Source organism: Stegostoma tigrinum, chromosome 6, assembly GCF_030684315.1.
Source record: "Stegostoma tigrinum isolate sSteTig4 chromosome 6, sSteTig4.hap1, whole genome shotgun sequence".
In the NCBI taxonomy this organism is placed as follows: domain Eukaryota; kingdom Metazoa; phylum Chordata; class Chondrichthyes; order Orectolobiformes; family Stegostomatidae; genus Stegostoma; species Stegostoma tigrinum.
Genome location: NC_081359.1, coordinates 61844439 through 61988617, shown reverse-complemented (window position 1 = coordinate 61988617; position 144179 = coordinate 61844439). Strand labels below are relative to the sequence as shown.

The following is a 144179-nucleotide window of genomic DNA, read 5'->3' as shown; positions in this document are numbered from 1 at the left end:
TGTGACTCCCATCAAACAGTAATTGATTGACTCTTAAACTGATTTCTGAAATGACCTTTTTAAGACATTTAGTTCAAGAGCTGATAGGGATGGCCAAAAGATTCAGTCTTGCAAGTGGTGCTCACATCATTTGAAAGAATAAATGAAAAGAATTAAAAGGAAAAGGCAGGAGAAATAATATTACCGTCAAGATTGGATCGAGAGAACACCAAGATACCGCAGATGCTGGAGTCAGAGACAACAGTGTGGAGCTGGAGGAACACAGCAGGCCAGGCAGCATCAAAGGAACAGGAAAGTTGATGTCTTAGACCTGAAATGTCAGCTTTCCTGCTCCTCTGATGCTGCCTGGCCTGCTGTGTTTGTCCAGCTTCACACTGTGTTGCCAACAGAACACAGGATTGGCAACTTGAAGAAAACAGTTCTTGAGAGTCTTCAAAATTAAGCACGTTAAGCTATAAGCTAAACAAGTAAATAACCTACTGCATTCAGTCAGTCATATAGTAGTTGACGTGATAAATCACCCAAAATATAAAAGAATACACAGGTGCTTTTCAAGAAATTGCAGATTTAATTGAGAATGAACAATAGCCTTGAATGGACAAGATTTACAAGAGGATGTCAGCATCCAGGACAACCCACAGATAATTGCATTAATGACCTCTATTGATTAGAGTAAATCTGTGATGACAGAACTTTGAAAGCAGAATTTATGAGACAGTATTTTTTGAGAATGTTTTGGTTCGTTATTATCTAAGTAATTACAGACAAGTAAGGATTTTGCTTTGGAAGGAGTCATTTGTGTTGTGCTTGTAACAGAGACCAGGACAATTCCAGACTGATCCTGAGAGGAGAAGCACACACTTACCACAGGAGATCAACAGAACACAACTATTTTATTATGTACAAACACTCTACAGACATACACAACGAGTGAAAACAAAGTGTGTGCCAAACAGCTGATTCTAAATTAATAAAATGTGAGGCTGGATGAACACAGCAGGCCAAGCAGCATCTCAGGAGCACAAAAGCTGACGTTTCGGGCCTAGACCCTTCATCAGAGAGGTCTCTGATGAAGGGTCTAGGCCCGAAACGTCAGCTTTTGTGCTCCTGAGATGCTGTTTGGCCTGCTGTGTTCATCCAGCCTCACATTTTATTATCTTGGAATCTCCAGCATCTGCAGTTCCCATTATCAGCTGATTCTAAATGTCAGCATTTTGGAACAACAAAGCCTCACGTGCACACCAGCACCCAACCATGACAAAAGAATGCTGCATCTGCAAAATAATAGTGTCTTCTAAAAGCTTGCAGAAGTAGGAAATAGTCTCAAAAAGTAAAACACAATGGAAGTCGCATATGCATTGAGCTCTGTACAGTCATGTGCTTACCACTGGAAAAGATACCAGAGGCATTTCTAGAGGAAGATGGTTGTTCACCAATGTAAATTTGACAGAAGTTGTTAATGACAATGGATATCTCACTGATTTTGAGCTTAAAGGGTGTGAGTGCTATTGTTCTTTCAGATCAAAAACCATGGGTAAAGAAACAGAAATTACAGCTATTAGACATGAAGTTGCACAGAATAGAAAGCATAGTCCTGACTTGAATGTTATACTATAGCTGCATAGAGACTGCGATGTTGCACCACTGCTCTCACAGACCTTTTCTCTGAATGATTGCTTTTCTCTGAAAGAAACTTAGCCAGCCCCTGATCTTATGGATGGTTCTCTCTTTTGAAAGGAAACATGTTTCCATTTCTGTCTCTGTCTTCCTGTGTTATAGTAAACCCTATCGTTTGACAGCAGATCAATACTTTCCTTTTCTTTATTCCCATTTCCTAAAACACTGAACTATCCATCTTGGGTTTTTTTTAAGGCTTCATCTAAATCCATTTAAATACATTTCCATACAACTTGGTACAACTCACAGGACTCAAAAATAATACTAAGAATATGTCACCCCTCCTTAACACACCTTTAATCAAAATACAATTAAACTTAAAGCTATACACAGTTCTGTCCACTTTACAACCTAAGTTGAGAAACTGGTTAAGCTAGCATGGGATAGGCAGAATCTGTGACTGAAAGCGCAACAAGCTTATTGCTCCACCAATCACTACTCTGCAGTCAGTTCCCACTCTCTGCAACTGTCAGTTTAACTGGTAGTTGTAGAGAGTAGAGAAAAATTGACAGTTCTAAACTTTTCTAAATCCTGCCAGAAAACTATGAAGCGGTCCAATGATTGGAAGTAACAGTTCCTACACGCACTTGTGATTGAAACTGTCAATTCTAGCTTTTGTAAAGTCAGTCTTTCTGGTTTGAACATTGGATTGAATTATGCTCATATTGGATTTGCAAAACCCCAACGTCCAAATTTCTCATCATTGAGATTTGCATAGTTCTTTCAGTTATTGAACTGCCTCAAACATTTTGTTGCTGTAGCTGAACCTTATTTTGCCTGGTGGATGCACTGATCCTGATCATTGGATTTATTGCTTTATTGCCTCACATGTTTGATTTAATCAGGACTGAAGATGAACTTTTATTTTCTGGAAGCTTTACATAATTCTTGCTTCTTAGCTTTAAATTAAGAAAGATGGCCATTGCCCAGGAAGCAGGCACACACTTGTGTTATCCAATTTTAATAATCTCATAAAATCTGTGCACTGCTAAGTTGGAAGCTGCATCCACAAGGTAATTGCTTGGATTAGTGCAGTTCTAACAACACTCAAGCAGCTTGACATCATCCAGGACAGAGCAGTCCATCTGACTGGCACACATCGACAAGCATCTATTCCCTCCACTATCTACAAGATGCACTCCAGAAATTCACTAAAGATCCTCAGACAGCATCTTCCAATCCCACGACCGCTTCCATCTCTGATATGGGCAGCAGATTCATGGGAACATCATCACCTGCAAGTTCCCCTCCAAGCCAGTGACCATCCTGACTTGGAAACATATTGCCGTTCCTTCACTGTTGCTGCGTCAAAATCCTGGAATTCCCTCCCTAATGGCATTACATGTCAACACACAGCAGGTGGGCTGCAGGGGTTCAAGAAGGCAGCTCACCACCATCTTCTCAAGGGCAACTCGGGATGGTCAATAAATGCTGGCCAGCCTGTGATGCCCATACCCCAAAAATGAATCTTATAAAAAAGCATTTTTGGTTCAATGACACCTTGAACTTTGAGTAATCTCACCATCAAGAATATTCCGTTACTTTCTATTTCTATTGCAATAGAGAAACTAATTTTGCCGTCATGAACAATTTAATAACCCCTTCGCTGTGTCTGCAAATTGCGGATTGACTGATTTTTTTCTGATGTCTCCAGTGGCAACTAAGTAAGATTCCTGAAGTATATAAGTTCAAGATTGCGCTAACTTGATAATGCAGGCCCTGAGGAGCACTTAAGAGAAGGTAATATTGTACCTAGAAAATGTCTAAATGAAGTGCAATCAGATTGAATACCTCATGAGTTATTTATGCATCTTAAACATTCCATTACACGTGACAGCATTACCTTTCACTGCCTCTCCTGTGTAAAAGACCTGGCAAGGACAGAATTAACTGTTATTCAAGGTCATGTGGCTTCATGTGGAAATATATCTTTATGAGGGTAGGTAGATAGCATATTGTTGGTTTTGATACAATTCTTGCATTTTTGTGTTTTAGTAAAAACTTCAGGCAGAGTCTTCCTGGGCCCTGAATGATGTGGGCCACAATGAGACCATCGGGAAAATCAGGTGAAATGTCCAGACTGGATTTTCTCAGTACAGAGATTAAAAGTTCTATTTTCCGCCTTAGTGGTGGCCTAGGACGTGAGATTCTCATGAGTAAGAAGCACAAAGCCCATTTGTAACCCACATTACCACATCATCTCATCTCAAAGGTGGACAGTTTCCCATTCTCCCACCTATAGGATTGAATCTGGATGCTGAGTGTTCCTGACATGGAAATCAGGGTGGTTACCTAATGACTCCAGCCTTTTGTTTCTTCTATTGGACCTCCACACTGGACACCAGGCACTAACATTTCAGGGCACATTCCATGGGCAAAGACTGCAATGTTGCCCCCTGCCCATGGGTATTGGCATTCACAATTATCAGTCTCACTGCGTCATGACAACATATCCCTGATCCACTTCCAATACACTTCACAAGTTCAATGCTGTACTTTGGACTGTACCATTACCTTCCATTGCAATGCAGCTAAGACATGCACACATCTCATGGATTGGACCAGCAAACATTTCTGCTCATTGTCTTAGCATTTACTCACTTTGTGCTTATTTCGATGTTCACAGCCTGTCTGTCTTGCACTTTCACACTTTGCATGATCAGGCAAAGCTAACAGGCTCTCAGCACTACTGTCTTGAATTGTCTTTTAGCACAGACAGGCAAATGTTCATGGTTGCCGCAAGTGACTAGTCAAGGAGGTGAACACGTTGTTGCATTGCACCGTCCTCTGTCAATCTCACAACCACACCACGTTCCAGTCCCAAACCTGCCAATCGAATGGCAGGTGCATCAAACAAATGACCATGTCTCAAAGTCTAAGGGGATTAGTCCCCAGTCAAGTCAAAGGAGGCACCTTTCAGGCAGAGGGTCCCAGACCAACAAGTCAAGGGCTTTACACAATGGCAGTTCAGGAGATCTGGCACTCTCAGTCTGCTGTTTGGGGCAGTTATGGCCAAGATGTTCTCCTCATAAAGAACAAGGAACAATGTCTGGCACCCCACCATTCATTTTGCTCCTTCATTTCCCTGTGGGCCAATTTTGTCTGGAATGATAAATAGCAAGGGACTGAGTAAGATGAAAATAGCTGTCATAGCTGTTAGTGTTAGTGTAAGTGGGAGAAGGGTGATGAGATGTCCCAAGTGAGTGAGAAGCCATTTAGGGTTAGTGGTCCTGGGGAGATTGGGCAAGTTCATTTGAATGAGGGGAGATATTGCATGCAATCGTGAGAGTGATAGCAGATGAGCCATGGTGTGACACGGGGGTAGCAGCAGGTTTAGAATGAATGTAAGGGATCAGAGAGAAGATTGGCTAAATGATGAAGATCATTGACTTCTTACATTGCTAAATGTCCTTCTGGACAATTGAGACTCCATTGACTCGGGTCACTCTCAAACCAAGATCTGGTGTAATAGCCTCCCATGGCAGTTCTAATGAAAGAGAATGGCCTTCCTCTGCATCACCCCATCTACCAGGATCTCCAGATCCCTGTCCACAATGTGATGTGTCAGCTTCCCTTTGTTACCCTGCAGAGCCCAGGACATTTAGTTCAAACATTGCTGACTCCAGACAGCCGAGATTTGACCGGATACACAATATCCTTTTTAACATTGTGCTGGTGCCAGAAGTCCTGGGATATCCTGGCAATGGGAAGTGCATCTTCCTACGGTAAGTGGGAGAATCAGGCTAGCATTGACAAGAGGGGAATTATAGGGGTGTGGTACTTAATTGAGGAGGTGTGCCTGGTACGACTGTGTAAGGAAATGTGCTCGACCTTATGGAGAGAAACTCTCCTTGAAACTCACCAAAAATTATCTTTTACTGATTTCAGGTAATATTCAGCCCTTCAAATTCACAACATAAAATATTTAAAAGTGAGATTTGAACACTCTGAAGCATTTTATTTGAGGGTCAAAATTTGCAATTAAAATATAAAAACAAGACACGAGATGTCCCAAGTGAGTGAGAAGCCATGTAGGGTTACTGGTCCTGGGGGGATTGGCAAGTTAAATTGAATGAGGGGAGATATTGCCCTCATAGTTAGAGTCATAGAGGTCTACAGCACAGAAAAAGACCCTTCAGTCCATCCAGCCTATCTGGATAAAAACGGCTACCTAACTATTCCATTCCCATTTTCCAACACTTGGCCCATGGCTTTGTATGCCTTGGCATCACATGTGCACATCTAAATACTTCTTAAATATTATAAGAGTTACTGCCTCCACCACCCTTTCAGTCAATGAGCTCCAGATTCCCACCACCCTCTGAGTGAAAAATAGTTTTCATCACATCCTCTCTAAAGTCTTGACCCTAACTTTAAATCAATGCCCTCGGTCATTGGTCTCTCTGCCAAAGGGAAAATTTCTTCCAGTCTTCCCTGTTGATGTGTCTTATTATTTCACACACATCAACCATGACCCTTATCAGTTTTCTCTGCTCCAAGGAAAATAACCCCAGTCTATCCAATCTCTCTTCATAACTGAAACTCTGCAGACCAGACAACCATCCTGGTAAATCTCTTCTGCACCCACTCTGGTGCAATCACATCCTTCCTGTAATGTGGATTCCAGAATTGCACACAATAGGACTCATTGCTGCTTCCGCCAGCTTTCTGCAATTATACCTAACTTTCTGAAATATACCTAACTTATTGACTTCTGTAAAGTTCTCCTAGCCCCAAGGAGTCAATTTTCTAAAAGTGTATCACATCTAGCTAGTATTATTAATCCACGAGTGATTCTCTTTCCTGGCAAACTTTTCATACCAGCTTCTGAGGAGTATTCAATCATCTCTCATTGCAATTGTCCCTATGACACTTTGGGCACCGGGTTTCTTTCGTTATTGACATTTCGGTTACAAAGTTTTAGCTCTGATGCATGATATGATTGGCTGAACCTGCAGGACAGTTTTCTATTTATACGCATTCCTATAAATAATTTAAACAATAAGTGATTTGATTATAATCATTCGGTTATTACTTTTTCATAGTTCTCTGGAGAAGGTCTTTTGATACTGCTATGTTAATTGCTGATAAAGAGGATACTTTTCTTAGGTGAAACTGGAAAATTGCCAATCATAGAAGAGATGTAAGATTTGGGATGAAATCAACAGATGAGAGGAGAAATGGTCATTTTAGTCTAAATAAATGTAGTGAATTATTAGTATCCAGAACTATATAATCCTTGGTTAAAAACTAGTGACAAATCTTCACATGTTTGTATTTGACCTGTTAGTTCATTGTTACATCATCGGTTTAAGATGTGATTTGTGAGAGTTTTGTTAGAATAATGTAAAAATATGAATCATGATGCACCTGTAATAACAGTCCTTCAACATGACAGTTTCAATGAATTAGAAAGCTACAGTAAGTAGGGAGTTTCTACGTACAGAGTTAGTCAGTCGGGAGTAATGGAAGTACGGATTAAATAATTAATTGGGTATAGTGTTCCCCTCCCCTCAGAAATGCCATGTGGATATAGACATCAATATGTCCTATTGGACAAGGAGACTGAAATGCTCTGGTTTATCTGGAGGACATCAGAACACTGATACAGGATGGTCAGAAACACTGCAGTCTGCCACCAAACATCTACAATGGCATCCCTTGGGAGCACAAACTTCCTGGAGCAATATTCCTCAGTTGTGCCTCGGAAGTTGACCATTGTCACAAATCTACACCTTGGAATAGTTGCATATCTTCGACGCTATCTATACTCAAATGTTGCCGTTGTCTTCACTGTTATACTGACATATATCCACCTGAGGCTACGATAACATAATCTTCAAAAAAATGCATTATTTACCCTTATATCTTGCTAATCTTGCTGAGGTTTATTTAAACTATTGTCCCAATAACAATAAAACAAAACAAAATACTTTGCAGGATAAAAGAGGTTTTTAAAAATTAGGTTTAATGGATACTGCAAAGTAACTAAATAGCACTGACCATATACCTCATGCACAAATATCACAAATGTTTTATTTATTACAAACCACTAGTTTGTAGTATTCTGTTTTCATGGTATATCTAAATCACTTTAATTATTTTGATTTTTTGGTTATTCTTCTTTGGCGGGGGGGCGTATGTGCTCTTCTATGTGGTATTGCATTTTTGTGAGCCATGTATCATGCTTTTATTTTCAGGATCACTTTGAGTCTGGAACAAGGAAAGTGAGTTTGTGCAGCCTAAAAAAAATCTCTCTCATTAATCATCCACATTCTTCCCCTCCGACTCAGGTCCCAACCCCATCAATTTCTTCCACCATCTACTTCTCAGTCTTTGATTTTCTGTTGAACCGGGAATTAATTTTCCTAAAATACGTCTCAGTATCAATGTCGGGAAATTTCATGAAGGGTTACCCTCCATGAGCCCTTGTGATTTTTCGTACATGATTTCGCACTGCACACCTTATTAAGTATGCACCATGATTCTACAGTGTTGTTTTGTGCAATCCTGTGTTCAATAGTGATGAAATGGCTGCCAGTGCCAGGGGCTTCCAATGTTCATGCCACATACACTGTATTTAAACCCCAGCTAAATACTACATCAAACATTGCCAACCTGCTGTGAAGTAGCTGCCTGGGTAAGGACAGTGTGAAGGAATGTGCAGCCAAGCTGCAAGAAGATTAATAAGCTCTGGTGCTCTACAACAGTAGGTGCCACCATTTTCTCTCTGATACCCCACAGCCTCTAAAACATCCATTGATACACCTCCCACCTAGATTCATAGTCTACCACACCCTTTATTGCATTCAGCATCTTACTTCAATGGCTCCCACTCACCCAATCCCCCCAGATTCTAACCATTCCAGCACTTCCTTTTAACTCACTTGGAACACTGCAATGGACCAAACTGCTGACTGACAAAAGTGTCCTTTGACTGTTCATTGTTGCCAAAGATAACAAGCTCTGTTGTCTATCTATCTGTGCAAAGCAAGGCAAGGCAGAGAAGCTGTGAGCATCCAAGAAACTGCAAAGTGAGTGCAAGCAAAGAAAATAAGTGGTTTCTAGAGATGCACCCTGTTTCAAAGGATGAGATGAGTATCTATCCCTGTGCATTAAGCAGCCTTGTAGTAGCATTGTAATGAAAGATGCCAGTGAGCTACAAAATGCTGAATTACATTATAAGCATGTTCCAAATGTGCCATGAAGATGGCTGATACTTTGCCAATGACAACCTCCATGAATGCCCTTAGATCTTGCAGGCTGCTGGGCTGTGAGAAGATGCTGATGAGATGAAGCCTATGGGTATCCACTCAGACTTTCATGTCCAGAATTGTTGCTATCTAGTTTCTAACGGCTTCCTGAGAAAGGAGCAAACTACATCGGAACAAGTGATTAGGTAATAATGAGATGTTAGTACATGCAAATAGGCCTCTCACCAGACACGAGCAAGAATCTCATTTTTCCATTATTGTCATTTTTTCCTCAACTGCCTTGGCACTTAGTGTCTGGATAAGTTCAGCCTGCGGTTTTCTATCTATAGTGCCAATAAATTCTTGATTGGTAAAGTCTTGTTTTATTGTCCACAAACATATTTTTGTTGTCGCCAGTTGGAACTTAAGCCATTCAGTGTCGACTACTCAAATTATGTAAGTTACCTTGTATGGCCTCAGCTACAAAATCTATGTCATGTATCAACATCAAGCACGAAATAACTGCATGTGGAGACACCTAGACACTGATCCTCCTCTCTCAAAGACAGCTCTTAGAGTGAGCAGGGTGTCTGATGCTCTTGTTCTTTATTTTTCTTTTTTTCTTAAACACCAGCTTTTTTTAACCTGTTTTTCTAATCAATTGAGAGTTGTTTATTCTGCACCTTTGGAGCAAGTGGGGCTTGAGCACAGGCCTTTCGGTTCAGGGATAGGGACGCTACCACTGTGTCTCAAGAGGGCAACACTGTTGTTCTTATTTGTAAGTCAGGGCTCCCTGATTGGACCAGATTAACATCCCCAATGAGGGAATTCGTATTCCATGAGGTCTATCTGGCGGGCCTCATTACAATCATTATATCCTTCCCCCTACGAGTCTGAGGGTATAGGCCAGTTCATTTCTTTGACCCCTCCTGGGGCATTTTAGCACTGGTCAGGTTCCCGCATCTCTGCCTCTGATAAAGTTGGCATGTAACACACAATAGTTTGTCTCTTGCGCCTACAGCATCTCGGAAAAGTTCATTCTACTCTCAGGTGGCATCATCAATTGGGTGATATTGTTAGGAAGGGAGGTCGAACCCCTCTGATAATTAAAATCAAAACACAGGCCCCCAATCTGTTATGGTGGGAGTAGAGGTTCCCTTCCAGTAATTGGACCCAAAACACGCAGAGAAGATCACCTCACCTCACATAATCTGTTTACAAGGAATAAACTGTTACGGAGAAGTGGACGTTAAATGAAAGAAAACACTTGATATTCATTTTGACAGTAACAAGTGCATATTTATTTATTTAACCCTAACAATGAACACATTTGTAGAAAATACTAACAAACCAAACAATTCCCCCCAACTTCTAAATATTCCCTAACTTAACAAAATTCTACTGATATGCTATTCTAATAAACACAAGCCACACTTACATAACCCAAGTAGTAAGAAAAAAATTAAATTAAAATTTAATCTCTCAAAGCCCACACAGAATGTGTCTTCCAGAATGGTCTGCCTTCTCCACTGCCTTTCCAGTCATTAAGACCTTTCTTCTGCTGTTCTCAAGTTATTAATGCTTTTCTTTCACTGATCCTGCTAGCAGGGATGTTTTCTCTGTGAATATTCTTAGCTGGAGGTATTGTGGTACCTTTTATGGATAAGGTGGTGCTTTCTTAGAGAGCTTAGCAATTTCTTGTGAGAGCTAGGTGTTTGTTTATCAAATGGCAATTTGATCTTACACAGATTTTCAGAAACCCTTTCCCTACATACCTCGGATAACATATCAATTTTCTTACAATAGCATTGGTCCGAGGTTGTCAAAACCATCAGATTTAAATTCAATTGGCTTTCAAGCGTTAAGTTGCTTGGTTTAAATCAATTGGCTAATTCCAGCTCATTGCCAAAACAGCAAAACATGCCTAAGGTTTTCAATAACACAGCCAATTGAAGCCAATTGATACATGTTTCCATTTTAGAACTAGCTGTACATCTTCAGCTACATACGGACACTACATTTTCTGTATGTTTCTCTAAGCTTAAAATATCACTTTAATCTCTTAAAGAAACCATGCACTGTTCTCCCTTATCATTGTTTTACTAATTCTAGTTTCCTGCCTTCTAATTCACAAGTTCTCTACACAACTTGTAACAACATACATCAAGTTCATATCAAATTCCGAGCTGTCGTCAACGTCTTATGGACAGGGAGGCTCCATGAGTTCTGGCACATTCAAAAAGGCTATCAAGGAGCCAGGCATGTTTTGCTTCCACATGGTTTGCAAATTTGCAGCTTTCATATGGTCCACATGCTTCTTCAGAATATTGCACTTTTGACATTTTATATGTCACTGAACCTGACCTTGTGCCAAACATGCCTCATACCCATGCAGGGCCATTCCTGTGATTCCTACACCAAACTTCAACCCTGGAGTTAAGTGTCTGTCTTGTTTAGTGGAGTCTTGTGTTCAGCACTGGCGTTCCTGATGCCATTTCATCTGGGAAGGTCAGATTTAACTTGGTGCTTAGTCTTCTTCCCATCAGCATATCTGCTGGAAATATCCCTGTAGTTGCATGAGGATGGTCCTATAATCAAGTAGGAATCACGACAATTTTGTATCTGATGAAGCATAGGCTGTTTCTTTAAGCCTACCCTCAAAGTTTAGACTGCTTTTTCTGCCAGGCCATTGGATGATGAATGGCACGGAGCTGTCCTTAAATATCGAATACCATTTGACTTTAGAAGATGCTCAAATTCCCTGCTGGTAAACAATGGCTTGTTATCTGTGACTATCATTTCCAGGAGCCCATGTACTGCAAAAACTCATAGTTTTTCGAACACACAACACACAAACTCTGTGCATATCTAACCACTTTGAGTGAACATCCACAATGACTGAGAACATTGAGCTCATGATAGGACTTATATAGTTGACGTGTAATCAAGCCTAGGGTTTACCTAGCCATTCACATGGATACGGGGGAGCTGCTGGTGGCAATTCTTGTCCTTTTTAGAACTCTAGGCAGTGCCCGGCCAATATGATTATCACTGGGCTGTTAATCCAGAGATCCAGGTAACATTCTGGGGACCTGGGTCGAATCCTGCCACGACAGCTGGTGGAACGTGAATTCAGTAAAATATCTAATGATGACCACAAATCCATTGCCGATTGTCGGAAAAACCGATCTGGTTCACTAATGCCCTTCAGGGAAGGAAACTGCTACGTTTACCTGGTCTGGCCTACATGTGACTCCAGACCAACAGCCATGTGGTTGACTCTGGACTGCCCTCTGGGCAATTAGGGATGGGCAATAAATGCTGCCTGACCAACGATGCCCTCATTCTGGTAATGAATACCATTTAACTCGCTGATGTGACCTGAGGTAAACCTTATAAAATGTTTTCCATCATTCACTGGAAAATTGTACAGGGTGACAACACCCCAAAAGGTAATCTTGTATATTGGTACACAGCCTTGCTGGTATTAATTGTAGCATACTTTTGGGAATCCTCATCTAACCACAATTACAAGTATGCATGGCTCATATCCAGTTTTGTGAAGGACAGCCTCCCTGTCAGCTTTGCTTACAAGTCCTCCATGCGAGGGATTTGGCATTTCATAAGCTGCAAAAAGCGGTTTACTGTTTGTTTAAAATCCCTACAATGGTGAACCAATGCATTGGGCTTCACAATCGGTAGGACCGGTGCTGCCCATTCTGTGAACCGGAATGGCTTGACGATTCCTTCGCTTTCCAGCTTCCTAATTTCTGTCCCTACTTTTTCCCATAAGTCAAATGGAACTGGGTGGGTCTTGCAGAATCAAGGAATTTCTTTCTCATCAACGTGACCTTGTTGCCTTTGTTAATCCCTGGGCTTTCCTGAAAAACTTCCAGGTATTTAATTAGGAATTCACTCAGGCAGCCTTTTTCTAATCGAAAAATGCTCAGCCAATCTAGGTGAATCTTTCTCAACCAATTTGTTTTATCAAACAGGCTGGAACCTTTTACTGCAATCTGTGATAACTGAGCCAGCTGTTTTTCATAAAAGTCTGGAACTGAAGTTACACCCATAATCTGTAAATCTCCTGAATAGGGTCTCAGTTTAGCTGTGGTCTTGTATAACCGTAATGGTTGGAGTCCGGGGTGAATTTTGGTAAAGATGGATTCTGCGATCGTGAATACAGCCAACTGGTGTCAACCTCCATTAGAACTGGATGATCATTTAACCAGGGAGAGAGGGGGAGGCGGAGCGAAGATGGATAGAGGAGAAGATAGGTGAAGAGGAGACAGACAAGTTAAAGAGGCAGGGATGGAGCCAGTAGAGGTGAGTGTAGGTGGGGAAGTAGCGAGGGGACAGGTCAGCCCAGGTCAAGGGGGCGGGATGAGGTTAGTAGGTAGGGCTTGGGGGTGCAGCGTGAGGTGGGAGGAGGGGAATAGGTGAGAGGAAGAACAGGTTAGGGAGGCAGGGATGAGCTGGGCTGGTTTTGGGATGCAGTAGGGGGAGGGGAGATTTTGAAGCTTGTGAAACGATCATCCCCAATGGACTACAGTCCACATTCAAACCTTCCCAATTTGGCCCCAACCGTGACCATATCTACATCCAGAACATAGACGCCTTTCAGAAGTGTTTCTCCCTGCGACTCCTGAAACACACACTCGCAGCAATGTGTTGGCATCTCCAAGCACTGCCATCCAGCCTACCCCAGCTCAGAGCCTCCCTCTCCCAGACCTGCAAAGGACCTCTCATGTTTTTTATTCTCCGTAGGATACACAACCTGAACTCACGGTTCTACTCAGCTTTATTGGACACTAAAAACCGTAAGTACAGCAAACTCACTGGTCCCTGCCACCTAAAATGGGATTCTTCCAACCCCCAAATCCCCAGCCTGACCCTGCACTCCCCCACCATCTACCTGCTGCCAATGGCCATGATGCCAGTGTCTGAGAACCCACAAATGACGTTATATCTGCCACTGACGGGCACACTGCTTCTGGAACAGCAAACGCTACCGATGCTGTAGCCACCGCCTCCACTTCCACAACGGACACAACATACATTACCGTCACTGCTACTGCTGCCGCCTACCCCACTCCATCCATCACCGATGCAACTCCGCCCACAGCTGATGCCGACGCAACTCCGCCCACCACTGACGCCGACAGAACCCCGCCGATAGCCGACGCCGGCACAAACCCGCCCACAGCCGACATCGATGTAACTCCACCCACAGCCTCCACAGCCAGCAGCTCCAGAGGACACAGCCACACTGAGCCCTGCCAAGTCTTCACCATCTCCCCAGACCTCCCCCTTACTGAGGATGAATGGTCAGCCCTCAGCAAGAGGCTCACCTTTGTCCCCCTCCACCCACACATCAATGAATACCAGTCACATTTGGGCATCAAGTTTTTCCACCGCCTCCGCCTACACACTTCCTTCTCTAACCATGAGCCTGACCCTCTTTCCACTGACCCCTTCTCCTGCTTCCAACACACCCCCTCCTCCAGGACACCACCCCAAGGCCTCCTACCGTCCCTTGACCTCTTCATCTCCAACTGCCATCGAAACATCAATCACTTCAACCTCTCCATCCGTCTCACCCACTCCAACCTCTCCCCCACAGAACGTGCAGCCCTCCATTCCAATCCCGACCTCAACATAAAACCTGCAGACAAGAGAGGCACAGTTGTAGTATGGCGCACTGACTTCTACATCGCTGAGGCCAGATGCCAACTCTCTGACACCTCCTCCTCCCGCTCCCTGGAACAGGACCCCACCCCCAAGCACCAAACCATCATCTCCCAAACCATCCACAAGCTCATCACCTCAGGTGACCTCCCACCCACAGCCTCTAACTTCATCATTCCCCAAGCCCACACCGCCCACTTCTATCTCCTTCCCAAAATCCACAAACTCACCAGCCCTGGTGGGCACATTGTCTCCGCCAGCTCCTACGACACCAACTCATCTCCGCCTATCTGGACTCCATTTTCTCTCCCTTGATCCAGGAACTCCCCACCTACGTCCGTGACACCACCCATGCCCTCCATCTCCTCCAGAACTTCTAATTCCCTGGCCCCCAACACCTCATTTTCACCATGGACATGCAGTTCCTATACACCTGCATTCCCCATGCTCAACACTTGTTCCTGTCCCACAGGCCCGACCAGTCCCCCTCCACCGACAACCTCATCTGCCTAGCCAAACTTGTCCTCACCCTCCATAACTTCTCTTTTGATTCCTCCCGCTTCCTACAGACAAAGGGGGTGGCCATGGGTACCCGCATGGGGCCAAGCTATACCTGCCTCTTCGTAGGTTATGTGGAACAATTCCTTTTCCACACCTACACTGGCCCTAAATCCCACCTCTTCCTCCGTTACATTGATGACCGTATCAGCACCTCCTCATGCTCCCACGAGGAGCTCGAACAGTTCATCCACTTCACCAACAGCTTCCAACCCAACCTCAAGTTCACCAGGACCATCTCCAACACATCCCTCACCTTCCTGGCCCTCTCTGTCTCCATCTCAGGCAACCACCTAGAAACTGATATCCATTTCAAGCCCAACGATTCCCATAGTTACCGAGAATACACTCCTCCCACCGACCTTCCTGCAAAAATGCCATCCCCTATTCCTAATTCCTTCGCCTCCACCACATCTGCTCCCAGGATGAGGCATTCCACTCCTGCACATCCCAGATGTCCTCATTTTGCAAGGGCCGCAACATCACCCCCTCAATGGTCAAGAATGCCCTCAACCATGTCTCCTGCATTTCCCGCAACTCATCCCTCACACCCCATTCCCACAACAACCGCCAAAAGGGAATCCCCCTCATCCTCACATACCACCCCACCAATCTCCGGATCCAACGCATCATCCTCTGAAACTTCCGTCATCTGCCATCCGACCCCACCACCAAAGACACTTTTCCAACCCCACCCTTATCTGCTTTCTGGAGGGATCCCTCTCTCTGTGACTCCCTCCAACCCCACCACACCCGGCACCTTCCCCTGCAACCGCAGGAAATGCTACACTTGCCCCCACACCTCCTCCCTCATCCCCATTCCAGGCCCCAAGATGGCTTTTCACATCAAGCAGATGCTCACCTACACATCTGCTAATGTGGTATACTGCATCTGCCGTACCTGGTGTGGCCTCCTCTGCATCAGGGAAACCAAGTGGAGGCTTGGGGACCACTTTGCAGAACACCTACGCTCGGTTCGCAATAAACAACTACACCTCCCAGTCGCAAACCGTTTCAACTCCCCCTCCCATTCCTTATACGACATGTCCATCCTGGGCCTCCTGCAGTGCCACAATGATGCCACCCGAAGGTTGCAGGAACTGCAACTCATATTCCACTTGGGAACCCTGCAGCCCAATGGTATCAATGTGGACTTCACAAGCTTCAAAATCTCCCCTCCCCCTACTGCATCCCAAAACCTGCCCAGCTCGTCCCCACCTCTCTGACCTGTTCTTCCTCTCACCTATCCCCTCCTCCCACCTCAAGCCACACCCCCATGTCCTACCTACTAACCTCATCCCACCACTTGACCTTTTGCTGGACTGATGTATCCCCTCCCTCCTTCCCCACTTGCACTCACCTCTACTGGTTCCATCCCCACCTCTTTAATTTGTCTGTCTCCTCTCCATCTATCTTCTCCTCTATCCATCTTCGATCTGCCTCCCCCTCTCTCCCTATTTATTTCAGAACCCTCTCCCCATCCCCCTTTTCTGATGAAGGGTCTAGGCCCGAAATGTCAGCCTTCTTGCTCCTGAGATGGTGCTTGGTCTGCTGTGTTCATCCAGCTCCACACTTTGTTATCTCAGATTCTCCAGCATCTGCAGTTCCCATTATCTCTGATCATTTAACCAGATGCTTTATTTTGATTGGTTCTGATTTGGATGGTGCGAAGCAATTTTACAGCTCCAAACCAGATGTAGGTGGACTTTACAGAGAGTGTACTCTCCTGGATACCAGCCAATGAGTTCTCTTAATCAATTTCGGTCTTGTGGGACTCTTTTGCTGTATTACGTTTGCACGCTGGCAGAAACTACAGTGGCTTGCTGACTCAGATTCTGTAGAAAATGTTAATCATTTGGCTGAGGCTTGGTTTTGTTTTGGGGTTTGGCTGTGGGCTGACCTCGAGTCCTTCTGTTCTGGATATGCCCTGAGTGATGCAATGCAATTGCCTCCATTCAAGTGGTGTTCCCCAAGCTCAATCAGAATAGCAAGGACTTGCACTTCCATTGGGATACTCTGCAACTCATATGCTCTACTTGCTGCTTTTTCCAAAGCCAGTTGTAGTGCCTATTTGAAGCCCAGTTGGTCATCAGCTAGTAGGTACTTTTGCCTGGTTTTTTAATTAATCCCACATATAAAACAGTCTTTCAGCATCCCATTAAGGGGTAAACCAAAGCCACATGCCTCTGCCAGCCATCTTAACCTAGTCAAACATCCTGATACAGATTCCTCTGGTTCTCAGATTGCTGAATAAAACCAGTCACGTCTCAGAAATAGAGGAGGCTGGTCGATCATAATATTTTTTAACTAAACCTGTAAAATCTTGAAAGCGTTTATATCTGGGTGCCTCAGGGAAAGTTAAGCTCCTAGTAACCAAAAAAGTAATAGGTCCACAACCTGTCCAGAGCTGCTTTTCATCTGCCCCCATGTCATTTGCCCAGAAAAAATAACACATTCTTTCCACAGACTGGGCCCAGCCTTTACCACCAGGATCGAACGAGTCAAGTTCCCAAATAATGGCATGATACCAGGAATGCTTACCCCAACTCAAAGACGACTGTTGTGAGTGAATTACTTCAGGAACATGCTTCCCTTTCATCACCACCGAAATAACTCTACTGAGGCTGGTATCCCACCAAGCCAGCCTTTATTTACACATGGAGAGTCCTTGACTCTGATGTAGGTCCTTCAGAGGCAGTTCTTGGACTGAACAGAATCTCTCATTCTCTGGGTTCTGAGGAAGGGTCACCAGACCCGAAACATTTACTCTGTATTTTCCTTCACAGATGCTGCCAGATCTGCTGGGCTTTTCCAGCAACTTTGTTTTTGTTCCAGAATCTTTGACTCTCCTTTTTATATCTGTCAACCAGGGCTCCTTGATTGGACCAGGTTAACAGCCCCAAGCAGGGAACTCATATTCTATGAGGTCCACCTGGCTAACCTCGTTACAAAATACATCCTGAGTTGGGAAGTTTTATTGCAACTGTCATATAAACTGTACTTGTTGACCTGTAAAATATATTTTTCTTTTGACGTTGCCTAAGCACACAGCAGTACTTATCTTGCAGATAGCTACTGCACCGCATTTACTCATTGTTACTGAAAATGCATGGCCTGAGCTGATGCACTTCAACAGGGTGGCTTGACTGATTTAGGCAAGAGGTTCCATTAGTTACACAAATGGCTTATAAGGTAGTCCTACATGAACTACTTCACAATTCACAGTATACTCTACATCAAAACACAACCCAAATACAATCACTGGATTCAGTCAATGATGTAGTTGGTGCAGATGAAAACAGTAAAGGGTAATTGGGTATATAACAAATCCAATATCTATTTTTACCTTTCTCTTGATGAGGAGCTTTGTGAGAGAGACAATTTATTCATTCTAAATAACAGCAATCTCTGTAATCATGAAATCCAATTAGCTGGCAGTGTACTCAGCTATCTAAACTATTTCCTTACTGCTCTGTATCAGTACTTTCAGAGCATCTCTAATTAGGTTTTATCTAAAGAGGCTAGTCAAGGGAAAAAGAGGGCTTAAGTGATTGTACCACCACTCAGCATTCAGCAAAATAATCATAAGCAATTTTAATCAGATTAATTCTGTCACAAATATCACTGAAAATTACTTCCCACCTCCCTCTTTTATGATAAGGACCAATCTATATTCCAAGAGTACCAGTACCAGAAGGAGACCGATATATGGTCGATAATTATGAAGTATCTATTTTTTTAAAAATGTTTTCAATGGATTTCCCAGATACATTGTGTAGTATTGGGTGGCATTGTTACTATGGAACACTGCAACAGGTACAGTTTAATAAATGCTGGACATAATTGGTTTTGTCTGGCCATATTCTGGAGCAGCCAAGTACAATGGAAAAGTACAAGGAGCCATAGCAGTGATGTATAAAAGTGTGAAGGCTGTGATAGAGGACTGTAATGATAGTACTTTGACTCCTTCAACATTGTGTTTGTTTAGGAAGGTCCCAGAAATTGTATTTCACAGGCCACATTCGCTATCAACACACAATTATCTGGCTTAATCATGTGGAACGGTGGCAAATTCACCTGGGGCTTAGGAACTAATGACATTCTCGTATGAGCTGCTTTAGTGAAATGGCCTAGCACCTGAAGCAGGAACGGCAAGATTGCTGAGGAAATTTGGTTTTCTTTCTTTCTCCTTTTTCACAGCATAGAAACTCAACTCAAATCAACAAACACTCTTGATTGAACAGTGGAATAGTTGTGTTGCTTTCATGTGGTTATGTTAAGCAGATTACATGTTTAAAGTCTCTTCCCTCTGTAGAAACTTCTTTCTTCCTGATAAATATTGAAACCTGTCAATAAATATATGAAGGATAACCACAATGATACTAGGGGTCAATGTGGGACAAAAGATATTAGTAAAAACATCTAATGAATCTATAATACTGTACCAAACAATGTAAAAAAATTGGATGAGTCAGCAAAATGAATAGACAAGAAACAACTGATTTGTAACCTAATATGGTGAAATTGATTTCTGTTGATAAATATTCTAAAACCCCAAACTACTTCACATTGGACTAAATAGAACTTTGCTCAAGCTATATTGAATGGCTGCTCCACACTTACATTATTGAACCAAAAAAAATAATATTTCAAACTTATAAATCCAATCATATGACTGCAATGGTCAAATGCTGTGACTGGCTTAGTTAATTACACAGTAATTCCATCATTGTTAAAGAGAAGTAATTTTGAAATTATTTTTATTTGTGATTATATTTCTAAATATGTAACAGTTTCAGGACAGACTTGAAACAAGTGCAAGTTTCCGCAGCGTTAGAACCAATCTGACTATTACTACCAGGAATGATGTAAGCACCTTCCTCAATGTATTAGTTTCCAAAGGCAAAGTAAGCTTCAAGTTCCTGAATGAAGAAGAACAATGGAATCCTATTTCAAATCACTGCCCAGGAAACTTAGCTGGAATGTGTAATTTGGCTGAACTATGATGCCGACAACAGTTGAATAGCTCGATGGCACTCACTATCTAGATTCACAGATGAAGAATGACTTCTTGGTGAGACCTACCCAGTATTTGTGAAATCATGTGCTCACAGGAGCTGATAACTTCAGGAAGAAAGAAAATTGGCAAAATAAAAGAAGAATATACCAATTTCAAGTTGAACTGAGAGTTTACTGTAATTGAATGACCTTGGTGCTCCCCCACTTGATCACACTGTCACTCAATAATGCTCAATTGGTTAACCCTTGAGACAACCACACTTCCAGTAGACATCATAATTTTATAGCAAAAGAAAAGATTTAAAAAGCTTCCTCCTACCAGCAGATCATGAAAAGACTTAAGTACTCTGGTGATCATCCTGTCAATATATCATATGTTGCTGCCACATTAAATATAATTGAGATATATTCATCTGTTCTTAGTCACTAATAGAAAACTGCAGTGTAAAATGTTTAGTAATATATTTAGCAATGTTAACTCAACTGTGGATTTTGTTTGTGAGGTTGCCTATAATTGTGCAAAACAGCAATTGTTAAAAACACTTCAACACTGAAAAATTATTATTGTGACATTGGTGAATATGTTCATTTCGGATGTCTTCACGATTTCCACTGAATGTAGATCAGCTTTGATACTGAGATGTCAGCAACATATAGCAGTATTATTTAAACAAAGCATGGAAACCCATTCATTTTAGGTATGCATGCGAATTTCCAACACCAGGTTTTGTTGCGGTGGGGATGATAGAACTTAATGAGGCTCATGTGATATTTTACAAGCTCCCTTGGATATAAAACTGATGTGCTTGATTTCACAAAAGTGAAAATAAAGACAATATTTATTAATCCACCAGTGTGTGAGTTCCAAGTTTCTGTTAGACTGTTAAATGTTTTCACCAGTTTCATATATTTAACAACAATGTAAACTTAGCTTTTAAATGAAATTTTAATTCATGAAAATATACAATATATAACACAAATAATACTTTAGGTGCTTCAGTCCTAAAACTATGATCCCTGTTTTCAAATGCCTCCATGGTTTTGCCACCACTGAAGTGTAATCTCCTCCAGACACATAACATTCAGGATCTCCGTACTACTTCATTTCTGGCATCTTGAGCATCTTCAGTCTTTACTGATCTAGTATTGATGGCCATGCCTTCAGCTGCTGAAGTCTTGAAGCTCTGGAATTCAGCCCCACAAAAACATTCAGCTTCTTTACCTCTTTCTCTCTTGAAGACACACCTTCAAGCTTATCTTTTGGACAATTTTTTGAGTCATCTATAACGATGACGTGACCTGGGGATTGGAATTTCCAAGGTCCAGCTGACAGATCAGAAAGCTGCAGAAGAGGAAAATTGCAGAAGGAAGAGGGAATTGCAGTGTGCTGACTTCCCGATGCAGTCTACTGCCAGAGAGTTTCCCAGAAGCATGCTGGTGGGTAAGTCAGTCAACTCATCAAGGTTGGAAGGAAAGCAATTAAAGTTATAAAGGTCCCAATTAGGATCGATTTTACTGTGTCACTTGTATTTTTCTGGTGGCAGGATAACCCCCTGTGGTACGTGGAGACTGCCACATTCATGAAGGTGGCCTTTTTGTGGCAGTCTGGCAAATGAGACTCCATCCTCTGAAGTATTAGAATGTATGTAGCGACGCTATCACTCCGTTGGCTGTGTGAAATAGGAGCTGAAATAGATCAATCAGTCCCTCAACGTTAAGCTGCCGTTCAATTGGATCACAGCTGATCTTCTTTGTGTTTCAAATTCCACATCCCCATCTACCCCCATAACCTTTGACTCCTTGCACAATAGAAATCTATCCACCTCTTCTCAAAAATATTCAATGATCCCCACCTCCACCGACTTCTGAGACACAGAATTGCAACATTGCACAATGCTCTGACAGAAAACAATTCTCCTTCTCTCTGAAATAAAACAAAGAACTGCAGATTCCTGGAGCTCTGAAACAAAAGCAGAAGTTGCTGGCAAAACTCAGCAGGTCTGGCAACATCTGCGGGGAGAAAGCAGAGTTAACATTTCAAGTCCAGTGACTCTTCATCAGAATGAATAGCAACCAGGTAAAGGTGGTAGTTGTGCTGAAGATGAGTTTTGAGGGATGGGAGAGAGGAGAGGTAAGCAGGTAGGTGTACCCAGAGAAAGAGAGAAATTAAACGTGTAGGAAAATGAGGGGAACATTGATATTAGGCCATGACAGAAGAAAAGCTGAATAAGTGATAACGAGAGACTGGGTAGGCTGTACTAAAAGCAACCCATGTGATGATAGTACAAGAGTGTGAAGGTGGGTAAAAAACAAGAAAGGTGGAATCAGGCTGTAAAGTTATTGAACTCCATGTTGCAATCTAGAGGCTGCGGTGTTCCCAAGTAGAAAATGAGATGTTGTTCTTTGAGCTCATGCTGAGGCTTGCTGGAACACTGCAGCAGGCCTGAGACAGAAACGGTGGCCACGGAACTTGGAGTGTGTTGAAGTGTTCACAGCTACAACTTTGATCTGATGAAAGTGAGAGGAGTTAAAGGAAAAGTTGTTTATAGTGAGGATGAGCTTAGCCAGGTGGAGGAGCGTATTGGATGGGCACGGTTCAGGCCTTTTTCCAGGGATTGTGTAGATCTAGTGAACCTTCTTTGAAGAGCTTCCCATGCATTTCTATCCTTCCTTAAATATGGGGACTGAACTAAACACAGTTGTTAAGATGTAATTTCACTATGTCCTGCATAACTGAGATACAACTTCCTTACCTTTATATTCAATTTCTTTCATAATAAGTGCTAGTGTCCCATCAGCCTTTTTGATTACATGCTGTAATTACAGAGTAACTTTTTGTGACTCATGCACCTCAGCGATTCTGATACCTGCCTCCAGTTCCTTTTCTTGCCAGCTCATTGAGGTTTCTCCTCAGCCTACTTATTGAGTCTGAGAGAATGTTTTTTTTTAAAGCAGCTCTCCCAGTGTGTTTTTTCTTCATTCACGGGGCGTCGCTGGCTAGGCAGCATTTATTGCCCATCCTTAATTGCCCAAAGACAGTTAAGAGTCAACTATATTGATGTGGGTCTGGAGTCACATGTAGGCCAGACCAAGTAAGAACGGCAGTTTCTTTCCCTAAAGGACATTAGCCCTGGCTCACTCACTTGGTGTAGTAGTTAAGACGTCAAAGCTATTGGTTGTTTTATTTGACTGGCAACATTATCATTAATAGGATTAGAGAGGGTCTATGGGAGGAGGTGAGGACACATCGGTCTGTTTGTGGTACTGAACCCTAGAGACAAAATGTTGGTGGAGTGGGACTCGTGAGCCCAGGGCTCTTCTGCTCCATCTGCTTTTTTCTCATTTTTATTCCTCTATATTCGTACCTTGTGAACAGCTCGGTCACAGCGATGACATTGGCAGTGAGGTAAGACCAGCGCAGACTGGTGGCAAAAGCATCAGGGGTAGTCTGGGTTCCGGGCAGCCTCTGCATCGCTGACGTGGGCCCAGCGCCAACCCGAGGCGGCTGCGCTCGAGGCGGGCTTGCGTTCCCCGCGGTGTCTGCCTCCACGGCTGATCCGTGAAAGCAGGGGTGGAGACGGGTTTGGGCCCGGTCCGGGACCTAGAAGCACCGGTGGAAGTTGTATCAGCAAAGTGGGCGCAGAGTGTGCTCTTGGTCTTGGCAAAGTCGTGTTTGGGCTGGTGTGGAACAGGATAACATCGTTGCTGCCTGCACTGGTGACTTCCAGTAGGGACTAATGGTGAAGGAAGTGTCGGTGGAACAGGATAACATCGTTGCTGCCTGCACTGGTGACTTCCAGTAGGGACTAATGGTGAAGGAAGTGTCGGTGGAGGAGAGATGATGACAACTCTAGTTCTGACAGTGTCGAGGGATGACTCGTGTCTGGCCACTCCAGACCCATGGCTGACACATGACAAGAAGGACTGTAAAGCTGAAACTTTTTTTCTTTGTTTTTCTGACTTTATATTCCATGTTTGGTTTATTTTCCTGTGTGTAGAGTGATAACACCAGACAACACTTGCCACTATAGTTCGTATCAAAATACAGTGAAAATAAATCAAACCAAATCAAATTGATGAGTTCAGACTTGGGAACCTATTGGTCTGACCTTGGTGTCCCAGAATCAAATGTAAAATTCCACACTTGGTGCTATTTGATAAAAATCTTAGGAAGCGCTGTGGAATATTTTACGACACTAAACGTGTTCTTTTTTTATATTATTTGTAGGTAAGACGATCTGCATTCTGATTTAATGATTTCCCCTTTGGAATTTTTGAAATGAGCTGCAACACTAAATTAAAACAAAAATTCATAACTAATTCCACCTCAACATCGTAAATAGCTGCACCTAATGAAAATACCGTCAATCGTTAATGAAGAAAATTACTGTGCTGCAGTTAGACCAGGAAGGAGCAGGAGAGTTTGAAATTGTTAGATGGCACCTACACTTTGCTGGCAAAGGCAAAGTTAACGTTTATGGTATCAGAAAAACAAAGTTAAGTAGGCATGCCTAATATCTCTAACTCCCAAATAAACACTAAAATCATACCTTTAAGATGGTTTGTTCTTATTTGCCGTTTATATTACCACATGAAAGTAAAATTGTTCTCTTTTGTGCATGATGCCTTAAGTTTTCTTCTGTGAAGAATGATGTTACTGCTTGAGGCAATTCCTGTGTAGTTCTGACAAGCTTCCAGTAATGTGAGCTCTGTAAAGAAAACGAAACAACAGTTTATTTGATGACTGCTTCATGTATTTTCAAGGAGCCAGCATGGTTACTTAAGTATATTTCAAATAGAAATCTTAATGGAAAACTTGCACAGAGAAATATGTTTAGTTTAGAATTCCACTAAACATGGAAAAGTCTTTTATTTAGATGACATTACACTGTTTACTCTGTTGGTCCTACAAGACAGATATAGAATTGAAACTTATTTGGCCAATTTGAATCATGTTACTTTGATTTAGTCTTGCCAGGGGACCCAGTAAAATTTCTTGCCATGTCTTACCAAATGCCCCTCATTAACTACTTACCCCATCCCACTGGCGTGCATTGTGTCCAATTCTAATCCCATTTTACCATGCACCGTTTCCAGAAAAACTCACCACTCACTGGAAATGTGCTGTAAAACAACAATTCCCTGATCCCACAGCACCCTTGAAAATTCTACAAAAGATGGGACATTTTTGTGCCAGCATTTTCCTCCTTTTATTGCTGCTAACTCCTGCAGTGCTGAGATGACAACATTAGTTTAGCTTGTACCAATGGCATTGTACAGTCCTCATTTTACCAACATTTTATGCACAAAGACATTTTCTCTACACATATTGAAACTGCAAAGAAATGATTGCAAATGAAATGTAACTGGAGCTGTAGGTGCTTTGGTGGGTTGGGTGGGTAATAATGAGCAAGGACATTTATTGAACGTGATTGTGGGAGTGGTAGAACATGAACCTCGGTGAAACTGTGTACAGTAGCAGAGAGAGTGAGTGTGAGGTATTGGAGAGGAGATGGTGGGGCTTGTGCTGTCAGAATAGAGAAGTCTATTTGCCTACTTCCTGCATTGCCAGGCACTCCTCCAGATGGGTTAGACTGCTTTAACTGGATGGCAACTTCAGACTAGGCTGAAATGTTCTGGTGTCATTCTCTTTAATACTGATTGTGGGGAAGAGGGAGTTCAGTTTCTGCCCCAGCAAGACCACCCAGTCCCTATCTGCAAAGTGGGTGCCAATTTTGCTGACTGCCATGTCCAGCGCAAATTTCAAGAACTGTACAGCAATGTTCAGGACTGTCAGTGCATGTCTGGGTGCACAACAGGCTTTTAAAGATGTTATGGGTGCAAGAAATGCCAATGAATTCCAGGATACTCACTGAGTGATGAGTTGTTCTGGGACCGGTGCATGTTACAATGGGGACGGAATGGGGAGTGAGGTGCATCTTAGGGGCAAGTTTGGTAAGATACAGTGAGATGTTTTGCAGGTCCTCTGTGTGAAAATCCAACCAAAACACTCAGCACAATTCAGGTTTAACCAAGAAAATGCAAGAGGCTGCCCTCAATTTCCAAAGTTCTACAGATTACAAATGGGTAGAGTGTTCATGCAAGAAAACCAAGGTCAAGCAAGTTACGATCAAATAATAATTAAACTGCCATCCCTTATCATAAAGACATATATGAACTGGAATAACTGGAAATTTTACAGTTGTGCCATTCAATGTTGAAAAATACTTATAATTCAAATGACTGAACTACACAGCACTGTCCCATCTCATGTGGTTTATGATATGGTCTAAACCACTTCATTGTGCTACTGCCTTATAATAGCTTCCTCCCAAGTGCCTATCACTCTGTTCCTAATCCATTCCTGTTTCCCTGCTATTTTATTCTACCAGATTTATTTTGATGTATTTCGACAGCTTTACAAAAACTGGGTATTTCATAAAGTGTGGGCTATAAGTTTGAGTGGAAGGTAACTGTTTGTTTAAAAATATGCAATTGATAAATGACAAGAACTAAAAATGAACAGTTTGTTCCACTGCACATATTGATGCCATAATATAAAAAATACAAAATTTCATTCATTTCCAACTGATGCATATATTGGCTTTTAAGTTTTTGAGATTATAACCAACTACACCATAAAGCACTTTCAGGCATTTTTAGTGATAGAAAATGATATATAAATGCAAATCTGACCATCTAACTCTCAGGGTGTAGCTAAAGCCAAATATTGTAGATATTGGGATCTGATATGCGAGCAAGAAGTGCTGGAAGTTTTGATAGTTTGAAACAATAATCTAGTTCCTTTCTCACAGATACTGCTTAACCTGCTAAATACTTCTAACATTTGTTGTTTTTATTTCAGAAGAAGGAATGGTCTGAATAGTTTACAAGGGTGTATGTTTAATTGTTTAAAAGGTTAGTTGTTCAGAATATTGAATGTTTATTCACAGTCCGAACAGAAAAGCATCAAATAAAACGAGTAATTCCGTGGGATCATGTGGACAATTTTCTAAAAATCTAATGGATTCTTGACAGCATCAATATCCTTGCCATTTTGTAATGATAGAGTGGGACCAGATTTAGTATTGCATATCAATGAATTTGAATATTGTTACGATTAAAATGGGTCAAGTAAGGAGCGGACCCATCCAGGCAAGCCGGGAATATTCCATTATGCTCCTGGTTTGTGCCATGTAGACGGTGGACAGGCTTTGGGGAATTGGGAGGTAGGTGCAGGATTCCTAGCCTCTGATGTACCCTTATAGCCATTACGTTGAAATGACAGTTCCAGTTCATTTTCTAGCCAACAATAAACCCTGGGAGGTTGATATGGGTGATTTAGTAATGGTAATGGAATTGAATATCAACGGGTTAGATTCTTTCTCATTGGAGTTGATCATTGCCTGGAATTGTGTGGCATGAATGTTGTTTGTCACTTGTCAACCTAAACCGGGATATTGTCTATGTCTTGCTGTATTTGGCATGGAGTGTTTCAGAAAATGAGGAGCCATAAATCGTGCTGAATATTGTTCAATCATCGGTGAACATCCCCACTTTCAAACATGTGAAGGAGGGAAGGTCATTGATGGAGCAACTGAAGATGGTTAGGCACATGTCACTACCAGAGGAACTCCTGCAGAGATGTCCTGGAAATGAGATGACTGACCTCCAACAACCGCAAGCATCCATTTCCCACCAGGAGGGTCTTAGGGCTCTCTGCTTCTTCCTGGAGCACAGACCTAAGCCATCCCCACCTACCACCACTCTCCTCCATTGGCCGAGATTGTCCTCACCCTCAACAACTTCTCTTTTAACGCCTCTCATTTTCTCCGGGTAAGAGGGGTACCAGCACGGGCCTGAGTTTTGCCTGTCTCTTCGTGGGGTACGTGGAACGTTTCTTGTTCCAGTCCTATTCCAGCCCCCACCCACAACTCACAACTCCAATACGTTGATGATATTATCGGTGCTGCTTTCCTATCTTGTCTGGAATTGGAAAGCTTTATCAATTTCGCCTCCAATTTCCACCCTGCTTTCACTTTCACCTGATCTATCTCTGACTCCTCCCTTCCCTTTCTTGACATTTCTGTTTCCATTTCTAGGGATAGACTGGCCACTAATATCCATTGCAAATCCACTCACTCTCACAGCTACCTGGACTATACATCCTCATACCCCACTTGCTGTAAAGACTCCATCCCATTCTTTCGTTTTTTCCGTCTCTGTCGCATATTTTCAAATGAGGCCAACTTCAACAAGGGAGCCTCCAAAATGTCCATCCTCTTCCTCAACCAAGGATTCCCCAGCTTGGTTGTCAGCAGGGCCCACAACCAGGTCTGATCTATCTCCTGTACTTCTGCCCTCACCCCTTCTCTTGCCTCTCGCAACAGTGATAGTGTTCCCCTTATCCTCACCTACCATCCCACCAGCACCCACATCCAGAAGATCACCAGGCACCATTTCCGCCAACTCCAGCAAGATGCCACCAACAGACACATATTCCCCTCCCCTCCTTTGTCTGCATTCCACAGGGATCATTCCTTCTGGGATACCCTGGGCCACATTTCCTTCACCCACAACACCTCCCCACAGCCCTATGGCACCTTCTCCTGTAACTGGCGAAGGTGCAACACCTGCCCATTTACCACTTTCCTCCCAGGTACGCAAGGGCCCAAATATACCTTCCAGGAAAAGCAACACTTCACCTGCACTTCCCAGAATCTAGTCTACAGCATTTGCTGCTCACAATGTGGTCTCCTCTACATTGGACTTGGCGACCGCTTTGCAGAACGTCTACGTTCTGCTCGCAAAAAAGATCCTGAGCTACCTGTTGCCTGCCACTTCAAAGCACCACCTGGCTCCCTGGCCAACATCTTGTCTCCAGCTTGCTACAGTGTTCCAGTGAAGCCCAGTGCAAGTTGGAGGAACAACACCTCTGTTTCCGCTTGGGGACCTACAGCTTTCCAGACTCAATACTGAGCTCAATAATTTTAGGGCCTAAACGCTCCTATGTCCCAGCCCCCTACCCCAAACACCAGGCCTTGTTACCACATAGCCTGCCTCTACACACCCTCTGTTGTTAGTCACTAACGGTCCCATTAACAACTATTCACCCTCCCAGACTGATCATTAGCAACTCCTTTGTCTGTCCAACTGTCTTTGTCTCTCTTTGGGCTCTATCTTATTGTTTACTCCAGACCCCACCCACCTCCCTATTTTCTGCAATGTAAACTGACATTTTCCCAGCCACCATCAGCTCTGAGGAATGGTCACCGGATCTGAAACATTAACTCTGTTTTCTCTTTCACAGATGCTGCCAGACCTCCTAAACCTTTCTAGCAACTTTGTTTTTGTTCTACCTTTGTACTTGGTTTACCTCGAACCTGAGGAGAGTTTTCACCCTGATTCTCACTGACTTCCAGGTCTGACAGGGATTCTTGGTGTCACGTTCAGCTCTGCAGCTTGGTTGAAAGAAGCCCGTTCTACAATGGAGCCCATTGAACTTAGTCACGGGACTCCAGAGGCATTTGTATCTGGTCAACCTATATATGCTAAGGGTCTTCTTACCAGAGATGAGTGAACCTCCTGAGACTCAATGGATTTTGGAGACAGCACTAACAAGGTAACAAACTCAGACCAGTCTGCCAGTGTCTGATGTCATGGCCTCCTGTGTTGGTCCTCCAGGAAAAGGACCACCCTGCCCAGCAGTCCTCTCAGAGAATCGCGGAACCATTTGCTCCTTCCTCAACTTGCTCTGAATGAATACCCGCCAGCAGGCGAGGTACAGAATGCCATTCACATCCAAGTGTGCAGTGGCCATTTAAATATTGCCCGAGCACCCAGGAATGTGGTCTTTACATTTGGTCTGGTGAGTGCTGAGTTCGCCCAGAGGAAGCCTGCAAAAGAAAATGACTTCTGAGAATCACTGCTGCTTTTGGAATGGAACTTGAGCAGGGAACAGCAGTAGTGCTGCAAGTTCCACCCCATTGATCAAACATATACAAATCTGTTGGAACAGGAATGAACAATTCTTCTAACCCACCGCCCTATATCCCACTTGTTTTTTAAAATGCCCTCATGGGATTAGGGCATTGCTGCCTGGGCCAGGATTTACTGCCAGTTAGCCTGGTGAAGATGGTGGTGAATTGCCTTCTCGCTTTCTTGCAGTCCATTTGGTGCAGGTAGACCCACAACGCTGGCCACGCGGGCATTCCAGGATGTTGCCCCAGCAGCATATTCCCAATGCAACAACTTCTCCCTTTCCTCACTTCATGTCACAGATCTCTCTCTCTCTGCTTTCCAGTTCACTGGACAAGGTTTCCTGGTCGTTGCATAGTAATAGATGTGTTAACACGGTGGTTAATTAATAATGGGAATTCCTTTAATTCAATTAGTTTAGCAATTAGCTGACAACAGATTCACCTTACCATATGTTGTACTTCAAATCACTTCAGTACTGAATCCCAAAATATTATCTTCGGAATGAAGTCTAGTCAATTTGAATCAATAACATCTCTACTTTCCAAAATCTAGAGAAGACACACCAAATTTGTGTAACTAGTCTTCATAATTTAACCCTTTAAGCTCTGGTAAGTAGATCATCAGTCATCATTTAAATGAAGTTGTCAATTGTATACTATGAAATCCTCTTCTGCAGTCTGAAAAGACCCGCAGTAGAGAAATTCAGGGCTGCGGTAACTTTGAGGACCCCCTTGTATGTCAGCCTTGCTGGCTCAGTAGGCAGCAGGTATTTTTGTAGGAATGCAATGTCAGTCACAGGGTCCTTGGCAAACAGCAGTCTCCTCCCGCACTGTATCACTAAAAGCTCCCAAAAACGTGACTCTTGGCTGAGTTTGGTTTCTGTGTGCATTCCCGAAATGTACACATACAATAGCCCTTACCTAGCTTTGATCTTAGTGGAGCTGATGGCCTAGCGGTGTTATCACTGGACTGTTAATCCAGAGAGCCAGATAATGTCCCCGGACCCCAGGTTCAAATCCTGCCATGGCGGATGGTGGAGTTTGAATTCAATAAACTTCTGGAACTAAGAGTCTAACGATGACAATAAATCTATTGCCAACTGTTGGGAAAAAACCTATCTAGTTCACAAATGTCCTTTCGGGATGGAAACTGTCATGCTTACCTGGTCTGGCCTATGTGTGAATCCAGACCCACAGCAGTGCAGTTGACTCATAACTGCCCTCTGGGCAATAAATGCCGCTTGGCCAGTGATGCCTGCATCCCATGAATGAATAAAGGGATATCTTCTGAGAGGCCATCTGCTGCTGCATTTTCTTTCACTCTCTATGCATCCAAAAGTAATAAGCAATCAATGCTCTTTTTATGAGTGAGGAAGCTGACTCCCTAGGTCTCCTTTCCATTCCTGTAGTTACTGAAGCCGCAGGATCCAATTTACAGTTCAGTCATTCTGTTCACTGAAAATTTTTCTTTGGACAGAAGGAGGTCATCATCCCACTGACAGTCTCTCTGAAATCAGGAAGCAACTTGTTAATATCACAGCTGTATTTAAAATATGATAAGGCGCCATAGTCTAACAGACATTGGTCTGCTCACTCATTAGACAGAGATGAAGGGTGCAGAAAAGATTTGCAAGGATGTTGTCAGGTTGCAGGGCTTGAGCTCTAAGGAAAGGCTGAATAGGCTGGGGCTAGTTTCCTGGAGCATTGGAGGCTGGGCTCTGTCCTTAAAGAAGTTTGTAATATTATAAGAGGCATGGATCAGACAAATAGCCAAGGTCTTTTTCCCAGGGTAGGGGAGTCTAAAACTAGATATAGGGCATAGGTTTAAAGTGAGAGGGGAAAGATGTAAAAGAGACCTAAGAGGCAATTTGTTCATACAGAGGATAGGGTGTGTATGGAATGAACTGCCAGAAGAAGTGGTAGAGGCTGGTACAATTACAACATTTAAAAGGCATCTGGATGGGTCCATGAATAGGAAAGGTTTAGACAGATGTGGGCTAGATGCTGGCAAATGAGACTAGATTAATTTAGGATACCTAGTCAGCATAGATGAGTTGCACCAAAGGGTCTGTTTCATGCTATGACTCTCTGACTGGTGGTGGTTTAACCTAAGGGTCACCACACCTCAGCCAAGGGGAGAAGTTGGGAAGGAGAGCTCTTTATGGTGATCTCACCCACTGTGAGAAACATTCCCATGATGTTGGTGCTGTTGCATTGCTAACCATCCAGCCAGCTGAGTTTTCTGACCCTAATGCAACAGGAAAGCAATGCAAAGAGGGTCTGAGTGCAGCATGAACCTTCCCACTTCTTACAGATATTTTCAAACAAAATTTTACCCAAGTTACAAAATATTGCATCCAAATGCTAAACAATTGACCTTGCAGGTTATACTTTTATTGTTCAGGGAAGAGATCTAACTGTTGAACAAAGTGTTGGACATGTTGGAGAGTTGAGAGTTAATAATAAACTATGAATCATAATGAAGTGTAGTAACAAAGTGTAGTTGTTGGATCTGCAGGTTGTCCAGGTAACAGAACATGGAACTTAAACAGAGGGGTTGTGTTTTACTCTACAGGCTGAATTTTCCTTGGTGTCTAATGGTGAATTTAAAGATAGTGGGCTTGGAAAATAGGAGCAGTCACCTAAGGACAACTCCCCGAAGCATCCTGCTACCATGAACATTTGTCAGGTGGGGGTTGGAAGCCGGGCCTGAGACAGACGGGGAGGATTGTTGAGATAAGGTCAACCATTCGGTCTGTAGAAGTGGACAGCGAATCAGGCATAAATTTGTGGATAATGTGTGGCCTCACTGAATTTTTTCCATCAATAGAATGTGACTCCTGCCCCAAGCGCTGTCCCTCTAACCAACTACATGATCCCCAGCTCAGCTTCCCTATCAGAATCCAAAGGAGTCATTGGGACAGACAGCTCCACAGGGGAAAGGCTGCAGGCTGGAGAGGGAAAAGCAGCAAAAGAATTTTAATACACAGAAATGGATGTGCTGGACGTACTGGTCCTCTACTTTGAAGGATATAAGAAAAATCAGAACAGTGTATCTCATTCAACAGCTATTTCTCCTGTTTTTTTTTCCATTTAGGAATGCATCCAGTGGCTTCTCTTCTGTTCCATAGTGCCTTAAGGCTTTAGCTTCCCAATTCTTTTATTTACCTCAAGGAAGCTTCCACGCTAAGGCACCCTGATACACCTCAACAACACTTACTTACTTTCTGTGGCACTGCCAAGGGTTCAGTCTCTGAGAAAGAAAATTAGTAAACCACCTCTCAGGGTATTGTTTTGTCAATATGATTTTCAGCAGTTGCATGCTCAGAACCATACTTGTTCTGACTTCGGTGTCTTAATCACGGATCATACAATCAAATCTGGGTCCTTGGCACTGCGAGCCAACAATGGTAACCACTAAGCCATCGTGCCATCCCTATGAGAAATCTGTGCTAAAGTCCAACCCTAGATATCTAGTTATCAACTTGAATGCAAAGGTGCATTGGCTAGAACAATCTCCATAAGTGGGCAAAAACAGTCTTTGTGATGGTGGAGGCATGTGCTGAAAGGCTGATTGTAGAGTTATAAATGGAACCAAGATTATGAATTTGTGTCTCAGACAATTACCAGGGAGTTAGATGGAATTGATGTCTAATGACTGGGGTTTATGGTAAGGAGTGAAAACCATGGCTTTTAATTCTCAGTGTTTGGCTGGAAGAAATTTCTTATTTAGGACTGGAAGTTGGACTGGGAGTGTGATAATTTGGGAACAGTGGGGAGCTGAATAGGAAAGATTGTGAGACAGAATCTGTTGCCACCAGCATACGTCTGGAAATTAACATTGTGTTTTCAGATGATGTTGACAGCATGTTGTAAAGGGATTGATGCTTGATAACTCTTGAAGTAACAATGCAGGAGCAGAGAAAGAAAGCATTACAGGTGAATCTCTGGTTATAGCTGCAAAAAGCAAAATGTACCCAGCCTCTAATTTTTGAATTCATTTGTTTTCTCATGGGTAAACAAACTTGTTTACAATTGAACAATTAGCTTAGAATTCTATAACTTGGAAGCTGGATCCAAAATTGGTCAAGCCAATGTGATGTCCTAATGTACTGATAGTTGCGAGTAGGAGGGTATATTTGCTCCTCTAAGCATTTGTTTGTTAATTGTATTCGTTAATTCCCATGTTATAAATGGGAAACAGACAAGTCAGGCCAAATTGTAAGGAATTGCAGCACCAGATTTGCAGAAAATGTATGAAAACATTTATTCTTACATATTACAATTGATATAAATGTATAACTGCTATAATGCTTTTCTTCACTTTTGTACCAAGTACTCTACCAAGTAATTTAAAATTCGAATTGTCATAATTTGTAAAGCAAAGTAAAATGATGCTTACATGTGATAGGCACGAAGGACTTGCAGCCTGTAATGTTTCTGAACACTTGGAATAGAAAGCTTTAGCTTTTTGGTAATCTCTCTCATATAAACTGCTGCTGGAATTTACAATCATAATCCTCTATGTTTGAACATTTATCTTCATTAGCAATTGGATGAAAGAAGCATTTATACAACAAGGACATAGGCACTGACTTACAAGAAATGTCCAGCTCACTCATCAAGCACAGTATGTTGATTTTTCCTGAAAATTCAAAATCTAGAACTTTTTTCATTATCATATAGGTAATTATCAGATGGTAGTGCTTGATACAATATTTCCAATGTAATTATCACGCAAAATAGAGTAAGCTGCACGGTGTAGATTAAAAAAAACCTGAGTTTTTATTAACAGCCCAAGAGCATATTCTTCCTGTAATCGCTATGCCTTGACGCCAGCGAGTAGATTCTTCCTGAAAAAAGATGAAAAAGTCTCGGGAAGAAGAAAGCTAATGTGAATTTCATTCTGTGTACAGCAGGCTAGCAGTGAATGACAAAGTTCATCACATAAAATATAACATATCCAATAATCCCAATGTCAGTGTTTCATTTGCTGTGGGGATAGCGTTAATGACATATTTAACAACTTCTTCTTGCTGTTCTCACTCTACATTAACCTGCTGTAAGGTGCACTGAGAAAGAAGAGAATGTGCAATCAGAACATCATTATGCTGACAGGCTGGGCTGACAGAGTTGTAAAAATAGGACAAGGGGATGGCAATTGTATCTGATCGATAACCAGGAAGGGAGAGACAGATGCTTAACTGAACATTTGATGAAGAAAGCATGATGTTAATCAGTGTGGATCTGAGACGTAAAGTACAAAAAAAGTTCCTCCAATGTCTTTGCAGAACTACAGTGGTCATTAGATCATTTAGATCATTTGGCCCATTGTGTCTGTGCTAGCAATTTGATTGAGCAATCCAAAAGTAATCCCATTGTCCTGTACCTTCTCCTATCCCTGTTTTGTACATTAACGATTTAACTGAAAAGCTTTCAAAGCTGCACATTTGTTGTATTAGTGCACTTCATGTTCCAATGTTCCTCTGTGTAAGTAAATTCACCTGAACTCTCTCTTCATTCTGTGAGTGATAATCTCAAATTTATGACCACCCTTGACACATCCTACCCAACCCAAGCAAATAACTTTTTTTCTATCCACATGTCCAAACCTTTTCAGAATTTTGTTCAACTTATACGAAACTCCTATAACCTTTCTTCTCAATTAAGAAAATCACATTTAAATGTCTTGTCTATCATAATAAATGTGCATTCCCATCTCTGACATCATCCTTGTAAATCTGAAGTGTTAGTGCACTAACTTTGGTATAGCCAATACCCTGTATAATTTTAGCATGACCTCTTTATTCTTGTACTTCATTTATAAAAGCAAATAAATTAGCCTTTTGTGGCTTTATCAACAGGCATTCTTATTTTTAGGGAGTAATATATTCAACACCCCAGAATTATTAATATCTTCCAAATGAATATGCACTCCTGTTCCTTTTCCCTCTGCCCCAAGCATTTATAGTTATCTAAATTGTAACTGCACTCTGTCCACCAGTTCTGCGAAACTGTCTGTCTTCATGATGACTTTTAGAGTTCTTCTTGTCAGGCCTCCTAAGTTTATGTCATCAGCAAATGTGAGATTGTGTTCTGTACACTTAAATTCAAATCCCCTACAGAGACTGCCGGCAAAAATGAGTCCAATACTGAATTCTGTGTTCAATCATTACCATCACCAATCCAAACAATATCCATCTGGCCTCTCACTTTGTTTTCAATCAACCAACTGTTTAAGCTTTTTGCTACTTTCTCTCTTATTATATGTCTGAATGTTTGGATTAACTTTCTTGTGAGACACCTTAATGAATCCTAGCTGAAAACATTATGGACTGCATCTATTACACTTTGTTTATCTTTTTAATTAGTCATCTCTTTACAAAATATTACTAATTTTATCTCTTACAAATTTAGACTAACAGTACTTGATGAACTCATTCATCTCTACTTATTTAGCAATTTTATTACAGATAATGAATGTTCAGAGTGTGCCCAAACTGATGTTAGAATGACTGGTTAATGGTTATTTAAAGGTAATCATTGACCACTTTTGGATCCTTTCATCTGATAGCACCTATTAGACCTGCCAATCCACCAAGCAGTGTTCAAACAAGTCTGAAGCCCGAGGCAATGGTGATAATTGAAGTGCATCTACATGATGCTTCCTTTTCTTATGTCCACAGCACATGCAACATCTCCTTCAAAGTACAATCCCAGTGACATATAGGTGACACCACAATAGTGTTTGAAAGATTCATCCACAGTTGCTGATCCCTCTCAAAAACAAATCACTATTGTACTTAAGTCCCAAGAACCTTATTTGCCACACTAGTAAGTAACCACATTGTGTAATTCTGACTTTTAGGGTTCTCCCAGAAGATGCAGTAGACTGGGAGAAAGTAAAGAGCACTTAGACAGTAGAGGAAAGCCCATGTAAAGAATGGGAATGAGAAGTGCAAGTTATGGTGATTTTGGAATCACTGGCAATAAAAGAGAAAGGTACACGCTTACTTTATGCTCTGTTATTTTTAGAGATGCCAAAGGCTAACAGGCTCATTTAGGACCTTAATAAAGAGGATGCATTGAAGTGTGTACCTTTTTGAATGAATTGGAATGTGCATGATGGCAATGTCATCATGTCCTACTGGACCATATGTCTATGCTCTCATTAGATAGTGATGACTAGGGGTGGTTGAGTCTGAGGGCCACTGTGCTTCAGGTGGGGAGAAAAGTTGAGAAGGAGATTCCTTCATGTAACATCAGTCAGTGTAGGATTTGAAACCATGCTGTAGGTGTTATGTTGCATTGCAAACCAGCCTTCCATCCATATGAGCTAACTAACCCCCAGCCTGAAAGTGAGGGATATGTAGTAAAGAGAATGGTTACAAAGAAAGCTTATGAAACATTTCATTGATAATTTGAGACTGGGTGTACCTTACACATATCACTGTTCGAATTTAGTTGGTGAAGTATAGAACTGAAGCCAATCTTTTCCCACTCTTTTTTACTAACAGTGTTAGACATTACAAACAAACACCTCCCTGCCAGGATGTTGCCGGGCATGAAAGGTTTGAGTTATAAAGAAAGGCTGGATAAGCTGGGACTTTTTTCACTGGAGTGTCAGAGGTTGAGAGGCGACCTGATAGAAGTTTATAAAATAATGAGAGATAAGGATAGAGTTAGGGAGTTGTCTTTTCCCTGGGGAAGGTGAATTTCAAGACTAGTGGGTACATTTTTAAGGTGAGTGGAGAGAGATATAAAAAAGACAGGAGAGGCAAATTTCTTACACAGATGATGGTTCGTGTGAACTGAACTTCCTGGGGAAGTAATGGATGTTTAAAAGGCATTTTGATAGGTACACGAATATGAAACATTTAGAGCCATATGGGCCAGGAGCAGGCAGGTGGGACTAGTTTAGTTTTGGATTATGTTCAGCATGGACTGAAGCGTCTGTTTCCATGCTGTATAGAACATAGAACACTACGGCGCAGTTCAGGCCCTTCGACCCTCGATGTTGCACCGACTAGACTATATGACCTCCCTAACCCAACAATCACAGTTTTAATCTATGACTGTACAAGTGAATCCTAAGCTAATTTTTATGACTTTCTTATCATTAAACACATGAATGTAAATTAATAATCTCTGAGCTGCTCTTGAAGTGATGGTCTTCGAAATCATCCACAAGAAGATCTTCTGTCTGCTTCCTTCCCATGTCAACTCTTCTACACACTTTGCAAAGCTATGCAGAGCAACAGCTGGTACTTTGAGAGAGTCTTGGTCAGGTACACTTTGCAACTTTGTCCTAGTGCTTTGTGTTTTAACGTTTGCTGGAATAACTGAAGAAAAGTGGGGCTCAAAAGTCGAACACCTAATTTGCATAGCTACCCAATTCTCCAAATTAACCACTCTGCCTCAGTTGGGAGAATGCACATCGTGGTATTGTAAAGGCCACCAGACAACTGATTACAAAGTCATCTTTTTCTTCCCTAGGTAAATGCTGGAAGTAAACTGATCATCTTAGGATTGACTTCCTGGTAGTTGCTGCTTGATTTTCTTTTTGGTTATATGTAAGGTGATTTCAATATGAAAATAATGCTGCAGTGACATTACTTAAAATATTTGGATATTCCCAAATTTTGGTCATGTGTAAGACCATAAGAAATAGGAATAGTAGTAGGCCATTCAGCCCCTTGAGCCTACTCTGCCACTCAATAGGATCATGAATGATCAGACATTCCTCATATACATTGCCCTGCCTTTTCCCCATAAGCCTTGATTTCCCTATTGATCAAGAATCTATCTATCTCAGTCTCAAATATACAAAAAGACTCTCCCCACAACAGCTCCCAAAAACCCACATCTCCCTAAGAAAAGAAATTCTTCCTAATCTCAGTCTTAAATTGGTAACCTGTTATTCTGAGGCTATGCCCTCTGCCTTTATACTCCCATAAAAGGAAGCATTCTCCCAATACTTACCTTGTCAAGCCCCTTAAGAATCCTATATATTTCAATGAGTTGAATGGGTAATCTGCTAGTCCACAGAAACTGGGCATTTAGTTATTACAAGGTATTTTATTTGATGACAAAAGTAATGACAATATTTCACAACCACTTTGCCCACTGCTAACAGCAGCTTCTATTCACTTTTGCTCTGCACATCACGCAATACATTCTACTGGACTTACCATTTAAATACCCTGAGTCAGTTTATTTAACTTATTGTTTGTCTGGAAGAAAGGGATAGGCCACATCAAAAGAAAGGAAAAGGAAAGATGTTGTTAAACTGTAAAGGGTTCAGAAAAGATTTTCAAGGATGTTGCCAGATCTAAAGGGTTTGAACTATAGGGAAAGGTTGAATAGGCTGGGCTTTTTTCCCTGAAGCGTCAGAGGCTGCAGGGTGATTTTATAGAGGTTAATAAAATCATGAAGGTTATTGATAGGGTGAGCAGCCAAGGTCTTTTCACTGTCATTGGGAATTCCATAATTACACGGCATTGGTTTAAGGTGAGAGGGAAAGATTTAAAAGGGACTTAAGGGGCAACTTTTCCACGCAGCGGGTGCTGTATGTATGGAATAAGCTACCAGAGAAAGTGGTCGAGGTGAGTGTAATTATAACATTTAAAAAGCAGCTGGATGGGTATATAAATAGGAAGGGTTTAAAGGGATTTGGGCCGAATGCTGGCAAATGGGACAAGATCATATTAGGATAACTGATCAACATGGATGCGTTGCTCTGATGGGTCTATTTCCATACTGTACAGTTCTATGACTCAATGACAGATAAATGTCAGTGCGTCTCAAGAAGCCTTTAATAATAGACTTGATTTTCCCTTTATGTTTTCATCAACATGTTAGGTAGCTACCGACATGTCACCAACACTGCTGAGAATAGTGGGTTAAAGGTATGCCAATCAGCTCACTAAGAGCAGACAGGTAAGCATGGGTACATTTTCCAGCCTACTGCTGTCCTCAACACCGTGGCCCTGCATCTCTAGAAGATAACAGCCAATCATGGACCAGAGGTTTACAGAACAATGATACACTGAGGCCATGTGAGGGCCATCTTTGGTAGATAATGAAGATGTCCATCCATGTCACAAACTGCAAAATGACTCAAGCATATGAGCACATGAACTCTTCTGGGCACCTGCTGTTCTCCTAAACCTGAACAATGTGGAAGTCCAAGTGCACAATGAATGGACTGAGTTGGACAGGAAAGATGTATGCGGGGGCCATTCTGAAGGGCCCCACCTTCTGATGCTGCCCTTTCAGTCCTTCTGATGGAGATGCCCATGATTCCACAAGCTTTCACTGCCAATGAAACTGGGGCAAGGCAGCACAACCATGGGGATGGATGTCACAGAATAGATACATGAATAGAAGAGACTGAGCGGGCAATGGGCCAAACGCGCACAAGTGGGACTAGTTTGGTTCGGGAAACTTGTTTGGCATGGACTAGTTGGATCAAAGGGTTTGTTTCCTTTCTGTATGACTCTATGACTGCTATAATAGCCTCCTGTGAAAACTGCCTCCACGGCTGTTTCAACCACATGGGGACAAACTCGTAGAAACTCTTATAAAAGGACAAGGAAATAGTGTTACACCCACCCTACTGCCTTTACATCCTTCTGACAGTTTGGTGCCTCATAAAGGACGCAATATTCTAATTGAAGCCAAATGAATGTTTTATAAGAGTTCATCATAATTGCCTTAGTTTTTATTCCACTAACTTACTTATAAAGATCAGGATACCATGTGCTCTGTTAACTACTTTGTCAGCCTGCCCTTACACCTTGGAATAATTTGTGTATATGTAATACAGTAGCCCTCTACAGCTGCATTTCCTCTTTTAGAATCATATTCTTTATTTGTTATTAGTTCTCTTCATTCTTCCTTCCCAAATGTATCATTTTATACTTCTCTGCATTAAATTTCATCTGCCAGATGTTATTATTTCACCAGATTGGCTTGGTTGCTGGAAGTCTTTTACTATCTGCCTCACAGTTCATAATAGTCCTGAGTTCTATGTCACTTGTAAATTCTGCAATTGTGCCATGCACACCCAAGTCTACATCATTATGTAACTCTCCTAGGCCAGACCACGGGTGAAACCCACTGTATACAATCTCTAAGCCTGGAAAACAACACTTCAAAAATAATGATATGGACAGTATCAAACATAACCATCAAAACAATATTCGCACACTTTCATCACTAGGTTGATTCCAGAATTGGAAGGGTTGGCTTCTAAGGAGTGATTGAGTAGACTGGGACTATACTCATTGGAATTTAGAAGATTGAGAGAGGATCCTATAGAAACATCTATAATTATGAAAGGATTAGATAAAATAGAAGAAGGGAGTTTGTTTCCACTGCAGATGAAACTAGAACTGGGGGACATAGTAAAGTAGAAAGTAAGTGAAAGCAGATTTAAGACTGAGTTGAAGAGGAACTTCTTCACCCAGAGGGTTGTGAATCTGTGGAATTCCCTGCCCAGTGAAGGAGTTGAGGTACCTCGTTGAATGTTTTTAAGACAAAGATAGATAAATTTTTGAACAGTAAAGGGATTAAGGATTATGGTCAGTGTAAGTGAAACTGAGTCCACAAAAAAAATCAGCCGTGGTATTACTGAATGGTGCAGCAGACTTGAGGGGCCAGATGGCCTAAACGTGCACTTTTTAAAATGTTCTTATGTACTTATTCTTAATTCAAAACTGTGTAGCTGCCAGCCAGGCTGCTTTGTTGCTACACCCTCATCACAGGCACTATATTGATTGAGGAAGAACCACTCTTCATCTTCTCAAGGAATTGACAACAGCTCTAGCTTTGCCAGGAATACCCACACTCCAAGAATTAATTAGAAATGAAGAGCAGCTCCAGCCGCATTTTACTCATGGTATGGTTCCGTCTGTTAGTGTCTCCATTTTTTTTATTGATTCAATAGTACAAAGGTATAACCATAATCCACCAATGGAGCTGAGTGAAACAAAACTACTGTTCCTTCCTTCTACCTTACTTGGTGTTAAGTGATAAGACTAATATTGAGGTTAGAAAAATTAGAATTAGAATTCATTTCTCTTTTCTAACACCATTTTGGTACTTTGCTTTGTCAATATCATACATTATGTGAAGAGTAGCCAGTGATTGTTTGAAATATAAACATTTCCTTTATTTCCTTTGGGTTCAGAGGTACTCATTTTACATATGAATTATTAATTGGGCCCCTGAGGTCTGTATACACACACTGTATTTTGGAATACAACATTAATAATGAACATGAATGTATATGACTCAAATTAAAAGCAGAATACACCCAGCTGTAGAAGAACAGTCATTACTCGATAGATCTCATTCTCAAGCCCAGATTTATTTCATTATCAGTGTAGAAAACCAACTCATGCTGTGAGCCCAAAGTAAATGATAATGTACATTTTAAAACAGAGTGTACATTTAGTGACATTTTTTCCACAAAGAAAAGATTAAAATGCCTTAGTTCATGCAGATTACAGGTTCAGTCAGTAATTGCAATAGACAGGAGAGTTTCAAGGACACAGAATTAGATTCCAAAACAGTCAGATACTGAGAGTGTACAAGGGAAAAAATTAAAGAACTTTATATAAAATGCACTTGGTGCCACTAAAGTAATGAATCTGCCAAAGGCTGATAACATTTTACCTGAAGAGTTGATTGAATAAACCGAATTATTCATTAACTGATACCTTAAAAATATCAATTTATTCTGATTATTTCTTGAACGTTAAAGAGCAACTAGGAAATCTGACAGAATAGATTAAAACAACAGTTCGTTAGTGAAACATATTTGACAAATGCCTTATAATCTTTGATGTATAAACTTGTAATGAACTGTAATCCATTTTTGTCATTGTGTCAACTGTCCTTTTCAGATAATAAGAAATATACATACTTTAAAACTTCAGGAACAATACAGTTGTACGCCACTCACAATGTTGCTGTAGAATGACTCCTTATTACTACTAATACTAAATAGACAAATCCATTTTTATTATTGTACTTTCTTCATTTTTATATTACAGGGAACTCTTTTTATTTCTAATTTCTTCTTTAGGCTATTTATTGTTTTGTTTAATGTGGTGGAGTAAAACTGAAGTACTGGATAATTTTTAATTAAAGAGAAGTTAACGTTCTCACTATTTGTTTTTCCCAAAGCAGACCAGTGAACAGGAACATAACTTTTGTTGTTACATAAATTCTGATTTTATCAGCTTTGTCCATCAAATTTTATTGGGCATCTTTATACTGGAATGAGGAAAGGCTGGGTTTTCTCATTTTCAGTTCAGGGGCTCTGTTGAGTGCAATTCATGGAGCCCAGTCAGCCATGGCTCAGGGGTAAATTCCTCACGTAATGTTCTACTTACAAATGTAAAAATTTAGAATACAGGAGCAGAAGATACGATTTATGGCACTTTACAGATATAATTTATGGCATTTCTCAGAAATCTCAGAAGATCTAATTCATTTCTATCCATGCTAGTGCATGTTGAGTAGCATGAGGTTTAACGGCTTGATAAAAATGTTGAGAAACTGTGAGAATTCCCAACCCAAAATACAGGTGTGCAGCAGCAGTTCACTAAGCAGTTGTATGATGCTTTGGGACCTTTTTCATGAGCAAACTTCAATAGCTCATTGGCTGCTATTAAGTGTGACATTTTATTTAACAGGATCTGTCTTCTTTTAGTTTCCCTTGGCTACAAATATCTCAATGCTTTGTATTGAAAGTGGAATTCACAATTAGGCAGTGTTTTTTTTTATATAGTGTGAAATACAAGAGCCCTGAAATTTACAGATTTAACAAAAGGCATGCACAGACACATAATTTATTTTAAACAACACATGTCACCTTAATAACAATAAAATCAAAATGGAGGGTTAATTTCCTTTTCAGGTCAGCTGACAGGCTGCTATAGGAACACATTTAAAGGATTAGCAATGCTTACATCTTTGTGCTTGTTCTTTTCTTAATCAAAATGCAATTTAATGTTTGAAGTACACAAAATTCTTCTGGAAAAATAATGACATATTAAAAAGTTAGCCATGTACAAATCAAGTTCTGGAAAAAGAGAGACATGGTGTTAGTTGTGAATCTTCCTAACGTGTTGATTGATTTATACCGCTTCATGGTTTGCCTTCCATGAACTGCATCTTATCATTAGCCTCCCTGTTTTCTTCTGATTTTGCTGCATTTATACATTAACTGTTACAAGCAGCCTTTGGAAAGAATCCCCAGTTTGTCCTGGTTCTAGATGGAATATCCCAAACTGTTGAGCTCCTGAGCAAAGAGAAATGAGTTGGCTGTCCTTTATTCACTCATTTGCTCAGTTAGTTGCACAAAAGTTAATCTAAAAATGACCACTTCCCTTGTAGATACCTTTCACCCAGTCACAAATGAACCTGTGCTTTACAAGAAACCACTTCAATCAGTTTGAGTTAACAAAGGGTGAATTTATTATTAAATGTGGGACAAATTAGTAACACAATGCACAAACACACTGAATAGAAATAAGGTGACTCCTAAAAACGGATGTGCAGACCAGTCCCTGAATTGTTTGTGAGGCACAAATTGGTGATCTTTCTGGCTGTCGAGTGGAAGTTACTAGCAGTGCTGAAGCTGTTAGCTGAACAGTTGACTGTGTGTACTTTAGCTTTTTGCTTTGGCCAAGATTCTGTACTTCTGAACCTTTTCAGCCATCCTTAGTGACATACCATGTGAAAACCATAATGTGGGAGTGTCACATGTTGGAAAGCCTTCAAACAGTTCAGAATGTTAACTTTTATTAAACAATAAGAAAGTGAAAAAAAACTTGCATTTGTTTCTGGAACTGCTTCCCTTTCAACCAACAACAAGTTTATGGTCAATGAATGATCATCTCGCCCAATTCAGACTTATTGGAAGTGGAAGTAGATTAGGTCCTGTTAGGATACTGTGTCCAATGCTGCATGACTGAATTGTAGTGAAGTTGACCATCCTCCTGCTCACTGTCCTCATTTCTTTCTCAGAAGACTGCTGCCTCTCTCCATACTCTTCGTTGTCCATCACATACCCTCTTTGCCTCCTCCAGTTATGCAAGGCACAGCATGCAAAGGTTGTGTGGCACATTATGTTTGGATTGTACTGCAAGGTCACTCCTCAAAATTGAACGAAGCATTGGGATCTCACCTCAGGAAGCCAATTGACTGTTTGGCTATGTTGAAAAAATGGGGTGCATTATATATATTTATAGTCTCGGTCAGTGGTTTGCACAACTGAGTCACCAGCCCCAGCCTATTCAGCATCCCCCTATAGCTCAAACCCTCCAACCCTGGCAACATCTTCGTATGTTGTAGCTGGTTGGCTCACCGAACTGGTTTGTTGTTCCACAGATGTTTCATTATCCTGCTGGGAAACATCATCAGTGTAGCCTCAGATGAAGCATTGTTGTGTTTTCTCGCCTGTTATTTAAACCCTGGTGCAGGAAAAGCTCAGCAGATCTGGCAGCACCTGTGGAGGAGAAAGCAGAGTTAATGTTTCAGTTCTGAGGAAGGGTCACCAGACCCAAAATATTAACTCCACTTTCTCCTCCACAGATGCTGCCAGACCTGCTGCGATTTTCCAGCGACTTTGTTTTTGTTCCTGATTTACAGCAACTGCAGTTCTTTTGGTTTTTATTTAAATTCTGGTGTCTGTTGAGCTGGGTTACCTCACTACCAGTTTTCCTTCGCAATGGAGTGTATATAGGGTCTAGCTCTATGTGTTTATTGATGGCTTTCGCAGTGGAGAACCAGGCTTCCTGGAATTCCCGTGCTTGTCTCTGTTTCACCTGGGAATTCGAGAAGTCTGGTTCTCCACTCCGCAAAGGTAAACCGGAAGTGAGGCAATCCAGCTCAACGGACCCCAGAGTTTCAAAATCAGGCAGGAAAACGTACCAACGATTCATCAGAGGCTGCACTGAGGATGTTACCCAGAAATGTCTGCAGAACAACAAACCAGCTCGGCAAGCCAACCAAGCACAACACCCACAACCCGAGCTACAAATCTACTCCAAATCCTTAGAAACATCTTTGTATATCTTTACTGAACACTCTCAAGTCTCACAACAGCCTTCCTATAGCAGGGAGTCCAAAATTGAATGCAGTATTCCAAAAGTGGCCTAACCAATGCCTGATGAAGGGCCTAGGCCTGAAACGTCAGCTTTTGGGCTCCTGAGATGCTGCTTGGCCTGCTGTGTTCATCCAGCTTCACACTTTGTTATTTTGGATTCTCCAGCATCTGCAGTTCCCATTATCTCTAACCAGTGTCCTGTACAGCCACAACATGACCTCCCAGCTCCTATACTCAATGCACTGACCAACAAAGACAAGCATATCAAATGCCTTCTTCACCACCCTGTCTACCTGCAATTACTTTCACGGAACTAGGAATGTGCATTCCAAGGCCTTTTTGCTCAGCAACACTCCCCAGGACTTTACCATTAATTGTCTATAAGTCCTGTCCTGATTTGCCTTTCTAAAATGCAGCACCTCACATTTATCTAAATTAAGCTCCATCTGCCACTCCTCGGGCCATTGGCCCATCTGGATCAAGGTTCCCTTGTACTCTGAGTTAACTTTCTTTGCTGTCCACAACACCTCTAATTTTGGTGACATCTCCAAGCTTACTGTAACTTAAGTAAGACTTGAACAACAATGGGGTGTTAATTGTAAATATGCTCTTGCTCCTCATAGGTGAGATTCATCTCTCACTGTTGATATCTTAGGTGCAAAGTCAGATTTTTTTGTCAACTTTGAAAATCTTACTTTCTAAATCATGCCATATTTTCTCAATTGGTGCACTATAACCAACATCTGCAAGTGGACGGGAAAATTCAGCCCCGAAAGATTTCTGTTGGCTGATGCTATCAATGCCATTTATATTTCTGTATTTAGTCACATTCGTTTGTAGGCAGGTCTTGATCTGAAAAAGTAATATACATGCATATATATGGGAATGCATTGTTTCAGCAGCTTCCAGTCTGCATTTGATTATATTAACACTGTTTTTATTTTACACCCAATGCCCCTCAAGCCTGCAACTGTGACAAGCAGAAAGAAAATAAATTCCCTCACCCAGCTGTTGGCTATTAAGGAAACACAATTGAATATTTGAAGAATTAATCAGTGTCTGACTAAATTATCTTCTTTAATGGTGATTTTCATTAAGTTGTATATTTCAAAGCCAAATATGATGTATAAGTCTTGTTATAACGTTTGGTCTAATCCTGGGTTATTCCTTTAAATACTCTATTGCTTTTCCTCTGGGACTATAGGTTATGCCACCTAGCATTGTCCCTACTGGAACTGATCTCCTTGTATTCTTTGATAAATAGTTTAATTGCTGCAACCTCCACTGTTATTATGAATTTCAGAGAATTATGTGTGTAGGAGGACTCCCACTGCTGTGAAATACATACATCACTCTCTAGTGGATTTGTAAAATATATTCAGAAATTACTTTGTTAATTAAATGCATCTGAAAATCCTAATCGTAGATGGAAATATATGAAAGAAAATAACTGAAGTATAAACTGCCCGACAAAATACATTTAGTCAATGATTCTTAAATAACAATTGCAATATAGATGGGAACAAGGTAGTGTGGCTGCTACCAATCTGAATAATATTGTATGAAGACAAAAATATTTTGCTCTAGTTCTTAAAATCTGAAAGTTCACAGCATTTTGGAATAATTTAAATAAATTGTTCATCCCAGTAAATTCTACGAAAAATTGGATGCAATGAATAACCTCCCTCAGTTAAAGGAAAGAGAAATTCTTTACAAAAAGAATAATAATTGACACTTTAGGCCAGATTTTTTACATGAAATCCAAAAATTCCAAGCTGCACTCTTTCGTATCTTCCAAAATACCCACCTAATCCAAGGATGACTTTCTCTGGGATCTTTGCCTTTTCACAGTGAGGTGTTGCAATGGATTTTGCAAACCACAGTGGAGTGCATGGGAAGAGTGGCTGTGGAGTTGAGTCACTTAGGTCCTCCAACATTGCTCCCAAAGTGGCTTCAAGAACAGCTAAACCTAATCTCTAAAGTCTCTCAGCCCCCACCTCCGATTGCCCATTCACCTCTGAATCATCTATGCAACCCTCCCCTCCAGAATCATCCATTCCATCTCCATGTCACCCCTATATAGCTTCCCTTAGTACCCACCCAATATGTATTTTGTGCCCTTCTTAGGAACCATGCAGCATCAACTGGCATTAATTTACAACCATTCACAAATACTTCTAGCAATCTCAAAAAACCATGAATTCAAGTGCTAAAACTTACTATAATTCATGATAATTCCAATAGAGTTGTTATTGGAAAGAAAACAAAACAACTCCAATGCAAAGTATTGATCATTTAAGTGGTTATCATATTCAAAAATACAAAAGGAATCACATTAAAACATATATTGTAACATATTAGGTTATATTACTTTCTACATTATTATAGCCGCTTGAAAGCTTTAATTGTTCTTGGATCAAAGACCACCTACTGAGCTAGTTATGAGACTTTGAAACCTAGCTAAGCATTCATAACTGATGCAGCTCTCATTTAAAAAAGAACTTCCAGACACATTGGTTGGAAGGAACAGAGCAAAATGTTCTTCCATTTCCATTTAAAAGTGGAATGCCTGTTAATTAATGGAGGGGAGGAAATGTTTGGAATTTTTCAAAAGAAGGCTTTTGTTAATAGCCAAAGTCATTAGCCAATTTAAATCTCGCGCAAAGTATGACTGTAAAGTTTGATTAGGAATGTTTTTATATTTTAATGAATTATGGCACTTTCTCCAAGGGAAATAGTACTGTCATGCATGATTACACAATGGTGATCAATGTAAAGATCAACTTACATGTGCAGAACAGATCAGTAAGGTGAATCTCTATATTAAAAAGACACCTACAATGCAAAGTGGCATCTGGTAATGACATCTTAAGATGTTAAAATATTTTACACTTCCCTTTCAAAATGTTCCTGACTCTTTAGCAGTTCTTGTCATGATCAAAAACACTCTAAGGGGATACTTTTCTTTTGGGCTTCAAAATTCATCCCAAAATATGAAATCAAGTACAGGAGGAATCTTACCGTGCTCTTCACCAGAGGGAACCAGATCTCAGAATCAGGAAGGCAGTGAGAAACAGCTTTTCTAGGAAAGAGAACTAGTTCAGCATATTGCAATTTGATTTCCACCAATGAGAGGTGGAAATCTAGCTCCTCATTGGAACTCTGGATAAAAGTAGTATTAACATAAGGAAGCATGCATTACATTTCTCCTAGTTTTCAAAACAATGTCGTACAACAACGTTTGCTGACAATCTATGCCCCTTCTAATTTTTAGTTCTTCTGCATGGAAGCCCAAGATTGGAAACTGAAGGTCAATGAGTCAGCCCGCTGATTGGTGTGCACGGACCTTGAAGCGACTGCATGGCTACACAGAGAACATTACTGACAGTAGTTGTAAGGAAATTGTCTGGCAATGATTTATTGAGTTAGACAGAATGAGTGAGCTGAATTAAGATCAGCACACATAGCAATGAATCCAATTGTGCGTGATAATTCAACTCTTTCGTGGTCAAGGTGGCTCCAGCCAGTACTGTTACAAATCATTGTTGGATAATCTTTCAAGCATCAAACAAAAGATTATTTTTTTTTAAAACATCAATCTGTAAACATCTCTTCAGTTGTTTTATACACACTGCTAGTGAATGTTCCACTTTGACATCTTCCCTGTGCAGTTAAACTCGCCATCAGACGCACAACCATTTTCGGAATCTATCTAGTCATGCCCATAGTTTCTGGTTACCTCTGGGTATAATATACCCCTACCGCAGGCATTCCAGCTAACAATAATATGAATATAAAGCCTGGACTAATTTTTTTTCATCAAAACTGCCTAGAATTTCAACAGAACATTAACAATGTTGGTTTCCTCATTATATCTCCTGCAAGTCAGCTCAAGCCTAGGCCACAGGTACTGTATATGGCTTGCATTTAATCATCTGTTGGCATGTTTGGTTACAGATTTTTAGGAGTGCATCTTTTCTATTGTGCTTTTTTTGACTGATTTATTACTTATACTCAAAGGTTATTGCTTGCATATAATTTAAATCCACAATTCTCCTGTATTGAGTAAAATCTAGTCAAAATTTCAAAAGGCCTGGTGAAATTGTTACATGTCTCCATACCCAATGGTAATCTATATTGTAGCCCGATTTATGGGGGGTTTCAGTGCATTGCAGGCTTTCTGGAAAAAATGTGTTAGCATTGAAAATATATTAGCAAGCATTTTGCATAGGTTTTCTATTGAAAGAATGGCAATTAGAATAATTCACACAAGTAACAGGAAGCCTCACTTTATAGCAATAACAGCTGAATATTTTCTAATAATTTGCCAATGGTACTCCAAATATTCACCTTAAACAAGGCTAACTCAATGCAATTTCTTTTAGGTCTGTGCCCGGGAGCTCTGCATGAGCATTTCTTGTGAAAATCCCAGAGTTGTATCTATGATACATTTTCTGTCCTTAATTTTTTTGTCTAAATAAAGCACAGAAATTGGTAAGAGGTTCTGATGTTAATGATAATATAGAAGTAGCTTATGACTGACCGATAATATCGGATGGTAAGAGAAATCACTCCTATGGTTTATGTAGATTTCCCAGTCCTTAAACAAATAACTAGGAATAATAACTTTAGGAAGACTGAGAAAAAGGTTCCACTGATTTGGGAGAAAACATCACCAAAGCTATCTTCCTCCTACCCGCAGGTCAGTGAGCTACAGACCAACATCTTTTGATACCTCTCTTTACTCAAAGTACAATCTGTGGTCACTTTGATTGAAGGAGCTGCATATTGTGGTAGGAATAATAACATAATTAATGACACTTTTTTTTTTGCAAATCAGACATTGTATTCCAGTGTCCTCACATACACAGTTAAATGCTGAAATCAGTAAATTGTTGTTTGTGATGCTCTGGTCTTACATAACATTATGAGAATGGTAACTCATAGAGAAGCATGGCAGTAACATGTTTCTGAATGGTATCACAGTGATTTACATGCCTGATATATATACATTAGACTGACCATAAAATGTTAAGACTTCCTCATTTTGATGTAAGAATACATTATAACAGTGTCTTTTAGTTAGGCCAAACAGCTTCAAGCACTGAAAATTAATTTCTACAAATCTTGATTTCATTCCCTCATTTCTTGAATAGAGATGTTTCTTTTATTATTTTCCTGAGATTGTTACAAAATCTTTGGAATTTTCAATTTTTATAACCAAGGTATCTACTGTCTATTCCACCTCATCTTTTAAGATTCAAAGATTTAAGATGTAGACCATTTGATCCTGAAGGCATCCCAGCCTTTTGCTCTAGTAATTTTCCCTATGCCATCTTCTCCTTGCTGATGGTGATTGTTTTAAGTTCATCCTTACTTCTAGATCTTCAAATATCGTCAGGAAGTTTTTCACATCACCTACAATTAAGACAGATATAAAATTCCTGCTCAAACCCTCCGCTATATATTTGTTTTCCATTATTAATTCTACAGACTCATTCTACAGAGGACCATCATGAATTGTAATCATTCTTTTCTTATTCAAATAATTGTAGCAATTTTTACTACATGGTTTTGTATTAGTAGCTAGAATTCTCTCGTTTTCTGCTTCTGCCTGTTTCACAATTCTTCAGTCATTCTTTGCAGGTTCTTAAAATCTGTTCAAACTTCTGGCCTACCACTAATCTTTGCAGATTAGTAATGTGTTTCTTTCAATTTAGTACTGTTTTTTATATTACTCAGCCACAGATGATGTACTTTTCTCAAAGAAATGCTCTTTGTCACTGGATAAACATTTGCTGAGAATTATTCAGTAGTTCCTCAAATGTCTGCTACTGTAACTCCACTGACAGCTTGTTGACCTGCAGTTTTGTTGGTGATTAGGAGCTTAACATTCCCTCAGGCACCAGATACTGAAACCTTTCAAGAATTGACGGATTTAGTTGAGGAATATTATGACCCCAAGCCTCATTTAATTCTGACAAACTATCATTTTACTCAGAAATCCAAGAATCAGGAGAATCCGAATCAGGATTTTTGACTGGATTGAGATGACATCGGAGGCATGTGACTTTGACTTAATTCTTAATGAGATGATGAGAGCCTGCTTAGTATGTGGGTTTAATGATGCAACTATGCAAAAGCACCTACTAGCTAAAGTCCAACTGGATTTCAAGCCAGCACTGTATCTGGCATTCTCATTGGATAATGCGGCAAGTGGAGCATATGAGTTTGCAGGGTGTTCCGATGTAAATGGACATATTTGCTAATCCAACTGAGCTTGGGGAACATCACTTGAGTGAAGGAAATTGCAATGCCTCACTCAGGGCGTATCCTGAACAGAGGGGCTCGAGGTCAGCTCACAACCAAGCCCATAAACAAAGCCGAGCTTCCGGCCAACAATTAACTTTTTCTTCAGGATCCAAGTCGGCAAGCCATTGTAGTTTCTGCCAGAGCGTAAACTCAAGATAGCAAAAGAGCCCCACTAAACCCAAATCGGGCTATCCTAGGAAAGTTCATTGGTCGTGGAAATTGATTGAGGAAGCATTCTCGTGTGCCTTCCCTGTGCATATCTTTCCCAACCCTCAACCGATTATTGTGGGAGAGGAAATTTCAGCCTGTGTTGTCTTACATCAGCATAATTTGGTAATTTGCTTCTATTTTGTTTTGGCAGCAATCGTCGTAATATTAAAGCCTGGAAATAATATGACATAATTACAAGTCTTATGTAAAACAGGAGAAAGCAATTTGATTGATTGTGGGGATGCCTGTGTTTTGAAAGAGCTGCCTAATTTAATCTCACACTATCATCATGTTTTCCCCATAACCTTGTAAATCTGTCTCCTCAATTCTATGCGCTCAGTTGCCTTTAGAAAGTTCATTCAGTATCTGCCTTGACATTGTATAGTCATTTATTCCAATCTTTTCTAAGAGAAAAATCTCATCATTTCCTCACTGGTTCCTTTGCCAATTATTTTAAGTCTGTGACAGTTCCTGCTTCAGTACCTGTATTGCTCATTAATTATTCTTCAAATTGACTTCTTAAGGAGAAACAGTTGCTTGACCCGTTCATTAGTCCCATGTGCCAGAAGGAACAGTTTCTTCCTACTCATATTTATCCAAATTAAATAGCATCTATCATTTGTCTGTCCATTTCATCTATCTGAGTGTATCCTTTTAAAGCAGTATTCAATCTTCCGCACTATTTATTATGTTGTCAAGTTTCATATCATCTACAAACTTCAAAAACATCTATGTATAGTGGCTAGCCACTTAATAGGGAGTGGAAGGGGGATTTTGTCACGAGGAGAGTCATGAATCTTTGGAATTCTCTGCACCAGAAGGCTGTGGATGCTTAGTAAATGAGTATATCTAAGACAGAAATTGTTGATTTTTACATATTAAAGACATAACAGGATGTGGGATACTGCTAGAAAATGGTGTTGAGACAAAAATCAGCTGTGATCGAATTAAGTGGCAGATCAAGTTCAAGTGGCTAAATTGTCTATTCCGGCTCCTGTTTGACATATTCCTGTGTCCTCCCCAAATCAATGTTTTATTCATAGTAACAAAATATGCAATTGTGTCAAAACTGAAGCTTGTTGGATCCCACTATGTGTTTCTATTGAGTCAAAAAACCATTAATTATGTTTTATCTCCACTTCCTTCCTAATCTTTAGCATTTAATTATCCATTTTCTGTATAATCTCACGCTGCTATTTTCTGAATAAGTTTTTCATGGATTACATTTGTTTTATTCATTCATGGAATGTGAATGTCACTAGCTGGGCCAGCATTTAATGCCCTTCCCTAGCCGCTTTCTTGAACTGCAGTTCATTTGGTGTACATTTACTTTTTAAATGTTGTGAACAATTCTGCTTCCACAACCCTTACAGGCAGTTAGTTCCAGATTCCCACCAAACTATGAATATCAAAATATTTCCTCACATCCCCTCTAAACTTCTTACCCCTTCTAGCACTAGTCATTGATCACTGCAAGGTTCTTCCTGTCTATCCTGTCCATGCCCCTCATAATTTTATACATCTCAACCATGGTTCCCTAACCCTGAGTATCCCATTCTCCAAGGGAAAACAACACCAGTCTATCCAATCTCTCTTCATAGCCGAGACTCTGCAGCCCAGATAACATGCTGGGAAATCTCCTCTGCGCCCTCTCCAGTGAAAACACATCCTTCCTAAAATGTGGATTCCAGATCTACACACAATACTCTAGTTGTGGCCTAACCAACAGTTGTGTAAAGTTGCAGTATTACCTTCCTGCTCTTAAACTCTATGCCTCAGCTAATAAAAGCAAGTATTCTCTACACTTTCTTTTCCACTTTATCTCCTGTCCCTCTACCTTAAGGGATTGGTGGACACGCACACATAGGTTCCTCTGAGCCTCAGTGCTTCCCATGGTCCTGCTGCTCATTAAATATTCACTTATTTTGTTTGTCCTGCCCAACTGCATCACCTCACACTTACCTGGACTGAATTCAGTTTGCTGCTGATCAGCCCATCTGAACAGCCTGTCTCTATCGGCCTGAAATCTAATGCTAATCTCCTCATTAAATACCACCCACCAATCATTTGCAGACTTATAGATCAACACCCTTACATTCAAGACTAAATTGATACAGGAATGACCCAATACTGATCTGTGTGGAACCCACCTGGATATAGGCTTTGATCACAGAAACACTCTCGACAATCACCCACTGCTTTCTGCCACTCAGCCAATTCTGGATCCCATCAACCAAATTTCCTTGAATCCTTTGGATTCTTGCCTTTGCTATTAATTTCCCATGCAGGATCTTATCAAAAACCTTGTTGAAGTCAAAACAGACAAGTGTCTAGTCATTTTTCTATTATTGATGGTAGGTGGGACTTGCTCTTTCTGAACAGGGGCATAACATTTGCGGTCTCCCAGGCTGCTGGCACTGCTTCATTATTTAATGAGGATTGAGTGAACATTGTCAAAGCTATGCAAACAAACTTGAATCTTTGCTCCTGAATCAGGACTGTGTATTAGTTCATTTTTTGGCTCCAAAGAAAAAGCCCTGAACTTCAGGCTTCTATTTCACAGTTCTGGTTTCTCTCAGAAATGTTGTGGGTGACCCTAGAAAGAGTGCAGAGTGTGAACAGGACTGCCCGGATGCCTGGCTCATCATACCAGCACTTTGTCAAAGATTATTTCATTAAGAATATAACATTAAACCTCCCATCAGCTCCCAGCCCCTCCCCTCCTACTTCACCCTCTCCCACATGCTCCCAGGCATCATCCATGCACCCATGTCATTCACCCAACCCAATAACCTCTCAGACCCTTCAGGATAACCTATTCTACCCCAATTTCTAAGGTCTATTATGCCCACCATAACAATCTGTGCCCCTATAATCACTTCTACAAGCCATTATGGACTCTTTTTAAGCATATGCCGTTCTATCCATTGCCATAGTTATTTATAGCTTCTATTGCAGGATTAACTTATACCGACCCATGATCTCACACTGATCACATTTTGTCCTTACGTACTCCATGCCAACTCGTCCAGTAACTGCTATTGGCAGATCTCAGGAATCACACTGAGATTAAATGATATTTTCCATGTTTATTGCAGAATCACTATTTCAAAAAAAAACTTCTAGTGATAAAAAGAAACGTTCATTACACCTAACTTTCTTTAATCCTTTAATTTAAAAAGAATTGGAATTCATATTTTCACTTAAAAGTGTCTATAAGTAATTTAAGTGTCAATCAAATTGTGAACAAAAAAGCACCCCATCCTGATAATGGAAGGCTGTGAAATCCAATGGCCCAATCTAATAATGGCACCCCTCAGGCTTATGTCAACTGACAGCAAAGAACAAACAGTGCTATTTGAAATACTGAATTTGGTTTGTTCAAATATTTAATGTACATGTGTTTATAATGTTTTGAGAGCTTGACAGCTCCTTTTCTTAGTTTACTTTGACAACTCTGTTGACAATCGCAAGGAGTTTGACAGCTCTACTGAACTTATATCCTTGTACATATACATGTCACTTTTAATAATCACAAATGCCACTTAATCTCTCCCAAATGTATCTTGCACCATAGCCAACAGGATGCACTGTCGTGCCAGAGGGTTACCTTACCTTTCCAAGCAAATCCACAAAGGTAAGATCAGCTACTATCAAGACTGTTCACTGTAGGGCATGTTTCCCATTCTTTGCTGATGAAAATCCGACATGATTGGATGTAGCTGCTGTTTTGTAAGATTGTATGGATTGCTGCCTCTATAAACCACAAATGTGCTATATGCAAAATATCCAGTATATATCTGCCTCTCAAGCTATCTCAAAATTACCTTGAAAAATATGAGCGCCACGTACTGCCACTTCTTACAGTTTTGTCTTGCTAATGCTTACTTATATGACAATTATTTTGATTAGTTTAGGTGGAATTTAAAGAGGGATCTTTCACCATTTTTTCATTGAATCTTCTATGCCACATCACATCACATATTTTGTCAAGATTTAATTGTTGAAGACTTTCTTTTAGATTCACTGGTAATATTACAAGGAATTAGCTTAGTATGAAACCCTTTATTTTGATGAAATGAATGGGACTCTATGGATTATGGGTGTGACCCCACATCCTTCCAGATTAATACTTACATTTATATTAAGAAATATTATTGGCAGATTTTGAGTGGAAGGCCTAGAAATTTTCTGCTGCATTTTTGCCATGTGTGCAATCCTCTCCTGCAGGCTAAGTATTAAGTGGGTGATTAAGTGGGTGATAGACCCCTGTGAATGTTTTTTGAGAATGTGCTTATCATGACCAAGTAACTTACATGTTTTAAATAAGATTTGAGGTATGAGGAGGTGAGTGCTGTGATGAGAATAGGAAGCTCAGATTCTGTGGGTAAGGGGAGCAGAATTGGAATGGAATGTGCCGTTGTGCTTGGAGCCACATTTTGGGAGCGAAACTTTGGAACTTACCTCTCCAGTAACTTCTTTCCACTGGTGATGGTGTTACCCCAAATGTGTGTAATCCACCCCTGTACCGATTCCACTCCCACCCACCCCCAACCCCACACCCCCTTCACCACCCATGCAACCCCCCCCGCCATGGAAACAGGGTTTTTTTTTGCTTCTCCAATCTGCTGTGTGTTTGAGGGATTCCAAGTTGCATCCTAAAACTTCTGCCCTTTCTCCGGCTGGGAGGTGTTTTTGCTATCTGCAGCCAGAGTGCTCTTCCCCTTTATAATATAAAAGATGCCAGTGAAGACATTTTTAATTAACCTGTTGAGGCATGTTATGGCACACCTCTGGTGGGACTTGAGCCAGGCCTTTTGGGCCAGGTATGGAGAGACTAATACGCACTATAAGAGCCATTACTTGCCATGAAAAGCTAATCATGAAGCTGTGTATCCCAATCACGAAAACGTGAGCAGCTTAACAGCATGTTATTACAACGCACTGACTAAATGTACTTGACGTTGTCCTAAGTCCGTGTAAACAGGCTCTTGCAGAATGCCTTCTAGCCTTTACAGTCACCTTGCCAGGTAATCTTTGTTTCCGGGCAGAATCAAAATCCTAGGTCTTTCACATAACTTATCTGACCTTGCTGCAGATCACAGTGGGTCAGACAGCAACCATGCAGAGCGAGCAAGCTAACATTTCAAGTCTAGATTACTCTTCATTCAGCTCTACTGAAGCATCATCTAGACTCAACACATTAGCTTGCCTTCTCTCCATGGATGCTGTCTGACCTGCTGTGATCTGCAGCATTTGTTATTTTCAGTACAGATCTCAGCATCTGCAGTAATTTATTCCTACTAATCTGACATTATTCTTCTCAAATACATGGTATGGGTGCCCTCTCATGGCTAAAAATAGAATTGTTACAATAGGCATTTAAATCCTTTTCTTTATAAATTAATTCACAACGTCTGGTTGTCATTTGATAAGCCAACGCTTATTTCCAAAACTAAGGATAATTAAGAGTCAATCACAATGCCATGGAACTAGAATGTTACATAGAGCAGAATACGTAATGACAGCACAATTATAGTAAATATTTCCTTAATCTGTAGTTATAATTCAACATTAAAATTTAAATTCAATCAGACTAAAACTAAACTGTTTTTCAATGAGTAATTTCGTTGAAGAGGGGTGCCCATTATCCAAGATTGTAAAGGCAATGAAAAATACAAAATATACCCAATATTTTCTTGGAATTTCTCCTGCTCCAACACTGTAACTTCAGCACAAGTTCCATACAATCCAAAAGAGACTTTAGATTGCTTGTGAATGTGTAGATTGAGGGAGACAGGGAAAGGCAAGGGACACAAGGAAACTCACAGTACTGCAGTGCTGGAAAACCATAGTTGGAATCTCCTCAGCCCCTGAACAATATGAGTCACTTGGAAAAATAGGTGAGACTGCAAAAATGAGAGTCTCAACAGTGAAAAAAGAAACTCTGATTTTCCACCTAAAGTTTTACCAGCAAGTTGGGAATCTCACTAACGTGCAGAGAAATCTTCAGCAACTGGAAACGGTTCCACTTGGCAAACAGACAAGTTAATTATAATTGTTCATAACACTTCTTAAAGTTGCACATTAGATACACTGGAAGCTGCCATGATTCCTAAATCTTTAATAGCTCTTTGATTTTTGCTTCATTTATGGGCTAGAGGTGTTGCACTGATGTCTGCTAGGAGTCGAGGGCTACCCTCTGGAAACATGGCGGTAGATGACATGAGACAATCCTATGACTGAAGCCACGCAAAGATACAATGTAACAAAGTGTGGAGCTGGATGAAAACAGCAGGCCAAGCAGCATCTCAGGAGTGTAAAAGCTGACGTTTCGGGCCTACACCCTTCATCAGAGAGGGTCTAATGAAGGGTCTAGGCCCAAAACGTCAGCTTTTGTGCTCCTGAGATGCTGTTTGGCCTGCTGTGTTCATCCACCTCCACACTTTGTTATCTTGGATTCTCCAGCATCTGCAGTTCCCATTATCAAAGATACAATGTAGCTCACTCTTCCACCATGGCATCATGAAGCAGGCCATAGGCCTCCTGAGGATGAGGTTTTAATGCTTGGATCAGTCTACGTGGCCTTGCAGCATAGTCTGGATAGAGTGCGCTGCATACCCTTAGCGCAATGTACTCTGTACAACTAGAGCAGGCAAAGAGAGTACGTGATGAATGTTGGAGAGCTGGAAGAGCAGAGCAGTCTTCCAAGGAGGAAGATGACGAGATTGCATTGGAGGAACATCACCCACAGCATGACAACAAGGTGCAGCGTCAGTCACAACAGGATTTCATTGACACTCAGTCAAGTTGATGTGAGTTGGATGAGGTTCATCATTCATTGGCTGTAAATTTGTTGTTAATTAAAAGACAAAGAGTCCGTTTTTATTCCCAGAAGGAAATGCAGCTTTTTTTTAGTCTGTTTCACCACTTTTCTTGTTGTTCAATAAAAATTAAAGTTTCTAATGGTTTGAAAGCTTTCCAGTGTGATGCCCCCACATTGACTGGTGACAAATTGGCTTTACAAAAAGAGTGCCATACCTTCAGACAGGATTCTAATATGATTTGGTGCTAAGGAACGTTATTGTCTATAGCTTCAATCTTGCAGCTGCAACTACTCTAACAGTCAATCAGATGGTTTAAGATAACTATACTATTATGAATGTGAAATTCTTTATCCAAAGTAGTATCACCTTTGCCATATGTGTGCCCTATGCAATGTTGTTCTGTTGTTTTCTTCTCTGTGTTCTGTGAACGACTATTGGTGGCTGGCAAAATTTGACCTGGCGCACACCTGGGCCCATATATGGTGTCAGGGCCAAAAATCCTGGCAGATCCTGGTAACAGTGAGTATTTCCACTGCTGAGAAGAAAAGGATAACCTGAGAGTAGTGCCATAGTGCCATGCTGCATATTTAATGTGGTGAGCAGCAGAGAATTGCATGAGGTGACTCACGAGAGCGAACAAAGAGAAATCTTCCATGAATTCCCTGAAATTGACACTTAGCTGATTATTATGTCTTGATGCAACATGATTCCAACACAACGGCCAGGCATGACAGAGGTTCCGTAATTCATGGGTTTCAAAATTTCAATAGCATTCACCCCCAGAAATTCCCATTAAATGCAAATGTAAAGACAAGATATAAAGTTAAAACTGAAATTTGCCACTCATTATGCAACACATTGTATGTGATCAGAGTTGAATTTTAATTTAGCTAAATTAATGGAAGCTGTTTTCCCAAAGAATGAAGCCTGACAATTAACTGCTTGAATTTTGAGAAATTTCTTATTGCATCACTTAATCAAAGTGTTGATAAAAAAACAAAATTCTGATTTGATCACTTGAGAATACCCCAAGCAGTACTATAGTTTTTGATCAAATCAAGTTAAAAACAAACTAAAGCATTCTTGCCTTAGGTGATGTGTCTGCAGCAATGAACTCAATTTTTATATTTATCTTGTGTGAGCAAAACAGATAAAATTGCTTTTCAACAATAGCTAAGCAATCAAAAGTATTTACTTCTTGATGGGGCTCCACAAATAAGTTTTATAATGGAAGCAACACTGAACTGTGATAAAGTCGAAAGACATTACATTATAATTTTCTATTAGTCTTGCTCACCTGTAAATCACATGTTAAATTTTCCTCACAGAGGAAAGCATTGCCATACGTTGTCTGCCCCAGGAATTTCTTATCAAGTTTTTTTGTTTAAATCATAAAAGACTTATGACATACAGGTTAATTGACAGCATGTTAAATGATTAAATCTCGATTGGCCTAAATTAGTCTTTCTTTGTAACTTGCTACACAACAATTACGTTTGACAGGCTTAATGCAACACAAATTAAGTTTGTTGTGAAGGTTTTGCTAGTGTGCAGCAGTGAATGAATGGATGAGCAAATTATGAGTGGGCTTCTTCTGGGTCAGTCACCATTTCATTGTGGAAGACATAAGTGGCTATGTCTGTTGGCAACTAGAAACTGTTTAATTGATGGATTGTAATTTTATATTATACCAACATTTGCGTCCTTAAGGACAGCCTGTCATCACTTTTTGGTGTTAGGGCAACTCTGTCAGAATTGTCAGCATCTATCTAAATAATGCTTCACTGGTTAGCTTGTGAATGAATCTGTATTCTGACCTGGCAGACCCAAGCTATAGATGGCAGTATTTACCAAGTTTGTTGATACACACTGAACATTTAAATTGCCAAGATTAAAAGTTAACTTCTCCAAACCTCTCAATAGCTTTCTTCTACCAAGATTTTATTTTGTTCAACTCAAGCAAATTTTCTGATCAGTCACTTAGCTGTCACCAGGATTTGGAAAAGAACTTAACCATATCTCTTCCTGACAGACTCAGAAGATGACTTCACTTCAAATAGAGACAGAACTTACTTAGTTATAGAATTTATTGATTCTCTGGCCACATTTACCTTTTTTTAGCATACTTTCATGAGCAACTCTCAACTCCTTTCCTCCACTTCATGAACATATAGAACATAGAACAGTACAGCACAGTGCAGGCCCTTCAGCCCACAATGTTGCGCCGGCCTATTATCCTACTAAAATCAAACTACCCTGCATACCCTACATTTTACTATCTTCCATGTGCCTATCCAAGAGTTGCTTAAAAGTCTCTAAAGTATCTGACTCCACTAGCACTGCTGGCAGCACATTCCACAGGCCCACCACTCTCTGACATCTCCTCTACACCTTTCTCCAATCACCTTAAAATTATGCCCCTTCATAATAGCCATTTCCACCCTGGGAAAAAGTCTCTGACTATCCACTCTATCTATGCTTCTCATCCCTTTAATGCACTTAAAATCTCATAATGGTGATTGAAAATTTGATAGAGTTTGTAAGATTGAAAATGCAGGAGTGTGTTGATTTAGTTAGATCGGAGGCAAATTTTGATTTTGAATGATCCGTTCAAATTTAGAGATTATGTTAGTGGCATGTTCGTGGTCCCTCACACTCCCTCCCAGCACAACCGTTCACACTGAGGTGTGGTATCCTACACATAATGCATTTGCATGCTGTGAACAATCATTTATTAAAGCATTTTGTAAAATATCCTGTCTTCAATGGCACTTGAGCATCTCACAGTATTAATGTGGCATACCAGAGATGATTTTGTGCATCTGAGGAATGAAGCTCAGGATTAGAAAGGGTGAATCAGAAGTAAGACAAAGTGCTTCGACATGGATGGTATCAAACTTCTTGAACATTGGTGGGAGCTGCACTCATCCAGGTAAGTAGGATGTATTCCATTACACTCCTTATGTGTGCTCATATCATAGATGAACATTGAGAATGCAGGAGGTGAGTTACTTTCTGCAAGATTCCTAGCCTCTAACATGCTCATATAGCCACAATATTTATAAAGCTGGCCTGGTTAGGTTTTTGGCCAGAGTGTGGTGCCATAAAGGCACGCTGCGTACTGAATGTGGTGAGCAGCGGAGAATTGTGCACGATAACTTGCTGGATCAAATGAAGAGAAACCCTCTATGAAATTCCCTGAAATGACACAACTGATTTTTATGTCCTGGTGAATCATAATTCTAACACAATTGCCAGGCATAAAGGATGGTTTTAATCCATAATCTTCAACATTTCAATAGCACTTTTCCCTAGATGTAAATATATTGACAAACAATAAAATTATGTAACATTTGAAATTTTCTGCTAATGCACATCATTATGCTGTGTACAGTACATGATCAGAACTGAGTTATAATTCAGCTAAGTTAGGATTTTGATAGTGGAAAATTCAGTATGGTCATGCCATTGAATGGCAAGGGATGGTGGTTTCAATTGTCTCTTATTGGAAATGGTCATTGCCTGGCATTGTAGTGTGAAAGTTGCTTGCCACTTGTCAGCCAAACCTTGCCATTATCCACAACATATTTGCATTCAGAAATGGACTGCTGCAATATTGAACTTGTATTATTTGTACAATATTAACAGTGATAAGGAAAAAGTAACTACAATGAAAACATATCAAAATAAAACATGGTTACAGTATACATAGATAATAAAAAGCCTTAGATGACAAGGTGTAGAGGTGGATGAACACAGCAGCATCAGCGGAACACGAAGGCTGACGTTTTGGGTCTACACACTTCTTCAGAAATGAGGTAGGGTAAGGGGGTTCTGAAATAAATAGGAAGAGAGGGGGAAGCAGATAGAGAATGGATAGAGGAGAAGATAGGTGGAGAGGAGACAGACAGGTCAAAGAGGCGGGGATGGAGCCAGTAAACATGAGTGTAGGTAGGGAGGAGATAGGTCAGTCCAGGGAGGATGGACAGGTCAAGGGGGTGGGATGAAGTTAGTCGGTAGGAGATGGGGGTGGGGCTTAGGGTGGGAGGAAGGGATAGGTGAGAGGAAGAACAGGTTAGGGAGGTGGATACGAGCTGGGCTGGTTTTGGGATGCAGTAGTGGGAGGGGAGATTTTGAAGCTTGTGCAGCCCACATTGATACCATTGGGCTGCAGGGTTCCCAAGCAGAATATGAGTGGCTGTTCCTGCAACCTTCGGGTAGCATCGTTGTGGCACTGCAAGAGGCCCAGGATGGACATGTTGTCTGAGGAAGGGAGGGAGGGTTGAGATGGTTCGCGACTGGTAGGTGCAGTTGTTTAGTGCGAACCAAGCATAGGTGTTCTGCAAAGCAGTCCCCAAACCTCCACTTGGTTTCCCCAATGTAGAGGAGGCCACAATGGGAACGGCGGATGCAATATACTACATTAGCAGATGTGCAGGTGAACATCTGTTTGATGTGGAAAGTCTTCTTGGGGTCTGGGATGGGGGTGAGGGAGGAGGTATAGGAGCAGGTGTAGCACTTACTGCGGTTGCAGGGAAAGGTGCTGAGTGTGGTGGGCTTGGAGGGCAGTGTGGAGCAGACAAGGGAGTCCTGGAGAGCGTGGTCCCTCCGGAAAGCAGATAAGGTTGGGGAGGGAAAAATGTCTTTGGTGTTGGGGTTGGATTGCAGATGGCGGAAGTGTCGAAGGATGATGCATTGGGTCCGGAGGTTGGTGGGGTGGTACGTGAGGATAAGGGGGATTCTGTTTTGGTTGTTAATGCGGGGAGGGAGTGTGAAGGATGAGTTGCGGGAAATGCAGGAGACATGGTCGAGGGCGTTCTCGACCACTGAGAGGGAGAAGTTGTGGTCCTTGAAAAACAGGGACATCTGTGATGTACGGGAGTGGAATGCTTCATCCTGGGAGCAGATGCAGTGGAAGTGAAGAAATTGGGAATAGGGGATGGCATTATTGCAGGAAGATTGGTGGGAGGAGTTGTATTCTACCTAGCTGTGGGAGTTGGTGAGCTTGAAATGGATATTGGTTTCTAGGTAGCTGCCACAGATGGAGACAGAGAGGTCCAGGAAGGAGAGAGAGGTATTGGAGATGGTCCAGGTGAACTTAAGGTGTTGGTGAAGTGGATGAACTGTTCGAACTCCTCGTGGGAGCACGATACAGCGCCAATATAGTCATCAATGTAACAGAGGAAGAGGTGAGTTTTAGGGCCAGTGTAGGTACGGAAGAGGAATTGTTCCACGTAACCTATGAAGAGGCAGGCATAGTTTGGGCCATGCGGGTACCCATGGCCACCCCCTTTCAGCATATTTCCTATATGAGGGTGTCAGTGGAGGGGGACTGGTTGGGCGTGCGGTACAGGAAGAAGTGGGCCTGACCAGACCCCTCCACTGACACCCTCATCCAATTAGCTGAACTCATCCTCAATCTCAACAACTTCTCTTTCAATTCCTCCCACTTTCGACAGACAAATTTCGCCCCCCGCCCGACATGAGACGGTCAAATTATTTCAATGACGTTTAATCATGATAATGGAATGACTGTTCATCTCATTGCTTTTGTTAATTTTATTAAATTTGTGTAGAGAATGCAGAAGTACAAATCAAGCTGTGTATCATCCTGTTAAATTAAGTCAACTGGTGAAACATTAAACTGGTACTTTTCTTTATAATAACTTTATTTGCAATTTGAAACATTACATACATCTGCTTTATGTCTTATACTCTTATGTGTTGGCAATCTCTCTCTATAAGTCCTTGATGTAAGTAATGAAATGATACCTTTTTAACTGTTGTCACAAAAATATAACTGACATATAATTGACACATTGCACCTGCAGGAAAAAGGTAAGCAATTTCACTTTGTTATAAACGAGAACTTCTAATCAAAGAAAAATTAAAGACAAAAAGTGGTTATCACTTTTCATATAAGCCTTAGCAGTATAACACATAGTTTTTCGGAGAAGTTCTTCAAGCAAGCCTTTTGCTTTCAGTGAAACAGCTTGATAATGTGTGTCTTTCATCAAATCACTTTACTTTCAATATCATTTTTCTTACAGTTCTTTTATATCAGCAAAGTCAATCCTTAGCAATTCTTCAGTGATATATTTTGTTGCATGTATACATTATCCCATATAGATCAGTTATTCAACAGATAAACCTCATTGATAATTCCTTATATGTATGAGATTTGCATCAAAATGAATACCGAATTTATAGCTGTAAATAATGGTCATATAACTACCCATTTTGTTTTCTTGGCTTCCAAGCCAAGGAAACCGCTTTCTATATTACCCACCAGGAATATTATAAAGACAGTTGTGCACAAATATCAAAGATTGGCATGGAAAGTAACACAAAAATAGCAAACTTAATATCCATCTTGTCATTCAAGGTTAGAAAGCTTTACATGCGATTCTCTAAATTTAATTTCTTTGATGTTTTGTATGTGCTCAAGACCTCCTCACTTGCGGCTCCTTCTATCACAGTGATAAAGTCCTGTACAGCATATCTGGCATTGAGTTATCTAATTACAAAGTAAAACTAACTGTCCAATCGGGTTTCTTAACTGCTCTTTCTTCCTTAGATGCAATGTCCCCTTCCGTTGATGATCTCGCCTCATTTATTAGGATATGTGTATCTCTTTCTTGACATGATTGTTCACTCAAGACTTCTCCTAAACTGCTCTGATTAATGCATCTAGACCTACAAAACTCTTCAAAATTCCAGCCATGAGTTTTACTTTCGCCCATATGTTCCATTTGGAAGCAATTTTTCCACAAGGATTTCAGTAAAGCCTTTGACAACGTCCCTCCTGGTAGGCTGGTTCAAAAGGTGAAGTCATGTTATCACGTGAGTTGGTAAGATGGATACAGACCTGGCTTAGTCAGAGAAGACAGAGGGTAGCTGTGGAAGGATGCTTTTCAGAATGGAGGGTTGTGACTGGTGGTATTCCACAGGGATCAGTGCTGTACATGATCTACATAAATGATTTGAAGGATAAGGTAACTGGGCTAATTAGTAAGTTGCGGATGACACAAATATTGGTCGAGGTATGAATAGTGAGGGGGATCGTCAGACGATGCAGCATAATACAGATCAGTTGGAAGCATGAGCAGAAAAATGGCAGATGGAGTTTAATCTGGACAAGTGTGAGTTGATGCGTTTTGGAAGGTCAAGTGCGGTGGAAATTATACAGTGAAAAGTAGAATCCTTAGGAGTATTGATATGCAGAAAGATCTGGGTGTGCAGGTCCACAGATTACTAAAGGTGACTGCGCAGCTAGATGAGGCAATAAAAAAAGGTCTATGACATGCTTGCCTTCATTGGAATTACATTGGGTATAAGGATAGACAAGTTATGCTGCAGCTTTATAAAACTTTAGTCAGGCCATACTTTGAATACTATATACAATTCTAGTCACTACACTACCAAAACAATGCGGATGCTTTAGAGAGGATACAGAAAAGGTTCACCAGGATGTTGCCAGGTATGGGGGATTTTAGAAGTGAGAAAGGTTTGCTAGACTGGGTTTGTTTTCACTGGAATGCAGGAAGTTGAGGGGTGACCTGATAGAAGTTTATAAGAATATAAATGGCATGGCAAGAGTGGAAATTATGAGGCTTTTTCCCAAGGTAGAGGGGTCACTTTCTAGGGGACACAGGTTCAATGTGCAAGGGGTTGGGGGAGGAGAATTTAAAAGATATGTGCAAGGAATGTTTTTCACACCAAGTGTGGTGATTGAGATAGTAGGATCTGCTGATGCTGGAGAATCTGGTGTGAAGCTGGATGAACACAGCAGGCCAAGCAGCATCAGCGAAGCAGGAAAGTTTGAGATTTCAGAGTGCCTGGATTACGCTGCCAAAGGAGGTGGGGGAAGTAGATGCAATAGCAGCATTCAAGAAGCACCTGGACAAATACATGAATAGGGGAATACAGATCCTGCAAGTGAAGACAGTTTTAATAGGGAAGGCCAAGAAGTGTTGTCACAGGCTTGGAGGGCCAAAGGGCCTATTCCTGTGCTGTATTGTTCTTTGTTCTTTGTATGTTCCCATCTGAGTGATAAGGCTGGCTGCCCCCATCTGATATGACAGAGTAGGCAGCACTTTTTTTTTCAGCTATCCGATCAGGTTGCTTTGGTTTTTCTCATCAGTAGACATTCTAGTTTGTCAGCAGCTAACAAAACTTCACAATCAGAAGGGCTTTTACTTTTTTAATAATGTTCATAAATTGATCTGAAATTCTTTCTCGATCACGTGGTCTAGTCATGATACTGGCTCTACTTGCCCTTCTATCACCATCAGTAGTACACTAAGGGTCTTCTCACTTCTGTGATCAGAACAGCCAACTCGCCACCATGAATCTGAGACCAGAATTGACTGCAAATAGTTTACGATGCAAGCAGTTAGAACAGAATGAAAGACTTGAGTGGCGGTATGGTAGAAGGGTTAATGGCTGTTACTGACAATTACGATGTTACTGCATCAAGTTGCCTTCATATTCCTCTCTGGATGCCTCACACTTCAGCAAAGGTTTTGCCAAAAACTACTTCCTACAGCCAAAGTCACTTCCATGTCTATTACAGAGATTTGCACTGAGTTTATTTTTATTTTTAACCATTTCACCTCATTTTGTCATAAAAAGCATTCAAAACTGAAGCTGTTGATAACATTCTAAAGCTATTCAAGCGGATTATTCTATTTTTGATATCTTGGCAAGATAAAATACACTGATACATTCAGACTTTGTTATTGACTGTGCATTTAAATTTAAATGCCAATTTACAAGTTAGAATTTGAATTGACATTTAAATGATGTTCTTTTCCTTGTATGGAATATTAAAGAACAACAAGCCTGAAATCAAAGAGAACAATATTCCAACAGGAGCTGCCATGAAGGACCAACCATAACTCACTACCGTCTTGGCAATATTTAGAGATATACTGCCTTGCTTCATCATTTGAGGTATAGCTGATATCCAGTAGACATACATGACAATCGACACAATGTAAAGAAAACCTAAGGAAAAGAGTGAGGATTAGGTTTAATTCAAAACATTTCATTTTTTGACTTTGTTAAATCTTCTTCCACATCAAAACATTTACTCTAATCTTAGAAGTGTGTTTTGACTTCAGATAAATGTAAAGCAATTAATGTACCTAATCTAGTTAACATCTTCACTGAGTATGATTGTTCCCAACTAAACCATATTGGTAAAGTTCATAGAATCATAGAATTCCATCGAGTGTACACCGATTCTCCAAAGAGCATCCCAACCCCCTATCCTATCCCTTGAAACCCTGTATTTCCCATGGCTAACCCACCTAGCCCGGATATTAAGGGCAATTTAGCAAGGCCAATCCACCCTAACCTACACATCTTTGCACTGGCAGGAAATCAGACCACCATGAGGAAACCATGCTGACACAGGGAGAATGTCAAAACTCCACACAGTCAGTTGCCCGAAGGTGGAATCAAACCTGGGTCCCCGGCAGTGTGAGGCAGCAGTGCTAACCACTGAGCTACCATGTCACCTCATATACAGCAAATGAATATTCCACAGAGTTTATTTGGAATATTAGTAAGTTATTTTTTTTAAATAATTTCTACAGAACAGGAACTTGCATTGCATAGGCTTTCAGAGGTTGACGGAAATCATGCATACCCAAGCAAAGCCAAAAAGATTAGAAGTGATGAGAACCTCGGAAGAAGCAGCTGATTCTAAGGATGAACTGACAGAGAAAATGCGATGTATTGATTGAAGTCCAGACTGTACAGCCTCAAGGGCTGAAGGCAGGGTAACTGATGCTTGGCTAAAAAGCAATTCTTTTTTGTGTGAGTGTTGCTGAGTGTGAAGATTTAACTTCATTCAAGGATAGAAACATCTTGTTCTAGGTCATTCAACCTTTCAAGCTTATTTCACCATTCCAGTAAATCATGAATGATCTATACCACAGCTCCATTAACCCAATATTTCTGAATTCCTCAACACGTGTACCTTCAAAAATCTATTGATCTCAATTTTGAAGCTTTCAGTCATAGCACTGGAAGATGGTACAGATTAAGGAAGAGGTTTAAACACGAGCATAATAATGTTACAATGGAGGCTTTACAGAAATGGAGCCAAGGGAGATCAGCAAGAGGGTTAAAAAAAATACGCACCCACTGTGGATTAGCATGTCAACAGTATTTTAAAAAGTGTTCATTCATGAGATGTGGGCTTTGCTGGCAGATCATTTGGCAATGATCCCTAATTATCTTTGAGAGGGTGGTAATGAACCTGGCACTCCTAAGGCACAAATATTATGTAGAGAGAGTCTGCTTCATATCTGAGCCATTATGAATGATATTAAACATGGGGTCACCATCAGCAAATGCTTTCACTTCTGACCTTATTATAGGGGTAAAGTCATTTGATAGGGATAGCAATGAACGCAATGAAGAACAGAATTCAAGTAGTCCTTAGATATAAGGAAGTCTGGGAAATGTCCAAAGGAATATAAACATTGACACTGGAATGCGTTTTAATGGGATGCATTGTGAGATCCTAAAGCCTGATGATTGCTGCGTCCAGCAGCTACTGAAGTCAGGGCAGCATTGAAAACAGTTCCTACGAATACTGAAACATGAGCAACGAGAACAAGCGGACCCTGCCATCATTACGGGAAAAGAGTGGATCAAGGTGCGTGAAATCACCAAGCAATGGAACGTCATCTCTAAAGACATTGGTAGGCAAAAAGAGACTGCTGAAAAGACTTCTACACACACTTTATTTTGGACTAGAACATGGGATTGGAGCATGAATGCCAACGTTCACCCCTGGATAAGAATTATCCGTCACAGCGTTGTGATAGTACAGCCATCAGTAACTATTGTGTTGTGTACACACTCCCACAGCCTGAGGAGATGTGCAAGGAAATACAAGAGGCATGGCAAAGACAGACTATTATTGATTCAAGGTTGCCAGGAGGGAAGTGGAAAAAATAGAAAAAAAAATGTATATCTCCATAGTTTAAGTAGTGTCCCTATGGACACTATCTGACCATGGGCAAAAGCGGGGACTGTTATGGCTGCCTATGATTAAGCAGCATAAAATGGCCAACAACTGCCCCTGGCAGGTTCTGTAGAACATGGCTGACAGTAGTTACAATGCATGGGAAAATACCTCCTTAACGGAGTCTCAGCAAGTAGAACAATAGCACATCTGTATTAAATGAGCTAGTGTGCAGCTGCAATTGCTTACACAGATAAGAACATTTCACACTAATTAGTTGTTTCTCTTGACTTAATTAATCAATCTGTTACAACATTAAGAGGAGGCTTTAGTTAAGATTCTTCAGATAATCAGAGATATACATTCCAAAGTAGTTATGGATCCACTTATGTACAAATATCACTAATAGCATTAGAGGAAAATATTCAAATCAGTTTCAGGTAGTAGAAATGCATTCCCCCTCCCCCGACCCTGTTCCCAGCCCCAGCCACACTCCCACCCCTTTATCATAATAGGGAGGGCAGAGATTATCAGACTTTGGAATGTGAATTGAATGAACACGAGGACACAACTGGTTAGCTAAATAATTCTGGCATTAGGTGTAACCACATGGCTTTGTTGGAACCATTCAAAAATCAATATTCTTTGTCTGCCCTATAATGAGAAATACAAAAGTTCCTGTTCTAATTAATTGACCATTAAACACATGGCAGCAAGCAAATTGCTGATACAGACTGATATACCAAGGATCCAACCCAGCACTAGGTTGCACAACAGTTGCACAACCTAGCGCTATTGACCGATAGTATACAGGGGCAGGGGATGTACACTGCAGTGTCAGGGAGGATAAGGAAGATGTATAAAATGAGAATCTAGACTAGAGTGCATTCGACACAGCCATGCATAGAAGATCTCAAGTGCTTCTTCCTGCATGACATTGGTGCTTCATTGCTTAAACTTATACATGCCTGACCTCTGCTCCTGAAACATATGTCCCATTTGGGTCCCCCGAGATCGCGAAGGATGAGTCTGGGATATTGTCTGTGAAGTGTGAATCGCTGAGGCTGTCAGGCTGTTGCTTGATTAGCCTGTTGCTAGCTTCCCAAACTTAGTAGAGGACTACAAAGTACATGGCCATTCTAGAGAGCAGTTGAGAGTTTTTTTTTACTCACTCACAGAATGTGGACATCACTCACTGGTCCAGCATTTTTACTGCTCATCCCTAGATGCCCTTGAGAAAATGATGGTGAAGTGTCTTCTTAAACTTCGGCAGTCCGTGTGCTATAGGTAGACAAGCAATGCCCTTAGGGAGGAAATTCCAGGATTTTGACCCTGTGACACTGAAGGAATGGCAATATACTTCCAAGACCGGACTTGGAGGTGGCTTGGAGGCTAACTTGGAGGTGGTGATGTTCCCATGTATCCCTTCTCCTTCTGGACGGCTGTTGTTGTGGGATTGGAAGGTAGCGTCTAAAAAGACTTGATGAATTTCTGCAGTGCATCTTGTAGATAGTACACGCCTACTACTGAGGGCAAGTGTTAAAGGAAGTGAATGTTTGTGGCTGTGGCTCTAATCAAGTGGGCAGCTTTATCCTGAATGACATCAAGCTTCTTGAGTGTTGTTGAAGCTACACTCATAAGCAAGTGGGGAGTATTCCATCAAACTCCTGACTAGTGCCTTGAAGGCTGTGGACAGTCTTGGAGAGTTAGGAGGTGAGTTACTTGTTGCTGTATTTCTAGCCCCTGAATTGTTCTTGTTCAGTTCCAATGGTAACTCCATGGTTGCTCATAGCGGAGGATTCAATTATGGTGATGAAATTGAATGCTAATTGAATGGTTAGATTGTCTCTTATTGGAGATGGTTGTTGTCTTGTACTTGTGCGATGTGAATGCTACTGGTCAGCGCATGCCTGGATGCTGTTTAGGTCTTGTTGCATTTAGGCATGGACTGCTTCAGTATCTGAGTCACTGCAAAGAATGCTGAACACTGTCCTCTGATGACCACACATCCACATTGCTGAGAGTCTGAATCAAATGTTAACCAGTCCAGGTAAGGACAGCAGACTTTGTTCCTAGATTTCCAGATTTAAGATATTGTATTTTAGTCATAGCATGTTGCACCAGAACATTACTTTGGGTTTTTAAATTTCTAGGCTAGTAATAATACCTCTCACAATCTCACCCCTACAATCCACTGCATCTCCCACTAACCCATTCCCCCTAGCCCACCACCACTATCACTTAACGCATTTCCACATGCTGCATGTAAGCCACAAAGTTCCAATAAGCCAGATCTTGTTAATAATGACCTTTAGATAGTATTCCTGGTTCTATAATCCCCACACAGCCCAGGAAAAGAAATCATAGCATCAATGATAACCAAGGAGAAGAAGTGCAATATGAATAGTTCAAGTACAACAGTAATTAAAAAGCTTCACTTACCAGACAGCAAAAATATGATTCCCACAGTTTTATACCTCTCATGATTGTCACAAAATATGTTAACAATGATGGTTACAGATCCAATTGAAATGCCTATCACTGCCAAAAACATGAGTGCACTCCACCACTTACGATAAACTAGAAAGAGACAGTACAAATTAATCACAATTTTATTTCACATGTAAATACAGCTCATCATTCTGAATAAACTGAAAGGATTGATCTAACAACACTGTTGTTGGAAACAGTCCCTACAAATTACCCGAAAATCTAATGAATAGAAAACCAGACTAGTTCACCAATTCTGCAACAGTCTTTTCTTTCACAGTATATGCAGCAGTTTCATACAACATTCCTTTACCTTCCAGAATGATCCTGTCTGAAGAATAATACCTTTGAGAGCCATAGAAAAAATGTTACACCATGAAACATAATTTTGGAGAGAATATTAACTACAAAAACTGAAGGGTTAAGATCAGATGGAGGAATTAAACAGTTAAAATGGCTGACACCTGTCTCGAAGCTACAAGGCTCATACCAAAACCAATGTGGGCAGCATCTTAGATATTGGGGTGGCTTTTCAAAGGATTGCCACTCTACTCCTTTTCTGACATCAAGTGCAATCAGGCATTTCTGAAAGGAGACTCCCATTAGAAATGCAGAACTGGATGTAATTCAGTCAAGTCCCTCATAGTGCAGTATTGTGAAAAGGTGGCAAACATTGCTCCTATTTTCTTAGCAATAGTCAATCACCCTCTTCTGTGACTCAAGAGGTCTGGTACCACAGTCACCTTGACAGCTCTTGTAAAATGGTAAGCATGTAAAGTAAGAGTTAGTATACCAGGAAGGTCAATGCCAGGTGGGTAGGATGCTTGCCAGGTGGGTAGAGTGCCAGGTAGCTCAGGGTAAGAGACCAGGTGTAAGGTAGGTGCAGTGCCAGGTTAAGTAGGTTTCCAGGTGGGCAGAATACCAGGCTGCAAGGTGGCAAAGGGGCCAGCTAAATGATGAGAGTTAGTCGAGGTGGACAGGTCCAGTGATAGAGGAAGTCAGGTGGCTCGGGTTGCAGCAGGGTATCAGATGCAGTAGCAGGAGAGGGGGCTCAGTTCTATGGCAAAGGACGGATGTCAGGCCCGAGGATAATGGAGTTTAATAGCAATGTTGGCAATGGAAAAGGATAAGAGACATCAGTGTGAATGGCTGGGGAGGCAGGGACAAGCTGGGCTGGTTTTGGGATGCGATCAGGGAAGGGGAGATTTTGAAGCTTGTGAAGTCCACATTGATGCCCAGTACGCCACCTCCGGTACAGCCGACGCCATCAACACCGCTGCTGAAGTCGCCACCTGCGTTTCCGAGGCCAACACAGACATCGAGGATGCCGCTGCCACCAACATCCAAGATTTACCGGCCTACGTCACTCCGCCCACCGCCAATGTCGCTCTGCCAACCGCCGACGTTGTTCCGCCTACCACTGGCATTGCTCCACCCACCACCTCCACAGCCAAGAGCTCCAGAGGAGACTGTAGCACCCAGCCCTGTCGAGTTTCTCTATCCCCCCAGACCTCCCCCTCACTGAGTACGAACAGTCAGTCCTCAGTAAAGGGCTCACCTTTGTCTCCCTCCACCCACACATCCACGAATACCGGTCATGTTTGGACATTGAGCAGTTCTTCCATCGCTTCTGCCTCTGCGCTTACTTCTTCAACCATGAGCCTAACATCCCGCTACTAACCCCTTTGCTCACCTCCAATACACCCCTCCTCCTGGGCACCACCCCAAGGCCTCCGACCCTCCCTCGACCTTTTTATCACTAACTGCCGTTAAGACATTGATTGCCTCAACCTCTCCACACCTCTCACCCACTCCAACCTCTCCCCCATTGCAGTCCTCCGCTCCCTCCACTCCAATCCCAACCTCACCATAAAACCTGCAGACAAGGGAGGCACAGTTGTAGTATGGCGCACTGACCTCCAAATCGCCGAGGCCAGATGCCAGCTCTCTGACACCTCCTCCTACCACCCCCTTGATTATGACCCCACCCCCAACCACCAAACCATCCACAGCCTCATCACTTCAAGTGACCTCCCATCCACAGCCTCCAACCTCACCATTCCCCAACCCTGCAGTGCCCGCTTCTATCTCCTTCCCAAAATCTGCAAACCTGACTGCTCTGATCGACTCATTGTCTCTGCGGGCTCCTAACCCACCGAACTCATCTCCACCTATTTTGCCTCCATTTTCTCCCCCTTGGTCCCGGAACTCCCTACCTACATCTGTGACACTACCCACGCTCTCCACTTCCTTCAAAACTTCCAATTCTCCGGTCCCCAACACCTCATCTTTACCATGGACGTCCACTCCCTATACACCTGCATTCCCCACGCAGATGGCGTAAAGGCCCTCCGCTTCTTCCTGTCCCGCAGACCTAACCAGTCCCCCTCCACTGACACCCTCATCCACTTAGCCAAACTCATCCTCACCCTCAACAACTTCTCCTTCATTTCATCCCACTCCCTACAGACAAAGGGTGTGGCCATAGGTACCTGCATGGGCCCAAGCTATGCCTGCCTCTTTGTAGGGTATGTGGATCAATCCCTCTTCTGACGCTACACTGGCCCTTTCCCCCACCTCTTCCTCCGTTACATTGATGACTGTATTGGTGCTGCCTCGTGCTCCCACGAGGAGCTCGAACAGTTCATCCACTTCACCAACACATTCCACACCAACCTTAAGTTCACCTGGACAATCTCTGATACCTCTCTCTTCTTCTGGTCTGGTCTACTTGTGACTCCAGTCTTACCGCAACGTGGTTGACTCTCTCATATATATACACACATGTCTATTTAGATGATAGGTACATGAATAGAAAAGATTTAGAGGGATATGATCCAAACTCAAGCAAGTGGGAATAGTTATATTTGGAAAACTTGATCGACACAGATGAGTTGGACCAAAGGGCCTGTTTCTATGTTGTATAACTCTATGACTCTACAACAGCCCTCCGGGCAATTAGGGATGGATAATAAATACTGGCCAAGCCAGCGAGGCTCTCATCCTGTGAATGAATAGAGAAAAATTGCACAGAAAACACAATAACCAGGAGAAGTAATCCAGCAACTGATCTTCCCTTGAAATAGGGCAGAATGTGGATCAGGGCCTTCATGATATGGACCTTAGAGAGTGATGGGATGGAGCATGGGGCTTCAGAATCATATGCCTGGCAATTGTTTAGGTGTGTGTGTACTAATCCTTTTACAAGGCTGATATTTAGTACACTTACTTTGGGCAGTAATGTCACTGGATTACAGTTCAGAGTCCCTTGGATTCAAATCCAACCGTGTTGAAGTTTAATTTATTTAAATTCTGGAATTTAAAGCTGGTCCAATGGTAATCATATAACTATAGTTGATTGCTTAAATACCCATTTGGTTCATTCATGTCCTTTCAGGAAGGAAATCTCACATCCATGGATTACATGCTGCTCCAAACCCGCTGTAATGTGGATGACACTTAACTGGTACTTGAACTGGCCGAGCAAGCCAATAAGTTCAAGAGCAATGTGCCCAGACACATTCCTTCCATAAACAAATTTTTAAAAAGTGTGCAGGGATCACAGATGTCATCCTGGATAGGTTAATTAGACTCATTACACACAGAAAACAAGCTAGAAAGAGCTCAGATTCACTCCCATGACCACACAGCAAGGAGTTCAATATGATGAAGGGTCCAGGCCCGAAACGTCAGCTTTTGTGCTCCTGAGATGCTGCTTGGCCTGCTGTGTTCATCCAGCCTCACATTTTGTTATCTTGGATTCTCCAGCATCTGCAGTTCCCATTATCGCAGTTCAATATGAACTGTTGAGGCACTTGTCATTTGTAATTGAAGGAAGAAAGGGCATTGTAAAAATAAACCAAGCAAAAATTGATTAGGCTGTTCACAGACATTGATCTACATTTGTTCCAAATGTGCAGAAGATCATTTTCAAATTGGAAATTTTAATATGCAAATGAAGGTTAAATGAAAGAATGCCTCACCTGAGGTGGGCAAAACAGTCTCAGATAAATAAAGATCAAAGCGAGGACAAAGTTATTTTTTTCAAATTTTTTCTTACATTTCAAAGAATTTAAAACAAATCTTATTGGATTGCCTAGCATTTATTGGTCATCCCTAATTGCCTTTAAGAAGGTGGTGTTCAGTTATCTTCTTGTACCACTGTAGCCCATGTGTTGTTAGGAAGGGAGTTCCAAAACTTTGATCCAGTAACAGGGAAGGAATGGTGATAGAGCTCCAAGTCAGCATTGTGAGACCCAGCGGTGGAATTTCCATATGCTGGTCATGTGCTTCTGGGTGATAGAAGTCAGAATTTTGGAAGCTGATGTCAGGCGAGTTTTGATAAGTTATATTGCATGTGGTGCATACAGCTGTCACTGTGCACTAGAAGTGATGGATACAGTCTTTATACTATTGAAGCCATGATGTGAACTGTTTAAATTTAAACAATGGGAGCCTTGTTAATTCTCTCTTGAGGAAGCTTATCTGTAGGGATCTCAGGAGGGATTAAAGTTAAGAAGTAAACTGGAGAGTTTGAGAAATTCTTATGATAGAACAAAATGGGGTTGAAAGCAACTGGTAAAAATGGAAGATTTTAACATATCCATATGCATTCATAGAAAGGGGCAGGTTTAAAGATAAGGAAAATGACCTTGTACCTCTGAGAACAGACATATTAGTTTGCCATGAGGGTAGCCTGTAGAGGTTGGGAAGCTTACTTCGTTTTGTTATATTTAGGGCCTATTTCTTAAATCTAAGTTCAGCAGCGGCCTGGAAAGGCAGTCATCCAGGGAGAGTTGTGTGTGAAGGCAAACTAGCTTCCAAACGTTTCTGACTTAGGGTCATTGTGCAACAATTACTTGGGAAGAAAAATTCAAATTCACAAGGAATTACAAATTGTCAGGGCTGCCGAGAAATATGCATAGAAGAGACCAACAGTGGAACGCTTACAGCAAGCGTATTGTCTGCCAGACTGGGGAATCAAAATGAATGTCTGCAGCTGAGGCATGCGTTTGCTTGGCTTCAGAAAATTTGAATGAACATTCTAGAAATTAATATAAAAAAGGGGATTCGCAGTTGATGTGAACCAGGAATGTTCTGTCTGAATTTTCCTTTGAAGCATTTCAAGACACGATTTTGAGTTAGTGCCAATTCTTTTTCTTTCGTCAGTAAATATATTCAGTTAAAAGCTACTGACTCATGTCTTTCCTAGTTAATAATCTGAAGATCGTTCATTTGGTGGTTAACCGGTCTCTACCAACATTTCAACTAAATGAAGCTTATTTTATGAAAGCTTTTCATAAGCAAACACCGACACAGTGTAAATTCACCAAATGTAGATCCAACTGCAAAAACCTGGACTTATCTCAGTCCTACAGTGGGTAATTTTAATAAAGTATTTAATTTTTATAATATTTTTCATTGGTACCTCAACTGCTTACCGATTGCAGACTCAAATTCGATGGAGGTTTCTCCTTTGGTGCTTGGAAATGGCGAATAATAGGCATGTACACAGCATTTTGAAGGTGGTTGGTTAACTATACAGAAAAAGATTGACACATTAATATCAAATATAACTGAACAACACATTATGAACATTGGCAGAATTTCAAATTTAAAAATAAATGAATTGGAATTTGACATGTAGGTCTGTTTTTTTTAGCCATTATCGCAAGGAGGAACAAATCAGAGGATCTAGAAATTGATAAGGCCATAAGAAATAGTAACAGGTATAGGCCATTCAGCCTCTTGAGGCTGCTCAACCATTCAATAGGTTCACAGCTGATCCAACATTCCTCAAGTCGACTTTCCTACCCTTTCCCCATAACCCTTGATTCCCGTACTGATCAAGAATCTAAATATCTCAGCCTTAAATATATACAAGTACTCTGCCCCCACAACAGCAGGGAGCTCCAAAGGCTGCCAGCCTCATCGAAGAAAATCCTCTCATCTCAGTCTTATATTGGCTTCCCTTTATTCTGAGGCTATGCTGTCTGATTCTACACTCTTCCATAAGGGAAACATCATCTATACATTTATCCTGTCAAGCCCCTTAAGAATCCTATATGTTTCAATGACATCACCTCTCATTCTTCTAAATGCCAATTATTAGACGCCAACCTGTCTAACGTTCGCTCATAAGGAATCCCTCTATAGTGGGGGTCATGCCAGTGAACCTTCTCTGAAGTGCCTCCAGTGAAACAATACCTTTCCTATTTAAGGGGATGAAAACTGCTTACACTGCTCTACTCCCAGATGTGGGCTCACCAGTACTTTGTACAGTTCCAGTAAGACTGCCCTACTCTGATGCTCCATCCCCATTGCAAAAAGTGCCAACATTCCATTAGCCTTCCTGATTACCTGCTGCACCTGTGTGCTAGCTCTCTGTGTTTCGTGCACAAGTATCCCCAAATTCCTTCTGCTTTCTGTAGTTTTTCTCCATTTAAATAATACTCTTCCTATGTTCTCCATTTCAAAATGACAACTTCACTGTTTAGTACTTTTACATCACTTGCCAACATGTTTCACACATACTTAACCCATCAATTCTTCTGTAAACTATTTGTATTCCTCTCACAGCCAGCCTTTCTATCTATTTTTGTATTATCTGCAATTTTGGTGACAGTACATTCTCTTCCTTCCTGCAAGACATTCAAATATATTGTAAACATTTTCGGTCCCAGAACTAATTCCTGTAGAAATCCCCTGGTTACAGGTCACTAAACTGAAAAAGAATCCCTTATCCCCACTTGCTGTTTCCTGCACATCAGCCAATTCTACATCCATGACAAGATACTACTTGTAACATTCTGGGTTCTTACTTTATGGCTTAACCTTTTATGAGGTACCTTGTTGAATGCCTTCTCCAAGTCCAAGTGCAACATACCTACTGGTTCACCTCTATCCATTCTACTAGGACTTCCTAGAAGAACTCCTATAACTTAGTTGGACTTGGTTTTCCTTTCATAAAGCCATGCTGATTATGTTTGATTAGATGATTATATACATGTCAAATCCACAGATGCACTGTCTGAACTTTGGCAAACTTGTTACAACTAGAATTAGGGGGACATGCATCTTGAAAATGACTGTATTACTCCAATGACCATAACTTTAAATATTTGAATCAAGTTCCAATATAGCCAATCATAAGCTTTAGACCTGGAACAACAAGATCCAACAACTAGGTTCATCAACAAACATAAAATCATTGATTTATTATAATACAAAATAAATCAAATATAATTTGTATCATGGAGATATAAATGTTTACCCTTTTAAACATCCAAAAACGCATGCATATAGACTTCAGCATGGAGTAAGTGGTAAGATGAAGTCGTCACTCTGTATTTCAAGACAGGAATTCTTGCTGTCTAGTTTGCTTGGTGTGGTTGATAAGATAGAAAGCTGCACATTAATGAGGTCGTTTATAGTATTAATAAACTATTTAGCAAGCAATAAGCCCCCTTAATTGGCAAACTGTCACTGCCTAAGCAAGAAAGTCGCCACACTGCTTGTCAAAAGCATAAAAGATGGAGCTAGATGCTCCCAACCCATTAAGGTAAGTCATGTCATTCTTTGCATCCAATTCTATCACAAATCCTACCATACCCCATGTGACTTAGATCCTTAAGATTCCACAAAACATCTGCCATCAATATTTTTTGTCTGATCATACAATTTTAACAACTGCCCTGAAGAATCAACAATTATGGTGTTACTGTTACAAGTTTATCTCTGTATGACCAACATGCAGTTTCAATCTGAGAATGAGGCAGTAATCTTTTTCAGTTTCCTCACTACTTCCTAGAGCCTTTGGAACGAATCTCATTCTAATTTTACCAGCTCCCTCCCAGTAGAATAAACAATTTGGAACAACCATATTTCAAGATGCACCTTAGAGGTGAAGTGAGTGTATCTTCATAATAATATTACTTAACATTGTTTTTCAATCTGAGCATGCGACAGGAATGGCTGCTTGTTTATAGTTCCCTCACTACTTAGCCGGAGCCTTTGAAGCCATTGCCTTCCTTCATTTATCCTATGTCAGTCAACTGCTGCGTCAGAGAGGGCAGTGACCAGCAGCATCTGAAAGAATGACGGTGAGGAGGAGAGAATTCCGGACTGTGGGACACAGGCAGCTGAAGACACAGCCACTAGGGGGGTGCAGTGATAAAGCATGGGGAGGCCATAGCAGTTTGAGTGCAGGCGATGGAAGTATTGTGGGGCTGGAGAAAGTTAGACAGATAGTGAGGGAGGTTAGCTGTCATTCACTAAAGAAAGGGGTGGCACAGTGGCTCAGTGGTCAGCACTACTGCCCTCCAGCACCAGAGACCCAGGTTCAATTCCACCCTCAGGTAACTCTCTGTGTGGAGTTTGCACATTCTCCCTGTGTCTGCATGGGTTTCCTCCAGGTGCTCCAGTTTCCTCCCACAGTCCAAAGATGTGCAGGCTAGGTGGACTGGCCGTGCTAAACTGCCTGTAGCATCCAGGGATGTGTAGATTAGGGGGATGGGTCTGGGTGGGATTCTCTGAGGGTCAGTGTGGACTTGTTGGGCCAAAGGGCCTGTTTCCACACTGTAGGGATTCTCTAACTCATTGTTTGGTAGTGCATCACTTGAGTACTGCTGAAACGATACATTTTGTCATTTTTTGTTTTGTTTTGCATTCATCACGGCACCTTATAAGAATATAAATTCAAGGGAAAAGCTGACATTTACTCAACATGAGAGAAGTGCTGATTGGCTCACAAGCAGATTGGTGGAGGTGCTGCTGAGGAAAATGTACCCATAAATGTTGATTGGCAGTGAACAGCTAGCTGTCTAAATTTTAGACCAAGTTAATTGACCTATTTTGTCAATTTTTTTCTTATCAAGCATTCATCAGGGTATAAGAATACAAATTCAAATACAAATACAAATGTGGACAACACAAAGATTGGTGGAGCTGAGGATAGTGAGGAGGATTGTCAAAGGATACAGCAGGGTATGGATCAGTAGGAGCATGGGCAGAAAAACCGCAGATAGAGTTTAATCTTGTTAAATGTGAGGTGATGCGTTTTGGAAGGTCAGGTACAAGTGGAAATTATACAGTGAATGGCAGAACCCTGTTATTATCCAGGAGTCTGCACAAAGAGAGAGACAGAGAGAGATGCTACTGGGAAAGCTCAGTGTAAAACTGCTGACACACACAGGGGAAGAAAGAAACAGTTTATGAACCGAGAATGACCCGAGTCCAGGTGCTGGCCTGAGCAGATCGGAACCACTTGGTACCGGCCAAGTTATGCAAAAAGTAAGAACGATGAGGTCATGCAAAAGTTTTATTTGGACAAGGAGCAATGAGGTAATGCTACCTAAGCCTCTGGTTCAGGGTGAATAAGGTAAAGGCTAAGGATAAGTAAAATTAGCCTGAGCCAACAGGAAAATTTAACACGACTCGAGAGAGATAAGGGAAAGGATAAGAAGGTGATTATTGGGCATGAAGCCGGAAAAACTCTGGACACTAACCATCGCAGAAGCAGACCCAATATCAAGGATGTGGTGACGACATCAAGTGCAGTGCCTGGCCAGCATCAGCCCTTGCTCGGGGCAACAGCCATCCTGATCAGGTATTAGCTTTTATATTCTGTGACAACTCAGGGAATGTCAGAGGACCCTAGTGAGTATATAAATAGGTTCTAATTCAGCTTGTAGGAAAACATATAAGGTCTAGTTTGTGACAAAAACATATAAGCAACACGTGTCTCGACTAACACATTAATAAAGTAATTTGTGAGATTACGAGAATTGACTCTTATCCTCTCTGTTTAAGCCAATAACTGGAGCCAGTGTTCTCTGGGCTCCAACATACTATGGTGCCATAATCTCCAATCCAAGGGTAGATCTCTCCATTGTGTCAGCAGGAGACTCGGGTCAGATAGAGCATGAGTTCTGGGTTCAAGGGAAGACCTCTCTGCTGTGTCAGCGGGAAGTGCGAGTCAAACTGAATCAGCAGAATACACAGAAAATGGGAGCTGAGGGCCAGTGGGCAGATCTCTCCATTGAGTCTGTGGGAGACTCGGTTTGATCTGGATGGGAGTTTGGGGTTAATCCATAGCCAGTAGTATACAATAATGGATCATTGGGGAATGGACTGCCCTCAGTGAACGAGGCAGAAATACATCACAGGGAAGTGGCCACAATACGGGGAATATACAGGTCACACTAATGGTAAGGGATAGTCCACTAGGGAAGACTTTTGGCAGGCTGTCCGAACGAAGATGTCGGACAAGAAATTTAAAACAGTACAGAAGGTGGTAGAGATCGGCTGTTTAATGGCGGATGGATAGAATGCTGACAGCAAGTGAAGTTAGAGAAGGTATAGAAGGAGAGACTTGCTGAAGAAAATAAGAGACTTTGTGAGGAGATGGCCCACCTTATTGAAAAGGTATGGAATGCAGACTTGATGCATATGAATCAGAACCACTAGCAGAGTGAGAAACTGGTTAGGGAAAGGAGTAAGCAAGAGGGACAAGTCCAAACAGCTAAAGCCGAGGTGGAAGGATGGAAGCAAAAACGTAATGATTTAAAAGCTGTAATGAAGTGATTCAGAGAGCAGCTCAGGAGAAGAGGAGAAGCGCTGCAAAATGTCAGAGACAGATAGGGAAGCTGCAAGATCAGCTAGCCGCAGAGAGAGGCATAATGTGCACCTTTGCATCTGAAAGAAGTGAGGAAGACAGTGAAAATTACATAGATTGAGATGATTTAGCAGACGAAACGGCCAGCTACAGTCATGATGACTGGGAGTTTCCATCAGAGGATCTACCGCCAGCTTATGCCCCAGGGTCAGAGACCCATTCAGCTCCAATCTTAATGGCTCCCTTTGTTACCACTAGAGGAGCATTATGGGCAGATGGTCAGATGGTGCAGAGTGAGATGGTGGTATATTACACCCCATTGGGGGGTACAGCAGTTGAGGAACATTACAAAAGATATTGGGGCATGCACACCTGGCAACAATCTTAGGGAGCCATTCCAGACAGTCAACAGAGAGAGATACACAGTTTAGGTGATGCTAAGGAAAGGAAATTAATTATAATGCACCTACACCCACATATATACTCCAATCAACCAAAGGAACAGAAATTGGGTAGAGGCACAAATGAGACATTGAAAAAAACCAAGTGTCAACTGTCATGGGTACTAACAGAGGTGACCCAGGAAAGGCATGAACAAACAGCTATCAAAGGTGAACACCCGACTGCATTTGTGACACAACTTTGAGTGGTGTTTCAGGGGGTACATTGCTCGGCCTTAGATAGGAAGGATTTGCAGCCAGTAGTTCGAAAGCGATGCCTAAGAATGCTGGTATCACATGGCACTGAGGTGCCAATGAGGGCATTACAGCAGTTTGATCTCATTGATGACATGTACATGGGTAATGACGAAGACGGTTAGAGCATGGGAAAAGAAAACAACAAAATTTCCCAAAACCTCTCAGGTATGGGCAATGCCTGTTAAAGATCAGGCAACAACCTGAGAAACGAAGGTGGGAGGACGCACTCGGAGAGCACCTCCTCCAGCCTATCTGACAGTGGGAAGTGGTAGAGAAACTCTGGAACAGGAAAGATTCAAAGCTGGATGCCCAAGTGTTATAACTGTAGCCTGGAGGGGCATTGCGCAAGAGAATATCCAAACCTGAGACACGAGAATACAGGTCAGGGAGGAAGCCAGTGCCTTCCATGGAAGGACAGATCGAACCCAACCCTCAGTGTGGTGTGACAGAGATACCATCATCTTCAGGCATATGCCCCGAACTCCAATGATGGTCACAGGCCTCTCCGTATGGGTACATCAAGTGCAGTGAGATGAAATGGGGAGACACCTAGTGGATGGTAGGGTCAGAGGCCATCCTGCCCCATTCCTTTGGGACACTGGGGGTTCCTGGTCTACCAACATATACGACCAATGTTAATGGCAGAAATTGAAAAATTTGAAGTAAAATCATTTTAAGCAGATTCACAGGACGGTCACAAGTGGGACATGTGAGCATTTTGTTGGAGGTCAGTGTGGGGACATAGTATTATTGCATTCAGTAGTCCTTGTCAAACCACCTAGGGAACAAGAATGTATCTCAGGGAGCAACTATATGGTCAGAGTGGGACTCTGTTTTGATGCCATTAATTGCATGACATGGCAAATGCCTGCAGGTATGAAGAGTGAAAACTGCACACTTATCCCAGTGAAGGGACTATTAGGATGGGATATGCACAGCTGGGGAAATGTGGATCAAGCCAGCGGAAATGAGTGATGGTCATGAAGTGCAGCAACTCACCGTATGGCCCTCAGTAGTACTTGCCCAGCATAAACATGACAGTAGGAAAATGGCTGGGAGTGTGTGTATACAAGGTCCAGACCACAAACTACAGAAGCAGTATGGTCTTCCAAAGTGCACAGGAGAAGAGGTCGGGAAGGTAAAATAGAGTTTGCTGCAACAAGGGATACTAAGAGCGGTTGCTTCCACTAATAATTTGCCCATTTGGCTGACGAGGAAGCTGGAGAGCAGCTAGTAACTAACAGAACATTGAACAGGGCCACCCTGTTAACAGCCCCCAGCGTGGCAACTAGCACAGAAACAGTAGTCAAACAAAATGAGGATGCACAGTGGATCACAGTTTTGTACATAAGTACAAAAACCCACTGGAGAAAGAGTGCCAATATAAATTTGTGTTTATGTTCCAAGGCCAGCAATACACAAGGACCGTCCTGCCACAATGTGGGGGGGCGGGGGGGTTCATAATTGCCCATCTTTATTTCACCAACATCTAAGAGAAGGGTTAAAACAGTTCTCGAAACCTGAGTGTCAGGTGCATATGTAGGCTTCTACAAATTGAAACTGAAGAGGATCACTATCAGCTGCCAAGTGAGTTACTGCAGCTGTTGCATGAGTTGGGTCTTAAGGTAAACCTTAAGGAGGTGCAGGTGCTGAAGCAGAAAGTTACGTACCTGGGAATGATTTTATCACTGGGGAAAAGAGAAATTGGCAAACCAAGGGTAGAGGCAGTCTGTATACTCCCTGTCATGTGGGATGTCAAAGGGTTAAGATACTTTCTGGGCTCAGTGGGGTACTGCAGGGCCCACATTGGCGGATTTGCGACAAAAGCGGCTCCATTGATGGAGTTGTTGAAACCAAGCGTGGCCTGGGAGTGGAAACCGGAACACACACATGGGCCATTGCAGCTCTGAGGCCAACACTAGCTCACGTGCCCGCTCTGAAGTCCCGAAATCCAAATGAACTGTTTTCTTTAAAGGTCACCACCACAGGAGACACATGGGAAATTAAGAACAATAGCATATGCCTCATGCATGCTCTCACTGGTACAGCAGGGATACACAGTATGCAAAAAAAACCTGCCAACCAGCTTCTGGATAGTGCAGCATTTTACCCACATAGTGGGACAGAACCCACTCACATACTAACAGTACATACCCCTGTACAACTGCAGTTAGATGGAGGGTTTAAAGATGGTTCAGTTAGCTAGATGGACACTGTTGTTGTAGGGAAGGGCTATCACTGTAAAAGAAGTAAAAACCACCACCATGTTGGCAGACAACTGAGCGTTTCGGGGGAAAAACACAAATGTCAAATGAGGATAGCAAATGGTCCGAAGGGCCCATTTATATCAAAACAAATGGGGGGGTAAAATGGGGCCTGAACATAGGGAGGAAAAGGAAGAACCCCATTTCAAAATGATTGTGGATGGTTCTTCATCAGTACAGGAAGCAGAAAGAAAAACCAGGTGTGGAATATTTTGATCTTAGGATAATAGGTCGGCACAACATTGTGGGCCGAAGGGCCCATACTGTGCTGTACTGTTCTATGTTCAATGTATGTTCTAACATACATAGAGAATGAGAATGGACAAGAAAGATACAGCGTGGCTCTAAAGTTACCCAGAACCAAGAGGACACAGCCAGCAGAGTTAGCAGCCATTACATATGTGGTTGGCCACCCAGAACTTTACCAGTTTTACACTCTGACAGCAAGTAGGTCTATAGTAGCCTCACAGAATACTTGATCCCATGGAAGGCAAGAGGATTTCTCTTAGAGGATGGAAAGCCCCTTCCATCGGCTCCTCTGTTACGATACATCTTTGTAAAAGCACAAGGGAAAGGATATGGGTCAAATGGTAAAAGCTCATTCAAAACTGTAAAAGGGCAGGAATGGCAGCCACCAACTGAAGACATTGAGGCTGGCACGAGAAACCAGTTCAGCTAATGGATTTAGCACAGTAGCAAAAGAAAGACGGAGAATTGAGACAATAATAGAAGGAGCAGATTCAGACACACATAAAACACACAAATGGATCTATGCTCAAGACAAAGTTCTACACGTAGGAAAACTTGTGGTGCCAGAGCGGGGGGATAAAATCAAATAATTCACTGGTACCATGATATATGGGGACGTAAAGGGATGGAGAATACCCTGGGTAAGACAAAGGAAGTGTGCGGGCGGCCCGGAATAAAAGGTGACGTAGAACACTACATTAAGAATATTTTAATCTGTACACAGCATAACCCTGATAGGAACATTAAGAAAGGGGCACTCTGCCATACAGGACCAGTAGAAGGGCTGTGAACTAATTTTCAAATACACTATTTTGGACTCCCCTACCCCTCACTCCAGGAGGATACAGGGACATTCTGGTAATAGGGGATACCTTTAGTAAATGGGTGGAAATTTTCCAAAAAATGGGTACAACAGTTAGGAGAAACAGTAAAAGAAGCAAATTACAATAGTAGCCCACCAACAAGAGAAAATAAAGCAACTAAGAAAGGCCTATTTCGACGCAAAAGCCAGTCCAATAGAATTGAGTTGTGGACAAAGAGTAAAGACAAAAATATACCAGCCCATCTCATTCTTGAGTCCAAAGTTCACTGCTCTCTATGAGACAGTAGATAGGGCTAGCCCACCCACATATAAAGGTCTTAAGTCCACCAGGCAAGAGCAGCTGGTATATCATTGAATTAAAGTTACTAAGAGAAATAAGATATCCACAATTGACATGTGATGATCGAATGTAACAATGTTCCGGGTTCCCAAGGTCAGAGAGAGCAAGAACAGGATCAGTTACAGATATCTGAAGAGGTAACTGGAACACTACCTGATATTGGCCGGCGACATATAAAGGATAGTCAAGATAAACAACAAAAGTAAAAGAGAAAGGGTAGAGGTAGTAATTGCATCAGACAAAATGGAAAGTTAGAATCCGAAGCAGATTGGGAACAAGAGAAAGACGATCTGGTTTAGAGAATGGAATTCCTGGGCTCATAGTAGTGTTCAGAAAGAAAGTGTAAAGAAGAACAGAAATTACACTTGTATGTTACAGGTCTGACCTAGGATGAGGGGAGTAACACGTTTCGTTGCTATTGGGCTAATCATGCTTAAAACTTTGGTTGACTAGGCATCAGGGTCATCACAAAAAATGCATGCGCCCAGAGTAGCATCAATGCTGGAAAAATATCCTGTGATTAAGAACGACTCTGCTCCACAACACAAGATTATACAAACTAAGGAAGCAGAGGGGAGTTAAATCTGTTCTGTGTGGGCGTGGATGAGTTGGCATGTGCAATAAAGACATTGGGTATACCAGACGGAACAGGGGTACAATCCTCATGGGATAGAATTCTGGAGGTGATATTGGCAGAAATCCCAGAAGGGCAAATTACTAGACAATTCATCAATCCAGTTATTGAGCAGCCATCAGGGAATGACGGTCGAAGTAAAATTATAGCTAATATGTGACTATAGACACGGGAAGTGTCACATAAAAAAAAACTGACTGGGGTGGCTACTCAAGGCAATTCAAGAAAACTGGTTGGATCATCATCAATTGTACAGGATGGCATGGTACAGGAGGGGGGCAGAGGAGAAAGGGTGCTGAGAGATGCAGATAGGGGTTTTTGTCGGGGTCTGGGGCCCTTCATAGTTTTCAGGAGCCGTAAGTAACTTATTACCCCACGTCCTTCAGTAATTAAAACCGCCCCAGAACCTCGATGTAGTGAATCTCAGTACAGGACGGAAGGTGTGGGTCTGGTGCTAGAAGAAACAGAAGAATCTGTCACTTTGGTACCAGGATATCATGGCCAGGTAGGCTTTAATCTAACTGAAATGACCACTCCAGAATGGTGCCTGTCCAACACAAAACAATTATCCGTCCACCTCCTTGATGAACAACTGAGCAGGAGTGAGCTTAATTCCAACAAAAATAGAAAGAAAAGAGGACAATTAAAGTTGGCAGGGGCAGGAATATGAATCAGGAGTGGCAACCATCAACACCTTGGACACAGCAGAATTAGAAAGTCAAATAAGATACCTTCAGCAGAAAATGCAGGTCATCTCTGGGGAAAGTTACTTGGACCAGATAAGGACCAACCAGATGGGCCAGGATGCATCGTAAGTGAGCCTGGACTCAGTTAATTTTTTAAAACCTTTACAGAATACAACAAATTTAATCATTGATCGTATGGTCAATACTTCTGTGAAGGCCCGTAAAGCCGAGGTGTGTGCTTTATACAGTAGCTGGGTGTTGACTATGATCGGGACTAATTTGTTACAACTACATGCTCACCAAGTCACAGAATGGGTATCAGATGAACAATTAGTAAAGTGGGTTGAAGAAAAGGAACCTTTAAGTCACCTCAGAGGTTTGACCTGAACTCAGAGGATGTTAGGCACTTGTGACAATGATAAAAGGAAATGTTGGGGCAGTGTTTCATATTTCCTGACACAGAAATAGTATGTCCTACCCTTTAAGAAGAGTTCATAAGGTGGAAAATACCATGAAGGTACTTGGATATCTTTATGCAACGAACCAACTCATGCTATTGTAATGGATGGTGCTGGGAAAGGGATAGATTTGTCAAAATATAACCCAGGAGGGGATCACTGGGCCTTTCCTGACAAGATAACAAGACAGAGACTTACAGATTGAGGATTCAGTACCTATGAAAACTGTTCATTATCCATTCTGCCTGTTAATAACCAGTCTTTCCTAAAATACTCCCCTTTGGGAAAATGTGTTACATAGCCACAGCTGCCATGAACTATACCAAGGGATGAAAACAATTCCCTCTCAAAGGACATAATGTAGCTATTAATAATGTGACCTCTGATTTAATGATTGGTGGACAAACGCTGCTGACAGCCAAGAACCAGGTTTGTGAGAAGAGAAAACCTCACAATTCAATGTACTGATACAGACCAAGACATACGGAGGTTAGTTCCTGCTGAACTATCACCCATCCCACACCTGACAGCGGACTGGACACGTATTGCAGGACAGGCAAAAGAAATAATTCATCAATGGCCTGAAGACACTAAAATAATTAGAACTCATGTTGAAAAAGCAAAGGAGTTGTTGCAGGAGCCTGGGTTGTGGGATAGGTTCTGGAATTGGGAACATTCAATTACGTCCGTGGGTCAGAATTCTGTCGCATGCTGCTGTAGTTGTGATTCTATGGGCATTAGTAATTATCGTAGTAAATGTGTGTCACCTTAGAAGGTGGAAAAATGAAATTGTATGAAGACTGTAAGTGGAGGCTAATTAAGTTATGTACATGTTTTTCATATTTGCTTTTTTTCTACATCCATGTTTTAATATATATATAGACATTTTTTACATGTACATTTCTATATATTACCTATAATAACAATATAACACTGTTGATGTAATACACCCATTGGGGAACACTGATAATCCCAGGAGTGGTCCTCAGAAAAAGACAGGGAATGATCTTTGGATCAAGACAGGGGATGGAATTTAGATGAGGTCATAAGTTAGCATAATGGTAGCCTTGAGGAGGTGTTCTCTCAAGACAACTAAGTCTACTCTGAACAAAGAACCTTACAAATTAATATGCAGGGAGTTCTGCACAAACAGCAGCTGCAGGGGTCTGTAGGAGACAGTTTGATTAGAAATGTCTAAGAAGCAGACAGCCTGAAATTTGTAGCAAGCAATAAAGAGAAAAGTAGGATCGCAAAATAACAGACACAGATGATATGGGTGGGAGTACAGCTTGTAAAGATCTCAGATCAGACAAATTTATTGAGTTGTGAAAGTGATTGAGTTCTAGTTTTTTCAATGAGAAAGATGTTGTTTTGTTAGGTAAAAAGAGTTAGTTAGAGTAGGGGCAGTAAATTTCATCCCAGAAGACAGTATGTGACTAATATTAATAATTAGTAATACATCTGGCTATTACTCTGGATATTGGAGTACATCCAACTTCTTTTTCCACTATCTCAAAGATTTGGCAGGAATTGAACACTGTGAGTCTTGCATTTGGTTATTTCGGGGGCAAGAAAGCTTTGAAAGTATTTCCAGGATTCATGGAATTTTATGACACAGGAGAAGGTCTTCCAGTTCAGTAAACCTGTGCCAGCTGAAACGGAGAGATCCATCTGAACCCAATTTTTGATCAACAGCATCTCCAGTGCATATCTACCAATGTTTTAAATGGGCTGTGGATTTCTGCCTCTCCACTCTTTGCAGCAGTCTTCCAGATCTCCAGCCACTCCTGAAACCATCTACAAATTACTTCCAATTGATACCCATTCTGCTATTAGCCTCCTTAACTCAGGGAATATTGGATATACTGCAATGTCCCAAATGATACCGAGATGATTAGACTCAGTGACAGAGCACTACTGCTTAGAGTAATAAATGTTTTCAGTAAGATGTGCCAGAAGCATTTAACAATTTTGGCCAAGTATGCTGCAGTGTCTGACTTCCATGCATGAAAGAAATACTTTTATTTGCTATAAGAAATGATGTTTATGAATATTATAGAACTAGTACTATTGTGAACCCTTAGCAAAAGGACATATGCTTTCTCAGGTCTCTCTTCAGGAGAAAATAAAACATTCTTAGCATCCAAGTGCAGAGTTACTAGCCTACTCATTCTAAAGCGTCTTCAATTTTTTACACCTCAACTAAATCTGCCTTAAGTCTAGTCTGTTCCAAAGAAGACAAGTCCAAACTATCCAATCTTGCTTTGTAGCTAACACATTCCCAGTTCAGCAGTATCCGTAAATTTTCTCTACTCCAGCTCAAATTCCTATGATGTCATGACCAGAACTGTATACTATTCTCTAGCTATGACCAAACTAGTGTTTCATGAAGTTCCAACTTTGACTGCTATGATGCTGTTCTATTCTATGGCATAGAACATAGTATATTTCATATTCCTTCTCAATCACGGTGCAGGCTTAGGAGCCTGTGATAGAACTTCAATGTTCCTCTTCTTCTCTTATAAATGCAGAGGAAAACAAGACATTAGGATGATTGAATAGTCTGGAAGGTGACCTAAATAGGTCAAGTGAGTGACCAAAAAGTTGGCAATGAAGTATATTGTGGAAAAATGTGAGGTTTCCCACTTCGACAGGAAGAAGAAGAAAGTGGAATATTATTTGAAGTGAGAAACACTCCAGAATGCTACGGCACCAAAGGGCATGGATGAATCACAAAAGGTTAATGGCAAGTATTATAAATAATTAAAAAAGCAAATGTAATGTTGGCCTTTATTGCAAGAGATGAGCCATGCTAAATTTCCTATAGTGTTCAGGGGTGTGTGGGTTATATGGGGATGGGTCTGGATGGGATGCTTCAAGAGGCGGTGTGAACTTGTTGGGCCGAAGGGCCTGTTTCCACACTGTAGGGAATCTAATCAGATATTGAGTACAATTGTAGAGAAATCTTGACAACTGTGCATGGTACTAGTTACACCACACCTTGTGTGCTGTGTGCTGTTTTGGTCTCCGTATTTAAGGTGAGCCAAATTTACATTACCTAAAGAAAAGCACACAGGAAGGCAATAATATTGTTGTCTAGGTATGTTGCATTAAGGAATATGAGGTGATGGCATTCAGACTTGTAGGCCAAGTCATAGCAAAGGTGCAATGCACTTCGCACACACAACATGACTAGCCAACATAACAGCGTCAGTGTATATTACATATATAAGAATAATTCAGACCATGCAACACTCCAGATACCAAGAACATTTAAAGTAATGCATTGTGGAAATCTACAGTGTTCTTTGTTTATAAATGGCCTATTTCTAAATTCAGAACATTATCCATTATCTTCAGTCTTCAACAGTCACATTGAGGAAGGGATCCCTAGGTCCTCAATGTTCTACGGACAGTCCCTACCAGAATAAAGATACTCAAGCTGCATACCTGAACACGCAATGAAAATGAAGCAGGCCCCTCATGAGCCTGCTTGTAGTCAAGAATTGCTTGACAGAACCTGTAGCATCACCTGAAAACATACTGATCATCATAATAATGCATAAACTCAGAGTGGATCCATGCCAATCTGATGAAATAAGAATGGGTTGAAATGTCAAGGAACAGAAGAAGCTTGCAACCTTTTCTTCACCATAAAAGACTAATTAAAGATAGTAATTCTTTCCCTTCAAGATCAGTAGCAATCTTGGGCCCTCTTCCAAAGTTCCACAGAAACAGACCTATTCAGGTTTTTGTGGGTACATTATGCAGAATTGTTACCACAGTCAATCATGTTACATCCCAGTCAAGCCTCTTTGGTAGAGAAGAAGTAACAGACTGAAGATACACCCTCAGCCCCACTAGAATTTACCTGGTCGTCATAAATGGAAAGATTTCCCAAGAACCCAGATTACACCCAGAACTACCATCTGGTACGTTGATTCCATTCAATTTGCACTCTGGACACAACTGGACCCAAACAATACCCATGCATATAGCCATGGGCCAATAGCAAAATCATGGCAACATTATAAGAGTACATAACAGCTTGTCACTTGCTCATGCTTGAGATATCAGCCTGCATGATGCGCCCAGCACTTCGGATGCTATGTGCTGGAATCAAAACCAGGACAGCAATGAAAAGCCATTATCAGATGTAACAGGCAAGCTGAGATAACAAGCAGAAATAGAAAATCTGGCATGATACATTAACAACTGAAAGAAGAGTATCATAACATCCAGAAACATGTTCTCACTCACTGAAGACAAATTTTAAAATTGTTTCTTCTGTCCATTCGTCAGTGAACCAGCATCTCCAGAAGAACCCTTCATGATGATAAGTCAGAGTCATCTGCTTCTGTAAAATCATCCAGAAGAAAACAAAGCATAAGTTACTACATCAAAGCTCACAGAAATCAAATTTGAGGTAATTATTCCATATATTAATTATTTGATTAATAATGATTGATTCTTCAATGAATGTTAATATTATCATTGTAAACTTTGGGTTGGTGCTCAACCAAGATGGGATCTTCAAGTGATGGCAGTGAGGGTCTTGCCTGTTGACAGCAGTGCTGATAAGGCATTCACACTGCCTCTCCCCAGAAATTCTCACCGGATCTTCCTCCAAGCAGGCAGCTGCAAGACCACTAGTAGGCCTTCCTCTGACATGAAAACCCTAACGGCAAAATTCCCATCCACCACAGCTACCAGGCAATCAGAGGCCTGCAGCACTGTGACCGACATAACACAGCATCAATGGAGGCTGCAGCTACTTTGGGAACAGCAATACCCAGAGTCCAGAAACACTCACTGAAAGGGGTAAGTTGTGTTTCTAGGTAGGTAGGATTTCTTACGGTCAGAGTCATCGAAAGGTGTGGCCAGGGGCTAAGAAACAAGGGTTGAGGGGTACCTTGTGTGCAAGCATGCGACACATTCATGTAATGGGTTCACAGCAGGAAACTAAATAATAGAAAAAAAGACACTCTCAGAAGGGATGTCGCTTCAATCTTAGAATTTCACTTTTTTGAAAAGAGCATTCTAAAAACCTAATGCTTGAAAGAAAGGAAACAAAACAAAACTGGAGTGCTCAAATTAAACAGCAATTGTGCAAAGAGAAACAACTGATAGCTTTGAATTTTGCTAGATCAGGCTGACTTGAAAAGTGAACAGGTGAGACCACATTCCGGGAATCTCACTCTCATTCCATAGAATCACAGAATCCCTACAGTGCGAAAAGAGACACTTGGCCCATCAAGTCCACACCAACCCTCTGAACAGCATTCCACTGAGACCTGGTACACCCTCCTAGTCCTGTAATTCCACATTTACCATGGCTAACCCACCTAGCCTACACATCCCTGGACACTACGGACAATTTCACCATGGCCAATCTACTTAACCTACACATCTCTGGACTATGGGAGGAAACTGGATCACCCAGGCGAAACCCACCCAGATACAGGAAAAATATGCAAACTACATGCAGACTTTCACCTAGGGAATCAAACCCAGGTCTATGGCACTGTACGGAAGCAGTGTTAACCAGTGAGCCACTGTGCCAGCCCTATTCCAGTTTCTAGCAATTTGCACCAGCTCTGGATAAGGGCCTAAGTAGCCTCATGTCACTTTTGTGGCCTTGCTGACTCCAAATGCAGATATGGGAGGTTCAAGCCGTCCTTTCAGATTTTTGGGAATCAGTTCCATTCAACTGTTACAAGTAATTAATGAATTCTTGGAAGTCATGAACCACACAGCAAATCCAATTTTAAGTCATCAGTAAAAAGACACAACAATTCAATATTCCTCTCTAAGTAAACTGACCCTCTTACCTTTTCATGAATGCTGTCAATTAATCACAGACATTCATACTATCAGTTTCAGAACATATGAGGTAATAAGAAGTTAGAGCAGAAGTAGGCAATTTAGCCCTTTGAGACTGCTCTGCAATTTAATATAATCACAGCTAATCTCATCTCAGCCTCAACTCTACTCTCCTGCCCAGTCTCCATAACCATTGAGCCCATTAGTAATTAAAGTCTTTTTATCTCCTCCTTAAATTTACTCAACGTATCAGCATCACCACACTCTGGGTTAGTGAATTCCACAGATTCATGACCATTTCAGAAAAGTAATTTCTCCTCATCTCAGTTTTAAATCCGTTACCTCTTATTCTAAAGCTATGGCTCCTCCTTCTAGATTCTAGAAGCTTGTATCCACTTTAGATTTATTAGCCTTACATTAATGAAATCAATATAATTGCGCAATTTTAAAACATTTTTCAACAAAAAGTAGGTTGTTGCCAGATAAACAATGCTTTTGATCCTTTCCACATCTGTCTAGCCATTGCTTGTTGAGTGCCAACTGCGTGATTCTTGCTTGGAACTTAGCCAGAGATTCATAGTGAGACTCAGCGAAGAGGCTATCAAATTTGCAACAATCCTGGAGTTGAAATATCTGTTAAGTGAAGCCCAGTAGATGTGAGGGAGAAGGGAATTCTCTCTAGTGTTTAACTGCTGTAAGGGTGTGCTATTTGGATTAATGATATTGTATTTCACCACATTTTTAAACCTTTAAACTTGCATTACATGTAAATACTTTAGTTTATTCTATTTTGTTTTCTCCTTTCTTTTCTGTAATAAATTTGTGTTTTACTGTTAAACCAAATATACAAGGTGCTTGTGATTCATTGAAAGACCACCTTAGTAAGACAAAAAAAAAATCAAAAATACGACCGCTTGAGCCAGATATTAGTCTGGGATCTGACATGTTCAGTAATAACATCAGCTTGGATCATAGCAATACCAGTGGTATAAAGGAATATGGTGATAATGACGGTAAAGGCATTGAATAGATGATCATCCATTATTCTACTAAATGACAAAATTGACTCAATGAGAAGAATGGCCATTTCTTGCTTTCATCTTCCTATGTGAATGCATTTGGACCTCCACAAGGAGTTGATGTGGTTGCAGAGAGGAGTGTAAGGTTTTTTTGATACCTTCTAATAACCTGCTTCGTGTTTGAATAGCTTTTGACTGCCTGTGCATTTAGCTATTAAAAAAAAGGGCTGAAGTAAATAAAAGCTTCCGATACTGACAATTGTTGGTTGACATTTTTAGGTTTTATGAGATGTTTTGGTCATAGAATCATACATTACAAAAGAGGCATTTTGCCCCATCAAGTCCGCACTACCAAAAATATACTATTATTTACACTAGCTCCACTTCACCTCAACTACCCTCCCAGGCAGAGCATTCCTGACCCCCACCACACTCTCAATGAAAAAGATTTTCCTGAAATCCCCTCAAAACCTTCTGCCTTTCACTTTAGAATTATGATCCTTTGTTAGTGACACCCCCTTCCCAACTCAGGGCAACAGCTGTTTTCTACTCAACCTGTCCGTCATTATCTTATATATGTCTATCAAGTCCCCCCCCCAACATTCTCTGCTCCAAAGAAAACAAACTGAGCTTCTCTAGCCCCTCCTCATAGCTGAAATGTTCCAGCCAGGCAACATCCTGGTAAACCTCCTCTGCACCCACTGCAGAGTAATCACATCCTTCCTATGGTGTAGTGAACAGAACTACACACAGTAGTCCAGCTGTGGCCTAACCAAAGTCCTGTACAGCTCCAACATGATCTTCCTGCTCTTATAATCTGATAAAGGTAAGCATCCTACATGCCTTCTTCAAGTACCCTATTAACCCATTTTGCAACCATAAGGGACTTGTCCACAAGCACCCTAGGATCCCTGTGTTCCACTGAGCTTCCCAGTGTGCTGCCATTCATTGAGTACTCCCTTGTCTTCTTCCTTCTTCCGAAGTGCATCACCTCGCTTATCACAGTTAAATTCCATCTGCCACTCGTTTGCCAATTTGTTTATATTTTCCTCTAACCTAACATCTTCCTTCTCATTGTCAATGACCTAGCCAATCTTTGTGTCATCCAAAAACTTACCTACCATCCCTCGCACATTCTTATCCTCATCACTTATGAGTTTCACAAACAATAGGAATCCAGCAAAGATCGCTGTGATACACTACTGCACACCAGGCTCCAGTCATCCAAACAGCTTTCCACCACCACTCTCTGTCTCCTGTTACTAACCTAACCCTCACCCCATCCCCCTCTCTGATGAAGGGTCTAGGCCCGAAACGTCAGCTTTTGTGCTCCTGAGATGCTGCTTGGCCTGCTGTGTTCATCCAGCCTCACATTTTATTATCCTGGAATTCTCCAGCATCTGCAGTTCCCATTATCTTGGATCTATTTAGTCTAGTTACCCCGGCTCTCATGAGCTTTACTTTCTTTACCAGTTATTAATGTCAACCTTGTCAAAGACCTTGCTGAAATCAAAGGACTTTTTCCAAAGCTCTGTTTATTGTATCAGCTTCAGATTAACTTCAAAGACTTCTATACCTGCCAATGGCTCATTGATTTGGTACATTATTGGTACTGGAATAGTCAGAATGCAAGATTCATGAGTGATATTGAAGAGGCATGGGGAATGTGAAGAGACATGGAAGGGTGTGTGAGACAATGAGGACGTGTGAATTTGAGGGGCTGGTATTCTTCTTTACAACTGTATCAAACCCCCAGTAAATAGACACGAGCTTTCCAAACTGCTTGCGTGTCTCAACTGTTGCGTTGGGCCGGTCCAGTTGGCACCAAGTCCATCCTGTCCCTGTTTATCAAGGACAAAAATCTGGGAGTCTTAATAACACAATTCTGTGATGTTGGACGTTTTCCAGACTCTTAATACTCACCTCCTTCATAAAAATCTGGCCCATTGTTTCAGGCTATCAGCTTTAATCAGAACTGACAAATATTTTAGCTTTGTAGTAAGTTGTAATAGGTTTAAGTGAGTGAAAATGAAGAAGGAGTAAAGGAACAAAACATCTGCTATGATTAAATGATAAAACATTGATAGTACAAAGTGCAATTGGCACAAATAAACAAAGATGTGGCTGTAAGAGGTGCAAACAGCAAAACAACGAAAAGCTGTTATCTGAAAGCAAATCAAGATCATCGAATGATTGCAAATCAGAAAAAAAAGTAAAAGGAAGAAAAATGGGAGAAGAGGACACAGCCTGAAATTGTTGAATTTTCTGAGTCTAAAAGCCTGTAAATTGCTGAATCAGGAAATAAAGCATTGTTCCTCAAGCTTGTATTGCAGTTAACTGGATCAAAGTAAAGTGTGGAGAACATAAAGGACAAATTGGGAGCAAGGTGAAGACTTCAAATGGCAGGCCTTTCGAATCTTAATGTCATGCTTGTAGACTGAATGCACAACACTGTTCCACAAAGCAGTCATCCAATATCTGTTCAATCTTCTCAATGTAGTATTAGGTGAAACAAATATTCATCTTATCAATTTGACATGAGAAGGTCTAAACCAGATTATACTTTGAAGGAGGAATTGGGGCCAGGGACAATGAAAATAAAGAGAATGCAAAAGTGTAGATTTATCTCTGTGCTTGCCCTGGGTAAGGAAGGGCATGTTATGGGTGATTGAGGAAGTTACTGAGGAATTAGGGAAGGAATGGTCCTTCTTCTTCCTGTTATGTTTCTCTCATATTCACTCACTCAGTCACATGAAACACTACAAAAGTTAAATACTGCAGACTATTCAGTCCTTCAAGCCTGTTCAAATTCGCAATTCAATCAAGTCTGGTGCACACCCTAACATGTATATTCCTTCCAACCTTTACCTGTTACTTTCTATCTTAAACTTAATTTGAGAAAGCATCCACAGCGTGTTGGAAAGGGATGGCAGATTGGAGTTCCAGAATGTTGTTATCTTTTGCGGCCAAAAGTACTTCTGAAGTTACTTTTGAAAAAGCGTAGCCCTTCTGTTTAAGGTTATGCCCTCCTGATATAAGTTAGTGGAAATAAACTCTGTTTAACATTTTAAATGCCTCAAAAAGAACATCTATCCATTTTATATGCACGTAACAAGTTGATGTAGCTGTCCCATAATTGAAATCTGTGACGCTCAAGATCATTTTTCCCCATTTTGCACTGCACCCCACAACAAGAGACATGTTTCCTCAACTGCAATAGCTCCAAACAAATCAATAGTCAAGAAAGAGACTAACCAGGATATAATTATTTTGTATTTCTTCCCTCCTCCACATTCCCTGGAGTTTACAAGAATGAACAGTGTTTTTGTTAAAACATTTAGAATTTTTGGTGGCTTGTCAGGACAGATGCTGAATATCTCTTTTCCCCAGCTTATAGAGTCCAGAACTAAAGGTCAATAAAGGACCGAGCAAAGAATAAATGTGTCCACTCAAGGGACTGTGAATCTTTAGAATTCTCTGCCACAGTGAAGTGTGCGTGCTCAATCAGTATACTTGAAGCTGAGGTCATCAGATTTGTAGTCTGCAAGGACATAGCACAACGTAGGGCGAAGGCAGAAAAATGCAGCTCCTGTTTCATTTCCAGCTGTGACTTCACTGAATGCTACAGCCAAGGTCATTGGACTGTGAGAGCTACTTCAATACCTTATATCCTCTGCAACATAAAACTTATCTAGTTTTTTAATGAATGCAGTAAAACATTCCAAGTGGTGCAAAGGTTGACCTGGAAAGTAGAGGATCTCATTGAACAGCCTGACAGGGACTTTGATGGGTGTAAAGCAAAATAAAATACTGCAAAGGGTTGGCTAGAGGAAACTTTGGCTTCGAACAGTGGATACAGAAAACACTGTCACTTTCACCGAGGGCATGCATTCAATGTATTATCATCTGTGATTGTTGTTTAGTTACATTCTGCGGTGATTTGATTGAGATTGGAGGAAATCTGCTTGTCAGTCAACATTACTATTACTGATCATAATCGTCTCACTGAGTATAAGACTTCTAAGTAGAAAGTTTACTCCAGACTTCCAAGTAGAAACATCATTGAGAATTCTGGACATTATCTGATCATACATCATAATAGCCCCTACATTACAGTAAATGGGCCAGCTCTCATAACTATATAGTGTTTCAGTTTACATCAAGCTACATGATATGTTCAATGCAAGGGTCATAGCTCGTCTCCATTAGCCTCTCAGGGTTGTCTCTGGATAGTTTGTTTTAGACTCAGACATTGACATCACAGAAGGAGGTCTTTTGCCATCGTGTTAATACCAGCCAACAAAGATCAGACTACATTAATCCAATTTCCAGCTCTTGGTCAATAACCCTACAGGATATGACAGCACAAATGAATATCTAAATACCACTTTAAGTGTTACAGAAGTTTCAGATTTTGTCATAAGACAAAGGAGCAGGAATAGGCCATACAGCCCATCGAGTCTGTTCTACCATCCAATGAGATCATAGCTGATCTGATAATCCTCAACTCCACTTTTCCCTTTCAGTTCCAGATCCCCACATGACCCTCCACATGAAAACGTTTATCCTCAACTCTCTTCCTACTTTCAATCTTTGCCCCTTGGTTACTGACTACTCTTCTCATGGATTAGCTGCCTTCCTGTCCACTCTATCTAGGTCCCTTCTCAAGCTTCACTGCTCCAAAGACACCATCCCCAGCACAAGGCAGACCCTTCAACCCAGGCAGCATCATGGTAAAGCTCCTCTGTACCCTCCCTCGTAAAATCACATCCCTCCCATGAGGTAGGGACCAGAACTGCATAAAGTACTCCAGTTGAGGCCCAACCAGTGTTTTATATAATTCCAGCATAAATTTCCTGCTCTTGTACTCTATCCCTCTGCTAATGAAGGCAAGGACTCCAAATGCCCTAACCACCTTCAGAATCTGTGGATATGCACACCAAGGCTCCTCAGTACTTTCCAAGATCCTGCCATTCATAATGAAATCTCTTTGCTTGCTAGCTACCCCAAATGCATCACCTCTCACTTTTCCAGCTCGAATGAGGAATCCCATTGGAAATAAATGACTAATTGCAACAATATCCATCTACCATTACCAAATGCTGCCTTTTAGCCAAATTTGGATACAAAATGTCACTTTGCTTTGGATCCCATGGCCTTTTTTGATCATGCTAACTTGAGGGACATTATAAAAAGCCTTGCTAAAATCTCTGCTCACCACATAAAATGCATTACCCTCATCTTCACTCCTCAAAACATTTGATTAAATTTTTCAAATATGACCACCTCTTACCTAATCTACAATTAACCAGTGTCTCTCTAATCCAGATATATTCTGTCCCTTGAAATTATTTCTAATAACTTCTCCATCACTGAGGCTAGACTGAATGCTTTCCTGGTCTATCCCATCCTCCATTTTTAATAATAGAATGTCATGTCATCCAGTACTCCAGCACTCCAGAGCCACAGAGGATTCGAAAACTACTGCAAGGACCTCTGACGTCTTTCTGCCCTTGCCTTGCTCAACAGCCTGGAATACATCTCATCCAAACCTGCAGATTTATCCACTTTTGAGGTTGTTAATCCAATTAGTACCTCCTCTCTGTGTTAATTTCTTCTAATATTGCATTGTCCTCCACCACAGTAACTATACCTGTGCATTCTGATCTCTTGTGAAGATCAACATAAAGTATTCATTCAGCTCCTTCATGGTCCTGATTAGGTGCTTCGCTGGTTATTCTCTTGCTTTTTCTGTAGTTTTAAAACCCTATTTGAGTTTCCCTTTATTCTATCTGTCAATGCTCCCTCATAACTTTCCTAATTCTCTTTTTAAGTTATTCCCTGCATTTTTTTATACTCTTCCTGAGACTCTGAAATATTGAGCTCACAGGAAGGAATTATGCCTATGTGGTTTCCTGTTCACTATTCAATCTACTATTCATGCTAATCTGTCACAGTCTACATCAGGAAGCTATATTTTCTGCAATAACCTTTGTTATGACTCCTTATCTGGAATCTAAGTACACTATATTCGCTTGTTCCAATTTACCCACAGCAAATTACATTCTCAAAGAATTCCAATAAATTGGTTCTACATGATTTCTCTTTCACAAAACCAAGTTGACTTTGTGTGATTATCTCGCATTTATCCAAGTACCCTGCTATGACACCTTTAACAATAACTTTCAACATTTTCCCTCTTAACCAAACTGCTCTAGGTTCCTGCTTTCTGTCTCCGTTCTTTTTTGAAGAAGTATTACAATCACCATTTTCCAATCTAATGAAAAGATCCCACAATCTAAGGAGTTTTGGAAAATTAAAACCAATACATCTTAAATGTCAGCAGCTACTTCATTTAAGAAAGAAGTCCATCAGGACCCAGGGATTTCATAGCCCATAGCTCCAACAATTTGCTCAGTACCACTTCCCTGGTGATGTCTGAATTTCTCTGTCTCTTTATTTCCTGATGTACAGTTATTTCTGGGACATTACTTGTATCTTCAATACACAAGTATTATACACATGCCTGTTAATTCATCTACCATCTTGTCATTTTCCATTATTAATTCCCCCAACTCACTTTGTATGGTACCAACAGCCACTTTGTTCACTCTTTTCTAAATATCTCACCATTTATTTTTATATTACTGGTCAACTTCCTCTCAAGCTCTAACTTTTCCCTCATAATTAGCCTTTTAGCCATCCTTTGTCAGTATGTTATGTTCTGTCCAATCTTAGGACATGCCACCCACAATGAAGCAGCCTTTTCATTAATTCATTTGATACTGTCTATAGCACTTCTAGTTTACTGCTGGTCACAGTTTGAACTTTTCTTTGTTGTAACTATATATCTATCCTCAGTACTCTGAAATATCCTCCTTAATCTCCATCCCTTCACGCAATTTGCCAGCTTACTTTAACCAGCTTTGCTCATCATTAACTTTATTTAAGTTTAAAGCACTAATGTTGGAACCAATCTTCCCACCTTCAAATTGAATGCAAAATTCAATCATATTATAAGCAATCCTATCTAGTGCCAGCTTCACAAGAAGATCATCAATTAATTTTATTTCATTGCATAATACTCCCGGTCTAGTATAATCTCGTATCTTATTGGCTCCAGAATCGCTGTTCTAAGAAAGTACCCTGAAAATATTTTAAAATGTCTTTAAAACTCCCTCATGATTATCACTGTGCCATTCCAACAAGGTACCTTTTCTTTTTAACTAACATAATAACAAGGTGTAGTGGATTCTGTAGTTCTGAAATAAAAAGACAAAGTGCTGGAGAAACTCAGCAGGTGTGGCAAATATATTGAACTTTAAATATTCACTTTGTTTCTCTCATCACAGATGCTTCCAGTTCTGCTGAGTTACTTCTGCATTTAGTTTTTTTAATGTAATTATTTCTTCCTTTATAACTTATTCTAGCATGTGCTTTCAGTTAGGGGACATGTACACCATTCCCACAAGTGAATTCTTGGCTTTCCTGTTGGTTTTTCATTAACTACCCAAACAGCTTCCTGCTTTCCTGAACTTAAGTGGTCTCTCTCTCTCTCTATTCTGCTAATACCATCACTAATTAACAGAACCTCTTCTCCCTTTCATAGCTTCCCTTTCTTCCTAAATGTGACATACCCTTCATTATTTAGGGCTCACACTACGTCACTGTGCCATCATGTCTCTATAGTTACCATCAGATTGTATTTATTTGCTTCCATTTACTCTTATCAGTTCATGTTTTGTATTGAAAATCATGCGCATTTGGATACAGAGCATTTTTAAATCCTTTTATTATTTTTGTTACTTTATTTACATTTTTTTGTTCCAATATTATCTGTGTATTTGTTAATGGGGATCTCATGGCACAGTGGTAATGTAATCCAGTACCAGTAATCCAGAACCCTGGATTCAGTAATAATGTGGAATTAGAAGCTAGCCTAATGGTTACCTTGTAATCATTGTCGACTGTCTTAAAAATAAATCCATCAGGTTCACTACTGTCGTCCAGAAAGGGGAATCTATGCTCAGTACCTGGTCTGGTCTAAATGGTATCATATAGCATGGAAACAGGCCCTTCGATCCAACCAGTCCATGCCAAACATAATCCCAAACTAAACTAGTCCCACCTGCCTGCTCCTGGCCCTCCAAACATCCCTCCAAACCTTTCCTCTTCACGTACTTCTCTCCTCTCATCTTAAAAACGTATCCCTTACACTTGAAATCTCCCATCCAAGGGAAAAAGAACCTACCACCACCCCTATCTAAACCACTATACAAACCTCTATAAGGTCACCTCTCAGCCTCCTATGTTCCAGTGAAATAGTCCCAGCCTTTCTTTATAACTCAAACGTTCCATACCCTGCAAAATCTGATAAATCTCTTCTCAATCCGCTCAAGCTTAATATTCTTCCTATAACGTGTAACTCCAGATCCACAGATATGTAGTTGACTTGTAACTATTCCCTGAAATGGTGGTGAGTTACTTGGCTCCAAGGGCAATAAGAAATTAGAAATAACCGCTAGCCCAGCCAATGACTCCCCCATGCCATGAACAAAAAAAAACTTAGATTTGTACTCAGTATCCCTTCTTGAAACGTCTGTTTATCATTTCCTATATTAACACCTTCCTCTCTTGCCTCATCTTTACCCTTTGATTTTCATTGACTGAGATAATACATACCATTAGAACATAAGAAATCAGGGCAAAAGTAGGCCACAATTCAATAGAATCATCATTGATTCGACATTTCACAGGTCCACTTTCCTGCATTATCCCCATAAACCTTTATTCCACTACTGTTCAAGAATTTCTTTCAGCTTTAAATATACCAGTTATAATTTTCTAACATTTTCCACATTCTAGATGGTCCCAACAGATTGGAAGTTAGCAAATATGACTCTTATTCAAGACAGGATGTGGAGGGAGAAAACAGCAACAAATTGGCAAGTTAGCCTTAAACCATAGTCTGAGCAAACAACGTCAACTTACTAAAGTTGAATCATGCTTGACAAATTTATTAGAAATTTTTCTAAAATTTAACTAGTAGGCTAGATATGGGGGTGAACAGTGGAGGTATTATACCTGTATTTCCAAATGCTACTGAAAGTTACCTTCAATTAATCAAAAGCCGAAACAACTACTCCCTAGTATATTCTTCATTGCAATGTCTTAGCAATGTCCACTTTCCAGACAAGCCGCTCCCTTTCATCATACAATGTAAATTGGCACTCCCTATCAATTCAGTTTTATGTCTATCCTAATGAGCGCAAGATGAAAAGATTTAACAGCATGCCCATTTTTTTTTCTTCAGCAATACTCAAGTTCTGTATTATCAAGTAAAAACGTGCAAGTTTTAATGTTCAGATGGACTTAAGTGTACTCACAGACATGGAGAAGTTGATTTCCTGAGCTGGGTGAAATCTAGAACAAAGGCTGTCCAGAGTCTGAGGCAAAGGGCTGATTTTTGGGGACTGAGATGAAGAGAAATCTCTTCACTCAAAGTGCAGTTTGTTTGTTTGTGGAACTTAAAGTTAACTTTCAGCTACAGTAAGGACCTAGGGAGGCAAATGACATTTTGATTTTATTGCAAGAGGGCTGGAGTATAACTATAAGGAAGTTTTTCTAAAACTGTACAGGGTTTTGAAAGATTATCCTTGGAAAAATTGTGCAGAGCTTTGGTCTCCATACTTAAGGAACAATAACTTGCATCAGAGATAATGCTGTGAAGGTTTACTAGCTCAGTTCATTGAGGTGAAGCAATGTCCTAGGATGAGAACCTGCGTAAATCGAGTCTTAATGTGTAGAATTTAGAAGATTTTGTTAGGATATAAAATAGCACAAATACAAGAGGTTGTTTACTCTGTCTGCAAGATCTGAAACAAGATCTCAGGATAAAGGGTCCATCATTTATGACTAAGATTAGGAAACTGCATTCAATCAAAGGGTCATGAGTCTTTTCTATTCTAGAGGGTTGTATATTCATTATTTTAAAGGATATATTTAAGGATGAGACAGATGTTTGGATTCTCAGGTAATCAACAGGTATGAAGAGCAGTCAGGAAACTGAAGTGAAGGATGATGATGATCCATGTTCGTATTGAATGGTGAAGCTGACTCAGGGCCATATAGTCTAGTCTTGCTCCTATTTATGTTCTAAATCATTTTCCAGATGGTATAGAACAAAACTGCACAGGAACAGTAACTGCAATTTATTGGTCAGTGCAATGAGTATAGGAGTTGGGAGGTCGTGTTGCGGCTGAACATGACATTTGTTAGGCCACTTTTGGAATACTTCATTCAACTCCGGTCTCCCTGCTGTAGGAAGGACGTTGTGAAAATAGAAAGGGATCAGAAAAGATTATGAGGAAGTTTCCAGGGTCAGAGGGTTTGAGCCATAGGGAGAGGCTGAATAGGCTGGGGCTACTTTTCCTTGAGGACTGAGGGGTGACCTTATACAAGTTTATAAAATCATGAAGGGCATGGACAACGTGAATAATCAAGGTCATTTCTCCAGGGTAGGGGAGTCCACAACTAAAGCGCATAGGGTTTAAGGTGAGAGGGAAATGATTTAAAAAGGACCTAAGGGGCAACTTTTTTCACACAGAGGGTGGTGTGTGTATGGAATGAGCTACCAGAGGAAGTGTTGGAGGCTTGTACAATTACAACATTTAAAAGGCAGCTGGATGGGTAAATGAATAGGACGGGTTTACAGGAATATGGGCCAAATGCTGGCAATTGGGACTAGATTAATTTAGAATATCCAATCGGCATGAATGAGATAGACCGAAGGGTCCGTTTCCATGCTGTACAGCTCTATGGCTCTAGAATAATGTCCAGGTAGTCAGAAGAAATGGTCTCAAAGTCACTTGCTACAAGATTTTGATTGTGCTGAGTTTTTTGGGCAACAACGATCCAAGGAACATGATCACAAGTAGGAAGCCAATGAGGGAATGGAACCTTTAACTGGGACATTCATGCGTACGTACTAACAATCTCAACTCATCGCAACTTATGGAAATTTCAGGAGTTCAGGAATACCACACAGTCTAGGGTGACCAAAGGTGAGTACATTACAGGATAAGCATTAAAAGGATACTTTAAGTTGTCTGAATGCAGAACTCACAATAAATAAGATTCTGTATTTATTGAATCGATTTCTGCGGTATGAAGATTGTTTAAGGGCAAGTGGCTGATTTGTTTCGGTTGAATTCTCTATCCCAGTGAAATCTTCTTGATTTGATCCAGTTGAATTCCTTTTTTCACTGATGTACTTCTGACTAGCTCCAGTTGAATTGGAGGCCTGCAAGAAATTACAGAAGGCCATTAATAAACTGCAGGAAGGGCAAAAAATTATTATGACAATGGGTTGGAACACCAAAACATGACGGGCATTTTTAAGCCGTTAAATTCAAATCATGTTTTTTTTAAAAGACAGACGATACAGTCAAAAATAGCTGGCAAATGTAAATTAAGTGATTGTCTTTAGAACAAGACTGATGAAATGTACCTAAAGTGTCAAGAAACTTCAAACAAACTGGACTGTGATCCCCAGTGACAAAGATAAATGGGAGTTGACAATCCCATGCTCAACATCAAGTTACCTTCATGTGGATTATGCCCTGAGGCACAGACACATAGTGCACTCTTACAAAGGAAAACAGAAAAAGGCAAGAGGTTAAAACATTAGTTTCAAGTCTGCTGGAGTAGACTACTGGAACTGAAAGCTGTTGTGTGTTCCAGAGTTTGAACGCTGGCCTGCAGGTGAGCTCAAATAACTCTCCCTTAGTTTTCAATGTGCTGCAGGAGGCCCTGTCTCACACAAAGTACTGCAAGTCACTTAAAAAAAAGAATCAGAACCAAAGAGCCTACAAAGCCAAGAATCTCACAAAAATTGTTCAACTGCCTGATGTTCGTAACTTGTAACCCAATCTACTCAACCTCTTCTCAAACAATATGCCCTTCCATACCCAGGAACAACCTAGTGAATCTTCTCTGGGCTGTCTGCAATACCAATATATCTTTCGTTGAGATGGAAAATGTTCACAGCTGTGGTCTAACAAGTACCTCGTATAATTTTAGAAAAATGTGCATATATTTATACTTCATTCTTACTGAAACAAACACCAACATTCTGTTTGCCTTCTTTAATACTTGTTTGATGTACACTATCTGTAAATTTTACAGGAGGACACCCAAATCTCTCTATGTTGCAGCTTTCTGTGGTCCTTTCTTATTTAAACTATATTCAACTCCTCTGTTCTTCCTGCCTATGTGCATACCCTCAATTCCCCTCATTATATTCCATCCGCTAAGTTTTGTCCATTCACTTAACCTGTTTATATATAGCTCTGCAGACTCTGTGTCATCCTCACCACTTGTCTTATCACCTACTTTTGTGTAATCTGCAAACCTAGCTTCTCTACATTTAGCTCATCCATGTCATGATTATATATTGTAAATTATTGTGGCCCCAACACTGATCTTAGTGACAATCCACTAGTTACAGGTTGTCATTCTGAAAATGCCTCCCTTAACCCAACCATGTATTTTCTGTCAGCTGGCCAGTCCTCTATCCTTGCTAATACACTATGCCAACACTATGGGCCCTAATGTTATTAAGTAGCTTCACATGTGTTCTCTTGACAAAGTCATTGTGTTATACAGCAAGAAACAGACGCTTCAGTCCAACTCATCCACGCTGACCAGACATCCCAATCTGACCCTGTCCCATTTGCCAGCATTTGGCCCATATCGCTCTAAACCCTTCACATTCGTATACCCGTCACGAAGCCTTTTAAGTGCATTAACATTTAGAAGTTTTAGAAGTCTTAAAATCAAACACTAAGTTCAAATACCAAAGGACACCCTCTTCACTTGTAGCTTCAGGCAGTGATCTTTTTGTTTTAAAATCACAACCTCTGCAAACGCATGTGAAGGCCTCCTATGACAGCTATGAAACTCCACTGCTTGTTTGTCATTCCAATGAAACCTGAACTCCAGATCTCTTGTGCAATTTCCCAGTCTGACAACTATGAAACTACATTTGTTAGCTGCTTCATAAAATTTCTGAGTATTTTAGAATTTCAAATATATTATATCCATTCTCCTGGTCACCTCCTCAAAGAATTCTAATAAGTTTTTCAGGCATGATTTCCCCTTCATGAAGCTGATGATGGTTTTCTAAATGCTCTGCTATTAAATGGATGGCATGGCCACTCAGTGGGTAGTACTGGTGCCTCACAGCACCAGGGACATGAGTTTTACTCCATCCTCAGGTCACTGTCTGTGTGGGTTTCCTCCAGGTGCTGTGGTTTCCTCCCTGAGTCGAAAGATGTGCAGGTTAGGTAGGCCGGCCATGCTAAATTGCCCATAGTATTCAGGGATGTGCAGGCCAGGTGGATCATCCATGGGAAATGCAGGGTTACAGCGAAAGGGTAAAGGGTGGGATACTCTTCCGAGAGTTGGTCTGAACTCGACGGGTGGGATGGACTGTTTAACACTGGAAGGGTTCCACATTCTTTATCACAGGCTTTAATATTTTCCCAGTGGAAGATGTTCAACTAATTGGTCTATAGTTAGCTATTTTTTGTCTCTTTCCCTGCTTTTTTGAATAAGGGTCTAACATTGGTAGTTTTTCAATTCTGTTCCAGAGGCTTTCTGAGCCTATATTTCTCCTCTCCTAAATTGTCTATGCCTCCATTGATATAAAGTCCTTGCTACAGCCCTAGTTATTCAATTCACCAGGAAACAGTTCAATTGAATCCTATCACACTGAAACCTCTTTCTTCTACAAAAGCCTCATTACCCGAAAGCCAATCTATCTTTGAACCAAGAATTTATTTCCTGACTTCATGTCTCCATGCCACATTGCCTGTTGCTCGGGTAACAACCATAAGATTACCACCTTGGAGGTTCTGCCTGTTAAATTAGCTCCCCATTGTTTGATTTTTTTCCACAGTTCTAGTCCTTAGAGCATCAGTGATATCAACATGGGTGATGACACAATGAAGCAGCCTGGGAAGGGTGCAGTCAGCATCACTGTACAGTTCCAACAACACTCAAGAAGCTCAACACCATCAAGGGCAAAACATCCTGCTTGGTTGGCACCACGTCCAAACTATTCACTCCTTCCATCAACGCCCAGTTGCAGCAGCATGTAGCATCATAATTTTCTGTTCTGCTATTGCAGCTTGACCTGGTCTCTCCATCAAAATGTCTGGTTTGGGTTCCTGAAAACAGAGTTTTCTCATGAAACCAACCATGCTGCGTCACCTTACTGACTTGCCACTGGTAGATTTTCTGAATGCTTGTCTCTTGTAAATACCTTTGAATTTCTATATTTTCTTCACCGTGATTGATCGATTTTGTTTTGGTTTTTTTGTTACTTCATATTGTTAATTCCTCTGTTGTGAGCCATCAGCTTTATTTCTTTCAGATTTTGCAAGATTTTCCCTGTGCTTTAGTGCCTGGATGGATCTTGAAGCTTACTGGTCACTTTTGCTGCAGATCTTTTTATCATTATCCCCCCTCTTGGGGTTGGTTTACTGAACTGTCCTTGAACTGTTTACCTATGTCACAGTACAATCACTGAGTTCCACTTTAGACTGTTACATCCACTTTCCTCCAATTATGTGGATCTAATCACCCTTGCTGCCATGTTGAAAGATGCACCTTACAGTCCTGTGATTAGTGTAACTACGTACAAGGGATGCTAAGACAGAGCATGCTACTGAAGCCTCAGGCTCCAAATCCATGTGCTCTGCCATCACTATCATGTGCAGCTTCCTCTAATACAATTGGCCACAGTTTCAAGGTTTTTGCAAGCTGTTTGGACGAGAGTGGGGACTGAAAAGCGGATGAACAAACTGACCAGGGCATCATGGTATGGGAAACCACTCAGGTGCAGGTGGAGGAGAAGAGAAAAAAGGAATGAAGTGTGGTGGTGAGGTACAGTATGGTTAGGGAGATAGACACTATTCTCCACAGTCATGTGCATGAGTCCCAAAGGCTACAATGCCGGCCCAGTGCCACAGATAAGAACATGCCCTTGGAGCTGGAGGAGAACTTGGAGACGGAGGAGAGAGATCCAGTTGTCACTGTCCACATTGGTGCTAACGACATTGGTAGGACCGGAAAAGAGCTTTTGCTGAAACATTTTGAATGGCTAGGAGCTAAATTATCAAACCAAACCTCCAATATTGTAATCTCTGGATTGCTTCCTAAGCCCCAGGCAAACACGGAAATAAAGTTGAGAAGTTAAACATGTGATTGAAACATTTGTGTGGGGGGAAGTGGCTTTCAGTGTGTGGGGCTCTGGTACCAGTGCTGGGATAGAGGGGTGGGTGGGCTAGGCTTTAATAGGACCATGCTGAGACAAGTGCCCTGGTCAAATAACTGGGGCTGCAGAGACAGGTTCAAACTAAATTAGCAGGAGAAATTTTGGGAGAGATGGAATGTAGGCTTACAAAGCGAGAGAATTTGGCAGTATTATAGGACAGCTCTTTGGATAATGATACCCAAACAGGGAAAAGAAGTTGCAGAGATAGTCAGAACTGCCGACGCTGGAGAATCTGGGATAACAAGGTGGAGACCTGGATGAACACAGCAGGCCAAGCAGCATCAGAGGAGCAGGAAGGCTGACGTTTCGGGTCGAGACCCTTCTTCAAAAACAGGGGAGGGGAAGGGGATTCTGAAATAAATAGGGAGAGACAGGGAGGCGGATAGAAGATGGAAAAAGGAGAAGAAGGTGGAGAGGAGACAGACAGGTCAAGGAGGCGGGGTTGGAGCCAGTAAAGGTGAGTGCCGGTGGGGAGTTAGGGAGGGTATAGGTCAGTCCAGGGAGGACGGAGAGGTCAAGGAGGCAGGATGACACTAGTAGGTAGGAGATTGGGGTGGGGCTTGAGGTGAGAGGAGTGGATAGGTGGGAGGATAGGTTAGAGAGGCGGGTATGAGCTGGGCTGGTTTTGGGATGTGGTCAGGGGAGGGGAGGTTTTGAAGATTGCGAAGTCCACATTGATACCATTGGACTGCAGGGTTCCCAATCGAAATATGAGATGCTGTTTCTGCAGCTTTCGTGTGGCAGCATTGTGGCACTGCAGGAGGCCCAGGATGGATGCGTCGTCCAAGGAGTAGGAGGGGAGTTGAAATGGTTCGCAACTGAGAGGTGCAGTTGTTTGGTGTGAACTGAGCATAGGTGTTCTACAAAGCGGTCCCCAAGCCTATGCTTAGTTTCCCCGATGTAGAGGAGGCCACATCTGGAACAGGGGACCCCCCTCCCCAACCTGTCCTAACACCCATCCACTCCTCCCACCTCAAGCCCCACTCCCATCTCCTACCTACCTACCTACTAGGCTCACCTCGCTTCCTTAAACTATCCATCCTCCCTGGTCCGACCTATCTCCTCCCTAACTCCCCAACTACACTCACCTTTACTGGCTCCAACCCCACCTCCTTTGCCTGTCTGTCTCCTCTCCATCTATCTTTTCCTTTATCCACCTTCTATCCGCCTCCCCCTTTCTCCCTATTTATTTCAGAATCCCCTTCCCCTCCCCCATTTCTGAAGAAGGGTCTAGGCCCAAAGCGTCAGCTTTCCTGCTCCTCTGATGCTGCTTGGCCTGCTGTGTTCATCCAACTCTACACCTTATTATCTCAAGGAAAAGAAGTGACAGAATATACAACACTGAAAAACAGTAGTAAATATGATTAAAACAGGGAAAATTAATAAAATGTTAAAACTAATGGCTCTTTATTTGAATGAATATAGTGTTCGAACAAGAGGAATGAATTAACAGCACAAAGACAGTTAACGAGTATGATATTGCATCTACTATGGAGATATGGTTTTATATATAGTAAATATTCCAGGATATGAAAGGTCAAGAGGAAGGAAAAGGTGGTGGGGTAGCATTATCAATAGGAAACAGACCAAGTATTAGAGCAAGAAATTATCTTGGTTTGGAAGACGGAGAGTCATTTGAGTTGAGGTAGGTTTTAATAAAAGGGAATAAAGACTCTCAGAGGAGTAATCTACAGACCCCTCAACAGTAGCCATACAGTGGGACAGAGAACAATGCAATGATAACAAAGACATGTAACAAAGGCAGTGCATTAATCAAAGGTGGCTTTAGCCTTCAAATAGATTGAATTGAACTGAATTGGCTTTATTATCATGCACACTCGAATCAGTGAAACGTTTGCAATGTCGCTGCTGATGGCACCATCTTAGGCGCAAGATACCGAGATACAGATACTTAAGCATTTGGTACAAAATTAAAAAATTAATAGATAAAAGTCCAGTATAAGAATAAAAAGGAAATAAAGTACTCAGATTAAAGATCTTTTCATTCAAGACTGTATCAGCATCTAGCCTTCAGTACACAAGAGCCTCGCCTCCCTGCAACAGTCTCCATTCCAGGAATCAGCACCAGGACTTGCTCCCACACCAGCCTCTAGTCCAGGACTCACCTCCGGGCCTCAACTCTCATGCCAGCCTTGTCTGGGTCTCACCTGCGACAGCCTCTGGCCTGGGACTCACCTCTCCCACCGACCCGGTTTGGGACTCACCTCCCCCACTGACTCGGTCTTGGACCCACCTCCCTCACCGACCCAGTCTAGGACACACCTCCCCTACTGGCCCAGTCCGGGGCCCACCTTCCCCATTAGCCAAAAGATTATCCAAAAAAATTAGAGAGGGAGAAAATAATCTTTGAGGGTAAACTTGTAAATAACATCAATGCAGAGTGCAGGAAATTAGTTTAATATACAAACTGGAAGAGAAATGCCGAAGTGAATATAGGCCCTTTAGAGAATGAGGTTGATAATGGGGAATCTAGAAATCACAGGAATTAATAAACCTTTTGTATCATCTTCACAGGAGAAGACATGAATAACATTTCAATATTTTTATGTCATCGAGGGACAATAGGGGGAGAGGAAATGAATATAGTAACTGTCACTGGAGGAAAAGTGTGTGGGGAATTATTGGGGCTAAATACTAATAAATCCCCTGGACCTGATAGGTTGCATCCTAGGATATTAAAGGAAGTAGCCACAGAGATAATGGAAGCAGTAGTGGTAATCTTACAGGAACATAGAACATAAAACATGCAGCTCAGGACAGGCCTTTCAGACCTCTATGCCTGTGCCAACTATAACACAATTCTAAACTAATTCTATCTGCCTGTACGTGCTCCTATTTCCTGTCTGTTCATGTACCTGTCTGAAATGTCTCTTAAATATTGCTTTACTATCTGCTTCTACCAGCTCCCACAGCAGTCCTCCACCATCTCCTCTCCCCCAGTCATTTTAAACCTATGCTGACTGGCATTTAACATTTTCACCCAAAGAGAAAGACTCCAACTATCCCTTCTCAAAATTTTATGTATTTCTATATAAAAATTACAGCCTCCGCCTCTGCCTGCGACACTCGCGCGAAAATAGTCCAAGTTTTTCCAATCTCTCCTTAAAGCTAATACACTTCAAACCAGGCAACATCTTGGAGAACCTCTTTTGGACCCTCTCCAAAGCCTCCACATCCTATAATGCGGGGACCTCAACTGCGTTCAGTACTCTAAATGTGACCTAACAAAAGATTTATGCAGCTGCAACATGATTTTTCAACTTTAACACTTGTGGCTCTAAGCAATAAATGCAAGTGTGCTATACCGTCATCTACCAACCTTCTTTACCATCTTATCCACTTGTGTTGCCACTTTCCGGGAGCTATGAACTTGGACCCTAAGATCCCACTCTATATCAGTGCTTTCAAGGGGCCTGCCATTTACGACATAATTTCCTTTTGTACTGGGCTTCCCAAAATGCATCACTTCACAATTGTCCAGTTTAAACTATGTCTGCCATTTCTCCATCCAACTTTCCAACACTTGAAGGAACAGCACTTAAGGAATGCTAACAGACTGATTGGACTTTGATTGACCCTAACCCGTCTGCACAACTGGAGAAGTCAAATGCAATTTCAATTCTAGCAGTAATGGAACAGTTAACTGCACTTTCAAAATGTCAAGCACCACGCAAGAAAATATAATCAGAGTTGGATATGCAGATCTCGGGAGAACAACACTGCATAAGGAGCAAACCCTTGACGTATTCACAGACAGAAGCTGTTGACTGAAGTCATTTGAATTCCAACATTAATCGGCTCATGGGTTGTGAGGCTTAACATGCTTACCTGACAGGTCTTATTTTAGGGATATAAGTTTGCTCGCTGAGCTGGAAGGTTCGTTTTTAGACATTTCATCACCAGTCTAGGTAACATCATCAGTAGCCTCCAGTGAAGCACTGGTGTTATGTCCCACCTTCTATTTATGTGTTTAGGTTTCCTTGGGTTGGTGATGTCATTTCCTGTGTCAATGTCATTTCCTGTTCTTTTTCTCAGAGGGTGGTAGATGGGCTCCAAATCAATGTGTTTGTTGGTGGAGTTCCCATTGGAATGCCATGCTTCTAAGAATTCTCGTGCGTGTCTCTGTTTGGCTTGTCCTAGGATGGATGTGTTGTCAGAAATCTCAGAAATGACTGCCAGACTACTCAGACCTCTTGGCATCATGGTAGCCCACAAACCCACCAACACACTAAAACAGCAGCTAATAAACTTAAAAGACCCTGTACAGACAACAAGCAAAACGAATGTCATTTACAAAATACCTTGCAAGAACTGTGACAAATACTACATTGGACAAACAGGCAGAAACCTAGCCACCAGGATACATGAACATCAACTGGCCACAAAACGACATGACCCACTATCACTCGTATCCTTACATACAGATGAGGAAGGACACCACTTTGATTGGGACAACACATCCATCCTAGGACAAGCCAAACAGAAACATGCACGAGAATTCCTAGAAGCATGGCATTCCAACCGGAACTCCATCAACAAACACATTGATTTGGACCCATCTACCACCCTCTGACAAAAAGAACAGGAAATGACATTGACACAGGAAATGACATCACCAACCCAAGGAACCCTAAACACATAAATAGAAAGCGGGACATAACACCAGTACTTCACCGGAGGCTCACTGATAATGTTACCTAGAATGCTGACGAAACGTCTGAAAACAAGCCTTCCAGCTCAGCGAGCAAACTTACATCCAGAACCTCAACCTGAGCTACAAATCTTCTCAAAACCCGCTAGGTCTTATTTTAGTTGTTAAATGCAATAAAGTTTAAATAATTGTGTTAGTATTTGATTATCTATGATATGTCCTAATAAGTAGCTGAATTATAGATAGCTTGTGATAATTTACACACAACATAACTGATCTATAACCTGTTGTGTCCTTTGATAACGTTCCTCACTCTCCACAACCTTACCAATTTTCATGTTGTCTGCAAAATTACTAATAAGACCACTCACATTTTCATCTAAATCACTTATTATATCATCAGATTCTCAAAAAGTCCCAGAGGATCAGAAACAACCAACATAACACCTTTATTTAAAATGGGAAGGAAATAAATAATGAGTAACTATAAGCAAAATAACTTAACATCTATTGGTGGGAGAATGTTAGACTTTGTTATGAAAGATGAAATAGCAGAGTACTTAGATGTAGAGAGACAACAAAGTGTGGAGCTGGATGAACACAGCAGGCCAAGAAGCATCTTAGGAGCACAAAAGCTGATGTTTTGGGCGTAGACCCTTCATCATTGTGCTCCTAAGATGCTGCTTGGCCTGCTGTGTTTATCCAGCTCCACACTTTGTTGTCTCGGATTCTCCAGCATCTGCAGTTCCCATTATCTCTGATACTTAGAAGGAGACGTGTTCAGACACAATCAGTATGACTTCATGAATGAGAAGTCATGCCTGACAAATCTTCTGGAGTTATTTGACAAGGTAACACCAGGGCACATAAAGCTGAAGCATCAGACGTTATAAAACTGGATAATCGGAAGGCATTTGGTAAGGTACCACACATTAGGCCACTTAATGAACAGCGCACTGTGTTGGAGATAGTATATCAAAATAGATACAAGATTTGCTAACTAATAGAAAACAGAGTTAAGACGTAAATTCCTAATCAACTTGCTCATAGATGTTATCGCACATCTCCCAAGTAGGTTGGACTTGAATCTTGGCCTCCTGGTTTAGAGGTAAGGACACTACCATTGCACCACCAGAGTCCTTACAGAGCTGGGTAAGGGGGCATTGTTACCTTGGCAACCCGTAACTAATGAAGTGCCACAAAGTGCAGTGCTGCTGCCATAGTTATTTATAATATAAGTTAATGATTTGGATGAGGAAAGTGAATGAGCTCTCGTCAAATTTGTGTCAGACACCGAAACAAAAACAGTGGGAAGGCAAGTGTTGAGATGACACAAAGATTCTGCAGAGACATAAACCGATTAAGCGAATGGGCAAAATACTTGGCAGATTGAATGTGAGAATATGAAATGTTATGAACAGTGGCAGGAAGAGGAGGAGTTGACTATTACTTAATTGGAGACAGATATGAGAAAACTACAGATCAGAGAGATTTGGGAGTTTTCATCCATTAATCGCAGAAAAAAACTAGCAGTCATTTTAACAAGTTCAACTTCGGCAAGAACGGCTAACGAAAATTTGGCCCTTATGTCAAAGGGAAATAAGTATGAAAGTAGGAGATTTCGCTAAAACTATACAGAGCACTAGTTTGACCGCAGTGAGTGGTTTTGGGGTCCATTTCCAAGGGAAGATATACTGGCACTGGAGGCAATTCAGAGATGGCTCAGCAGTCTCTATCACCAAATATGGAAGCATTGACTTATGACGAGTTGTTTGCCTGTTACTGATTGGAATTAAAAGAATGAGAGATAGCCTTATTGGAAATTACAAATTTTCTGGTGACTTTCCAAGTTAGATATGGAAAGCTTGCTTCCCCCTGTGGGAGTGAAGGAACGGAAGATATAATCTTTGATGAAAGCTTTATGCTCAGCAGCCGGAAAAGAAGAAAATGGCTCAGCCATGTCATCTTAGCAGATCCTTTTATTTCAGCCTGTATGACATGAAACCCACAGATAGCGCTGTCTCACACATCATTCCTGTCCTCCATCATGGAGGTCTTAGATGGCAGCCCGCAGGAGAGGCTGGGCCAACCATTACCTCTGGATGAGCTGATGACTAAGGCCCTGGACTGGGAGAAGGCCTTTGATAGGATATCGCACACCTACTCATGGGACATGCTCTCCAGAATGGGCTGTGGGGAGGGAATTTATAATTGGATCCAACTGCTTTACACCAACATCTCTAGCGTAGCCTCATCCAATGGGTGGGAATCAGAAAGCTTCCCAATCAGATCTGGTGTCAGACACAGCTGCCCACTCTCTCCTGCCTTTTTTGTGTGTTGCATAGATGCTTTTTCTGAGTCCTGAGTTTCAGGAAGGATGCAAGGCTGAGAGAGATGACTATTCCAGGCAACAGAGGCCTGAAGGTCAAAGCCTCCCTGTATGTGGATCGCATCACCATTTCCTGCTTGCATCCAATCCGCTGTCTTTGCACAGTCTCATTCTCATCTGCGACAAGTTCAAACTGGCCCCAGGAGCCAAGAAAAATTGAGGCATGAGTGAGGTCATGTTCTTTGGGCAATAGGCCAACCGATCTTTTAGCCCCTTTGCCATCAGGGCAGAGTACCTGGAGGTGCTGGGGTGATGACTCAGAGGGGCTGGGGTGTGCGCTAAAACCTGAGAGCAACATATCGCTAAGGTGAGTCAGAAATTGGGCAGATGGGGGCTCCCTCTCCACTGTAGGCAAAAATCTGCCAATCGGGTATGAGGTACTCATGGCACAGGTCTGGCCTATTCCACTAACCTGCTCCTTAGCAGTCACCTGAGTCACCTTCCATTTCATCTGGAGGAATAGGGTGGACTGTGTCCAAAGGAACATCATGCACAAAGCTCTGGAAATGGAGGGGAGTGGGCGAAGAACATACCCAACACTGCCCTCATCCTGAGTTACCTTTGTGTTTGGCTGCATCAAGCTGTGTGTAGAGCCTTGTCACTACATACTGAGGTTCTACCTGTCCCCAGTGTTAGGAAGGATGAGTCTGGCCTCATTGCTGCAGAACCCTTCAAGGTGTTCCACATCACCTGTCCTTGGTGTGGAAATATACAAAGAAAAAGGCCTTTGAACACAAGTCCATCAGGAAGTGGTCAGCACATAACATCCTGAAGACGCTACGGGAAAAGAGGAGGGCGGATCCTGTCAGGATCACCAATGCATTCTGTGGGAGTCGAATCGCCATCTCTTTGCCAAATGAGCAGACTGTCAAAGTTATTTGGCAGAATGCCTCTTTTCCATAACTTTCCAACAAGCACCAAGACATGGTTAGGGCTGGTGGTAAGAAGGGCACTGCCTGTCAGACCCTTCATGCACCCCCGGACTCTGTCGCCAGTACACGCTGCCCTCGAAGCGGTTGCAGGGGTGACGATAGAGACTGTCACATATCTCCTTTGTAAAGAAGCTCCAGAGATAGATGCAGTGATTTTAGTTAACGCTTTCCCCGAGCAGCTTGGTGATGCGGGACTCTGCTCTACAGTTTGTTCCCTGGGACGGACGCCAAGACAAATATTGACTGCAAATGGTTAAATTCCAATGTCGAGTTTGGTTTTGCAAACAACAGATTTTGAACATTTATATGCGCTTATACATTTTTTATAAATAGAGTATATTTTTAAAATAAAAATGAGTAATAAACATTATACTGGATAAAAGTAAACGTACAATTAGACACGTGTGGTGTTCTATCCATGTGGATTTGTTAACAATGAGGGAAGGGCAGTTTGACAATCCCTGCAATCCCTGTTGATTTTGAATTTACTGAGAACTATGTGTTATTATGTCTTTGCGCTATGTTTGATCACTGCATTATTTCGATACAGTTAGGGGTTTTCTTTCAAACAAAAGCATCTAAAACAACTGTGGGTCACCAATGCATTCTGCGGGAGTCGAATCGCCATCTCTTTGCCAAATGATCTTGGTGACTCTGGGAGAACAGCCTCTTGAAGAAAGGGTACACACACACAGAGGCACACACGAATCTGCTAACAGTGGGAGAGCGTGAAGTTAAATGGGAGGTCCATTCAGTTATCAGATCCTCCTTGTGCCTCAAATACACGGAAATAGAGTCTGGTTCAAATAAGATATGCCTTTGTTTTGTTTGTTTGAAGTCAAAATCAATGCTGGTTTGCTTCCTTGCTGTGCTACAGTACAGAACCGAACAGCGTTTGTGACTACGTACATACGCGAAGGATTTTGTTTTGGACAAATAAAAGAAGTTGGGACAGCAGAGGGGAGGGCCAGTTTGCCTGCTGCTGCATCTTCCGGAAAACCAAACACCGAACCTCTCCTGGAGCAGAGCCATGCAAATCAGAAAACAAACCCCACAGGCGAACATTTCTGAAGCTCAAGGGAAACTTTCCGAAGCACGCACACAACGCATCGATCTTTAAATCGTGGAAAGACATGCCGTCCTCTCCCACCACATTCGAAAGTTGCAGATCCTATTTCTGAAGCAAAACGTGAGGGTGGATATTTATGGAGACTGGGCTGGTAGAAATAGATATTTACAGTCAAAGCCGGCTGCCTGCTCCCTTTTGGCAATGAAGGTGCATCTGAGTCTGGGGTTTCAGCCGAGAACACGATCACAGAATTCCTACAGTGTGGAAGCCGGCCATTGAGTCCACACTGACCATGTGAAGGGTATCCCACCCAATCCCTTTAAACCTTGCAACTGTCAACAGGAAGCGAACAGGGGGCAGGGGGAAAACTAAACAACGGGTAAATTAAGGAGGGAGGGGGGCATGAGGAGATAAATGGGAAAGGAAAGAGGGGGCAGAAAGAGGCAGCAGCCACACTCGCCAGTCAGAGAGAGCCCCCTCCCCGTGGACTATGGGGAGTCGGGCAGCGTGTTGCGAGTGAGCTCCATGTGGAGCAGTGGCACTAACCTGCTCCAGCTCGGTGTTGTTCAGGCTCGGGTAGGTGACAGCGTGCAGCCAGTAATTGGTGCAAGAAGTTAGGAAGAAGAGGACCAGCCCGATGGCAGCGAACAGTCTCCCACAGTTCAGGCTCACTCGGAGATTGTTCATGGTGGAAGTGATACTGCTGCTGTGTGTGGCCGAGGGAGACTCTCCTGCTTGTAAATCTGCTGCTGGTATGAGTGTCTGTGTTGGGGGGGGGGGAGGGGTGCTGGAAAGTCCCTTTCTCCCAAACAATGTAACTCGCCAACAATGTGCTCCTCCCACACCAACCTGCATGGGAAATTCCTGAAAATCTCTTCGTCCGATTCAGCACAAATATTTTTCACTCCAAAAACCTCAAAATCAGACCATGCTATAAACGACAATTTTTTGCGTCAAAGGAAATATGCACAAGCTCTGTAAGATTCCAAATTAAACCATGTCGCCACTGGGATGAGAATCTACAACCAGGGAGCCGGAATGCATGACAGTTACAAATTATGTAAGAGAGACGGTGGGTGGAACTGTTGGGCTCATTCAATTCACCTTATTTGCACAATGCTTCCACTTGTCTCCTTCAGATACTGGACAACTGTAACCTCTGTCATGAAAGTTAGACAAATGGCCTGGCGAAAGGACCTCGGTGTCTATGGATCGGAGCCTTCGTCCAACTCCATCTTCACGACATTCCCCCTACCACTTCGCGCTCCATAGACAGCATCACCTTCAACTTGCAACAGAAATTGCTGCAGAGACTTCTGGCAGCATCTGTGGAGAGAAAGCAGGCTTAACGTTTTGGGTCCAGTGACCCTTCTTCAACTTTTCGTTCACACAACTGGATGTTACCCATCCAGCTGTGTTACTACATAATCATTGCTTCTTTCAGACCAGCTCGTGCACAACTTCAGCTCTCCAGGTCTACACTCTGAAGCTCACAAACATTTGCATCATTACATGTTTCTGTCACACTGTTCACAAGGACACAAATACTGATCTCATGCTTCTATATAGGGTACATCTTATGGACCTTCACCTACTTCCTTCATGCTCACTCACTTTGTACTCTTCAGGAGACTTTTATTCACTTGTGAGACATGGGCGCCTCTGGCTGGCTGGTATTTATTGCCTGTCCTGAGTTGCCCTTGAGAAGATAGTCAATCTCTGTGGCTTGCATTGCTATTTAGAACAGTGGGAAAGGCAGGTGACCTGTCACAACTCAGCCCTTTGACGATTTGAGGCTTGGGCATATCGAGTAGGGTCAGAAGTACTATAATGAGTTAGGGGTACCACCACAGTCTATTGAAGGGCTCATCCAATTTCAGTCCAGTAAGTTGGCCCATGGTCAGTCAGGCATTTGGTCCTATATATGTTTTAGTAGTACAGCAATTGGGGCACTGTTCAGTCCTGCAGGTTATATGCTTTAATGGTCAGCTTTTTTTGTTGCGTAGTCCATGGTCAAAGTGGAAAGCAGTAGTCTGGGAATGGGCTGCATTGGACAGGATCGCTGATGGAATGATAAGAGTGAAAGTTAGTCATTCCAGATAGAAGTTTGAACTCTTGGAGGTTAGGAGAGTGTAAGAAAGTAGGAGAGTCCAGGACCATGGCAATTCATAAATCTCAAACACTTTGGCCACTGCACAGGACAAGTGTTTGGAAAATAAGGGGATGATAATTTTTTTGAAACCATGGGCTTAAGGGCAAATTTTGGAGATTCATGTTTATATAAAGCAGCTGGGCAAAAATAAATGAGGACAGCAACATAAAAGGGAAGGTGAAGGATTTGGAGTGGGAGGGGTTTATTCCACATCTCAGGTGGAGCCTGTAAGACAGTCATGAGGGCACAAAGGTGAAGAAGTAGACATAACTCATGCCTTATGTAAAATCAAAAATACCAAAATTAAACTGCTTCCTGTAAAAAGATTTTTCCTTATTTTAAGGATTTTTTTAAATGAAGCTGCATGTAGTTTTGTACAAGAAGGCTTTGTACAGGTAACCTGGTAATAGACATAAAAAGATTTAACTGGCATCCTCCTCATTCATGTACTACTCATCTTTTCTTTGCGACCACACACCTCGTCCTGAACAATCTTCTAGAGTTTTAAACCAAAGAAAATGCATCTAGCTTCTTTCCGCAAAAAAGTACCACTTTCTCCAACTTCCTGTTGGAAATGAATCATCCATGGTGATGCCTGTGGCATATCAATGCAGTCTAGAGGCAATTCATGTTATGTTTCTGTGAGAAAATGTTCCTGTGGAACTTAAACCACACTATTGAGGTCCCTTTGCATCACAAACCTGCCATCCAGCCAACTGAGCTAATTCATTCCCAACATTCACCTCCAAATTTGAGACTAAATAGAAATACTTAGCATTTGTGACAAAGGATCTTGATGAATCTGCTAGCTAACCACACCATCACATAGGAAAGACCCTTATCGTTACATCATGTGCCTGGCAGTGACTGTGTATGATTGCTTTATATCTAAGTAATTGGTAGTGTTGATATGATCAAGGAATTGAGGAGTTAAATTATGTTTTGTATAATTGCAGTTTTTTGTTAAACAATTTCTATGAGGAATAAGCATTTTTATAATTGTCGATGGATTGTACATGTCACTAAATAGGCCAGTACTTATTGTCCATCCTGAATTGTCCTCACCATAGAATTTCTGAGCTCTTGTCTGCTCTTGTATTTATGTGGCTCATCCAGTTAGGATTCTGGTCAATGGTAATCACTAAGATGTTGATATTGGGATATTCACCAATGTTAATGCTATTGAGTAGCCAGAGGAAATAGTTAGATTCGCTATTGTTCAAGATGGTTTTTACCTAATTCTTGTGAGGCTCAAATGTTAGCAGCGCATGTTGTCCAGTTTTGCTATATTTGCACATAGACTCCTTCAGTATCTGCGAAGACATAAGTGGTGAACACTGAGCAGCATTCAACAGGATTATACTTGGCGGACTTCATAATGGAGTGAAGGTCATGGATGATGCAGCTAAATATAGTTGAACCTATGACACTACCCTGAGAAACTCCTGCAGAGATGTCCTCAGGCTGTAATGACTGACAGCACAGTTAATAACACATTGCATCACTTTATTGCTGATTGAATGTCGACTGATGCGCCGGTAGTTGGCTGAGTTGGATTTGTCCTGCTTTTTGTATGCTGAAAGTACCTTTTTATGTATTCAAGGTGTATTGCATTACTTGCTGACATTTGTTGCCAATCCCTAGTTGTCTTTGCAAGGGTGGTGATGAGTTGCCTCATGAACTTTTACAACCCATATGCTTCTAGCTGAAAGTGGTCACAGATTTGGAAGGTGCTGTCAAAGGAATCTTGGTGAATTCCTGCAGTGCATCTTGCAGACAGTGTACACTGCTGCTACTGAGCATCAAAGTAGAGGGAGTGAATATTTGTGGATGTTCTGCCAACCCAGTGGGCAGTTTTATCCTGGATTGCATCAAGATTCTTGAGTGATGTTGGAGCCACGCACAACCAGACAAGTGTGGAGTATTCCATCATACTTGTTACAACACAGAAAAAGATAGCCAACTTAAATCAGCCTTTCTACCTCTGTATTCGCAACACAGTAAAACCTAAACCATCGAAGAGTTCCAATCATACTTTTGAATAACCAGACCCAGACTTTGTGAATAATTAATCCAGACACCAGTTTTGTATCTCAAATAAAAGACACAACTATTTATGAGATATACAATAACTTTAGCAGGGAAAAAATATAGTTCAAAAAGACAATTTTAATTCTGATTCCACTGTGATAGTTTGATCAACTCTTCCTGAAACCACAATTACCAGTCAATAACCACCATTTGCTTGAACGTAGGAGTATTCCAGCATTGTCAGAACCAATTCCCAGGTACTAAACTTGTTAAAAGTTAACTTCCACTATCTGATGTAACACAATGTTCTTGCTGGGGCTACTGTGTTTCTTAGAACATTTTTAAATCAAGACTCAGATTTTAGTTAGCCTCCAGGCTTGGCCTCACAAATAAACATATCTGATTTGTACTATTCTTTTCCCTTTAGCGTAACCTATCCCAAAGAGCACAATTCATTTTTAGCTCACACTTCAAAACTGATAAAAGAATAAGAATTTAAAAAGTGAAAAACCAACAAGGGTTTTAACACACACCTGATGTATACCTTGTTAATAATAAACAGACTTCAGGCAGTCAGGAGTTGAGATACTGCAATGTTCATAGCCTCTGACCTGCTGTTGCACCTACTGTATTTATATGGTTAGTCCAGTTCAGTTTCTGGTCAATGGTGAATCCCAGGATATAGACAGTGTGGCATTCAGTGATGATAATGTCATTGAATATCAAGAGGCAGTGATTAGATTGTCTCTTATTGGAGATAGTCATTGCCTACCACTTGTATTGCACCAATGTTACATGGCACTTTTCAGCACAAGCCTGGATATTTTCCAGAATATTGTCCAGATCTTGTTACCTTTGAACATGGACGACTTTAGAATCAGAGGAGTTGTCACTGTTGCTGAACATCGTGCAGTTATCAGCAAACATCCCCACTTCTGACTTTATGAGGGACGGAAGGTTATTGATGAAGATGGCTGGGCCTAGGACACTACTCTGAGGAACTCCTTCAGAGATGTCCTGGAGCTGAGATGACTGACCTTCAACAATTGCAACCCCAATGGCTAGTGCTGCTGTCTGATAGCACCAGGGACCTGGGTTCGATTCCACCTACAGGCACCTGTCTGTTCTTCCCATATCGGCGTGGGTTTCCTTCGGGCGCTCTGGTTTCTTCCCACAGTCCAAAGATGTGCAGGCTAGGTGGATTGGCCATGCTAAATTGCCCGTAGCATTCACGGATGTGTAGGTAGGTTACAGGGAAAAGAGTAATGGGTCTGGGTGGGGTGCTCTGAAGGCCAGTGTGGACTTTTTGGGCTGAAGGGCCTGTTTCCGCACTGTAGGGTTTCTATGAGTCATATTCCTGTGTGCCAAGTAGGTCTCCAGCCAGTGGAGAGTTTTTTTTCCCTGACATTCATTGATTCCAATTCTGCTAAGCCTCAGTGTCAAGGGCTGTCATTGTCACCTCAACCCTGGAAACCAACTCTCTTGTCCATGTTTGAACCTAGGCTGTAATGAGATCAGGAGCTGAGTGGCCCTGGTGGAACCCAAACTGGGTGTGACTGAGCAGGTTATTGCTGAGCAGGTGCTGCTTGATAGCACTGTTGATGACACTATCTATTACTTTATCAATGATCAAGAGTAGACTAATGGGAGTAATTGGCTGATTTGGATCGGTTCGGCTTTTTATGTACAGGGCACGCCTAGCAACTTTACGCATTGTCAGCAAGTGCCAGTGTTGTAGCTGGACGAGAACAGCTTGGCTGGGAATGCGACAAGTTCTGGAGCACAAGACTTCAGTACTATTTCCGGAATGTTGTCAGGCCCATAGCTTTTGCACTATCTAATGCCTCCAACTGCTTCTTGATATCACACAGACTAAATCAAATTGGTGGAAGACTGACATCTGTGATGCTGTAAACCAGTGGAGGAGACCAAGGAAAATCATCCACACAGTACGTCTGGCTGAAGTTTGAATGCTTCAGCCTTATGTTTTGCACTGGGCTCCCCCATCATTATTGATGAGGATATTTGCAGAGCTGCCTCCTCCACACTATTCACATCTGGATGTGGCAGGATTGCAGAGCTTAGATCTGATCCATTGGTTGTGGGATCAATTAGCTCTGCTTAAGAGGCCAAAATCGACATCCACTAAGCAATTGTGACTGAAGATGACTGTAAATACTTCAGTCTTGCTTTTTGGATTGCTGTGCTTGTCTCGCATTCCATTAAGGTGAAAATATTCATGGAACCTCTTTCTCTTGCTAGTTGTTCCATTATCTACAAGTATTCATGTCTCCAGCATTGGCAGTTCCTACTATCTCTGAGCATTCATGTCTCGATGTAGAAGGTCAGCACTCTATGTGGCAGGTCTGCAGATCTTAAATCTCATTCATTGATTGTGATACCTATCAGCCTGTCAATTACATTTGCTGTTGCTGTTTACCTTGCAAGTAGTTCTGTGTAAATACAGCCAGGTCAAAAGTAAGGCTCATGGTATTTTGCTGTTTTGTAGCTTAAGCTAATGTAAATTTAAACTAGTATATCTAGGGATACTTTGAGATGGAACACTTTCCATTCACAGATACAGCTGTTTTCAAATACAATTTAAAGTATATTCCAGGCAAATGGGCATGTGTATATAAATGCGTAAACATATGCATAGGTAAATAAAACTTCAGAATTAGGTTCTGACGTGGACTTTGCAGTTTCTTATTTGGTGTAATTTTCCTAGATGTGTCCATTGCAACATTTGCAATAGTATTTAATCTCGAATAGATGAGTGCACATAAAAAAGACAGACACATTAATTATTAAGCATAACCACTGTGGTCACAATTAATAATTGAACTGCAATTTATTAGTAGTTTACCACAGATTAAAAAGGAAACCCATGAGGAGGAGGGAGACATAAAAGAGTTCAGGCGTTGTCACTGTCACAAAGAAGGCCACATAAATTTGCAGTGTTGGTGGTTTAGAAAAAGCACTGGGAAGATGGATGCATGAAAACAGGATAAGCCTGTGAGTTTTGTTGAAGTGGTAAAGGAAAGCACAGTGGAAGCTAAAAAGCTGCAAAAGAATGTACGATCCAAATGGGGTAGGTTGCGAAGAAAGTGCCAAATCTCTTTAAAGAATCTACTTGCTCGCTGAAGGTTTAGTCATTCATTCCTAGAGGAGCAGGTAAATTAAGATTTAAAAAAATCAGGAAGCAAGTCAATGAGAGATGATGAGATATGTAATTTCGAAAGAGTATTCCCAGAAAAGGTGATAATATGTGGGATCCACGGTGTTCCATTTTATAAAGTCTAGTAAAAAGTGGTGAAGTGGCGGTAGGAGCAATAAAGAAATTCTAGGTTCAGAAATATAGTTTATCCTTATTCATGATATAGCTGGATCACTGGTAGGAGTGGTACCTCCTGTGGTTGTAAAGCCAGTGGAAAATCAGGCGACTGGGGATTTTACAGAAAGTATGTCACGGGATTTTTCCCGACTGTGTGGTAACAAAGCCACAAGTGGAAGCAGGAGGGGCAAACAAAGAATAAAGATTAGGAAGGTGAAATTCAATTATCAGAGACCATGTTGGATCAAATGGTTGAGAGGGTGGTGGTTGATTGGAAATGTTCATCCTGGAGACCAGTTACTAGTGGTGTACCGCAAGGGTCGGTGTTGGGTCCACTGCTGTTTGTCAGTTTTATAAATGACCTGGATGAGGGTGTAGAAGGATGGGTTAGTAAATTTGCAGATGACATTAAGGTCGGTGGAGTTGTGGATAGTGACGAAGGATATTGTAGGTTACAGAGAGACATAGATAAGCTGCAGAGCTGGGCTGAGAGGTGGCAAATGGAGTTTAATGTGGACAAGTGTGAGGTGATGCACTTTGGTAGGAGTAACCGGAATGCAAAGTACAGGGCTAATGGTAAGATTCTTGGTAGTGTAGATGAGCAGAGAGATCTCGGTGTCCATGTACACAGATCCTTGAAAGTTGCCACCCAGGTTGACAGGGCTGTTAAGAAGGCATACAGTGTTCTAGCTTTTATTAATAGAGGGATCGAGTTCCGGAACCATGAGGTTATGCTGCAGCTGTACAAAACGCTAGTGTGACCGCACTTGGAGTATTGTGTACAGTTCTGGTCACTGCATTCACCAGAAGGATGTGGAAGCTTTGGAAAGGGTGCAGAGGAGATTTGCTAGGATGTTGCCTGGTATGGAGGGAAGGTCTTACAAGGAAAGGCTGAGGGACTTGAGGCTGTTTTTGTTAGAGAGAAGAAGTTTGAGAGGTGACTTAATTGAGACATATAAGATAATCAGAGGGTTAGATAGGGTGGATAGGGAAAGCCTCTTTCCTAGGATGGTGATGGCGAGCATGAGGGGGCATAGCTTTAAATTGAGGGGTGAAAGATATAGGACAGATGTCAGAGGTAGTTTCTTTACTCAGAGAGTAGTAAGGGTATGGAACGCTTTGCCTGCAACGGTAGTGGATTCGCCAACTTTAAGTACATTTAAGTCATCATTGGACAAGCATATGGACGTACATGGAATAGTGTAGGTTAGATGGGCTTCAGATTGGTATGACAGGTCGGCACAACATCGAGGGCCGAAGGGCCTGTACTGTGCTGTAATGTTCTATGTTCTATGTTCTATAAATAAACAGGAATAGGTGAAAGATAAAGTAGATATTTTTAGTTCAGAGAAATAATCTGAATTACAACAGAAAGATGAAAAACTAAACCAGTCAACAATCTGATCAAGATCCTGTTGTAGTCTGGGATAATTTCCTTTACCGTACACTACACCACCTATTTTGACAAACATTAAAACTTCTTAAAAAGGATGTCCCACAGGAATGAACGGAGCAGTGCACAGGCGCTGCTGCCAAATTAAAGCGGGTCCTGGACCAGGTGCCTACACTGAGGTTCCTGACCCAGAACTTCCCTTTGCTTTGGAAGTTGCAGCCACAAGAACTTCTCCAAGAATGACACCATAAACTCAGACCAGTAGCCTATGCCTCCCAGACTCCTTCACAAATAGGGCAGGGCTTCTCTATGTGTAAGAATCTCTTGCTGGCTGTGCATAGCTCACTGGACACTAATGTTTCAGGGCTGTGACATTACAATCAAATAAATTAAAGTGCTCACCTGCCTCACTGACAACTTGAGTTACAGAGGAGAACCCCATGTGTCAGGTGGTGGCATCAAAAGTCCCTAAGGACCATTTGTGCCAACACAAAAATGGGGGAAGATCCAAGGCAGCATGGGGAGCAGAACAGGGACCTCCTGGAAGAATATTTGCACACGGATCCACTATGGAGGACTCCAAAAGTCAGGATGTGGTGTATACATGAAAGATATATGGAGACCCACAGAGGTGATCCCCTAATGGGATTAGCACTAAAGCTCCCCAACAAACTAAGCACTCAGACTACTGAGCTAGCAGCTGCACCAGTGTGGTCAGCTACCATGAAAAATCTCCCCCATTAGCAGACATGTTCTTGGACGGCATTTATGTCTGCAAACATTAAATTGACTTCTTGTCCCTGTGAATTTTAACTGAACTCACAAAGGTCATGGAAAGATTTAACATTGCAGCATGAAAATACTATGCTTGACCACATTAGAGCAACACATGGGCAATTAGAACTTGTTGAAAACAGCATGATAAGCAGGAAAAAAGTTACTGAACTAACTCCAAATATTTTTTCAATGTCTTTCATTGTACGACGTGAGGCCATTGTAAGGTACAAACAATTTGAAAATAAGAATATATTTTGCATTTTTACTGCTCACTGCATTTTAATGCTTTCTTGAGGCCGAGCAGGTTTGTAGGTGAATCAAATAACATAGGGCCTTCCTCTGATATCCCGAAGATCTGCTTTGCACTAGCTTGTAGACAGATCCCTATCATTCACCTTATTTCACTGAGGTGTGTTGTATGCATCTTTTTCTGCTTCATATTATTCTCTTATCTTTTATGTGATCGCAAGAGTTCTGGCTTTATTTACCATACCACTTCCCCACTGTAGAACTGTGCATTCATTACCTGTTACTGAACCATATCCTTTCCAAAGGCAGCTCCCAATTCCATTACAATCCGACAGTAAATATTTGATTACAAATTACCTGGAATATTTGCAATCCTCCAATTAATTACTTTTATTCCAGATTTTTTTTCTCATTATTTCCATAGATAATCTAAAATTTATGATATTAAGAACACTGTCCCTTCAATGGCACTTGATCTGCTTGGCATGAAATGGACAATAATCTTAGCCCCTATACTGACACTTTTCAGGATCAGATGTATATGTCCCTCAGACTGCCCCTCTCACTTAAAGTTCCAAACAATAGACTTTACCAATGCTTGAATCATTCTGAAGAGCAGATTCTATCTCTTGCTGAAGGAAAGGAACCAGCAAAGAAGATTATCTTGGTCCAGATAGCCTTTTTGACAAATTTTTGCCAGGTTGTAACAATTCAGACTTCCCAGCATCTCCCTACAACAATATACCCACCACTAAAGTGTACAGGGAGGTGCGTACCTGAATTTGCATACAAAGGCTATTTTTCAAAATTACCCAACAGGTTATTACAGAAGCAAACATTCAAATTAAGTTCAGTAACAAGACAGTAACAACACCAGTTGTGCTAGGAAATAGTTATTAATTATTATTCTAACAGAGAAACATTACTTGATGTTGCAAAGAGTTATTTGAGACAGCAGAATTTATCTTAAATCTCTGAGTAGACAATTTACAGAATTTCGTAAGAAATCTCGCTCCATTAAATGGAGATCTAATGGCTGCACACCACTGTAACATCACTTTAACCATAAAAGATGACGGTGCGAATTCAAACAATTTCAGAATCCCTGATGTGATTCCAACGTTTATTCCAATAAAATTGCTGAACCAGCAGGAAACCTTCTGTCTGTCATGAGTGGTAGTAACATCATCTGAACTAACTAATGACAAAGGGATAAAACTAGTGGTGACTTCTTTGTTAGAGAATTTTCACAGTATTAGGACACAGTTTTTCAGTTTAAGTGATTTAGAAGGACATTCTTGGAAAGTAGACTTGTTCATCTGACTCAGTACTCTCTAAACATAGAAAAGTAGAGGATAGGAGGAGGGCTAGGCCTCGAGCTTGCTTCAGTACGATCATGGCTGATCGTGAAGTTCAGGACTGTTCCCGCCCTTCCGATAACCCTTGATCCATTCAGCTAGAACATACCTCTACCTCCTTCTGGAAAAGATATCATGTTTTGGTCGCAACCATTTTCTATAATAGCGAATTCCACAGACGTACCAGTCTTTAGGTGAAGACATTTCTCCTCATCTCAGCCCTGAAGGATTTACCCCTTATCCTTAAACAATGACCCCTGTTCTGGACTTCCCCACCATCGAGAACATCCTTTCTGCATCTAACTTATCTCGTCCTGTTAGAATTTTATAGGTTTCTCTGAGAGTCCACCCTCCATTTCTTCTAAACTCCAGTGAATATGATGCTCACTGGCTCAATATTTCCTCAGAAGTCAGTCCTGCCATCCCAGGAATTAACTTTGTATACTTCACTGTATTCCCTCCATACCAAGAACCTCATTCCTCAGATAAGGAAACCAAACTGCATATAATTTTAGTCAGACATCTTTGTCCCCGTACTTGAATCCTCTCCTATGAAGGCTAATATAAAATTTGCCTTCTTTACTGCTATTCTTTGTTTCCTGTCTGCTGACCAATTTCCTTCCACCTCAGTACATTACCTCCCATCTTTTGTGCTTTAATTTTATAGACTACTCATAGGTGGAACCCGTTGAAAGATTTCTAAAGTCCAAATAAACCACATCCACAGGCTCTCCCTGGTTGACTTTATGAGTATATTTGTCATGCATGATTTCCCTTTGTTAATAAATACTGACTGTGTCTGATTTTACCACTAGTTTCTCAGTCTTCTCCTATAAAATCCTTGATAATGGCATCTTCCCCACCACTGGTGTCAGACTCACTGGTCTATAATAGTGGGGTACATTAGCTACTCTTCAATCTGTAGGAACTGTCTGAGAATCTAAAGAATCTTGGAAGATGACCACCAATGTATCCATTACTTTTCGGGCCACTTGTTTAAGTACCCTGGCATGTAGATTACCAGGGCCCGAGGATTTATCCATTTCAATACCACTAACTCCTTCAACACCTTTTCTCTACTAATACAGTTTTTCTTCAGATCCTCCCACTCGCTAATCCCCGTGTTCCCCATCATTTCTGGAACATTATTTGCATCTTCCTATTTAGGACAGAAAAGAAGAATGAATTTCGTTCTATGAGAAAAGGACTGCCGATGCTGGAAGTCAGAGTTGATAAAATGTACAGCTGGAGGAGCACAGCAGGTCAGACAGCATCAGAGGAGCAGGAAAGTCAACGCCCAGTCCTGATGAAGTGCCCAGACCTGAAATATTGACTTTCTTGCTCCACTGATGCTATCTGACCTGCTGTGCTCCTCCAGCTCCATTTATTTTTATCAAAAATGAATTCAGTTCACCAGCTAATTCTTTGCATTATAAATCACCCCATTTCTGACTGTAAGAGAGCTATGTCACTTTTCAACAATCTGTTTCTCTTTACATGCCTATAGAAACTTTTAAGGTCAGTTCTTATGTCCCCTGTAAATGTACCTTCATTCTCTGTTTTCTCCTTCTTAATCAATTCCTTGGCCTTCTTTTACTCACTTTTAAAGTATACCCAATCCTCAGATCTATTGATGTTTCTTCTTGCCAATTTGTATGTTTTTTGCATCAAGTACTACCTCCAATCTTCATTGTAAGCCATGGGTTTGGTCATTGTTCTCTTTGCACTCTTGCTCCAGACTGGAATAAACAGTAGCTTACAATGGTTATCTACAAACATTTCCTTTCTGAGGCATGCTGAGCAGTTGAATCTGTTTTCCAGAAAGCTGCGTTGTGTTAAAGGATTAAAGAATAATATGTGTCAAATAAACCACAGGATGCAAGAAGTGTGCTGATGTTCAGGCATGTCCTTGCCAAGCAGATGAACGCATCATTTAACTTTTAAATCATGGGAAAATCACTCAACATATTACAGCACCAAAAACCTCACAAAATGCTAGATTCTTTCATAGATTTTTTTTATTTATTCACCAGTTGACAGAGTTGCTGGCTAGGCCAGCGTTTATAGCCCATCCCTATTTGCCCAGAGAGCAGTTACATTAGGTCTGGAGTCACATAAAGATCAGACCAGGTAAGGAAGACAGTTTTTTTCCCTGGAAGATATTGGTGATCCAGAAGGGTTTTTGCCAACAATTGACAATGGATTCATGGTTATCATTAATTCCATATGTTTTATTGAATTCGAATTCCATTGTCTGCCGGAACATTACCTGGGTCTCAGGAATTAACAGACATCCTCACAAAGTCAATGAACAAATGCATCCTTGGTTTGAGTGATGGAGTAAATGTTCCCATATCTGTCCAACAGTTACTGAGTTAGAGTGATAATGGGAACTGCAGATGCTGGAGAATCCAAGATAATAAAATGTGAAGCTGGATGAACACAGCAGGCCAAGCAGCATCTCAGGAGCACAAAAGCTGACGTTTTGGGCCTAGACCCTTCATCAGAGAGGGGGATGGGGTGAGGGTTCTGGAATAAATAGGGAGAGAGGGAGGCGGACCGAAGATGGAGAGAAAAGAAGATAGGTGGAGAGGAGAGTATAGGTGGGGAGGTAGGGAGGGGAGAGGTCAGTCCAGGGAAGATGGACAGGTCAAGGAGGTGGGATGAGGTTAGTAGGTAGGAGATGGAGGTGTGGCTTGAGGTGGGAGGAAGGGATGGGTGAGAGGAATAGCAGGTTAGGGAGGCAGAGACAGGTTGGACTGGTATTGGGATGCAGTGGGTGGGGGGGAAGAGCTGGGCTGGTTGTGTGGTGCAGTGGGGGGAGGGGACAAACTGGACTGGTTTTGGGATGCGGTGGGGGAAGGGGAGATTTTGAAGCTGGTGAAGTCCACATTGATACCATTGGGCTGCAGGGGTCACAAGCGGAATATGAGTTGCTGTTCCTGCAACCTTCGGGTGGCACCATTGTGGCACTGCAGGAGGCCCATGATGGACATGTCATCTAAAGAATGGGAGGGGCAGTGGAAATGGTTTGCAACTGGGAGGTGCAGTTGTTTATTGCGAACCGAGCGGAGGTGTTCTGCAAAGCGGTACCCAAGCCTCCACTTGGTTTCCCCAATGTAGAGGAAGCCAATGTAGAGTTACTGAGTTAGACCTGGGTCTCCAAGGGCAGCTGATATATGTTCCGCAGAGGCAGTCACCTGCTCGCATGCTGGAATCATAGTATCAGATAGACTTTTGGCCACACTCTGCTAGATCCTTTCTGATTGTCTGTGCATCTCCATCAGCTCATTGATGGCTGGGTCCAGAAGATCACCTTTAGAATTGGTCTCAGCAGGGCCCTGTTCTCCACCAGCCCTTGAGGTTTCTTCCTATCTGGCTGTGGGCCCATACGCTCTGGAATATGAGCCTGGTCTTATTCTACCCACGAAGGTGAATGATTCGTCAAATCCCTGTGGTGTGGAAAGAGGCCTTCAGCCCATCAAGTCTGCATCAACCTTCCAAAGAGTATCCCACCCAGACCCTGCACTCCCCAGCCTACCCTCATAACCCCACTATTACCATGATTGACCCTCCTAGCCTGCGTATCCCTCGACACTATGAGCAATTTAGCATGGCCAATCCACCTAACCTGTACATCTTTGGACTGTGGGAGGAAACCACCGCACCTAGAAGAAACGCATGCAGATACAAAGAGAATATGTAAACTTCATGGACAGTCACATGAGGCTTAAATCAACCCTGGGTCCCAGGTGCTGTGAGGCAGTATGCTATCTAGTGAGCAACCATGCCATCCAATGTTATTGTACTGGTGGAGGCAGACCAGGAAAGTGTTGATGGAGCATCTTCTGAGGATTTGGCTTCCTCTTCAAAAATGATCATGAACGTGCTAGACAAGGTGGGCCAGATGGGCAAAAGAGCACTCCTTTTTCTCCTTACAAGTGGGAAGTGGCTGTATGGATAAACGTAAAGATGGCACTGCAAGTTGCATCACAGATCCAAAATATATTCTTAATCATGACTGTTTTGTATGCAGCCAGAAGTAGCAAAGTGGAGATGTTCTCAGTAAAGGGGTTTACTTCCTTACAGTAAAGGGGCCTCATGGTGACAGGGACCGAAGCTCAATTCCAGCCTCAGGTGACTATCTATATGAAGTTTGCACATTCTCCCCATGTATGCGTGGGTTTCCGAAGGTGCTGCAGTTTCCTCCCACGGTCCAAAGATATACTGGATAGGTGGATTGGCCAAAGTAAAATTGCCCATAGTACCCAGGGATGTGTAGGGATTAGCCATGGGAATTGCAGGGCTACTGGGATAGGTAGGGAGGCTGGGTCTGGTGAGATGCACTTCAGAAGGTTGGTGCAGACTTGATGGGCCTAATGGCCTTGTTCCACACTGTAGAGATTCTAAGGTGTTAAGCACACACAGGTATAGTCCCGTTGCTCCCTTGTCAGCTCAGTGGCCTCTTCCTCAATGGGGTAAGCAATCTTACTGTTGACATTACATCTCTTCCCCACCCCATCCAGCTTCACTATGTGGGTAGAGGGGAATAAGAGTTGGACCACAGCCTAGGGAAGAAGAATGAGAGTCAGAGAGGGGTAAAAGAAGTTTGAGCCACCAATGGAGTGAGGAGTGAGAGTAGAGCCATGGAAGTCGCAGGGAGTGGAGGTTTCAGCAACAGCATTGTCCAATATAATGTTGTTTTCCCCTTATATTGGCATTTCTTGCAAGCTTTCCGGATAATTGCAAGATTAAAAACTCTGTCGATATGTTGAGGGCCTGTTGTAAATCTGGTGCCAAGGTGTCAGCTCTGTGGAAAGCAGACTAAATAGCTTTAGTAGACAAAAGAAGCATGAGTGGGTGGAATCAGGCTCACACTGACCCCATATTTTAGTTCAGCTTTCAGTCGTTGAAGTGGGGGTTTGAAGTTGAAGCTGCTAGATACAGCTCTGTATCTGCTGCTGCAAAGGCTGAAGTTCTCTCTTTGCTGTGAGATTCATTCTTTCAGTTTAACCCTTTCTCCTGGACTGGAGGAGACAGTAAGTGTGGGAGAGATAATGGGAACTGCAGATGCTGGAGAATCTGAGATAACAAAGTATGGAGCTGGATGAACACAGCAGGCCAAGCAGCATCTTAGGAGCACTAAACCTGACGTTTCGGGCCAAGACCCTTCATCAGAAAAGGGGGATGGGGAGAGGATTCTGAAATAAATAGGGAGAGAGGGGGAGGTGGACCGAAGATGGATAGAGGAGAAGATAGGTGGAGAGGAGAGTATGGGTGGAGAGGTAGGGAGGGAATAGGTCAGTCCGGGGAGGACAGACAGGTCAAGGAGGCAGGATGATGTTAGTAGGTAGGAAATGGAGGTGCAGCTTAAGGTGGGAGGAGGGAATGGTATCAATGTGAATTTTACCAGCTTCAAAATCTCCCCTCCCCCACTGCATTCCAAAACCAGCCCAGCTCGTCCCCGCCTCCCTAACCTGTTCTTCCTCTCACCTATCCCCTCTTCCCACCTCAATCCGCACCTCCACTTCCTACCTACTAACCTTATCCCGCCCCCTTGACCTGTCCGCTCTCCCCAGACTGACCTATCTCCTCCCTACCTCCCCACCTATACTCTCCTCTCCACCTATTTTCTCCTCTATCCATCTTCAGTCCACCTCCCCCTCTCTCCCTATTTATTTCAGAAACCTCTCCCCATCCCCTTTTTCTGATGAAGGGTCGAGGTCCGAAACATCAGTAAGTGTGGGAAATCTGTTTTGCTGAATTTGGCAATGCCAAGGGTTTATATATGGGATAAAAACTGAAAGGGCAGCAGATGCTATAAATCAGGAACGAAAACAAAGTTACTGGAGATTTCAGGCCTGGCAGCATCTATGAAAGAAAAAACAGAGTTAATGTTTTGGATCCAGTCATCCTTCCACAGATCCGTTGGTGGCTAGGAAAACATCAGTTTATGTGCAAAAAATAAGGGGGATGGTAGGGTATGGAGTAAACAATAGGACTGAGCCCAAAGAGGGAGAAAGACTGTTAGACAGACAAAGGAGTCGTTAATGATCAGGCTGGGAGGGTGAATAGTTATTAATGGGGACTAACAACAGGGGTTGTATTTTGGCTGGCTATGTGGTAACAAGGCCTGGTGCGTGGGGTAGGGGGCTGAAGGGTATCATCGGTGCTGCTTCCCTCTCTCATCTGGAATTGGAAACCTTCATCAATTTCGCCTCCAATTTCCACCCTGCCTTCACTTTCACCTGGTACATCTCTGACTCCTCCCTTCCCTCCCTTGACATTTCTGTTTCCTTTTCTGGCCACTAATATCCACTACAAACCCACTGACTCTCACAGCTACCTGGACTACACACCCTCACACTCCACTTCCTGTAAAGACCCCATCCCATTCTCTCGGTTCCTCCATCTCTAACTCATATGGTCAGATGAGGCCAACTTTGACAAGGGAGCCTCCGAAATGTCTAGATTATTCCTCAACTGAGGATTCCCCAGCTCCATTGTTGACAGGGCCCTCAACCAGGTCTGGTCCATCTCCCGCACTTCCACATTCACCCCTTCTCTTCCCTCCCGCAACAGCGATAGGGTTCCCCTCATCCCCACCTACCATCCCACCAGCATCCATATCCAGAAGGCCATCAGACATCATTTCTGCCACCTCCAGCGAGATGCCACCACCAGACACATTCCCCTCCCCTCCCTAGTCCACCTTCTGCAGGAACTGTTTCCTCCGAGATACCCTGGTCCATACTTCCTTCACCCCCAACACCTCCCCACAGCCCGACGGCACCTTCCCCGTAACCGGCGAAGGTGCAACACCTGCCCATTTACCTCCTCCCTCCCCAGTATCCGAGGGCCAAAACATACCTTCCAGGTGAAGCAATACTTCACCTGCACTTCCCAGAATCTAGTCAACTACATTCGCTGCTCACAATGTGGTCTCCTCTACACTGGGGAAACAAAGTGTAGATTTGGAGACTGCTTCACAGAACATCTACATTCTGCTCGCAAAAAAGATCCTGAACTCCCTGTTGCCTGCCACTTCAATGCATCACCCTGCTCCCTGGCCAACATCTCTGTCTCCGGCTTGCTGCAGTGTTCCAGCGAAGCCCAGTGCAAGCTTGAAGAACAAACTCTTACGTTCCACTTGGGTACCTTACAGCTCTCCAGACTCAATGTTGAGTTCAATCATTTTAGGGCCCAAACTCTCACATGTCCAAGGCCCTTAACCCATACACCAGGCCTCATTACCAGATAGCCTGCCACTACACACCCCCTGTTGTTAGTCACGATCAGTCCCCATTAACAACTATTCACCCTCCCAGCCTGATTGTGAGCAACTCCTTTGTCTATTCAACTATCTTTCTCTCTCTTTGGACTCTATCCTATTAATTACTCCTTATCCCACCCACATCCCTATTTTCTGCCTAAAAACTGACGTTTTCCCAGTCATCATCAGTTCTAACTCTGGAGGTCAGCAACACAATAGAACGTGGTTCCAATGCCACATGAAAATAAATGATCTGCATTTTGCCATGCAATGTGCCAATCTCTGGATGAGGCCAACTTTGACAAGGGAGCCTCCAAAATGTCCACATTATTCCTCAACTGAGGATTCCCCAGCTCCGTTGTTGACAGGGCCCTCAACCAGGTCTGGTCCGTCTCCCGCACTTCTGCACTCACCCCTTCTCTTCCCTCCCACAACAGCGATAGGGTTCTCCTCCCTACTGGATTACTGGACCCAAAATGTTAACTCTGTTTTTAACTTTACAGATGCTGCCAGACCTGCTGAGCTTCTCCAGCAACTTTGTTTGTGTGTGTATATATGGGATGCTGCTATATTGGAAAATGTGATGAGTGGCACTTTAATAATATATTATTACATTAAGTATTTTGATTAGAGTTAGAGTTATACCAATTTTTCTGTTTTTGTTTGTATTTTTACTGTGATGTTAAGTGTGTATTGCTTAAAGCCTAATTGCTTCACTAATCTAATCAGATCTGAACACCTTACACTTGCTTTCGAATACAACAAAAGTTCGATTTTATGCTATCTCTGTGATTTATTTGGCAGAGAGAGGGGGTGGTTTGTCTGGTCCATAGCAATGTGTTTTATTTCAGTAACAACTTTCTTTGGTTGTTGTTTCTTTATCCCAACCAACCCTGAAAATCTATCAGATGCACAAATTCTATGAGTTGATTTGAATGGTTAGTGAGATGCTGGTGCATGACCTACTGTGTGTTGTGCATTATCTGTGTTTTTACTGTGAGCCAATACATGTGGTGGCCAGGACCACTGTGGTGAAAGCCATGCGCCGTTGATAGCTGTAGTTAGCTAATAAAATCCAATGCAAAGTAGCAGCTTATGGGCCTGGCACCCAAATTCTTATCTGGCAATCCTCTACAGTTGCAAACATATAAAAACTTAAGAATGTGACTTGCACCAAGAAGAGATTGGCACATTGCATAGCAAAATGCAGCAGATCATTTATTTTCTTGTGGCATTGGAACCACGTTCTATTGTGTTGCTGACCTCCAGAGTTAGATTAATCTAGAGATAGTAGGAACGGCAGATGCTGGAGAACCTGAGATAACTAGGTGTAGAGCTGGATGAGTACAGCAGGCCAGGCAGCATCAGGGGAGCAAGAAAGCTGATGTTTTGAGTTGGGACCTTTCTTCAGAGTATTGCAGGCTTGCAGAGAATGAGATGCATTCAAAGTCCTTTCAGATATGATGCTCAGAAGATCAACTTTGGAAGGTCCCAACCAGGAGAAGTCTTTGTCCTCCTGCCCCAGAAGATTTGACATTCTGAAATGGAAAGGATTTAATCACATAAGACATCCCAGGTTGCAATCGCCCGAATGGAAGCATCTTCCACCTTTATGCTTGATGCTCTGCTTAATCTGCAAAACAGATAATGTCACCCATAATTTCAACAAGGAGAAACAAGTAGAATGAGAAGCAGAAGAGCCTGCCTTAATTTTCTTGTCACAAAAGTCGGAGACGCTTTGCCATAGAGCAGTGCTTCTACTTTTGCTCCACCAGTAGAAGGGAACTTGGCACAAGACTTAATTAGCTTTCTTCATAGTTTATAATTCAAACTCTCTCTGATTAAATTCATCCAACTAGGAGACAGGTAGAATGTTGTTTAGATGATTGAAGAACTCTCTACCTAATTTTACAGCACAAATGATACGTTAGGAGGTGCCAACATTCTGACAGAAATTTAAACTACATAGGCATTTCTTTATTGAGGCAAGCTGTTACAAAGTCTAATTTCACTTGTGTTGTTTTCAGACATCTTTAAGATTTTTCTGTGATCTTCCTTGACTGAAATGACTGATGTGAAACAACTATAACCATCTTCCTATATGAAGGGTTTGATTTGCAACATTTTCCAACTGATTCCCAGTGATTCCAGTTTTGTATTGGTCCCTTGTTGCCACACTCAGTAAAATGTTGCCTTAATGTCAAGGGCAGCCATTCTCACCTTCGCTCTGGAGTTCAGCTCTTGTATTCATGTTTGGACTAAGGGTTTAATGAGGTCGGGAACTGATTTGCCATGGTGGAACTCAAACTGAGTGTCACTGAACAGGTTATTGTTAAGCAGGTGTTGTTTTGGCAATAATATTTGGCTTGCTTTTTCCTGCTTTTTGTGGGCAGGACATACCTGAGAAATTTCTCCCATTATCGGGTAAATATCAGTATCGTAGCTGTACTGGAACAGATTTGCAAGGGCAAGGCTAATTCTGGAGAACAGGTCTTTAGTGTTATTGACAAATTGTCAGGGCCCATAATCTTTGCAGTATCCAGTGTCATTGGCTGTTTCTTGGGTATCATATGAATTTAATTGGATTGGCAGAAGACTGGTATCCGTGATGTTGGGAATCTCAGGAGGAGTTCGAACTAGATTATCCACATAACGCTTCTGGCTAACGATTGATACAAACACATCAGCTGTCTTTTGCACTGATGCTGTTGGTTTTTCCATCATTGAGGACGGTGAGGCTTGCAGGCCCTTCTGTTATTTGTGTAATTGTCTGCCACCATTCATGACTGAATGCAGCAGGACTGCAGATTTTAAGCTGATGTGTTGGTTGTGGTATTGCTTAGCTCTTGCTGAGCACATGCTGTTTGACATGCAATTAATCCAGTGTATTAGCTTCACTGGATTGACACTAGATTTAGGACAACAGATAAGCAGCTGATGATTTGTAACTAATTTTCAGGTAGTTTTATAACTTTGCTAACAGGTCAAAGCTTAAATATGATACCTTAATAACTTTAGACAGAAAAGTTATGCAAACAGTGACAACTGTGATGATTCACTGAGAAGTTATGATGTGAACCTGATGAAGTTTCCACCTTATGATTGCAGATGTGAACCTTAAACTGTCAAGGTCCTGGGTGAGGAGAAATGAACAGGCTCCACTTCTCTATTCACCTACAACTCTCACCATGCCTCCCCCCCACCTCATATGGTTAACCAATTTTCAATGGATACTGTCCTTGTGGATAAAGGCTAAATGAATTCATGATTTAAAAAGGAGTTAATTTAACCAGAAAACAAACTGAGGACTTTATTCATTACTAAACATGAGAATAAAAAATAACGCAACACATGTATAAATTGAAAATAATAAGAGAGTAAATAAAAATTCTGAAGGTTAGTATATGGTTCAGTCTCCAGGGTCATTTAGCAAGAGTAGATAGTGGAATGCTTATTGGGGAACAGTTGATTCTGAGATTCCTGACTTTGAAAGTTAGTTGAAATACTTCTCTCCTGACTTCCAGCAGCTCGAGGCATTAGTATCTGCACTAGTGGAGGTGTTGCGGGCACCTTTACCAATACTCCCTTGGAGGACTCAGTACTCTCCTTCTCAGAAGTCAAGGAGATGGATTTTTGGGGTAACAGGCACTTTCTCCACAGACACAAAAGAAGAAGATGCTGGAAATGCTCAGCAGGTCTGGCAGCATCTGTGAAGAAAAAATCAGAAATTCTGAGGAAGTGTCACCGGACCCACAACATTAACGCTGATATTTTCCTTCACAGATGCTGTCAGACCTGCTGAGCATTTCCATCCACTTCTGTTTTCGTGCCCAACCTACAGCATCTACAGTTCTTTTGGTTTTTACTTTCTCCGCAGAGTTTGTGGATTTCCTGGTAGTACCTTCAAGAGAGAGAAGGTGTGGTGATCGGTGGCTAAACGTGGTGTCCAATAGGTGACGTTGCTAATGGGGTTAATGTGAGAGCTGTAGTGCAAAGAAATAGTGTTATTTACTTGGTTGGTACAGCATAGCTGTCTCTCCTTCCCTTCAGGACTGGTCCCAGTCTTCTCCTGTGAAGCCAGGATTTTTTCCTCGTAGGAATAGAGGAGTGTGAAAATCGCGCACCCCTCCACCAGTTCGAGCGCTTTCTGCTCGATTTTGGCATATCTGGATTGAGAGAAAGGGAGGAACTGAATGAGATGCTGGTGTGGGTGGTTGAAAGCTGATGGGGAGCCAATGCAGGCATACAGGGTTATTGCTGTCAGAAGTTTAGGGAGTGTGAGAGTGGGAAATGTGTACAGCAGCAGAGATAGAGTGAGTGTGAGTAGAGAGAAGATTGGCATTTACCCTAATAGAGCTGAGAATGTCATTGACTGAGGAAGCACTAACCCATGTAGTGACCATAGGATAGGTTGCCAGGGCCTCATCTTCTGAAGGTTGTCAGGAAAGTCAGGAAAAAGACACCCCTCCTTTGCACCATTCCATCCACCAGGACCTCCAGGCTACTGCTGGGGAATCATTACACCACCTTCCCCTTCTCT

General features: G+C 41.7%; 1 protein-coding gene across 2 annotated transcripts; it reads right to left on the bottom strand.

The window, feature by feature from the left end:
* Positions 1-65238: 65238 nt before the first annotated feature.
* On the bottom strand, positions 65239-121850 carry LOC125453309 (transmembrane protein 182-like). 2 transcript variants are annotated; one of them, XM_048532701.2, is made up of 6 exons: positions 121619-121849; positions 107796-107972; positions 94089-94185; positions 78503-78598; positions 73014-73151; positions 65239-68596 (listed from the first exon to the last, which is right to left on the bottom strand). In XM_048532701.2, exons 1-6 carry the CDS (start codon positions 121757-121759, stop codon positions 68385-68387), a joined length of 861 nt encoding a protein of 286 aa, XP_048388658.1. In that variant the 5' UTR covers positions 121760-121849; the 3' UTR covers positions 65239-68384. The 2 variants fall into 2 exon arrangements, with proteins under 2 accessions (XP_048388658.1, XP_059502586.1); XM_059646603.1 differs by lacking the exon at positions 65239-68596 and adding an exon at positions 71070-72643 and having other exon boundaries at positions 121619-121850.
* Positions 121851-144179: the final 22329 nt, after the last annotated feature.

Excerpts from the sequence above, each read along its gene's own strand:
- LOC125453309 (XM_048532701.2), bottom strand. The coding sequence starts at position 121,759 with ATGAACAATCTCCGAGTGAGCCTGAACTGTGGGAGACTGTTCGCTGCC. Across the intron at positions 94,186-107,795 it reads AATACAGAATCTTATTTATT|AAGCAGATGACTCTGACTTA; the intron begins GTGAGTTCTGCA and ends ATGATTTTACAG. Across the intron at positions 78,599-94,088 it reads AATTTTAAAATTTGTCTTCA|TTAACCAACCACCTTCAAAA; the intron begins GTGAGTGAGAAC and ends TTTTCTGTATAG.